This window comes from Lissotriton vulgaris, chromosome 11, assembly GCF_964263255.1.
Source record: "Lissotriton vulgaris chromosome 11, aLisVul1.2, whole genome shotgun sequence".
Lineage (NCBI taxonomy): Eukaryota > Metazoa > Chordata > Amphibia > Caudata > Salamandridae > Lissotriton > Lissotriton vulgaris.
In genome coordinates this window covers 1,092,169,236-1,092,313,414 of record NC_141699.1, presented here as the reverse complement: position 1 = coordinate 1,092,313,414, position 144,179 = coordinate 1,092,169,236, and the positions used below count along the sequence as shown (strand labels likewise).

At 43.6% G+C, this 144,179-nt stretch overlaps 1 long non-coding RNA gene across 2 annotated transcripts; it reads left to right on the top strand.

Moving 5' to 3' along the window:
• The first annotated feature begins 42,887 nt into the window (after positions 1-42,887).
• On the top strand, positions 42,888-103,846 carry LOC147684203 (uncharacterized). Of its 2 annotated transcripts, XR_015301084.1 has the most exons (5): positions 42,888-43,436; positions 48,789-48,838; positions 75,124-75,200; positions 75,776-75,816; positions 103,714-103,846. It is a non-coding gene; the product is annotated as an uncharacterized LOC147684203 (long non-coding RNA). The 2 variants fall into 2 exon arrangements; XR_015301083.1 differs by lacking the exon at positions 42,888-43,436 and having other exon boundaries at positions 48,712-48,838.
• Positions 103,847-144,179: the final 40,333 nt, after the last annotated feature.

The window sequence follows — 144,179 nt, the reverse complement described above, 5'->3', positions numbered from 1 at the left end:
GGTGTTCAGAGGCCCACCAGTTCCGAAGTACCTACGTCACGAGTCGAGTCGAGTCGAGTCCAGTCCAGTCCAGTGTCGAGTCCAGTCCAGTGTCGAGTTTCCGAGGCCTTCCGTTCCGTGCTTCCCGGTGAGTACCGTTGCTGGGGACGCATCTAGACGGGTGCATTAATTTGTGTCCGGTCAAGACGGGTTTGGGTACGCAGACCCGGTCTGCACTGTTTAGCAGTGTATCTGTACTGTTCAGCAGTATATCAAGTATCAAGTTATCAAGTTATTGTCCGTTCCGAAGTGTTTTAATGTGTTTTAATGTCGTGGTATGAGTGATTGTTTGATCTTCATTACTGTGTTTACTGTATTAGTTGTGTTCAAGTCCGAGTAAGTATCAAGTATCAAGTATCAAGGGTCAGAATGCCGTTATTCTCTAAATTAAGACAGATAGGAACTAGAAAAGGGATACTCGAGGAAGCTGTTCCCATCCCACCCAGGGACACTCCCGGCTATTTTATGTACCACAAGCACGGCCTAGATGCCGTATTATATCTCGACTTGTGGGTGGATTACACTAAGGATTTAGCAGAGAATCAGAGATGGCCCGTTACAGGGACATGGGATGCCGAGTGCATCATGAGAGTAGAGGAAGCATTATGGAAAAAGAAAGCCATACAGTCACAGAAAGATGCCATTGAATTATGGCGTAAAGAATCACATAGACGCACAGAGAAAGCACTCAGAAAAGCAGAGAAAAGTAGAGAGGATTCTGAAAAAGCCAAAGAACAGGAACTACTAGAAGAAGGAGAACAAGTTAGAATGGAACAACACGATAGACGTAGTAATGCTATTATGACAGGATTGTATCCAGTCCTGGCCGAGGGCCTGCCCAAGGCGACCCCGGAAACACCGAAAAATCTGCCCCCTCCATTGGTTCCGACTAAATTACGTCACAAGACCGCAGCAGAGATTTTCCTTTCTTCCTATTTAGACGATGTAGCCCCCACATACACCAATGTACATGCCCGTGTACCACCTGCTGACGGTAACCCGCCCCCTGATGATCAGCCTCCAGGTCCGCAACAGCTTACCCCTCCCGGTCCGCTTCCTGCACCCGTACCTGTTATTCCCCCCGGTAATCCTTTTGGGCCTGGCGCGGCCCAGGCCCCAACGCAGTTACCGCAAGTACCGACCCTACAGCCAGTTCATGCTCAGGCCTCCACTACAGGAGGTGCTACAGGAGGTTACCGTACTCCGCCACCAGTACAGCGATTAACTGTCAGAGAATTAGCAATGCAACGTACTCCGAAAGCGGCCACAACTGAAAGGCTTAAAGAATATCTTACAGATTGTAGATATGATCCTATACCAGGCCAAGACGGTTGCATGATACTAGCCTCAATACGTATAAGACGTGCTGCAAACTTTTTAGTTCTATTTCCAGGAATGGCAGACTATCTAGACAGGATATATCATTTTGTTCAGACGGGGAGGGTCAGGAGTGTATTCAAGAGGCCATGGCACACCAGAAAGTAGACACTCAAGGTTTAATATTAAGATTCCTCATAAACTGTTTCATAAGAGAACGAGACCAGCCTGGTGTAAATAAAGACGAGATGGGGTCAGAATATTGCAGACGGAAAACATGATAGACAGAAAAGTATAGAGCACATGTACAGAAAAATCCGTAAGGAAATAACAGTATTTCATGAAAGACAAAGAGCTGAAAGTGAAGAAGATGCTGACAAGAATGAATCCTCACAGGAGGATGAGCCAGAACATACAAGAACAATAGTATATGTAGGAAAGGGTAGACCCTTTAATAAAACGTTACGCCCGGAAAGCAAGAGACTTTTTCACTCTGCTATGTCAAACCCGAGGAGTCCTGAACATCTATTTCAGGCTACCGATAAAATACTTCAAGAACGAATGGGGTACCATGTACTCAATTCCATGGATGAACAAGAATTAGCCAGGTCAGCAGTACAATGGGCTGACAATTCCGATAAATATAATGATGACGCATTAGCGCAAACCTTTTTGAATCTTTCCCCAGACGAACAGCGAATAGCTGGTATGTACATGATACAACACCTCCTTACGTTGTATAAAAGCCAACATTCTGATCCAGGTCCCCTACATGATGTACTAATAGAGTTACTCATGAATAAATGGAGAGGCCTAGGTACCGATTTAATTAAAGTAATTTTAGAACATCGACACAGATATAGTGCTTTCCTGAATCCACAGTTTGTTTCAGCTCCACCCCCAGAAAGGAAAATGTTTTACATAGACAGACAGAATCCTTTACGAGAAGTACATCCAGTCAGGAATGATGATAACACCCTTACACGTGTGTATGTATACACGCCTATAACTAAAATGGAATTATTGGAAATGAAGAAAATAGTGCCCAGTCATGATAAAGACCCTGCAGGTTTCCACCGTGAAATCAAAGACATGTTACTCATGGGAGATTATACCTATCCCGACATTATGAAGATATTGAAAGTATTATTGCCTGCCGGTATTTACGAGAAACTCAAAGAAAAAGAATGGGAGGTGGGAGACACAAAGATTGATTGGGCTGCATTAGAAAATGAAGAAACTGCTCGAACCCCAGGTTTAGGGCTTGGGGATAAAACTAAAGCATTACCCGGATTGTTAATACAGGTTTTTCCACGTTTGTTAGCAACTAAAAAGGAGGACTGGGATGCAATCTCAGCCTGCAAACAGAAACCTGATGAAGACACTAGTGATTTTTACTCCCGATTTGAGAAATGTTTTGTTATTAATAGTGGCCTGAAAGCAAGTAGCGAGTCATACCCACACCTTTTTGTATCTAAATTGGTCGAGAATTCCCTGCCCCAAGTTAAGAATCGTGTACTGAAAGTCGAGAGCACATGGCAAGCAAACACGCCTTCCCAAATGTTACAAATGTTACAGTACCACCAGAACAGAATTAGAGAAGAACATGATCACGAACAAAGATGTATGAAAGACACGAAGATGAAAATGTTAGTTGCTCAGTCAGTTCCAGCTGACGGTCAGAAAAAGGGCATGACACAGTCCAATAATTCAGCAGCTCCTGTTAAAGGGACATGCAACTATTGTAAATAGCCAGGTCACTATGTAAACGATTGTGCAGTTTTGAAACATAATATATCCACAGGTAAAACTAAGGAGAGACCACGTCAACCTAGACAGGACCAGGCCCAACAACATGTTCCACAGAATGTACAGCCTATGCATGCTCCACAACAGACAGTACAGACCGTAGCGGTCCCACAGCCACAACCGATTGCCGCAACGCAACATGCAACGCAGCAGATGTACCAATATGCACAAACTGATTATCCCGATTACCAACGATACACATGAAACAGCCTAGAGAGGGAGGTTGGCTTGCCTCTTATTGAGGTTCCTGTAGATCAAGAGGGTCCTTACGTACATAGTCAGGTATTAGGGAAAGATAGAAAGTTTTTGATTGACACAGGGGCAAGCAGAACGACAATCAGTCACGACGAGGTTCCAGGGGCACCCCTCTCAGGCTCACAGAATGTTTCCCTTGGATTTTCAGGAAAACCTATTGTTAATGAAGTATCGAAACCAGTTCCCTTTGCAGTTGGTCCATTGTCACGTACTACAGATTTGTTGCTCACGAAATCATGTCCGGAAAACTTGTTAGGTATCAAGACACTGAAAGCTCTAGGAGCTGTAATTTGCTGTTCTCCGGAAGGAGTCAGACTGTTTTTACGTGACTTTAAGGGTCACTATGTATTGAGAGATATTGATCCTAGATTACAGAATGTTCCTGCACATTTATGGGCACAAGGCCCCACTGATGTAGGTTGTGTGCATGTTACACCATATCGAGTTACACTCAAGCCAGGTGTTGTTTTGCCACGAATCCGACAATACAAGTTACCTCCAGATGCTGTAGTGGCTTTACTGAAAATAATTGACAAGCTCATTGCACAAGGAGTGGTTGTAGAAACCGACTCAAATCTATGTAATTCCCCTATCATTCCGATTCTTAAACGCACTGATCTGAATGCACCTCCAGTTTATCGATTAGTGATCGATTTACGAGAATTGAATAAATGCATTGTACCACAATATCCCGTGGTCCCAGATATTTTGTCCCTATTGACTGCTATTGATTCTGAAGCAACGTTCTTTACTGTAATTGATCTGAAGAACGCCTTCTTTAGCGTCCCTATTGATCCGGAAAGCCAATACCTTTTCGGATTCTGTTTAAATGGCCGTAGCTTCAAATTTGCACGCGCACCTCAAGGATTTACAGAAAGCCCCAGCATCTATAGCCAAGCATTGAAAAGACAACTTGACAGTATTCACTTGCCTGCTAACACTGTCCTACTTCAGTATGTCGATGATCTATTGATCACCGCCCGAAGTGAACAAGAATGTGAACAAGCATCACTGACAGTTTTGTATTTCCTGGCTGACAAGGGACACAAGGTGTCTCCTTCGAAGCTGCAATTCTGTGCCCAGCAAGTGGTGTACCTTGGGCACTTGCTGTCCAAGAGGGGGAGACAGCTAACACCTGACCGTATCCAGTTAATTGTAAATATGTCACAACCCAAGACACAAAAGGAGGTACGGGCCTTCATAGGCCTCACTTCTTACTGCAGACAATGGATCCCTCAGTATGCATTTCTAGCCAAGCCGCTCATACAGTTGACAACCCAGGAGGCAGCGACATCGACTGTCCTCCCTTGGACTCAGGAACATACACAAGCTTTTGACGACTTGAAGAAAGCCTTATGTCAAGCACCAGTTTTAGCAACACCATGTTACAGTAAACGTTTTACACTCTTTGTCACAGAACGCGAAGGTACTGCATTGTCAGTACTCACCCAGGATCAAGCAGGTTCACACAAACCGTGTGCCTATTTTTCTAGTACATTAGATCCAGTAGCCCAGGCTCTGCCTGCGTGCTTGAAATCAGTAGCAGCGACAGCTCTAGCAATTAGACAAAGCGATTCCATAGTGTTAGGACACCAATTGACAGTACAAGTTCCACATTCCGTGGAAGTTCTTTTAAACCGTACACAGACTCAGCACTTGACTATAGCACGACTGACAGGTTATGAATTGACATTGTTCCAGCCACACATAGAAATCAGACGTTGCAATACATTGAATCCAGCTACACTTTTGCCACTAAGTGAGACAGACCCTTTGGCACATGATTGTGTTGAAGTCATTACCATTACGACGAAACCCAGACAAGACTTGACAGACACCGCATTACCAGATCCAGACCTGACACTTTATGTGGATGGTTCATGTATGAGAACAAGTACAGGAGAGTTAGTAGCCGCATATGCAGTAACAACAGAAACTGAAGTCATAGAAACACATCGTATTGACACCCTGTCAGCCCAAGCAGCAGAGCTCATCGCTCTGACTCAAGCTTGTATTCGAGCCAAGAATAAGAAAGTTAACATATACACAGATTCCCGTTATGCCTTCGGAGTTGTACACGACTTCGGAATTCTCTGGCAAGAAAGAGGTTTTTTAACTTCCCACGGTGCCAAGATCCAGCACGGTCCCCTCATTCAAGCTCTGTTAGAAGCAATACATTTGCCTACAGCCATAGCTATCATGAAATGCAAAGCACATACGAAAGTTACAGATACCATTTCCCAGGGTAACGACCTGGCAGACCGAACGGCCAAGCATACAGCTCAGACTCAGACTCACACAACTGACATGACAAAGACAATAGTCCCAACACCGACACATTGCATGACAGTTAAGGATCCTGCCCTAGATGTAATTGACATACAGACACATGCTACACCAGACGAAATCAAGAAGTGGACTGAACTAGGAGGGATCCAGACAGAACAGGGATGGATGACGAAGGGAAAATCTACATGGTTTCTCCCCGACTCTATGGTTCAAGTTATCATTAATACAGTACATAGTCCTGCACATTTAGGAGAACAGGCCATGTTAGACAGTATTCAAAACCTTTGGTTCAATAAACATTTACGAGCAGCCGCAAAACAGAAAGTGCGTACTTGCATGATCTGTTGTCAGTTCAACCCAGGTAAAGGCATTCCCGTAGAGCAAGGTGGATTTCATCCTCCCGATCACCCTTTTGAAGTCCTCCAGATGGATTATATCCAGATGGAACGTTGTCGAGGATTCAAATATGTCCTCGTAGTTGTATGTGCACTTTCCCGTTGGACAGAAGCATATCCAGTCCCAGATTACACTGCTCCGACCACTGCCAAACAGCTGGTACGTGAATTTTTCCCCAGATATGGTTTGCCTCGTATCGTGTACTCAGATAATGGTCAGCCATTCTCGTCCGAGCTTATGAAGCAGGTATCACTCCTGCTAGGTTATCAGTGGAAGTTCCACTGTGTCCGACATCCCGAAGCAGCAGGTCTCGTAGAGAGACATAATCAGACCCTGAAAATACGTCTCGCCAAAATATGTAGAGAGAAAGGCGTTGACTGGATAGTAGCTTTACCAGTTGCACTCTTTTACATGAGAATGATTGCACACTCTCGAACAGGGCTATCCCCGTACGAGGTGGTCTTTGGCAGGCCACCGAATATGTGGGGGACGCCTCTGCCTCGTAAAATTACAGATGTTGACTGTAATATGCTGACAGATTACCTTGCTTCCTTGATGTCTGCACTACAATCATGTCGTTCACAGGTCGCTGCAGCCTTTCCCGACAACACCGAGGTGAAGCCACACGAGATCGTTCCAGGGGAATACGTTTTTATCAGGAACTTCGACAGGAGAAGGCCGCTGGAGCCCCGCTGGCAGGAGCCGAAGCTTGTTTTACTAACCACAAGGACAGCACTCAAGGTGGAGGGCCGTAAGGGCTGGCTCCACTCGAATCATGTGAAAAGACATTATGGACTACCGCCAAAGCCAGACTCCCAGCCCTGCCCCCTTCCAGAGACTGACACTAAACTCCCCCTGGTAGAGAAAACTCCTTCTCAAGAATTTCGCATGAAGTTAAGGTCTAGCAAGTCAGACAGTTTAATTGTTTAAGTCCTCCCCTAGGTGAATCGGTTAGACAAGTTCCTGACATGTACCCGTTAGACCCCAATAGAGAGAGAGATAGACAGAAACAGCTCAAGAAACGTGAATATTGTAAATCTCTCCGTAGTCACTGCATTGTGACATTATTGATTATGTTTTTTCTGAGTCTTATGATTATTGCTGCAAGTATACTGCTACACATATACTTTCCTATTTTCACACGTTCACATTCTTCTTCAAATGACACTGTCGAGCACACTTTCAGTGAATTACCCCCACACGAGTTATCTTACCGACTTGCGCTGCGCAATAATACCTTTATCAGTATGTTACACCATTCCCATCAGACCAGCAATGCTACCAATTGTTGGATATGTGGCCGACTCCCTCCCTATCAGAAATACAAGGGAGTTCTGCCCCTCTTTCCGTATCCATTCACACACAATGGTTCCTGTGGTGCATGGTTTAGTTTAATAAATTCTTTAGATTCTAATTCCATAGTTTACCAAGGCAATTGGGTATGGGGAAACCTGAACACAGTTCTGCATAAAGTATGTTTCCCTGACAAGGAGGGTCTTCCCCAAAGGACAGGGACCGATCTAGAAAACGAAGTATATGGATTAGGTAATTTTACACTTAACCTCATGATTCTGAATGTCCAGTCCGATACAAAACCAGACTTACCCGCTATGTCAGTATTACCAGTCAAAGGTGAATTATGTGTCAGAAAGAATGGTTCAGTACACCTAGGTCATAGTAAGTGTACTACTGTGATCGAATTCAGTGATAAAGGCAAGTCTACATTTAAAGCTTCCCGTCATTCCTATTTCATTTGTGGTCACACAGCATATATACGCTTACCTCTAGATTGGGATGGTACTTGTTACATTGCATTCCTTCTGCCACCCGTTTTCCTAGCCCCCCCTGATTATCATAGGGACTCCCATCTAGTACACAGTAGATTCAAGAGAGATCTCCCGATTGTCGATTATACTGAAACAGCATGGGAGCAATACACAGACTTTAATAAAGGTTTCTTTCCCTATTTAGGTACTGTCTTTAATAGTAAACTGATACGTAAATTGACCAGAACCCTTGAAGCAGTAGTGAATGAAACTACTTCCGCCCTAGGCAACTTAACAGAGGAACAGTCTGCTATGAGACTTGTCGTTCTTCAAAATCGTCTTGTTCTTGACGTCATCCTGGCCGATAGGGGCGGAGCTTGTAGAGTCATCGGATCGAGTTGCTGTGTTTTCATTCCAGAAAACGCACCATCAGTGTATAGAGCCATAACCCGTCTCCACAAGATTGCAAGTCAGATACACCAGAATCCAGGCACCTGGACTTGGTCCGGTTGGTTCTGGAGCGTGTTATCAGCCTGGGGATGGAAAGTCCTATCCTTCCTAGGAATAGCCCTTCTCATAGTATTCAGTTGTTGTCTATGTCTGCAATGTGGGCCAGCGATTTGCGGCTTGTGCGCCACATCATGTATTCCCCATTCAAGTCCACGTTCTAAATCTCGCCTGAAAAAGGAAGAGCAAATGATGTTATATGAACAGATTGATGGATTAATGAGAATTGATATATCATGAAGGGTCCGTAGGGGACAAGGAGGGAATGAGGTAATATGAATTTTTATGGTCAATTGTGTCCCCTAACGTAGACCCCAACGGCTCCATGTATGTGCTTCAAGTACATGTATGTTCCCTCCACGACCAGCTATGAAGACGCAAATACATTTGCGTCCAACGTTAACATGTCCTCTTTCAGTTCCACCATAAATGGATCGATTATTCCGTTCCTAAGTATGCCGTGCCACCGTCTTTACATGGTGCACTTTCACGTTTTCCTGGCTCTGGCGAGCTAGGCCCTGATTTCTGCCATCGAGCCCCTTCTGCCTTCTGCCTCTGAAAGCTGCAGCCTGGATCTGCATCCATGACCCTTGCCTTACTCCCTGTGCGGCGAGCGGTGCCCGGCTCGGCCTGCTTGCCTGCCAAGACCGTATTCAGCCTTCAAGTTATCTGCTCCGCTCCTCGAAAATACATTCCTGTCTAGAGATTTAGGTAAACACCTCCCCAGCTGCAGAGCAAAGGGCCCGGCCTTTCTGTCTCCGTGCAAGTAATTCATTGCTCCCGTTACCAGGGTAGGCCCATGGCCCTCGCATTACATGCAGACACGTAGTCACATATGCACGCACTAGCAGTCAGTATAGAATAGCCTCTGCCTGAGAGACCTTTCCTTCTAGATAATACAGTTCCTCAAACACAAGATATCAGATATGATTTGGGTTTAGGTTGTTCTGACACGCCAGACTTCTGTCTCCTCTTTTTGGAGCTAAATGTCAAGTCCCCGTCACCCTCCAGTTCCACGTCAATCACACGTCATGCTGCTGCGCGCGCATCTCTGCCAATATTTCTGCTGACACTGCAGGATTCTTCTATGGATCCACCCACCTGTTACATTTTCCTGTGACGTTTCTAGCACACACCTCCGTGTACGCCCTCGTGCACGCCTTCTGTTACGCACATGTGCTCTTATCTCATTTCTCTCAGCTGTTACGCCTTCTGTATCCATCACCACTGTATGCATTGACTATATATATTGTACTCTGTTAAATAAAGCATTGTCTATCCCTTCCTGAACCCTCGTGGTGATGGAACACGATACCTGGTTCGAACCAATTCCATTTTATGGAATAAAACCCTTAGAAACTCAGACGCCACGGACTCTGCCTCTTATTTCTGATTGAGTTATTCTTATTGAACTTTACCGCATAGAAACTCTGTATAGGTAAACTTTATTTACCACAGAATCAAGGGCCTAATTATTATTTTGGTGATTGAGAGACATCCACTGCATCAAAAAGAAATACTGCCCAGTCGATCGTGATTTTGCAAATATCAATAGAAAATTAAACAGCAAAGGGGTATCCATTCCTTCTTAGCTGTAGTATACTTCGACATAAAACTGAGTCTACAGTAAAATCCTCAATACAAGTGACAATTTAATTTCGGTAGGGCAGAGTACGGAAATTGCATACCCATCAGAAATGTTAAATTGTCAGCCACACTACTGGTCAGTAACATTCCAGAATAGAAATTCACTAGCAATAGCTATGATAATCTTCAGATTGAATACTGTTAAATAGATGGAAATTGCCAAAGTTAGGGTGATGCTTGATTGTTATTCTCCCAAAACCTATTTTTTCATTATTTCACCAATCTGAAAGAGCTCAAACCCACAATAACAAGAATTCTGAAAGTGGGGAAATGATAACAATATTTTGGCACAATCATAATGAGGACCTAATCTGCTCCCTCTTCCTGTAAGAACCGCTCATATCGATTTGAGGTTACTACATTAAGTCATTCACAATATTAATGGCAAACGTTTCTACTCCTGTAACAAGAAACAACAAATCCTACTTCTATTGAAACTGCCACGGTGACATCTGAAAAAACAAGCACACCAACTTCAAATGCAGGTAACCTTTTCATTTCATAATTTGTCTTTATTGCTGTTTTCCATGCAACTCCCAAACATCGTTTATTTCATCATGTGTCTTTAAAGAGAATTTTTCCTTTCTTATGTGTTCTATTCTTTCCTAAGTTCTTTATATTTCTTTTTCATCACTTTTTATCTCTTGACATCTAATTTTTTTTGGATTGTATATTTGAATAAGTAATTGTTTTCATTGTTCAAACAAAGTGCCATAATACGTTTTTGGTATATGTTGGACGACCAATGTAACACATGGAATATTCTCTTCAGCTAAATTTGAGTATATGAGATAAAAGAACACAGATTGCCTAATTCACAAAGGACATTTTACACTTTTGTGCAAGTTTATGATCTTGTGCACTTTACAAAGAAATTTTACAAGTAGTATCTTGACCACTGCGAAGTCTCCACACAGGTCATGGAGACTCTGCTCATTGAAAGGTAGGTAGTCATCAATATACTACTTTTAAATTCATTTTTATGAATTTGGAAAAATCGTAAACTTACTCAAAAGTGTAAGGCTGCCTTTGACAATCAGGCCTTAAATGTTCAGATAGCGCAAGTGCTTCTTTTTGACTAATGACTGCTTACTTGTCAATCTGAATCCACCACAAAATCCTCACCGGGATTGACCTGTTATTTGGGTATACTGTGAATCTAAATGTATGTGGCATTAAGAATTGTACATTTAGCAGGAATACCGCTTGTTTGTTGCACTGCACCTAGAGGAATTGCTTGCTGTAAACTGGAACTGTTTAAAGACAGAATACAGAGATTGCATTTTGGAATTGGCACAGTAATTCTATTCCCTGCATGTTATTCCCCAAAACATACGTTTTAATTATTTCAGCATTCTGAAAGATTTGTAACCGGTATTAGTAGGAATTCTGAGAAAACTAAAATGACAGTAATTACCATGACCACGTATGAGTTCCTAAATCTGGTATATAGTATTTTAACCATTACTTACATCAATTTCAAATGAGTGATTCAGTTCATTCCCTTTTTTAATGACTTGTGATTTTTCCCCTGTAACAAGAAACAACACTACCTACTTACATAGGAACCACCACAGTGGAATCAGCAAGTACAATCATCTCAACTTTAACAGCAGGTATCTGTATTTGTTCATTTTTTTGCTTGTTACCCTTTAAATGCTTCCTACTAATTTAGTTGATATTATCATGTGTTTTTTTTACTTTTTCTGTTCCTTATTTTTTTCTTTCCACCATCCATTTCATTTGTATATCATATGTTAAAAATCTTGTGCTTGTACATTTTTTTTTTTAATACTTGAACATTTTGTTGAATCAAGGGCCTAAATATTAATTTGATGATTGAGAGACATCCACTGCTTCAAAAAGAAATACTGCCCATTCGATTGTGACTTTGCAAATATCAATAGAGAATTAAACAGAAAAGGGGCATCCATTGCTTCTTAGCTGTAGTATACTTCGACATAAAACTGAGTCTACATTAAAATCCTCAATACAAGTGACACATTAATGTCGGTAGGGCAGAGTACGGAAATTGCATACCCATCAGAAATGTTAAATTGTCAGCCACACTACTGGCCATTAACAATTCAGAATAGAAATTCACTAGCAATAGCTATGATAATCTTCAGATTGAATACTGGTAAAGAAATGGAAATTTCCAAAGTTAGGGTGATGCTTGCTTGTTATTCTCCCAAAACTTATTTTATCATAATTTCACCAATCTGAAAGAGCTCAAACCCACAATAACAAGAATTCTGAAAGTGGGGAAATGATAACAACATATTGGCACAATCATAATGAGGACCTTATCTGGTCCCTCTTTCTGTAAGAATAGCTAATATCAATTTGAGGTTAGTACATTAGGTCATTCACAATATTAATGCCAAACATTTCTTCTCCTGTAACAAGAAACAACAAATCCTACTTTTATGGAAACTGCCATGGTGACATCTGAAAAAACAAGCACACCAACTTCAAATGCAGGTAACCTTTTCGTTTCATAATTTGTCTTTATTGCTGTTTTCCATGGAACTCCCAAACATCGTTTATTTCATCATGTGTCTTTAAATAGAATGTTTCCTTTCTTATGTATTCTATTCTTTCCTATGTTCTATATTTGTCTTTTTCATCACTTTTTATCTCTTGACGTCTCTTTTTTTTGGATTGTATTTTTGAATAAGTAATTGTTTTCACTGTTCAAACGTAGGGCCTTAATACGTTTTTGGTATATGTTGGACGACCAATGTAAAACATGGAATATTTTCTTCAGCTAAATTTGAGTATATGAGATAAAAGAACACAGATTGCCAAATTCACAAAGGACATTTTACAGTTTATGATCTTGTGCACCTTACAAAGAAATTTTACAAGTAGAATCTTGACAACTGCAAAGTTTCTACACAGGTCATGGAGAATCTGCTCATTGAAAGGTAGGTAGTCATAAATATACTACTTTTAAATTAATTTTTATGAATTTAAAAAAATCATAAAGTTACTCAAAAGTGTAAGGTTGCATTTGACAATCAGGCCTTAAATGTTCAGATAGAGCATGTGCTTCTTTTTGACTAAAGACTGCTTACTTGTCAATCTGAATCCACCACAAAATCCTCACTGGGATTGACCTGTTATTTGAAAATACTGTGAATCTAAATGTATATGGCATTGAGTATTGTACATTTAGCAGGAATACATCTCGTTTGTTGCACTTCACCTAGAGGAATTACTAGCTGTAAGCTGGATTAGTTTACAGACAGAATATAGAGATTGCATTTTGGATTTGGCACAGTAATTCTATTCCCTGCATGTTATTCCCCAAAACATACGTTTTAATTATTTCAGCACTATGAAAGATTTGAAACCCGTATTAGTAGGAATTCTGAAAAAACGAAAATTACAGTAATTATCATGACCAACGTATGAGCTACTAAATCTGATACATTACTTATATCAGTTTCAGATTAGTGATTCAGTTCATTCCCCTTTTTTAACGACTTGTGATTTTTCCCCTGTAACAAGAAACAACACTACCCAGTGGAATCAGAAATTGAGCTAACTATAACTTGCGCGCCCGCAATGCACTGCTGATGACGTCACATATTACACCACACATGACATGGTCAGTGACATCACTGATGACATCACTGACGACATCTCAAATGACATCACTGACGACATCACTGATGACATCATCCACGTGATACTCTAATGCACATACTGATGCTCTAATATAAACTTTGATACAGCCACTATAAAATACACACTAATAATTTTGAAACCATACACACAGCAATGCCAGATACTACAGACCACCGACTATTTCCTAGCTCTATACACACATGCAGTGTCATATACATACAGTTACTTATCAATACAGTACTATAATATGTACTCGTACATCTATACATACAATCCCAGTCTACCACTCACACATAGAGTTACTCATGCACCTAGTCTGTCATGCAAAGAATGAATTACATACTCATTTAAGGTTTTTTAAATGCTAATTCCTTACTATAACGTCTGTAAAACCTGTGTTTTTTTCAGTGAATTTCAAAGGTTTTTTTAAATGTTAATTTCATATTTTAATGTTTATAAAACTTATATTTTTTCAATTTTTTTATATTTTGCAACTCTATTATCCTTTTTTATAACTTTAGAAATTATGTAATCTTTTATATCTTTCCTAAAAATATGTATATCATTTTTTTTCTTTTTTTGAGAAAACTACAGTCCCGTACCGGTAGTCTACCAAGCTCAATCAGCACGTGAATCCTATCCACCACATTTAAATGATGTGCATTTAATTTCGGACGGGTTTGTGGCACCGCGTCCCGCATAACAACATATAAGTATGAGTTCACGCCAGCTGCTACAGTGGTATGTGACCGGTATGCACTACCAAGCGGCGTGTTACGTCATGTACATATAGGGTGACGCCCACTGTGCGTTGCGAATGCGACAAATGCATGCTGCCACGCCCTGTGTTATGTCATAGAGGTATGGGGTCGCGCCACATACTCCATTCCCTATTTTTTTTGTCTCAAAACTATATCTACATAACTTTAAAGTGTATATGAGAGCAAGCGTTAATTAAAAATATTTTAAACATTGATATAATTCTAATAGTAATAAACTTATATTATAGTAAATATGTTTTCTCAAAATCACATCGGGTGCAGTCTCATTGTGCATTGAGTGCGCGATTGCCATGTGACCATAAAAAAAGCGTTTAATTAGTTCATAACATTTCCCATTGTAACAGTTCGAAAACGCCACCCATTTTAGTCAATATCTGAATTTCAAGAGACACGCCTCTCTGCTTAGAGAGCTTTTTTCTAAACTTTTTGCAATATACACATATCTTTGACTACCCACAACATGCAACCATCATGCAACCATCATCTTCATCAATAATCATGGTATTTAAAGTAGTCTTCCACCTGCGATAGCCATACACCTTAAAGTTACATAACCAACATTTTTCTCCAATACCAGAAGTAACATGTTTGCATAAGCAGTCCACAGCACAACGTATTATAGTATGGCCCAGAGACAGTATCATGCATAGATAATGAACACACAGACACAGATAGATAGTGGAAGTGGGTAGGGGCACTTGCGTCCAACTTATTTTTATTACCAGGGTCACATATCCAGTGACGTCAGTGCTGGATGCCTGTGGGGTCAGTGTAAATGGTTGCTGGTAGCATCAACTATAACAGTAATCATTCTCACACACAGAGATTCAATATTAACATTAATAATAATTTGTGCTGAAGTAAGGTAGGGACAGTAGATGTGTAATAATACTGAAATAATTCTATTGTAAAAGAACCACTACTTGTGGTATACTGAGACATAATCAATAGATCTGAAATAATACGCAAAAAGATTATATCATAAACGCTCCATCAGTTCTAGTGCACTCACATATCCACATCAAAAGCATTCAGCATATGCACAACCTGCGATGATGCGTGCTGCAGGCGGGCCGTACTAGGAGCAATATCTATTGCCATCAACTCTGCATTATCTGCAATAGTGACTCAATCTGAATTGTGAACACTGCTGTCTGCAGTGTAGGCCACAGAGAGCTGTCGGCAAGCACCCACAGCTATGTACGGTGTCTTGACCTGCCCAGTGTACCATAAGCAAAGCAGCAAAAAAGTGTGTGGGGAGCCTGCAATAATACGTATGCATGGTGCAGACAGTACCCACTGGAGCAATGTCTTTTCCTACAGGACTACCTCATCTACAATAGCAACTCAATCTCAATTGTGAAAACTGCTGTCTGCAGTGTAGGCCACAGAGAGTGGTCAGCATGGGCCCACATTTACGTGGCATTTACTTGAGCTCTACAGTTTGCAATACACAAAGCAAAGAAAATGTGTGCAGAGCCTGCAATGATGCATATGAGAGGTGCAGACAGAGCACACTAGAGCAATTTCTTTTCCTACAGAACTGTGTCATCTACAATAACGATTCAATGTCAAATGTGAACACTGAAGTCTGCGGTATAGGCCTGAGAGAGTGTTCAGCAAGGGCCCACAGCCACGTGGCATTGACTTGAGCTGCCCAGTTTGCCATACGCAAAGCAAAAAAAACCTGTGCAGATCCTGCAATGATGCGTATGCGTGGTGCGGTCAGAGCGCACTGGAGCAATGTCTTTTCCTACAGGACAAGGAATGTCCCTGAGTCATTGGGCGTGTTAGAACCCGAATATAGTTATCATATACCTCAAAATGCCAGAATACAATTTAAAATATGTACCACAAACTTAAAGAACAAGAACCTCAGATAGTGTGTTTGTTATAAAAACAGTGTACAATTTATTACAATTCACAATAGGTTAAAAACATTTTGTACAATAATAGTGCCCATGGGCTACCATGGTATTAAAAACAATAGAACTTCACAATTTGATTTAAAACAATATGATTTAAAACAATAGATGCCAGGGTTCACAGTTTTGTTGGTGTTGTCGACGCAGCGTTTCAGTGAATCTGTGATAACACCTTCTTCAGGACAAACAATTCTACAAGAGAACATTTACAATTAGAGAACATCCCTATGTGCATTCAGAAAGAACTTTTTTCTTGTTTCTTTACATTAAAAACTATAGTTTTAGCCTTTTGCTTTTTTAATCAGGGCACACTTCTTTTAACACACTTAGAAGATAGAGCTTCATACTACTTAATCTGGTTCTGTTAGGTACATTTACAAACAAGCATTTTGAACTATATCACTATATCCATGGGTCCTATAGCCAGGTGACTGAAAGTCACCTATTCGGTAGCTTCTAAGCGAAAGTTTTTACGAAGCATACCTGTGTGTGATTGCAGTAGATTCCTCTCTTATTCAATTTGGAGGAATATTTCCATGCGAAAACATTATGTAGAGCTTCTGGCGTCTTAAATTCCAGTAAGCATTACCTTCAGAGAAAGACATTCATTTTTACATTACTGTTAGCCTTTCAATTGTATCTTTTCATCAATTTCTGTATTCAGGCGATGGCCTTAAGTTTCACGTATTAATTACCTTCTCCTATTTGGAGCTCTGTATTGTAGAGGATACCGGAGGGGGGCCACCGTATTGTGTCTTGATCAAACTATTGAAGATAAGGCAGACAATATCGTATGTGTTTTATAATTTTGCACACCTTATTTCATAATTAAGTTTCAGGCATTTCCTCCCTGGTCCCTTGGTATAATGCTACTCACCTATATTTAGAGTTTTCTTTAATATCCTTCTTTTTGAATATAAAGAGAGCACGCCACTGGATGCCTTCAATTGTGCCCGCAGCGTGGAATAATGTCGATCACGGTTGTTCATAAATCCAACCTATGTGGGATACATAAATTTTGCCACAGTGGGTACTAGAATAATTGTTAGGACTTCTTGTGGTGTTTTTAAATTAAATTTATTTTATTAAAGGAGTGAGAGAAATAGAACTTGCGATTATGTCTATTCTTTTCTCTTTTACAAAAAGCGTATATGACCCGCTGTCTCTGGAGCGCATCAACTTTACTTGAATTGGGGGCTGTTTGATTTTAGGAAGAGTCCATCAGTGTATGACCGTTCGACTCTGCAATTATCGGTGACTTTATGGTAATTTTAGAGAGCGTGGAGTATAAGGGAGTTACAGTATACTATTACCGCTAGTTTGTATTGCCGCTGTTGTTGTGCCAGGAGTCGGCTGATCTACCTCTAATAAGGCATCTAATTATTTTCTAGCGCTTACCTTGTACTTTGTAATCGGCCTCCCTGCTCCCCTCTCGGTCCTTTCCACATCCGATAGCATGGACGATCACGCAAGAATGATCTTCTGCGTTCGTCAGTGTCTTTAAAGGGCAGATTTTCCCGGGAAAACGTTAATTCGATGACGTAAGGGCCCTTTGTCAGTAGCCTATTTACATTGGCGATGGCATGGAACTACAATTGTAGTTCTGTCGCACATTACCGCGTCATGATTAACGAAGATCGCTGTTTTTGTTGTTTACACACCGAATCGCGTCTTGGTTGTTTAAACAGACACATTCCAATCGGTGATTTTTCGTGATTGTATATTTGCCACTTAGTCGAATTCACGTATAGTCTTTTCCACGCGTTCTAAGGCCTCTGCAGGAGGACTGCGTTCATCCCATATAGGATACAACACGCCAAAAACTTTTGGGTAAGCGAAGAGATAGGCTAACTAACATCTCGTATACTATAAAATTCATGCAACTTCCTGAATGTCCCTTTCGATTCACTCTAGGCGTAAATTGAACATCGACGGTAAAAAGGGCCTGGGTCACACACGTCCTGAAGAAGACCCGCAGGTCGAGGCCCCTAGCCACCCATGCACCACAAGACGGGTCGAAACGTCGACGCCTTTTTAATAAGCAATTAGGACCATTTAAAGTCTTTTCATTATACATGTTAGTTTATACTGTATAAATGTAAGAAATAGAAAGATAAAACATCAGTGGCCTAATTGCGTTATCAGCTACCAATCCTTTATAGCTTTGTTTTCTCTAATGATTTCAAATACTGTGTCACTTTTCAATTGAGGCTTACACCCCTTTCCTTTCAATCACCCTTTCCTTTTTCCGGCACCCTCTTGTTAGAAGCAGCTTGCTCCCCCTTTCTTTACCGTTCGTCTTTTGAAGATGTACAAATGTATATATTGATTGTAGTATGATGGAGTAATTTTTAAAAACTCCCGCTTTTTTGGAAATAAATTCAATATTTTTCAGGTTGTTGCTTTTCCTTTATAAACAATCATGTTTGCTTTATTCTTTAGAGTAGATTAATTCAGATACTCTTTCAAATTGGCAAAAGAATAACTGTGAGTGTATTATTTATTTAATATACGAAAAAATCTTGGTTTGGACCATTGTTTCCTTTGACAATAATCATGTGCAGCAGTTAGGTATGGAAGCACAGAGTGTGATGCACCTCAACAGACAAAGTTCTGAAAAAAAAGCAGCAGGCAACATCGGACATGTCCATTGTGGAATCAAGATACCGTTCCACTGTTGGGACCTAGAGTTGGTTGCACCTGGCCGAAGGGAGTACCTTCATCTCCACTCTAGATTCAGTTCTAACATCATCCATTGTGGGATCAAGACACCGTTCCACTGTTGGGACCTATAGTTGGTTGCACCTGGTCGAAGTGAGCACCTCCATCTCCACTCTCAGATACAGTTCTAACATCGTCCATTGTGGGATCAAGAGAGACACCATTCCACTGTTGGGACCTAGAGTTGCTTGCACCTCATCGGAGGGGGTACAGAGAAATCATCACAAACTTTAACTTCTGACATCCTCAATCATAGAATCAAGACCCTGTTTCACTATTCGGACCTGCTGTACCGCAGTGTATTCCAGCTATAGCAGTCAACTTGGCCCAATAATAATGTGCAGCAGTTAACTACGGAAGCACAGAGTCTGATGCACCTCAACTGAGGGAGTTCTGTGAAAAACCAGCAACAGGTAATATTGGACATCATCAACTGTGGGATCAAGACACCGTTCCACTGTTGGTACCTAGAGTTTCTTGCACCAAGTCGAAGGGAGTACCTTCATCTCCACTCTCAGGTCCAGTTCTAACATCGTCTATTGAGGGCTCAAGACACCATTCCACTGTTGGTACCTAGAGTTGGTTGCGCCTCATCAGAGGGGGTACACAAAAATCATCACACACTTTAACTTCTGACATCCTCAACCATAGAATTAACACCTCGTTTCACTGTTCGGACCTGCTGTACCGCTGTGTAGTCCAGCGACTACAGTAAACCATGCCTAATAATCATGTGCAGCAGTTAACTACGGAAGCACAGAGTCTAATGCACCTCAACGGAGAGAGTTCTGTGAAAACTAGGCAGAAGGTAATATTGGACTTCTTCCATTGTGGGATCAAGAGGGATCAAGAATTCTCGGGGTTCCGTGGAGCCTCCGGGAATTCTTGCGCTAGTGATTTATGAAGGAAGCAGTTACATAGCGCATTTAGAAGCCTAATACAAACATTCTCCAATCTGGCACATGTACAGTGGTTCAACTAAGGATTAATTCTCCACACGGACATCTTCATTACGGCCTTTGGAATTGTTGGGACTAACGTTTTTCCATGGCACACCACTCAAGGGTTGCCCACCGATCTGCTGGGGGCTCTCCATAATCCAACCTAGGTCCCCACCCCACACCCGTCCTGAGGAAGACCAGTAGCTGAGGAGTACAACTACCCCCGCCGCGTCAGGGTCAAAACATCAACAAAACCCCCCCCTATCCTGGGGCCTACACCCTCTTGTGTCCTCCCCCCGCCCCCTGCCTTTTGAAAAAGCCACACAGTTGATGACATCACTGTGTTGTGATGAAGTAATGACTATGTTTCAAATGACGTTAGGGGCAGACTCCCTCCATGGCTAAGGATTACTAATCCTTGGCACGTTGAATATGTTGGAATTATCTACCTTGAATTTATTCTTCCTACCCCCTTTTTTCTTACTTAACCGTACGAGCACCGCCCTTTGAACTTCTTTCAAAACACCACTTGCTAGTAACCAAAAAATACTCCACCTGTAATTATTTTATGTAATGTAATAACTAAGAATAAACTGCCATTATATATTTTTATTGGCTTGAAACTCATCTGCGAGTACTACTTTATGGGTATAAATGCATTAGGCCTATTCTCTTTCTTTTTTCTTGCAGGTCATAACAGCATATGATGATTGTATGTAATGTTTTAATTTATTGACGATTGAAAATAATTGTCTAGGACCACTTGTTTCCTATACCAATTGCTACCCAGGTCCTATTGATTATTAGGGTCACCCCATTCTTATTAATGGGTTTCTAGATACCAGCACGCTGAAAGCATCATTCACGCAGCCACCTTCGCTCACGGCGTCAGCCTCGCGGCAGTGAAAGCTGCGCAGACCGGGCACACACATTTGCCAATCCGGAAGAGAACCACACCCAGAGAAACGTGCCTCTTCTTCATACCCCTACGCTAGCCTTGCGTACGCCGAGCCAGCCCACTACCCTAAACATTGAGGGGGGAGGAGGCACGTACGCCCTACCATTCTGTAAACTTCCCTACTGACTGTACTATCATGGATGCGTCCACTGTCCACTTCACTCAATAGACAAGCATTGTATATTGACGTGTACATGTCTGTGCTCTGCATACTCAACTCTGTCTGGCACATCCCCTCAAGTCTTTGCATTATATACTTTTATAATCGATAATTACTTGCCACCTTCGCACATACTTTGCTCCCATCTCTCCCGGCATTCTGCATTGTGAGGCAGAGGTGCCATGCAATGTTTGCTTTGTGTACATGGCTAGCCAGGTTTCCCACAGTATGTAGGAATGATGTGTCTGCTAGGTGTACATTGTTTAAATGTTGTTTGCCATGTTGAATGTGATTATATGGCTTTCCATACTTTGTATGCGGCTATAAGAATTTTGAATTATGTGCGCTTATAGTAGCTCCAATCCAGGTTCAGAAACAGTTTTTAGCATCAGTACCCAGCAACATATGATATATAGAAGGAGACTCAGCTATATCTATTGGCCCTACCCCAGTGAGCAATATATTCATATGTTGTAACATGCATGTATCTATACTACTATTATAAAGAGAGAACTCTCACCTTTGAGCCAGGTAAACTCAGGAACCACAGCGTCAATCTACACACCCGATACATCCTTGAAAATGTCAGGGTGCGTAGATGGACATAGGCTACATAAAATTTAAAAAAAAACGTAAATTAAAAAAATGAACTTTAAAAACAAAGTAGTCCCCTGAAAGAAGCGCCGGCCGCGACGTGCGTGATGACGGGACATGGAGCGGCGGTGATGTGAGGAGCAGCGGATCAGGTAAGGCATTTACAAACACGGAAAATGTTGGGGCGGGAGCAGGGGCGGGAGGTGGTCCGTGTCCGTGTCCGTGAACGTGTCCGTGTTCTGACGACAAAAAGGAGAAGGAGGAGTCCCGTCAGCTGCAGCACTTCAAACGTAGGGGAGCGGAGCAGAGCTGACCGGCTGAGGGCAGCCGAGAACAGAGCGGAGCAGGGTGGAGGAGCAATCTGCCTGCCCCGGCCAAAAAATGCAGCCCCCAGCCCCCTTCTGCCCTAGGCAACGCTGGGGCGGGCTGATAGTTACTTATACAATCCGAACAAACTGATGAGTCTTTGAAGTCTGTGGTTAGGGCAGCAGTGGAATGAAGGGGCGCTGTGCACTTTTAAATGTCATTTTTAGTTGGTGAAATTGCAAATGCTCCTTACAAAGCGCTCGAAAATGGCACCATGTTTAGTCTGCAATTGAACAGGCAGGGGATCTTTTTCCCTGATCGATATTTCTCAGCTGGTAACTCTGCCGTTTGGCGGGAGGCAAGCATAAATGTGCAAAACAATACCCTTTAAAGGCAGTTTTATCAACTACTTGAGTCCGGCTATTGTATACTACAGAGGCCTACCCAACAGTGGCTTGATGGGGATATTTCTTATAAAAACTGGTGAGTTTTACTTTCACTGCCACAAAGAAACTTTTGATTTAAATCTGTGTCGCGTGCGTGTGCAGTGCGCCTGTGCACTTGTGTGTTGTTGCTGCGTTGGGAACACATTTGCATATGACCAGATTATGTTTAGTGCTCATAACGTGTTATACTTAGACCCTGGACACCCATGAACGTTCTCTAATCCGCTGTGTCCTGCAATATAATTGCAAGTCTGGAAAGACGCCTGCAGCTGGCACGAGAATGAACTTTAATCTGAGCTAATGACAACCCGGCTGCAAAGGAGTTGTTTCATACGTCAATAATATCCGTATTTTTGGTTCTTGTTTGGTTAAATTGAACACTCTTGGAACGGAAGCAGCTTCAAGGGCCTTTCCTCCCTGGGGTTTGTCCCCCAGTGGCTGCTTGCAGGTGGACTGCTGGGGAGTGAACACCCAAGTGTGATCTGATGACAAGAGTAAAGGTGGAGATTCACTAAAGAGACACAAACAAGAACAGCAGGGTGCACTTTAAATGTCACCAGAGACAGTGACAAGGAATGATGACATGTGATGAGTCTTTTGGCGTGTGTGAATATACAGGATTTAGAATAAGGACGGGGAGGTTTGAAATATGCGTAAAACTGAGGGAGAGAGAAGTGGAAGCAGCAGTTATGGGGCGAGGTTTAGGAATAAAGGGTGGCTTGAAGCAAAACACATGCATATTGGGCATATTGGCACCAGTCAGAGTATTATCTATACTATACTATATACTATTATACTATACTATACTATCTATACTACTATTATAAAGAGAGAACTTGCACCTTTTGGCCAGGTAAACTCGGGAATCACAGCGCCAATCTACACACCTGATACATCTATGAAAATGTCAGGGTGTGTAGATGGACATAGGCGACATTAAATAAAAAAAAAACGTAAATAAAATAATTACATTTGTAAACAAAGTAGTCCCCTAAAACAAGCGCCGGCTGCGACGTAGCGCTGATTGCAACCGACACGTAACGTAATGACGATATGCGGGGAGGAGCGGTGACTTGCGGCGAGGAGTGGACTTGCGGCGGGGAGTGGCGGTAAGGCAAATGCAGGCGGGAGGCGGGCGGTGGGCGGCGGGAGGCGGGCGGGAGGCTCAAGGCGCAAGGCGGGAGGCGGTAGGCGGTATGGCCAATGTCGGGGCTGGCGGCGGGCTGCGGGCAGGAGGCTCAAGGCTGAAGGCTGAAGGCGGGAGGCGGGAGGCGGCATGGCCAATGTCGGGGCGGGAGGCGGGAGGGATGTGGTCTGGGCAATGTCAGGGGGGGTGCACAGAGGCTTAAAATGCTGCCCCCAGCCCCCTTCTGCCCCGGGCAAAGCAGGGGCGGGCTGCTAGTAATAGTATAAAGTAGAATCAGGGACAGCTCAACCGCCTAGAGCCCTTGGTAAAACCATATATTGCATTGCTCTTCGCGCTTTTCCGCGTGCCCATATGAATCTCGCACAGATAGACTGTAATTGTGCAAGATTAGCTCGCGGTATCTCTAAGGGTACACATCTAAAAAAGTACAATATTTTTGGTAGGATCATTATTTTTAAAACGTTACATCTTCCTACCAACGATAAGTGTAGACATTCACATTGATCCAATTGTCTACGAACCCCCTTCACTAGCTTAACCCAATTAGACTCAACCAGCGCAGACAAAGAGGCCCTTATCCTAACCCCCAAATAAGTTACCTCTTGTAAGACCCTTTGGTCAGTATATGGACCTGCGTTAACACATAAAATGTGTGTTTTTGATGTATTTAGCTTATAGCCCAATGCTACCCCATACTCAGCTGCAAGTTGCTCTATTTCATGCATTGCCACTGTTGGTTTAGGGGATACCACGGCCACGTCATCAGCATATGCAAAGACGCAATATTGTTGCTGCTGTAAGGTTACTGATTGGATCCGAGGGTTACTTTCTATCATATTTAAGAAAGGATCAATGTATAATACAAATAATAATGGGGAACAGGGACACCCCTGTCTAGTCCCCCGCCTGATAAACACTGGTTTTGATTCAAGCCCCATCGTATATATCCTGGCAACTGGTTAGCGATATAGCGTCTGTAATGCTGTAATAAACTGTTGCCCAAACCCACGTCGTTGCATCACAGCCCACAAAAATCCCCATTAAGCACAATCAAAAGCCTTCTCAGCATCTAATAAAATAAGGCTGAGTGCGTCACCAGTACTGTTAGCATAATCAAACAGCGTTATTACCCTATTAGCATGATTTGTTGTTCCCCGTTTAGGGATAAAGCCGTGCTGTCGCAATGACACTAATGGAGTTATCACTTCCACCAACCTGGTCGCCAGAATTTTTTAATATACTTTACCGTCCGTGTTCAGCAGAGATATAGGATGATAGGATGCCGGGAGATCGGCAGGTTTGTCTTTTTTCTTAAACACAACAATGCTAGCCTCATCCCATGACTTAGGAGCGGCACCACTCTGAGCTCGTCTAAATGTGGCTAACATATCCTCCTGTAAGACTCAGAAAAAGATTTTGTAAATCTTCAACTGGAGTTTATCGGGCCCTGCCACCTTTTCGGCTGCTAACTCATTTATAGCCTTCTCCAACTCACACATCGTATTAGGGGCCTCCAACCTCGCTGCTTCCTCCTCCCCAAGATCCTACTCACAGAAATGCTGTAGGAGTAGTTCACCTTTTTGACCATCATACTGTTCTCCCGCATATAATGTTTCATAGAAGTCTTTAAATACATCCATTATACCAGTCTCATTTTCAACACGCCTCCCACTAGAGTCCAGAATAGTATCAATTCTTTGAGCGGCTTCCTTTGATCTAAGTTTTTGGGCCAGGCACCTGCCACTTGCCTCCCCATACTCAAAATTCAATTGATGTTTAGTTACACAATTCTTGGCTGCCTCTTGGCTCCAATGAAGATTTATTTTTGCCTTACACCTGGCTACTTCTGTTGTAAGTTTTCCAACATCTATGACAGCAAGTATGCTATGCATAAGCGACTCTTCAGCCAGAGTAAGAGCCTGATATAATTCCTGTAACTTTAGCCCCTGCTGTTTTTGAGTGTATCGCACAACGCTGAGATCTTCCCCCCTAAAAGCAGCTTTAAAAGCGTCCAAACGAACCTAGTATCCGTACTCCCCTGATTCATACAAAAGAAAGTAATGATCCAATCCTTCATATACGAAAGAAACTTTTGATCCAACAACGGTTTCCGATCAAAAGAGAACCCCCTAGGCTTAACTGCTACACCAGTACATGATAAAGTTAATACTACTGGACCATGATCCGAAGTAATCCTTGGATAGACCTGGATTCATGCTTCCTTCAGCAAGTGGAGCGGGACAAAGAAATAATCCAGCCTCACCAGTTTTTGGTGTGGACAAGAAAAAAAAGTGTATCCAGGGTCAGTACCCCTCAGTACGGCCCAAGCATCTACCAAACCATATGCAGAAATCAGAGATTGCAGAGCCTTAAACACTTTTGGTTTTCTGCTGGTGTACCTAAAACTGTTATTGCCCAGTGAATTGGGCAGCAGATTTATGTTTAAATCGCCACATACGAAAACAGGAGTTGGCCATAATGCCAACTCGGCATTGAGAAATTTTAAGATTGATTCCTCATCTAAATTAGAGCCATATATAGAACATAGCGTGGATTTCAGTGTCCCAACAACACACTCTGCTACTACCCATCTCCCAAGTCCATCCGTCAATATCCTACCTGTATTAGCAATATGTTTATTTGCCAAAATTGCAACGCCCCTAGATGTACAAACCTGCTTAGTACAAGCCACTACATTATACCCCAACTCTGTTAATACTTTTCTCTTAGCCCATACTATGTGGTCTCCTGAAGACACATCACATCACAACGAAGCATCTGTAACTCACTTCAACCCGCTGCCTTTTATTAAGATGATTCAATCCCCTGACATTCAACGTACCTAATCTTACACCCTTAACCGGCATCTATCTCTACTGTACCTTCCGCAACGGAAGAACATGTGCCTAACATACCAAACATTCATGCAATGAACAAAAATGTCTTCATGTATTGATGTGATTATATAAGGTAGCGCATTTATTGATGGCAGTGGTTTCTCCCATTTACATATCATTGTCTAAAAGAGCATACAGAAATTGTCTCACAGGTGAATAGTGCGACCACAATGGCAGTCATTCATTACTATCCAAGAATGTCCAACTAGACGGCGCTTCTAAGCTTACAGCCCCCAATACTGCACCCTTTCTTAAAAAGACGCCAACTTCCACGATCAAACCAACATTCACACAGATTTCTAATGGCAGTTATCTTCTTCACAATAACATGCACTCCTACGTAATGTGAGCTGGCATACCGTATGTCCTTACTGTTGTTTCAAACAGAGGCACTTCTTGTGGCAATATCTATTCCCACCCACACAAAGTAACTCCCAAACTTCAACTTGGCCATCAATTCCTAGTTTGAAAACAGATTTCATGAAACAAACCAAACTAAAAGCGCTTTGTTCAGAACAGAAGTCTCCCTCACTTCTGCAAAAGAAATTTATCGACTGCAGATACCATGAACTTCAAGTAAAATACCCTCCCTTTTAAATACGAATCGCCAATTACACTTTGTGAATTGTTACACAATTTTCAACACATGTCACACTCAAGGTCTGGCACACTTTTTTAACACGGTCTCCTACGGCCTTCTAACATGCTTACAAACTGATCTTCTTTTAATACAAAACTGCATTTGTTCGATCATCTCTGGAATAACAGGAATAGTGCCCATAATTCTCGCTCTCTTTGCGGCCATCCTACTACTAATTCTGCTTCTAAAAATGGTTACGCTCTCTGTGGAAACAACTATGTCCGACAGAATATGCTTCTACGCCAAGCTACATCAATACTGTAAAAAAAACGGAAAAACTTTTCGGCTCCCTGCCTCTATCTATTATCGGAGCCAGCTACAACATAACATTTATCTACACTTATGCAATATGCATACAACCATTGTTCGATTGCAAAACTTGCCCATTTGACTGGCGAATGGATCTATGTCTTGCCAACATCCCAACATTCGCTCCCGATATCCAGAAGGTAATGCATTATCTTGAAAACCATGAACGTGATTGTTCTGGCAGTGGAGCAATGGCGAATGGGATTTCTGCGCAGCCGCGAAAGATCTCCTGCAACTTGTGACCTTTCACAACATCGCAGATTGCCTCCCTATACAAATTGCTGCTCCAACATTCATGGAGCATTACTGCCCCTTCGAGGATATGAATTGGAATACTTCGCTTTTCTCAGATATGGCAACAATAGCCTCTTAGAACATTACGCATCTCAAGCCACTGAAGAACTCTTGGACTGCAATCTCCAAGACTTGTAAGAAACTCACGTTATTCTTGAATGGATTTTTTCCATATTTTTCGACTTTTTCCTTTACATTTTTTATAATACACTTCAATCCTACTACTTTGATATAATAACTTTCTTAAGTATACTCAGACATTTGAACTCTGTCTTTATTAGTGCCCCTTACGTCTCCACTCTAACCAGGGATCGGTGATGTATGGCCTATGCAAATACTCTATTTCTATTTACTTCCTAAATTAGCCTAACCCAACACCCATTTAGAAACCACGTCTATCCTTTGTGCACACGCCTCTCTGCCTGCCTGTTATTCACAAAGCCCTATCACACAAATGTACTCAAACACAGCCTCTGCTCCCAACCTGACATTAAAAATGAAAAAAAGATGACTTTGTTTAGGAACTGCTTGGCACAGTGTGGTAATCGTAAACTACCTTTATTTTCATTATACAATTTATTCATTCATGTTTAATAGCTATTGTGAATCTCACATAGAACTGTAACATATAATGTGCAATTCACTGATGCAGGAGCTTCAATTTGACTACAGCAGAAGCTGTTGGAGTTTGTCTCAGCTCGATGCCTTAGCTCTCTACACAAGAATGTTTTTTTGAAGCAGCTGAAGACAATAATGTATGGTTTGACTACAAAGGTACTGAATGTGCTTCTCAGAAGCACAATGTTCGTATTCATCCTCAAAGTTCCCATGTTGGTAGAACTACCACCAATTCTAACACACACACCACATTGAATCTACTGTACAACAGATTGTTGACTATTCTATTGTTGATAATTTTGTGTTACAAAAAAGCACTGCCAAGGTACCTAAAAAGTTTGATGATTACATTTTGTAATTTCTTTATTATTTCTTTTTTTTCTTAAAGGATACATGGGGTAATTGTGTCCTACCTTTATTTTCCTTATAGCATGTAGAGTCATTCAAGTGTAATAGCTATTGTTTATGTCACATGCAACTGTAACATGTAATATACAATTCACTGATGCAGGAGTTTACGTTTGAATACAGGAGAAGTGGTTCAACTTTGCATCAGCTGGATGCCTCACGGTCCCCCTTACTTTTTTAATATATATCATTTTTTTTTAAGGGGCAGCCCCCTGGGGATGGGGTTCCCAGGGCCCGAATTAGCCTCAGAGGGTAGAGGGAGGCATTCGGCTCCGCTCCCCTAAGTATTTTTTTTTATTCCAAAGGCTGGGCACCGAGGCACCATTAAAGGGAGAGCTGCTGGAACCCCCTTCGTAAAAAATAGAAAAAAAGAAATAACAAAAAAAGCCGGCGACTCTGCCCCTTACCACTCTGCAAATGCACTTCCTGGCGTGCTGCTGGTTGGGGGATAAATTCCACTTTACTCTTGAGGGTTTCAGGACTAAAGTGGACATCTTCCCCCAACCAGTAGTGCACCAGTAGGGGGTTTGCAGAGTGGTGGAGAAAGGGGGCGGGACCTCTGAAAACCTCTCAGCAATCCCACTGTGTGGGACTTACTGGAGGTAACAGGAGGGGTAGTTGGCCTCCAGGGACCCTCAAGAACCAAGGGGACTTCATCCCTCCACTAGAAGTGTACCAGGAGGTGCGCTTACAGAGTGGTCGAGAAAGGGGGTTTGGCTTCCGACAACCTCTCTGCAATCCTCCTGTTTGGGACTTTCTGGAGGTAACAGGAAGGGTAGTTGGCATCCTGTTACCTCCAGTAAGTCACACACAGCGGAATTGCTAAAAGGTCTTCAGAGATCATGCCTCCTTTCTCCACCACTCGGCAAACACAGCTCCTGGTGCACTACTGGTTCGGGGATGAGGTCCACTTTACTCCAGGGGGACCTTGGGGGCCAAGAAGCCCTGCTGGTACCTCCTTTAAGTCCTACACAGCGGAATTCCAGAGAGCTAGTTGGAGGCCCGCCCCATTTCTCCACCACTCTGCAAATGCGACTGCTACTTAAAGAACCATTTAAATTCACTGAAATAAACAAAGGCTACATACAGGGACCTTATAGTTAGGAAATAGAATTTTAAAAAAACATAAAAATTCACTGAACAAACAAATGTTACAGGGACGTTATAGTTAGGCTCAAGTTTCACCTATACAAAACCAGTGAAATTCAGCAGTTACAGTTAGCTGAGCTAACTATAACTCTCCTCCCGCCTTGCACTGCTTATGACCTCACGTATTACATCACTCATGACATTGTCAGTGACATCACTGATGACCTCTCAAATGGCATCGCTGATCACAGGCAAGTGTTTACACAGGGACCTGAATTTCAAGTTCTTTGATAATTATCACATCCTTGCAGTTTTTCACTGATAAACCAAAATGTATTGGGGCAAAAGGCCTGGAAGAAAGGCAAAACATTCAGAACTTAGTGTGTTAAAAACCAGCTCCACATGTTATGCCTTGTTTTCCTCCTACTAGTAGGTATTTACCGCAAGTGGTAAATACATTACCCTGGGGTCATGCAATTTACCACATATGGTAAATACCCCACCCAATTAAGACAAAAATGTAATGAGGGCCCAAGTAGTAAACTTACCTGTGTAAGGATCTCCCCATAGAAAAGACAGGAGAAGAGGAGGAGGAGTTCTACACTTGTAGGTTTCCAAATAGCAGTTGGTAGTACTGTAGTAGTACAAATTTAGTGCTGCTAAAAGTACTACAAAATGTAGTTTGTGAATAGGCCTCATGTGTGCAGAATTATTAGACCTACCCGAGCGAGAGGTGAATGTTTGCCTATCTTTCTGTAGGGATTGCATTAGCATACCGGACATTAAACCAGTCCCCTGACAGACTTAAAATGAATCATACTCTAAAGAGGAATGACGGAAATAAATGTCTCACATTTGAGTGTGACTGGTTTGAGAGGAAATCATTCGAATAACAGGGTTTCATCTTGGTCCCGTTCTGAAACTCTTACACTGCTCTCTGGAAGCCTCCTATTAGTACAATTTTCGCAATGTGCATTGTTACACTAAATGGAGAGAATTGAAATTCAGGTTAGCTTTCTCGTTCGTTCGTTTAATATTTATTCGTCTATCAAAAGATAGTCATAAAAGTACATCATACAAAGAAAAAACGTGTTTTGTATATGGATGTAATTAAATTGGTAAAATCATTTAATTTCTTATATTAAAACCGTACATCCAAATTCATATTAGTACATCACCAAAAAATCAAGCCAGAAAAATTACACATAAAAAATCGAGTACTAATATTCTAAAATTCCATGGATCATGTAATTTCTTTTCTGCTAGATATTCATAGTTTTTCTCATTTTAATAGCTTGCAGGATAAACAGGGCAACACAGTAACAAGTCAGGGGATCACCCAATGTCACCAAGAATTTCAACGCTTCTTTGTGTGACCTGATATGATGGGTGAGAAAAAGAGGCTTCAGAAAAAACATGTAAAATTCTTATAAAAATTACAAAATAGCAAAAAATGCATTGTACTCTGCTTACTCCTGTTGTCACATGGACATGGCATATCTTCAGGCGGATGAATCCGCATAGTAGGGAAACCTACAAGATGGTGAACAATGCCGCATCTTAATCTGATTAGCACAAATAGATGATGAGCATAGGTCACATATGACAGATAATTTTTTGTGCTTGCCTCTATGCTATTTGATACTTAATGTACAACTATAGATTTGTTCTTTTCCGCCTTAGATCGCAGGCACAGCCTAACTTCTAGAAAGGTGTTTTTAATCTCTTTCTTTGTGTACATCAGTGTTTTAGAAATTTCTGACCATATTGTTACCTTATACATGTTTTCCAGAGAGAAATTAATATATGACAACCATGGCATTTTAAGTACAGCATGCAATTTAAGACAATCTAAAATAATTTCTTTTGTTAAAACAGTTTCTTCCCTTTTCCATACTGAGTACCAGAATACTAATGACTGTCCCAAAAGTAGGTCTTCAATCAACTTAAGACCCGCCTCATAATGTGCAATGGTGTTTGAAGCAGACGGTGGTAGATAAAGCAAGCGTTTCAGGAAGAGGTTTTCTTGAATTTTGCAAGACCTTACTATTTGTGTAACCCCATCTGAGTCCCGTTCTGAAACTCTTACACTGCTCTATGGAAGCCTCCTATCAGTACTATTTTCTCAATGTGCATTGTTACACTAAATGGAGGAAAGTGAAATTCAGGTTAGCTTTCTCAATTTGCCTTACATTAAAGCATATTGTGCTCACACTATGGGTCCCCTTCCAGAATGTAGCCAGTGCTACTGCTCCTCCACCTGCAGTAGCCATGACAAGAAAAAGTGAGGGAAGGGATCTCGTGCTTGACGCAGCCCTAAATGTCATTGACAAAAAGATCGTCCCAATGGAGGTGATTAAAGAAAATTTACTCCAAGTGGAGTGATAATTTTGTAAAGGATATTTAGAACACAGTATACAAAACAATATTTGGGTATACTATATTCTGACACATACAAGATGTATTTTGTGTGTGCAAAAAGCTGGCATTGCTTCTGCCCACCATGTACATGTTACCTACTTGAAGACAGCGTGCACAGCTGCTGTCTGTATTGTTGCACCGAACATTTGTGTGCTGTACCTGTATTTGTGAGAGTAGCTTGCTTCTCTGCTGCCCACCCTGCACTGCTTCTGTGTGTTCTTTTGAGAACAACTTTTATTATAGAAAAGACAAAACCATTTACTCTGTCACTGCTTGCTTAAATGTATCCTAAAACCGGTCCTAGGATGCTTGTTTCTAGTCCAGGAGGACCTGGCCTGGCATTTCGGGCTGGACCGTTCCCATGGGAAGCAGAGTCAAGTCTGATTTGCAGATGGCTGGGTCCAAACTGAATGGGGTGGTGAGCAAAAGAGCGATGGATTTAGGCTAGTATCACTGTATTGGGGGGTGAGTGTTTGACGATGTTCAGCATTTTGTCCATCATGTGTTCTTTTTGCATTTGTCGCCCTAAGTAGCAGTGGTATGCCCAGACGTGGGTCCCATGATCGCCATGCCACCTGAATCAAGACATCTGGATGATGAGGGGTGATACCCCAAAACCGGTCCTAGGATGCTTGTTTCAGGTCCAGGGGGACTGACCTGGCAGTTCTGCTGGTCTATTCCCATGTGGAGCAGGGTCAAGACTGATTTGCATATGGTTGGTTCCAAACTGGAATTGTGTGGGGAGCAAAAAAATGATGGATGTAGGCACAGATCGCTGTACTGGGGGTGAGTGTTTGACATTGTTCAGCATTCTGTTCATCACCTGTTCTTCTTGCTTAAATGTAGTCATTGAAACTTTCAGTAGACTGTGGGGGATGCTGTTATGTTCTAACATTTCTTGCTGCATTTCACAATGCTGGAGGTACTCAGAGATTGCCGGTGTTGAAAAATCCTACAATTTCAGAGTCCACCGGATAACCGGCAAGCCTCCTTCCTCATCCTGTTTCAACGGAGGAGGGAGTTAAGCAGGGACTAAGCATGGGCGAATTTTGCGAATCTCGCGTTCGCGAATTTTGCGGATTTGCGAACTCGCAATTCGCAAAATCCGCGAATTCTCGCGAATTTGCGGATTTTTTTTTTGTGTGTTCGCGCGGGTTTCTGCCAGTTCGCGAGGGTTTTGTACAATTTCGCAAACGCGAACTTACCTGTCGGGTCGCAAGTTTCGCGAACTTGTTGTTTCTACGTGTCCAGCCTGTTTGGGACACTCTTCTTCATCACTGCCACTCTCTGTCACCACTGCCACTCTCTGACTACTCATGCCACCCTCTGGCCCACCCATGCCACCCTCTGTTTCATCACAGCACCCTCTGGTTGTCCAGTCAGTGTACATTATTGTGGCAAAGCAAGCACACCTTCCCTGCCTCAAGTGACCTGAATTAATTTGGGGCTGATTAATGTGTCACAGAATATTTTTTTAGCTGGCACCTGCTTCCTTAGTGCTTCCTGATTAGTGATCTTTTGCACTTGCTAAGTGCTTTCATTGTTGCAAAATTAGTTACAACACCTGCCCTGCCCCAACTGACAATAATGAATTAGGGGCTGATTAATGGATTTGAACTTCCAGCCTGGCTCCTGCTTGTCTCCCTTAGCTGTAATTCAGGACCTTTGTGGCATATGTGTAACTATTCTGAGGTTCAGAGCAGGGTCACATAATAGTTGCAACTGGCAACTGAACTCTGGAGGGGCCCCTCAGGAAGCACTACAGGAAATGGCTACTAATGATGAGCCTGAACTTTTGAACCTGGTAAGTAGTTTCAGTTTTGCTAAGATCGTATTTCTGCAATTTTATGCTTATTCGCGGGGCGCAAAGTTGTACTGGGAAGCCGCGAACTCACGCGAACAGTGCGAGCAAGCCATAAAATCCGCTGCTCGCGGATTTGCGGATTTTGCGGGAGATTCGCGAATCTCGCGGATTGCGAATTTACCGAAAATCCGCAAAATCCGCGAGCGAAACGGATTTTCCGCCCATGCTTAGCAGGGACATTGTCAGCTTTCCCTAAAAGTATAGAACTGTATAATGCCACCAAAGTTTAAATCATGTCCTTAAATATATCTCACCCTGTAGTAATGCTAACCAAGGACTCAAATCAATGAGGTTTCTCACTCTTGAGAGATTCCAGGCTGTTTACCTAAAGGAATGTCTGCATCTCATCTCTTTCAGCAACTAATTAATTTTATGAAGTGAAATCAATATGGTATCAGTATGAACTATACACATTTTAAGAATTTGTAAATTAACCCTTCTGCATGTTAAAAATTTATCTAATATATACTACATTTTACAGTGAGCAAGGAAGAGCTGCCGACAACCTTAGGATGTGCTGGGTTTCCAGACAGTATGTATACACTGAATCAAAACACGTTTATGTGTGAATCCAGGTGCAAAGATTATTGTAAGAATAACGCCACCTGCAACCTGACTTCTACGGGTCCTATCTGCACGTGAGTAAATGCACCTATGAAGTATACTCTCTGTGGTCTATGGCCATTATCCTGACAGTCAAGAACACTTAAAAGTTCTGCAAGCTATGCCACTGAGAGGTGAGACATACATGATCCATCTCCCATCTGATATGTGCCCATAACTCAGAGGTCATCTTGAAAACAAATAGACATGGCACAAGCATGATCAAACCCTGTAGGTCTCACTTTTATTTTGAGTGCAGAGTAAAGCTTTACCTAAGTATGATACAGTGTAAAAATTAAATTCAAATGATTGTTTTGTGAATGGATTGCATCTGTGAGATAAGAAATGTAATGTGTGATAAATTAGAGTACTTTTGGGGTGTAAGCTAGTTCCTAATTCATTGGAATTCATAGCATTCCAATAGAAGATGGAATAACGCACCAAAGAGCCAATAGCATTTGGTAATACTTCTATGAGTTGATAAAAATCCCCCATACTAAGCCAGGGGCATGATAGACCTATTACACAGTAAGTATGGGCGAATTTTGCGGATCTGCGGTCCGCTAATTCGCGCAAAATCGCAAAAAAATCTGAGAAATCAGGGATTTTCCCATGAACTCACAGATTTTTTTGCGATTTGCATCTACTCAACTGGAGTACTTTCTACTGGCTAATCAGTAAGTGCTACCTCGTTGGGTAAATGTAAAGTGCTTTTCCTACACTACAGCTGCGTAAAGGGCCAGAAGATTTGTCTCCACTGACCATGTATGCCTGTAACTTTGCCACCGCACCAAAAGGCGCCGAGGTCCCTTGAGTGAGCTGTCCATCATAGTTGGGAAAGGGCGGGCAGACGTTTGATACCGCTAGTGTGTGGTGCGGGGCTTCTATGCGTGTCAATGCCTCTTGTGTATACAGGGTCAGAGAGAGAGCAGGGCAGCAGGTGAGGAGAAAGCAGCGTCCTGGTCACAGGAACTACACGGGGATTGCGCTCGAGAAACACAGGGATGAAAAGACCTCCCTGGGGTATTACAGCTAATTTTTGACGGCATATATGGAGTTAAAGCACACTTGCACAGCCTCGACTGTGCTCACTAATGTTTTGGGCTGATTAAAACGTTACTGAATTTGAGCTTCAACTCGGGCACCTGCTTTATTTATATCTGTACGTGCTTCCTGTTGAGGTTAATTTTTTGGCCCACAGGAAGCCCTTACAGAGTTAAGGCAGGTGCCCGAGTTGAAGCTAACTTTTGTAACCATTTTAGAATGGTGCCGGTAAGCTGCCAGAGTTGAAGTTGCAACTAAGCAACTTTAACTCTGGCAGCTTGCCGGCGCCATTCTAAAATGGTTTCAAAGTTAGCTTCAACTCGGGCACCTGCTATATCTGTAAGTGCTGTCTGTTGAGGTTTAATTTTTGTGACAGGAGCCTTGTGCCAGAATGAATCCTGCCCTGCATAGTTATCCATGAATATGCCACCGCTTTGTGCAATACCTCTACTCAACTGGAGTACTTTCTACTGGCTAATCAGTAAGTGCTACCTCATTGGGTAAATGTATGGTGCTTTTCCTACACTGCAGCTGCGTAAAAGGACAGTAGATTTACCTCCAGTGACTGTGTGTGCCTGTAACTTTGGTCCCTTGAATGAGCTGGCCATCAAAATAAAAAACATCCGCCCGCGAGCGTGTTTGGGAATTTTGCGGCAATTTCGCGAGATTCGTGAATCGCGAAATTGCTGAAAATCCGCAAATTTCACGAGTGGAACGGATGTTTGGCCCACACTTATTACACAGAAACCCAGACATGGCTGCCTAGAGCAGAGCTCAGGGCTGACACTCCATTCATAAACGTAATGGTCTCTTGAACCTTCCCTGCAGTGCCGCTACTCCCTGTCTCAAGGACCCTTCCCTGAGAGTCTAATGTCTGAAATTACAGGGGATTCAATGAATTAATCCCTACTGTAGCTTGCACACAGGAGAATTGTGAACCAAAGTCACCTGGTAATACTAAGGAGTCTAGCATTTTTAATCCAAACACATGATGACATTTAACTGATTAACCAGTGCTAAAGTGATTTTGCTCACTCTCCAAAACATGATAAAATTGTCTTACCCCTGATTATTGCATTTACTTTACCTATAAGTTCCTAACAAAGTGGTTTACGACATACCCAGGGTTGATAAATTAAATACTTCTAGTGGGCATTCATCACTTATTGTGGCGTGGTGTGGCTCACTGGTGTGGAGTGGTGTGGCTCACTGGTTAGAGGCGGCAGACCCGAGAGCAGAGGACGACCTGGGACCAGGGTTCAATTCCTGACGCGGCAGGGTCGTGGACCAGGGTCAGTGGACTCGATAATTCTCATCTCGGTGCCTACTCTAACCAGGGATCCCACTCTGCAACTCTGGGCATTAGCTTGCCTCATCTCCACAACGGCCCCCCACAAACGCCGGGGATGCCTGGTTTCACCTTTGAGATACCCAGTAGGGACCATCTCACAGGGAAAGCCAGGACGGGTTCCCCAGCCTTCTACTGCGCAGAGATACTCCTTCGGGAGTCGATTCTAGCGCATTACAAACCCACAATTAATTGTGCCACCCACTTAGGTAGCACCTTAAACATTTCTCAATTGTACCATTGCAGCCTGGGTGCAGTTTTAAACTTGCACTTCAACATGGAAAAATAAAACCTTTTGCCAAGCATACAACACCCTTTTTCATACATATGAGCCACCCCTAGAGTAGGCCCTAAACAGGTGACCGGGCATGGTTCATTGTATTTAAAATGCTGGGCATGTACTTGTAAGTTTAGTTCTGATAGTGACAAGCTCACAAATTCACTTTTGACTACTGTGAGACCTATCTCTCCCATAGAATAACATTGGGTTACCTTGTTTCAGTTAATAAGTGATAACTTTTTTGAGGAGCAAGTAGAAATGTAATGTTAGAAATTGCAATATAAAATCCCTTATAGTGGTAAGGTTAGATTATAAGTCACAGTTCTGAAAATCGACCTTTTAGAAAGTGGACATTTTCTTATCCTAACCATTTAGTGCCTGCAGCCTGTTTCCTGGGTCATATGACTAGATGTAGTTGACAGTTGGCCTTGTGTACTGTATTCCTCTCAGACTGCAACACAATGGGGGATTGGATGTTGGCAGAATGGGCCAGCTGACAGAGACATCAAGCTGCAGATCCCTGATCTTAGAATTATCCAGAGGCGGAATTGTTTTGTGAGCAAGACCCCTGCGTGCCAAAAGTGACATGCGCAATGACTATGTAGGTGCTATCCCCGCGCACTGATATCAGTTCTTTACTTTCAGTGCCTTTTAGTGCGGATCTGGAGAGAGCTACCCCCAGTCATTTTTTGACTGACTCTTTTTTGGCTTTCTGTCGACCAGGAAAGCAGGCTTCAAGCCCAGTGGTGCATGTCACCAACAGATGTCAGTGACAGGTCTGCACCTTGTTTGCCTCTGGTGCCTCGAACCTGATTACTACCCAGAGATCTGTGTCAACTACCATGCCTTGTGGCCTGAAGGCCTTCAGGGAGGAGTTCCCCAAGCTCAGTGCCACTCAATGAGCAACACCACAACGGTCTTGATCCCAGTCGAACGGAAGGTCCCGGGATCAGTCTCAGAGCCCTAGAAGTTCGCCACACTCAAAGTCATCTTCTGGTAATTCTCACAAAAAGAAGAATAGCAAGAAGTCAATGATGTCTTAAACTTCGCCCCATCTGAAGAAGTCTCCAATGAGAAGGGGGAGCGTCGTCATTCAAAGCCTAGCTCCACAGTTGAGCCTGGGCCCTCCCTGCATCTCCTCCCATTTCCGGGAGCCAGAGTGACTCCAGCCCAACTTAATTTTCTGAGGCCATGCGCCTCATATTTGGGTGTCCAATCCCCAGTGGAGCACCTTTGTGTCCCGCAGGTTCAGGGCCCCTTGGATCCTCAGATGGAACTCACTCCCCACTCACCTCCGCCTTACACAGAACCACATCTCCTTCAGAAAAGAACTTAAAACCTGGTTATTTGATAAATAATGAACCCCCACCCCAAGCGCCTTGAGACCCTCTGGGTGAGTAGTGCGCTATATACATTCTTGAACTTGAACTTGAACTTGAACAGGAGCCCGTCGTACCACCTTGAACTTTCTCGGCATCAGTCCCAATGTTGACGCTCCCAGTGCCCCCAGCTCCCTCTGGTGTTCCCATCCCCATTCTCATCCCTGACTCCAACACTAAGCCGGAGGAGAGGCGTCCAACACTGACTCTGGCGCTGACTGGAGACATAACCACCAGGCCTGATCCTGAGTCCTATACTTATGGCTAGGGATTGGAAAAGATTGGGAGGGGCCACTGGACCCTGAAAAATACCCGCTCCTTTACCATAACATGGACTGGTGTGAGGACTTGGCAGACCACAGTGGACTGCACTCTGCCGGGGATATCAGCATGATCTCTACTCCGACCGAGGCTACAAAGTAGGGAGCCTCTTTTGCCTTGGTGGTACTATGGTGGCTAAGGGCCTGGATTAATGTCTTCATTGATTGAAATGCTTCATCTGGGAGTGACCCCCTTAGAAACACTTTTCCCACTTAATAAAAACCCTTGCGGACGTCCTGCATGTGACCTGGACCAAGCCCAGCACAGGAGTTTCTGTTAACCAGACAACCATCACCCCTCCTCAGGCGTCCCCAATTTCCTCACGCAACACAATACCCCAGAGAGTTTGGCAGGCCAAGCCTCCACATCATATGTAAACTCCGGCTCATTCCCTACCTTCCAACTTAATGGGGAATCCAGGAACCTGTACATCTTAGGCCAGAAAATGTTTTCTTCCTGGTACTGCAGTCTGTGAACACTGCATGACTTTTGGGCCAACATTACTGTGGGATTAATTTACGCATGTGCTGCCTGTGATCCTGGAGGAGGCCCCGGCCATTTACCCCCCAGCTATGACAGTTGGGAGAGATGAAGCCATCTCTCCGGCTGAGTTCTCCAGATTGTCCGAAGGGGTTACTTCGTTCCCTTAGTGACTAGCCCTCCTCCATGCCTCCCATCTGTGACAGGCTGATCGGGGTCCATCTCTCTTTACTCGACAGGAAGTGATGTCTCCCCTGGCCAAGTGAGCCTTGGAAAGGGTGCTCACGCAAGAAGTAGGTTGTGGTTTTTATTCCCACTACTTTCCGGTGCCCAAAAAGGACAGCGGCCTTCATCGTAACCTAGGCCTGCACCCTCTCGTTTTCTTCATCAAGAAAGAGAAATCAAAAATTCTCATGCTCACTCAATTCCTATCTGCCCTGTACCCAGGAGATTGTATGGTAGCATTGGACTTTCAAGATGCATACTTGCACATTCCCGTCAGGCACAGTCATTACCTGCAGTTCATGGTGGGCCACAAGCACTTTCAGGTTTCCATGCTCCACTTTGGCCTTTCCAGCACCCCTCTGATGTTCACCAAAGTGAAGGCGGTGCTTACAGCTCATCTGTGGAGATTAGGGGTACCAGTTTTCTTGTTGACTGACTATTGAAGGCGGGCTGGTCCCGGCAGTTGTCTCCCACCTCCAGTCTATGGTGAACCGTGGTAATATAAATTGTAATGTTAATTATATGATTTCTCCTTTAAGGGGAACTTGTTTATGTTTAAGATATGGATATTTCAATGTTCAATTGAGTTTTCTGAACCTAGAATGTTAAGTCCTTGAGAGGCTGTGAAGACAGTAGCTGTGTGGAGCTGCGTGCCACTGAGCTGCACTGGTGTTTCTCTTTTTTGATAAAGAATACTACTGGTTTTCATCATCCTACCTTTTCTGCATTGTTTTGAATCCTACTTCACATACACCTCCTGCACTCCCTGGGGTTCACTATCAATGTGTCAAAGTCACACCTGACTCCTTCTCAGACGCTCCCCTTCAGCGGAGCCATTGTGCACACCGTTCAGTTTCGTACCTTTTCACAGGAAAGAAAGTCCAGGACGTGCAGGCTATGATCCTGATCTTTTAGCCTTAGTCTTGGTTTCAGTGAGGTCAACTCTGAGGCTGCTGGGACTGATGGCCTCCTGCATCCTGCTGGTCAACCATGCAAGGCATTATATTCAGGCTCTGCAGTGTGATCTGAAGTCTCAGTGGACCTAGCATCAAGGGGACCTCTCCGACTATGTTCAGATTTTAGAGAAGAGTGCAAAAGATCTGTAGTGGGGGTAACTGCACTGTGACTGGGTCAGCCACAGACCCCGCTCCCTTCCCCACCCAGAGCTGACAGTGGTGATCAGTGCATCACTTTGTGGTTGGGTGGCCATCTGAGAGAGATGGAGATCAGATGCCACTAGCCTTGCAGAGTCCTGGCTCCATAACAGCCTTCTGTAGTTGAGTGTCATCCGATTGGCATTGAAAGACTTCATACATTCCATCAAGGGGAGGCTAGTGCAAGTGATCACAGAAACATCACTTGCACTAGCCTCCCCTTGATGGAACATCACTAGTCACAACATGTCCCACCTCGAGTGGAACGCAGGAGTCCTTAATGCCTTTCTGCCAATACCACTCCTGCAATGAATTCTCAAGAAGAACAGGACCGACTGGGCCTAAGTCATGGTAGTGGCCGCAGATTGGGCACGGATAGGATTGAAGCCAAAATTCCTGAGTATCAGTTGTCCGATTAGGCTGCTCCTCTGGGAGGATCTGCTGTTGCAGCAGCAGGACAAGCTTCTGCTCCTGGGCCTTCGCAATCTCCACCTTCATGCTTGGAGATTAAGCTGCAAAAGTTGAACCCCTTCCACTTTCCTCCACGGTTGGTTGAGGCCATCTTGGCAGCCAGGCATCCCTCCACAAATACAGTATTGTGTGTTGTTGGGACAAATTTGTGGCTAGGTGCGGTACATGGTAAGTAGACCCTTCCAGGCAAATATATCTGACGTTTATTATTTGTCATGTCTCTGGTCCCTGCAAGGCTTTGCTCTGGGCACTGTTAAAGGGTACCTTTTGGTTCTTTCTGTTTTTTTATTGACAACGCCTAATCAGCCACCATAGTTTGTCTCCAGTTGTTATGCACTTTTTTCTAAACTTTACAATTTTGTTTCCTCTCTCTCCCTTTGTCATGCTACTTTAGTACCTCAACTTGGCCCTTAATATTTCTAATGTGCACTCCCTTTGAGCTGCTTTACAGCTGCTTTTTGTGGTTTCTCACCCTTGAGACAGCTATAATATTGGCGAGGCCTGTGAGTGAGCTTCAAATTCTGTGTCAATTTGCCATACACCACCTTCTTCCCAGATAAACTGGTCTTGCGAACATGGGCATTTTTCTGCCCTAAAGTTGTGATTCGATTCCATGTCAGTCAGAACATCACCTTGTCAGCATTCTATGTGCCACCTAATCCTTTTAAGGTGGAGGGGGGACTTCATTGTTTGGACTCCAAGAGGGAGCTGAGCTTATACAAAGACCGTACCAAAGAGCACTAAGTGGATGATCAGCTTTTTGTGGAGGTCTGTTGAGCAAAAAAAAGGCAAAGGTGTGCAGAAGAGAACTCTCTCTCTGGGAATACTGCTCTTCATTAAGATCTGCTACACATTGTCTGAAATGCAGCCTCCGTCAGGACTGTGTCCTAATTCTGTCGTGGTCAAAGCTGCTATCACTGCAATGGCGTGTGGAGTCCCGCTTTTTGAACATTTTGCAGGCAGCCATGTTTAAGTGCCTCCATAAGTTCACAACGCACTATTGTCTGCATTGTAAGGTTCACTGAGAGGGGCATTTTGCCTGCTCGGTCCTGCAGGACTTTCTGGTTTGAGGCCACCCACAGATCGACCTCCACATAGGTACTGCTTTAGTACATATTCAAAAGGTGAAGAATCTGTGGCTAAAATTCTCTATCACATGAACAATGTACTTATCTTCTGTAACACTCTTTCTGGTAGAGACTGTATTTAGCACCAGATTCCCCACCAAGCCTACTATCCTCCCTGTTCCGTGTTTGGACTCTATCCATTAGTAAGATCACAAGTCTAGGAATCTGCACACTGGTCACATCAATTTGTCTTTGGGGCTCTATGTCTAGGTGCGCGGACACTCTCAATAGCAACTTATGTCAGTGCATAGAAGTGGGGCCTATATAGGCTCTGCATGTCATTTCCGGAGCATAACAGCATCAGTGCAGAGCCACACGATGCCCCCTAATGGGGCACAGATGTACTGCTGACATGTTTCCAGATCCAGTCTGACACCTGTGGACACTCAAAAGGTGAGGAATCTGCAAAACCTGAGGAATCTTCAAAAGGTGAGGAATATGTGATTGGGTACAATCTCTACTAGAAAGTGCATTACCCAAGGTAAGTATCTTGTTAGTCAGGTTTTTTAAAACAGTTTTTTTATAGTTCTACAGATGACATAACTAGCTTTGATTAATAAAAAAAACAACTTCTAAGCGGAGAAGTTAAACAGCCCGATTTATTGGAAAAGCTGTGCTAAATCACATGTGTTTTTTTATGCAGGTGTGTTCCATTCTCCATATATACCACCTCCGGGCCCACCTGCGACATCATCGCCGTGAACCTCAACGCCTTCTTTGGCATCCTCTTTGGAGCTCTTGCATTCCTTTTGCTGCTGATGATCGCCATTGTCCTCACAGTTTACAGGTGCCGAAAGAGGCGGATGGAAGTAGATGATGAAAGGTAAAGACAGTGTTTATGGTGTGTGCTGGCAATGGTTGTAAGTTTTACTTTGGTGCAATATTTTTACAAGTGTTTTGCACAGCTTTTATGCCATTGTTACACTCTCTGTTCAAATACATGTCATAGGCAAACATTTATTCCATGTGGGGGTGAGGGGTGGCCCAGGGCAGGTGTGTGGCAATCCTCACCGTAAAAAGGAAGTCCATAAACATAAGATCACAATTAGCTATTAATGCACCAGAGAGATCAATATGGATTTCACTCAAATGGGTAGTTATGATGAGACAGTCATGCGGCTCTCTGTCCTGAGCAGTGGTCAGCAAGAAGGCAGGGTGTAGGACAGGATATAGACACAGCTGATGCAACCACATTCCTTTCATGGCAGTTCAAAGTGAATGGTGAATTATAATTAGGTAGCCCTAAGGCAGGTGGCAAAGAGAAGGGTTGTTTCAAAGTAACTACAGCCTGTTCTCCCTCCTTGGTCCAATGCAAGGCTTCTGGGGCATCCATGTTTATATGATCATGGAAGGGTTTACCAATATTCACATACCTCAATGTCTGTCAGCTACAATAACCTGCTATTCCCAAACGTATGCATGCCTGAGAGACAAGAGCCGTTCTGGGCAGCTTACAGATAGCTTCAATGTGGTCTGAAGATGGATGCCTATCCCGTGCAGAGATGTTATGACCTAGATAGCAAACATGGGGAATTCAGAATTATAATTGTTCTCTAGAGTCAAATGTCATAGTCAGTGCTGCAAAGATTTAAAGGGAGTCAGTTTTTAATTGTTCCAAGGAATCAGATGCAACCAACAAATCATCTACAAACTGAACTAGAGCAGTTCCTCCAGGAATTAAGAATGTCCATATCTTTATTGAGTACATAATAGCAGATAGGCAGAGACTCTGTTAACCCTTGAAAGATTAATACCATGTTAGCTGGCCACTTGAGAATGAGACCATAACAAGGCACTGAGGTTATCACTTGCCAGCACTGGTGTAGTGTAATTCCTATTTCTAGGCTCTGCACATTAGAATAATACACCCTATAGGTTTGGGATAGGAATTAGATCAGTATGCCCCTAAAAAGCATATTAAACTTAATTACTTTGTACCAGCTAACTCAGAGGCCACTAGAAACTCCTTGCAAGCAAGAAGGTAGTATTTCTGGCAACCACATAAACATGACAACTTTGTTTCTCTTTAGAATCAGAACAGGCTCAGAATCGTGGAAACAATAGAAAACACATTTACTCAGCTAACCGTGCATGCTTAGTTTCTCCAGAGTTACACAGAAAGAGTAGACAGGTGTTTCAATAAAAAGGATTTATTGAACAGTCTTGTTTCTCGTGTAAGAGATATGAGCTGTTACAATCATAAGACAGTATGCAAGATATATTATGCACCGTGTAAGCAGTAGAAAGAAATATTACTGCACTAGCATTGTCTTTGCTTATGACCCATATTAATATACATCAATAACACAACTAAAATGTGGATACTCATATGATGCGTCTCTTTCGAGTTCTACCCCAGTGTATCTACCCTAGGTATAGTACAAGGCAAGAAGTAGGTGCTATATCCTATAGTATGGTAGGCTATAGTTTTGTATGCCAAGAGTCCCTCTAGGTTCTAGTCAGCTCCATACCTTAGAATGAGAGAGGTGGGAATCTCTTTCCGGGTCTCGAACTCCCACACCCCGCATAGGGAGTCAGAACACTGGAAGCTGGATTCTCTGCGAGCAGGGATGACAGCATCTGGTCAGTGCATCAGGCCGGAATATGGGCTCCTCTAAGTCGAGGTGTCCTCTGTAACTCCTTATCTCCATACTTGCTTGGACAAAGGAAGGTATATTTATACTTGGATAGTACTTTGGAATGTTTGCATTGACGTTAAGTCGAGCAGAGGAAGACGTCAATAATGAGCCCTTAGGGAATAGCGGTTCATGCATAATAAATGAGTTCTTGGATAAATCAATAGTCTTGGCTAGGGAAAATCCCAACAGCTTAGGGGTCTGGTTTCTAAGAACTCGTTGTGACATTGTCGTGGACGGATGTAGGTGACCATGCCTGTATTTGGATTGCATGGCTAATGCCTAAATAAGGACAGGGATATTGTGCCTATATAAGGACATGTTTTAGGAAAACCTATATACGGACACCTAAGGCGGAATACAACATTGGGAAACTCGAGTCTTCTGCTAGCTCTAACATTTCAGATGTTTCCCCTTCTTGTCTTTTGCTGGCTCTAACATTTCAGATGTTTCCCCTCCTTGTCTTTTGCTGGCTCTAACATTTCAGATGCTTCCCCTCCTTGCCTTTTGCTGGCTCTGATATTTCAGGTGTTCCCCTCCTTGTCTTCTGCTGGCTCTGACTTTTCAGATGTCTTTTGGGGAAACTGATTATAAGGCGGGGGAGCAGTAGAACTTCCTCAGATGGGTGTTTGGTATTTGAGTCTCTTGAATGTCCCACATCTCTGACTCTTGATGGCATCTGTTAACCTACTTGTACCAAATCAGGATAACTGGACATTGGGCAAGGTCTACTTTACTTTTGGATACTTTCACGTTTTTCTGAGGTTTTTCAGTGTTCTGGACCACAATTTCCTCCCGCCCTCATTGGTGAATCCAACCCACTGTTTTACAAGCCTGCACATGCTTTTGCCATGCTAGTGATACATTGCATGGGTAGAAGTGTATAAGGCTGAGGGTGGAACTATCAGTCCTTTCCCACATGCTTTCATGGAGGATAATAGGAAAGTATCTTGCCTTCCTTGCTGTTAACCCACTTGCTTTTGGAATTCTCTAGTCATAGTCTGTTGAGTCTCAGAGCGGTTCTGGTGCCGCTGGCTCAGTTTCCCACATTCACATGTACATTAATTCCCTAGGGTCTATAGTGGGGTTCTAGGCACTATGTTGTCTCTTCCCCCTTCTTGCATCTTTTACAAAGCCTTCTGATATATACCCTAGATGTCACTCACATCTTTAACTGTATGTTCCTGCAACGACTCACCGCCACCTGCAAAAAACAGCCAACCAGGCTTCGCGTATCATAAATTTAAAAGTGTGCTAGCGCTCTTCGACCTGAACGCTGGCCAGCACTCCACCCACTCACCTCTTTTTCAGAGAACACTTCCTTTCTTACTTGGTGCCTGAGGTTCTTTGGGGAGCCTGGTCCAGCCTATCGACCAAACACTTGGTCAGGCGTAGGGATTTCCTGCCAACAAAGCAATTGATTGTGAAAGAAATCTGCACTCACACTGATTGGAATTCAGGAAATATTCTTAATAAACAATGGAAGACTCTGCAATTCACAGAGTCGGGTAACAATGGAATCTGCTGGCACCAGGTGAGCATAAAGCAAAATACACAAGTACAGGACACCAGTTTAAATGTTTTCACATAATGAAACCGTAATGAAAGAGCTATGCGGGGGTAGACACTTGCCTGAGAGAACACAGCTGACCTCCAAACTGATGCAAAAATGCAAAGTTTCAGAACTGAGAAAGCTCTTCAGAAAATCCACGCCTGTGATGCCAGCCTTGAGACTGGGCCACTTTGTAGCATTGGTAGGCATAGAACAAGGGGGCATATTATCAAGCCTGGGCAATAAAATTATCCCCGCTTTATCGGCAGGAAACTGCCGATAAAGCAGCGATAATGGGCTTGATAATATGCTCTATGGAATTCCAATCGAAGCTCATGTTAGATGTGAAGGATATCTAACATGAGCTTCGATTGGAATTCCATATAGCATATTATCAAGCCCATTATCGCCACTTTAGCGGCAGTTTCCTGCCAATAAAGCGGCGATAATTTTATAGCCCAGGCTTGATAATATGCCCCAAAGAGACGGCTGCTACTCTTAGAGTTACGTTAAGGCAGTGTTTTTAATGCCACAGTCTCCAGTAGACAATTCTAATATAAACAGATGCATGAAAATGGTATTTGAATCATATAAGCCTAGCCAAAAGTCAGTCCTCCTTGCAAAGCACACATTTGGTAAACGTCATAATCCTTTGATATCTACCTTTACGTTTCGTACACATGTAATTTCAAGGTTTTGGTGTTTTTTCAGTTTTGAGTAAATCTATATCTGTAAAGATAGTATAGTGCAGATACATTTATTTCACTGTAATGTCAAGAACATAAAGATATTAATAATGTATTAATTAGTAATTAGTAATTATCAAAGTAAAAGAAAAGAATGAATATGTATTCATACATGTGTAGATAGATAGATAGATAGATAGATAGATAGATAGATAGATAGATAGATAGATAGATAGATAGATAGATAGATAGATATAATTTGCAACATAATTATGACAGCAAATTGTGGAGCAATGCTACCTTACCTGAATTTCCTCTTCTCCTACTTTATCCCACTGATTCTTTAATGAGCACAAATTATTTGCCAACACTGTGTTTCCAATGTCTCTACCTTCCTCTCACACCAAGGTTTTTCATTTTGTGCACCTGTCTTCCACCTTTGCTGGTTGTTTCTTATGTGCTGTAATTGAAGTGATTAAACACAACCAAAGTTTGCAAGAATATTAAAAAACTAAACTTTTACCTGTCATACTGCATGTTTTTGAGATTTAGGTAAAGTTTTGCAGTACAATCAATGTTTCTGACTATTTGCAAGGGAATGAATCCTTTTCCACTGTTAGCTCGTAGTGAATGTGGACAAATATAATGATTAAAAGTGTGCAAGGCAAGCACACACAATGACAGTATTTGGTTAAAAAAATAATACAAATGAATTTCTAATTAAATTTAAACTACAACTTGGCTTAAAATATAATAGTTTTAATTGTATTTTATTGTACATTTATTCCTGTGATATTTTGTAGGTGTACTCGGTGGTCAGACAAATCAATACATACCAAAAAAAGAAGTTAAAGGTTAAACAAATGGGGGTTAAAAACAGTGCAGACAATGGCATTTACTGATAAGATAAACATAAAGAGAAACAAAGTGAGCGATTGATAGAGGAAGAGTGGAACAGAGAGGTGACGGGTAAATTAAGAAGTAAAGACAGCAGACAATAATTAGGAGAGTGACAAATTAGCATAAGAGAATGAGAAAGAGTGCTGGAAGCAGGGAGGAGAAAATGTGAGAGTACAGTACATGAAGTTGAGCGTTCAGGAGAAGTGAAGAAAGACTGTGGCAAAAAAAACAAATCAAACAGTAAAGATTAATCACAAAGAGAGAAAATGAAAGGGAAGACAGTAAAATGAGAAAAAGAAAGAGCCTGAAAAAATGATTAGATGAATTCTAACCGTATACGCCTCTCTCTGCCCGTGTTCAATGCACATTTTAATGTAAGTCTTTTTTTCTCTTCACCACAGTTTCCTTCAGACTGATTTCTACAGTAGACACTACAAAAAAGGAATTTTTGGTGAGTAAGGTTTAAAAGGTTTCCAGTTAGTGGTGACTTCATTAGCAAAAAAGAGAGAACCTATGCATGTTTTTGTTCTGTTTGAATTTGCTTGGGCTTTTTAATAGCGTAATGCTTTCAAATAATAATAATATAATGTGTCTAGTTAAATTTGCTAACAGCACATGAGATTGTGGTTTTGTGTGTGGGTGTGGTGAGGGGGGAGGCATAAAGTTTGTACTGAATATGTTTCATACCTTAAAAAGAAGATACTTTCAGGACTTCTAGGACGCCACTGCGTCAAAACCTTATGCCTGCTTGAAGCAGGCGTAAGGAGTGACACAGCACAATGAGGATAGGCCTCAACATGCATTGCTGGAGTTGCGTTGCGCTTTGACACGACTTCAGCAATGCGTGACTTTTGCGCCAACAGATGCGTCAGAATTTCTGACACATCAGTCAATCCTTGGGCCATGGTGCGCCGTATTGTAAATAAGGTGCATCCATGGTGGCGTATGGGTATCGCAGGCTGGCGCGGGGAAACTGACACATGTCTACAGATGCATCAGTGTCTTGTAAATCCGTCCCCCGGTGTTTGGAGGTGAGTACTCAATCCCAAACATGATAGATATCCTGTCTGTCAAATTACAAATGCATTAAGATTTAACCCACTTGTTCAAAGGGAGGCGGGATATCCTTCACATTGGTTATTGAGTACCCCTCCGACAAACTCAAATGCAATGCAGAGCCTTTTATGGATGACACACTTGTGTGCTGATTTCACTTTCTTTTTAGCCCCCTTTGAAGTGGATCCGGAGCAGTGCCCCTGCACATTTCTTTGGTGTTCACCAACTCCCAAATATCTTTAACAAACAACAGCGTGCTAGGGAATATGTTCCCTCCGAGGACAACATGCTTTAAACCGGGCTGTGCCTACAGAAAGCTGATGTTGCTCATAGAGCCACAAAATGTCTGCTTTTGGAGCTTATATTTAAAGCGTGGCTCAAAGTCCTGCGACAGGTTCTCCCAGATGCACCCAAAGGCTGTCTGGGTACATGAAGCAAAGCAGCACTTCACTGGACACATGAAACAAGGTTGGTAATCATCGTTGTCCTGGGCCTGCCCATCTCTAAGTCAGTATGAGGCCCAGTCCAGGGCACCATTCTTGGGTCAGTCTAATATAAAGTTGAAAGAGGTCCCTGCACATGCACAAAATATCTAAATGGGACTCTTCCACGTCCGGTTCAGTGAGGGGTCATTTAGTTAGCATTCTAAGACGGGAAACATTGTTTACAACACAGGGATTACTTCGCGATGCTATTACATCGCCGTTTTCACAACATAAGTTGTTACAACGACTTGCGCTAGATTGCGCTCTAGGACAAGGAATAGTATAATTTACTATCCAACACCTTCCCTACTGTACGTAGACTGGAGTTGGAATAGTAAATTATACTACTCTTAAGTCCAGCGCCCTTCAACGCAAGTCGTTGTAACGACTTGCATTGTAAAAAAAGGCGATGTAATGTACCGCAATGTAAATGTATGCATTGTAACATCATACATCCTTCTAAGAATCCTACCCCATTATAATCTCTTAGAACCCATTCCACAGTTAGATTTGATGCCTCCTGGGCCATTATCAACTCCAAAGAGGCTGATGCCTCCAAAGAGGCAATGCTGCAGTTGTTTGGGATGGCCACATCTTCTTGCTGGCACCAGAGGGTGCCTCCACACCTTTGCTGCAGATGAGGCTGGTCTGGCCAGTTTGATGCAGGCCTTTGCCTTCAGAGGTATCTATTCTGGATCCAACTCCAATAGCAGCATAGGATCCAGGGTTTAGTTAGCTATTCGCATACGTTATGCTACAAAACTAGAAAGCTCAGGCCCTAGTCTGGGAAGACTCCCCTATGATGCCTTTTGGCTCATCACCAATATTATGGATGAATGGAGGCTATATTAAGTACTGATTCTGTTATTATACAGTTAGTTTTAAATAATTGTTATTAGTTGCATTAAATAGACCTTAGTGCAATAGTGACAAGCATATAAAACGGATCATAAATGATGTGTACTACATATACAATAATTTGCTTTAGAAAGGAGATGTACACAGATAATGATGATAAAGAGTTTAAAAGATAGATTAAAAAGGAGAAATACCCAGATTACTATAATTAATAGATTAAAAGTGATGATCAATATATCTCATATGACAAGGAGTGGCCCGTGCAGGGAAGAGCGATGGGGTGGAGGGGAAGTGGGAGGATGCAGGTGGGTCTTGACAGACCACAACGAGGGAAAAATAATTATTTATTTAATTTTCCCCTCATCATCGTCTGTTGAGCCCCCTCACCCACCCCGCTCCACCGCTCTTACCTGCACAGGCTGTTCCTGCATATGACATGCATCTACAAGCGTTCAAGCTTATTTCAACTAATGTAAATTTCGTACATATCTTAGTTCCACTGAAACTGTTACAATAAAACTATAATATCACTCCTCCCCACCCACAGTTACCCCTAAACAAGTAAAGCAGGCATAAATAAAGTGCTGATATATTCAGCATGAACTAGTATATCTCAGTATTACCCGTTATCACCCAATATATCTGAATTAAACTAGATTTCCCTTCTTTCCCCCTCCATTACTCAGGGAGCTATTTGACGAATCTGCATCTGGGGCCAACAAACTATCCACCAGGTGTTCCCATGCTTTAGCCCTTTCAAATTATCCTCGCCCTCTCTTTATCTCACGAAACAAAACAGCACTCTCCAAACTTGCCTGTCTAACCATTTCAATACGCCATCTAGTAATTTGAGCATCTTGCATCGATTTCCAGTGCATTGGCAAATTCTTGTTTTTGCCAGAATCAAACCTAAGTCAGTAAATCTAGTCGTCGTTTTCTTATTTTTAGGGTGAGGGTATCCCCTAGGAGCATACCAAGGGTGTGCAAGGAATATCCCTTAAGGTTATTCTATTAATATATTCTAATACTTCCTTCCAGAACCCCGCTAATGAAGGGTAGGACCATACCATGTGGAACATTTCGGCCCCCAACTCCCCACATATAGGGCATTGTGCAGTCACATAGAACCAGTTAATCCTGTCAGGTGTTAGATAAGCTCTATGCAGGATATAGAAATTAGATAATTTTAACCAAGCATTTCTAGAAACAGCTGGTATATGTGCTACAATCCTATCTAAGTCACATCATTAATTTGGAGCCCTAAGTCTCACTCCCATTTAATTCTAAACTCGGCAAGAGGAGAAAGAATATTAGCACACATTTGCCAATATAGATATGTGACCACTCTTACACACCCTGTTGTTGTATAGAGCTATTGACACACCTGATGCGTAGCAGGTTCAGCATCCCTGGCTTCTCCAATAATTCCTTATTGTTGCAACCAATGCCCAGTGTATTAAAAATTGTCCTCTAGATATATCAACTTCTTCAGTCAGGTCTTCAAACCTAAGCAATACTCCATCCCGATATAAATCCCCAACACACTTAACCCCAAAGCTAGTTCACCTATCAATCTCTGCTAACACTCCTACCTGGGCCACTATTTTCAGCCATTTTAATGTTATATCAGGCCAATAGGGTGCCTAGACCTGGGTTTGCTGCAGCCTACATCGCCAGCACTGCTGTAGTACTAGAAGCTCATTACAAATTGAAGGCAGTCTCCGCCAAGGAAGCAAGAAGACTTTTAATAAGTCCTTCCAATCAGGCAGTGATCAAATAACTCCTTCCTCAGGGTTCATTTGACTCTAAATCCACTTGTTTAACCATAGTAGTTGAGCCACCAGGTAATAAGATTCAAGATGAGGAGCAGCTATCCCTCTCTCTGTTACAGGGCACTGTAGTTTTGTTACTGCTACACTACCCTACCTGTTCCCCAACACAATTCCAGAAGTTGTGATTCCCGTTCCCTAAACAATTGGCTAAGCAGCTCCAATGGCAAGTAGCTAAAGAAATAGAGCATTTTTGGTTGTGTCACCATCTTAGCTACCGCTATTCTGCCAGCAACAGATAATGGTAAGCTCATCCAAAAATGAATATTAGTTCTAAGTGTCCAAATAGCTTCTCCAATAGTCCCATCTAATAAATCTTAGTGGCTAAGGCATATTTTAACACCTTAATATTTAATGCAGATAGGGCTCCTATGAAGCCATGTAAATGCAGGGGCAGTGGGGAATTTCAGCAGAGTAGAAACAAGTGAGATTTTTGCCAATTCACATGTAGCCCAGATACTATACCAAAGTGGTTTAATAAGTCTATCAACCAGGCAAATCCATCCCAACATCTTGGAGAAAGAGCAGCATGTCATCAGCATATAATGCATATAATGCTGGAAAATGGGTTTGCGCATGGACCCCCATCCCATGATACAAATTCCCAGTGCGGGCACAACTGTCCAGAGGCTCCATTACAATAGCAATCAATAAGGGGGGCATTGGACACCCTTGTCTAATCCCAGATCCTACATCTTACGGTTCAGATACCGCTCTGCCAGTACACACCCGCGCCTTAGGACCTGTATAGAGAAGTTTGAACCAGCGAATAAATCTGGCACCCGAACCTATGAGAGCCAATACAGAATATTGGAACTCCAGGCCCAATCTGTCAAAGTACTTCTCAATAACTATTGTCATGACAGCTGCCCTCTCCTTATCTACAAAATCATCATTCAAGAGAGAGATGATCTTTCTTATATTTTACGCCCTATTACACCCTAGAATAAAGCCCACTTGATCAGTAGGATTTAGAAAGGGGATATGTGGTGAGAATCTGCTCACCAGACTATGACTTAGAATTGTATATTCTACATTGAGCATAGACAATGGACTATGGGATCTAACATCCATTGAAGGGCAACTAGGTTTCGAAAGAGAAATGGCCAGTGCCTCACATGTAGACAACGGCACGCAGGTGCTCTGTCTTTCAAGATGTAGAATACATTTCCACCAATCTAGGAGCCAATCCATTCTTATACGCAGCAAAAAACTCTACAGGTAAGCCATCTGCTCCAGAAACATTACCACACACCGTGTTTTTATGACAGCTCTAATTTCTTGAATAGTTATATCCCCTCAAATCATCTACATCCTCGCGCAAAATGCCTTGCAGTTGGCTTATTAATAATAAAAACCTCAATATCCCAATGTGCTGCTCTAGGCACTGGAATCAGAAGAAACAGGGGTGGCTGGGCCCAATGGGAAGGAGGGTAGGCAGGGCCACACTATTATGAATTAGAAAGAATTGCCTATGCCTCACAACTTAGTTAAAGTACACACTAGTTTAGGTACAAGTAAACCACAATTTATTAGTTTACTCTAAACAGTTGATGTTTTCAATTTACATTTAATTTACAAACACAAGGGAGAAGTTCAAAATATGCAGAACTAAGACCGCTATCAACTTCACGTCTTAGCCATATGCAGTTTCACAAACATTTAGAAAAAACAAACAGTGAACCAAACATGTATTTGACATTTGACAAAAATTGACTTCTTAACAACACAACAAATTCAAACAGATGGACATAAATAACCTTATGCATTTATGAATGAAGGAAAACTTTTTACAAACGTTTACTGAAACACGGGGAGAACAAAGAAGAACAAATTGTTTTCAAAAACTAGTTTAACTCCCACAGCCTGAGCAAGATATAATCAATAGAATATCAGGAATATAGCCCATTTCTGCGTCACTAACAATGGCCAACTGGCCAAGAAAAGAGGGGGGTGCCGACGCGTTTCGAAACCTGATTAAGGATTTGCAGGATTCTCTTCAGGGCAGTGTGAGTCTAGTCCATGGGAACTGTTTAAAATAAAGAACAAAGCAAAAAATGTTTGTTAAAAGGGGGGGTCCTCTAGCCACTACTCTTAGGCCAACTCGAGTGCCAGAACAAAACATACCTTATGTTTATCCTGCCCACGGTCAGTCCTGTTTATGAAGAAATGTCGTCTAGGCTTTGTGGTCTGCAATGTAACAGAGTAATAGGCATATTGAGTCCTATGTACGAACACGGAAAAGCCTAGCCAAGGCATGCGTGTCAAACTGCTGTTTGTTTACCTTTGTTAACTTTTGGGGTCTTTACAGTTCTGTGCGATATCTTAGCCCACTGGGGGTTATATCCATACTATCTGCAACAAGTAGACAGAGCGCGTGTAAGTCAGTTGCACACACTGATGCATCAAAGGTGGAAAAACACGTGACTAAGTTCACTTACTTGGACATCGGTCCGCGAAGACCGCAGTTGGGGTTCTAATTCTGCAATCGTTTTTATCCAAAACAGTGACCCGTTTAGTGAATCTGTGGGGTTTAAGCAGAGGGACGTATGAGCTCATTAAGGCGCTATTTTTCGGAGCTTGGGAGCAACAGAGTTCACAGTTTATGGTTTCCTTGCTTACCGCGATTATTCTGGAACTCCGCTGAGCGTACTCGCTACAGAACAGCAGACAGAGGGATGTGAATGTCCCTGGCAAAAGCCGGTTCAGAGATCCCAAACCATGTGGTTCTTGGCGGACCAATCAAACAAGCCTCCACATTGTGGTGCTTTATGGGGCATGTAGTTTAAGACAGACCGCTCCAATCTTTTGAAAAAATTGCAAGTGCATTCTGGGGCATGTAGTCTCTAAACAGGAAAAGGTAGTTATGCCCTATTAATTTCGCTGAGACTATTTAGGCCTTTGGTAACACTGTCAAACTTGAGGATTAAATACGCTTCCTTACGCAACAACATTGCGTCAACGTCTTGGCAGCGTTTAGGATCAATCCATGCTAGTGTGGTCCATTTGAAATCATTCTCAGTGTGGCCGTTGCTGATAAAATGTTCCACCATGGGAGCAGTCAGCACTTTTCTCTTCAGACGGGATCGATGTTGGGTAATCCGCACATTGATGGGCTGATTAGTTTTGCCTATATAAACTCTGTTACACGGGCATACCACCGCATAGACGACATTGCGGGTTTTGCAATTCGTGAAGCAATCATGCTTCCATCTGATACCATTGTTCATGAATGTGTCGCCTTCTAGCGTATTGGAACATGACACGCAGTTGCCACATTTGTGGTGCCCACAAATTGGTTTGAGCTTCCACTGTGCAACAAGGTCACTTTTGGGTGCTGTGATGTGACTGTCCGCTTTGATTAGATGTTGGCCTATGCTTCTATTTTTGCGCATAGCGAAGATGGGTTTAGAGAGAGGATGATCCAAAGTCTCCAGTAGATGCCAATTGTTTCGGATTATATTCTTGAATTGGTTTGTATGTTGCCCAAATGTTGTAACGCAAACCAATTGTTCCAAATCTTTTCTTTCTTTCTTTTCGAACAATGTGTCTCTAGGGGTGAATTTAGCTCTGTTTTTAGAATGTTTCAACAGTTTTTTTGGGTATGGCAGAGAGAGGATACCCATCTTCGCTATGCGCAAAAATAGAAGCATCAGCCCATCAATGTGCGGATTACCCAACATCGATCCCGTCTGAAGAGAAAAGTGCTGACTGCTCCCATGGTGGAACATTTTATCAGCAACGGCCACACTGAGAATGATTTCAAATGGACCACACTAGCATGGATTGATCCTAAACGCTGCCAAGACGTTGACGCGATGTTGTTGCGTAAGGAAGCGTATTTAATCCTCAAGTTTGACAGTGTTACCAAAGGCCTAAATAGTCTCAGCGAAATTAATAGGGCATAACTGTTGGAAATGCATTCCTGTTGACTCGAGCTGTCACGAGCGTTCAGGCATGTCTGGATGCTCGTGACAAGCTCGTGTTCTTTGCTTCGTGTTATGTTTTGAAACACCTAGAATGTGATGGCTGTAACACTACTGTTGGACTGGCATTACTGGCCTGATCTTTAAGACGTGAGCATCAAATAAACTCCGTCTCTAACTACAACTTTATTTGCGTCCTTCTTTGACTTTCCTACACTGGCGACGAGCGGGAGCTTCATCACCTATGCCTAAGACCTTGGATTATTATATTTTATTGCTATTCCGAATATTTTTTTTTTTTCGGAAATCTCCGGCGCTACTAAAACAGCGTTGGATTACGGCTGTTTAAGGAAAGCGGAAGGACCACTGGACTGTCGAGTTTTGGAAGGAGGCTGAACGACCTTCACTCGTTTAAAGAATTTCTGGAAAAACGTAATTTCTTACTTGGTTCTCTTCGACTGGCATTATTTGAAATCCTGCTGCAAGAGGTCAGTGCGCTCCATTCTAAATTGCGCAATCCTACGTTTACCATCGCGCGACCTCAGGCCAACGTGATAACTTCAAGCATCGCGTTGTTTCAAGCCAACGTTTTGCATCATCACGCACGACGACCAACGTGACGTTTTGCATCATCGCGCGCGACGATTACCACTCAGCGTTGCTAAGCAACTCATTGCCGGTTTTCAAGCAACTCTTTGCCGGTTTTCCTTCGCGCAGAACCAGAAATTGATCGTTCCTTTTCCTAAAGTACTTTGGAACTACTACTGGAACTCAACTAAGGATAACTATAAACACTAAATAACTATATATATACATTTTTCTCCTTTTACTGTATTGCATGATTTTGATCACTATTTATTCGTATTTTACAATTACTTATGAATTACAATGCATGTGTTTTTCTTAAGTGCTCATACATAGTTTGATAATAGTTATAAGAGCATTCATAGTGTATAAATATTTAAGGTAACATGTCTGGTATTGTACCTCCTCCCTCATTTTTGTCAGCACCTGGAGAGCCACCCATGGCTTGGGAGATTTGGGAACCTGTCTTTTTGGCTTATGTTGACGTATTAGAAGAAGGGGAGTGTGAACCAGAAAGGAAATTGTCCTTATTAAAACATTGTTTAGGCGGCATTGCTCTGAAGGAATTTAAAACTTTACCTGTTTTAGTGAACCCTGGAGAAATAGATGTTTATGAGTATGCTTCACAACAGTTGTGTTTGAGATATGGGAAAAAGAAGAACGTGGTCATGGAGAGGTTTATTTTTTATTCTCGGAAACAACGTTCTGATGAACCTGTTGAGGATTTTGTTTCAGCCTTAAGATCATTGGCTGTGACATGTGATTTCGAACATATCTCTTATGAGCAAGTTTTAAGGGACCAGATTTTAATGAGAACTAATAACAAAAAAGTACAAGAGCGTCTTTGGACAACCTCTGATATGTCTCTCAACAATGCCATAGACATTGCTAAATCCATAGAACACTCGGAAAAGTTTGTTAAAGAAATCAGAGGTAATGACAAGAGTGATGTTTTCAGTGTATCTAAAGACAGGGATAAGTATAAGAAGAGTTTTTCGCAGAGAAATGAATTGTCCGCTAGGACAGATAACAAATATAGGAATCAGAAATATGACAAAAGAACCACTAAACTATTGTGTTTTAGGTGTGGAAGTGATGGTCATTTAGCAGATAATAAGAATTGTCCAGCACTAGGTAAAACTTGTTCAAAGTGCTATAAAAAAGGCCATTTTACCAAGTATTGTAAATCCACACCAGGGAAGACGAATTGTGTACATGAATGCTGTGAAGAGTCTCAATCTGATGATGAAGGAACGTTTCAAGTTAACACCGTTATCAATGTTTGTGAGGATGGTGATTGCAAAAAATTCCCATCTTGTTTTATAACCATTGATAATGTGAGTTTAGAAATTTTTGTAGACTCATGTGCTTGGTACACTTTAATTTCCTTAAACGTTTTTAAAGATAAATTTCCGAATAAGAACCTATTTGATTCTGATGTCTCCCCTGGGGGTTATACGGGTCACAGAATTGATTTAATTGGATATTTTATAGCAGATATACAATTTTCTGGGAACCACATTTCAGGGAAGATCTATGTGTCAAGATCTGGGTTGTCACTCTTGAGTTGGCCACACCAATACCAATTGGGAATGAAAATTGACCCAAGGGCTGATCCTCCCGTGTATGTTGCGCAACCTATGAGTGTATCTAGTGTCTCTGCGGACAGTTCCTTACTTGTTGAGGAGTTACGCCAATCCTTTCCTACAGTGTTCAGTGGTACCTTGGGTCGGTACAAGGGCTTTGAACATGTCATCAAATTGAATGAGAATTCTATCCCTGTAAGACACAGAGTAAGAAATGTTCCTTTATCCTATAGAGTCAAACTTAAGGATATGCTAAAGGATTTGTGCGAGAAGAAGATCATTGAACCTATTGAGTCGTCACCTTGGGTTTCTCCAATTGTTATCTCGATTAAATCCAATGGTGAACTTAGGCTATGCATTGATCTTCGCAGTGTCAATAACGCCATTTGGGTTGATTCGCACCCTTTACCAAACCTACATGAGATGGTGTCAACATTGGCTGGTGCACAAGTTTTTTCATGTGTTGACCTAGCCAGTGCTTACCACCAAGTTGTACTTGCTGAAGAGTCCAAAAATATTACTGCCTTTATCACACCTGAAGGGTTATACAGATTTTGTCGTATGCCCTTTGGACTGGCTAGTGCTGCCTCTGTGTTCCAGAGATTAATGAGAGATACCCTAGAAGGTTTGAATGGTGCCATAGCATTCCAAGACGACATTTTAGTGCATGGGAAGGATGACTATGAGCATGACAATAACCTAAGGTGTGTGATTGCTGCTTTAGCACAGAAGGGTCTTACACTTCGTCTTGATAAGTGCAAATTTAGGCAAAAGGAGGTAGAATATCTTGGACACACCATTAGTGGAATGGGAATCAAACCGAAGAAGAATCATGTTAAGAGCATTATGGATGCTCCCGTGCCTACGTCAAAAGAGCAACTTGTGGCCTTTTTAGGTCTTATTGAATTTTACGCCAAGTTCATCCCAAATTTTTCAGTGAAAGTTGATCCGTTCAGATGTCTTTTAAAAAAAAATGCAAAGTTTGTGTGGACTGATGTAATGACACAAGCCTTTGAATCTTTAAAATTGTTTATTGTGAATGCTCCTTGTTTAAAACCTTTTGTCATTGGCGTGAAATGCATCATCATGGTAGACGCCAGTTCTTCTGGTTTAGGTGGAGTTCTTTTGCAGAAAGACTGTGAGAAAGAATGGGTTGTGGCCTATGCATCTAGGGCCTTACGTGATGCTGAAAAGAATTACTCCGTTATAGAAAGGGAGTTACTGGCATGTGTTTGGGGTGCTGAACATTTCAGACCTTTTTTGTGGGGGACTAAATTTTTGATAAAAACCGATCACAAACCTTTGGTGTACCTCATGGCTCCGGGTGGAGGAAGAACTATGTCAGCACGCCTTGCTAGATTAGCTTCTAGGTTGCAATCTTTTCAGTATTCAATCGAATACGTTCAAGGAAAGGCGAATGTTCATGCGGATTGCATGTCCAGATTAATTTCTGAATCTGATGTTTCAGAAGTTGTGCATGAAGAAGAGTGTGAGGTTGCTTTCAATTTTAAAGATGTCAATTCTGTGTCCAGCGAACGTTTTTCTTTACAAGAGGATGTTTGGATGGAAGAGATGGATAAGGATTTGGAGTTAAGCTGTGTAAAGAAGTACCTCATACAGGGTTTTCCTGAACAGAGGAAGTTATCTGGTAACATGATAGGTTTTTTTAAGGTCCAGGAGGAACTTGCTGTCGAGAATGGTTTGATTCTTCGTGGCGACAAGATTGTTCCACCCTTTCAACTTAGGAATTCTCTACTTGAAATTGCGCATGAAGGACATCTGGGAATTTCTTTTACCAGGAGGCGTCTGAAGGAGTCTTTTTGGTGGCCAGGTATTGACTCGTGTGTTGAACATTTTGTGCGGAAGTGTACCCAATGTTCTAACAGTGATAAATCTGCAGTTGCTTTACGCCCTGAGCCATGTCCCATTGATTTACCCTTAGGGCCCTGGCGGAAATTGGGGTTAGACATCATTGGGCCTTTCAGTTGTTTACCAAAGCAAGAGGCTTTCGGCATTGTACTCATAGACTATTTTTCTAAATGGCCTGAGGTCAAAATGGTTAGGGAAGTTACTTCGAATCAAGTCATAGAATTCTTAGATGAGACCTTTTGTAGGGAAGGGATTCCTCAGGAAATTGTGACTGACAATGGCCCACAGTTTGTGAGTAAGGAGATAGAGCTTTTCTTTGCTAAATGTGGTATTGTCCATAGGAAGATTGCAGTTTTCCATCCTGAGGCGAATGGTCAGGTTGAACGCTTCAACCGTGTGGTCAAAGAAGCCATACAGCTTTCTATCAAAGGTAATCTAAACTGGAGGAATGCTTTGCAATCCATGTTATTGGCTTATAGAACTTCTCCCAACTCTGTGACTTTGGTCACACCTTTTGAGCTTTTGAGAGGGCGGAAGCCCAGCACCAAGCTAGTCCCTTGGTGGCTAAAAAAAAATTTAGCTGGTTTCGAAAACTGTTCTAAAGTTGATTTTGAAGCTGTTCTACACAGGGTTCAGTCATATAAGGAAAAGATGAAACGCGATATGACCAAAAGAATTGGTTCCACGTCTAGTCGTTCTATCAAGGTGGGCGACCTTGTTCGCATTAAAAAGAAAGAGGGTGTGAGTAAAGGTTTTCCTGTTTGGTCAAATCCCAAGAAGGTTGTTGAAGTCTTTAGAAATGCAGTCAGACTTGATGGTGGTTCTGTCTGGAACTTGAGCAGGGTTTCCTTGTTCAATGGTCCTTTTCAATTGATGGAAGATTCGGACAGCAGTGTTTTTTATGATGTTGGAAGAATGAGTGATAATGGAGAGTGCTCTCACATGAGTGATAATGGGGAATGCCCTCAAGCTGTGTGTGATTCTGACAACACCAGAGCCGTTCGCTCACATCGCTTACCTGCCAGGTTTAATGATTTTGTGATGAATTGATCTTGTTTTTTTTTGTGTTTTTTTTTTTTTTTTCTTTCTTTTAAGGGGGGAAGGTGTGTTGGAAATGCATTCCTGTTGACTCGAGCTGTCACGAGCGTTCAGGCATGTCTGGATGCTCGTGACAAGCTCGTGTTCTTTGCTTCGTGTTATGTTTTGAAACACCTAGAATGTGATGGCTGTAACACTACTGTTGGACTGGCATTACTGGCCTGATCTTTAAGACGTGAGCATCAAATAAACTCCGTCTCTAACTACAACTTTATTTGCGTCCTTCTTTGACTTTCCTACAATAACTACCTTTTCCTGTTTAGAGACTACATGCCCCAGAATGCACTTGCAATTTTTTCAAAAGATTGGAGCGGTCTGTCTTAAACTACATGCCCCATAAAGCACCACAATGTGGAGGCTTGTTTGATTGGTCCGCCAAGAACCACATGGTTTGGGATCTCTGAACCGGCTTTTGCCAGGGACATTCACATCCCTCTGTCTGCTGTTCTGTAGCGAGTACGCTCAGCGGAGTTCCAGAATAATCGCGGTAAGCAAGGAAACCATAAACTGTGAACTCTGTTGCTCCCAAGCTCCGAAAAATAGCGCCTTAATGAGCTCATACGTCCCTCTGCTTAAACCCCACAGATTCACTAAACGGGTCACTGTTTTGGATAAAAACGATTGCAGAATTAGAACCCCAACTGCGGTCTTCGCGGACCGATGTCCAAGTAAGTGAACTTAGTCACGTGTTTTTCCACCTTTGATGCATCAGTGTGTGCAACTGACTTACACGCGCTCTGTCTACTTGTTGCAGATAGTATGGATATAACCCCCAGTGGGCTAAGATATCGCACAGAACTGTAAAGACCCCAAAAGTTAACAAAGGTAAACAAACAGCAGTTTGACACGCATGCCTTGGCTAGGCTTTTCCGTGTTCGTACATAGGACTCAATATGCCTATTACTCTGTTACATTGCAGACCACAAAGCCTAGACGACATTTCTTCATAAACAGGACTGACCGTGGGCAGGATAAACATAAGGTATGTTTTGTTCTGGCACTCGAGTTGGCCTAAGAGTAGTGGCTAGAGGACCCCCCCTTTTAACAAACATTTTTTGCTTTGTTCTTTATTTTAAACAGTTCCCATGGACTAGACTCACACTGCCCTGAAGAGAATCCTGCAAATCCTTAATCAGGTTTCGAAACGCGTCGGCACCCCCCTCTTTTCTTGGCCAGTTGGCCATTGTTAGTGACGCAGAAATGGGCTATATTCCTGATATTCTATTGATTATATCTTGCTCAGGCTGTGGGAGTTAAACTAGTTTTTGAAAACAATTTGTTCTTCTTTGTTCTCCCCGTGTTTCAGTAAACGTTTGTAAAAAGTTTTCCTTCATTCATAAATGCATAAGGTTATTTATGTCCATCTGTTTGAATTTGTTGTGTTGTTAAGAAGTCAATTTTTGTCAAATGTCAAATACATGTTTGGTTCACTGTTTGTTTTTTCTAAATGTTTGTGAAACTGCATATGGCTAAGACGTGAAGTTGATAGCGGTCTTAGTTCTGCATATTTTGAACTTCTCCCTTGTGTTTGTAAATTAAATGTAAATTGAAAACATCAACTGTTTAGAGTAAACTAATAAATTGTGGTTTACTTGTACATAAACTAGTGTGTGCTCTAGGCACTGGAGCATATAGGGAAGTGTACTGTTCACGAAAGTGAGCATTAATAGCAGCTTGATTATATACAGCTTCACCTGCAGTTGCCTCAGATCAAAGATTCCCGTATTTTTGGATTAGTAAGCCATTTCAAAAGGGATCCTGCTTTATCACTCTCAGCATGAGCATAAGTCAAATATTCCTTATAATCAAAACAACATACTTTTTCAACTTGGGCTGCTAGTAATTCCTTTTCCTCAAGCAGGGCATAGTTAAGAACAGGGGGGCATGTTATCAAGGGGGTTTATCTCTGCTTTTTTGGCTTTAAAAGCCAAGAAAGCGGAGATAAAATTATCTCCCTATTACCTAGCTGTCGCTAACACCAGTTAGCGACAGCTAGTAGGAGATAGCGACCATCTTGGGCCCCGCTTTGCATGTCAGTGATATTTATCACTAATGACATGCAAAGTGGGCGTGCCAAGATGTTAGCGACTGAAAACAGTCGCTAACATTGCTATCTCCTATTAACAACTTTTGGAGATATTCGCGCTAAGCGCAAATATCTCCAAAAGCTAACACCTGCCCTGAGCAGTTCTTAGCCATGTTATCCAATGGGAGGTGGATAACATGGCTAAGAGCATTAGCTCGGTAATGCATGAATATCGCGGACTTTTCAGCGATATTCATGCTTTGCAGCGATTTTTATCGCATTTGCGTTAAACCTTGGTAATACCAAGGTTTATTTGCGGTACAAAGCGCCGCAGCTTAGAGGTAATTTTTTTGTCTCTAACCAAGCAATAGCGATAATTATCGCTATTGCTTGGTAATATGCCCCAGGATTACTTGGTCTACCTTGTTCAAGGGTTCTAAGTACTTTTTCCTCGGTTTCCACGTCACCAACCAAAGTTCTACGCACCCCAACGGCTTCTGCGATGCACCAACCACTGTCTTAAATGCATCCCATTCAATCAAAGAGGATGTAGCTGTTCCAGCATTTTCATTAAAGTAAGAATTTATAGCCTCTCCATTAATAATCTTTAAAACAATATCATCAAGAACCTCTACCCTTAAACGTCAAATCGAAATGCAAGGGCATTCACACAGTGCTTAATTTGTGACAGTGGTTTCCAGTGCTCGGCACCGGCACATAAATGTCAACACCGACATTTATGGATGTGCAAGAACAATCCATGGAGGCGTTTTCCTCTTTCTATGTGTGCTGCAGTACTCTCATACGAGTCCAGTGACTAAAGAGTCTGCCTCATTTGCCATGGTAATTCGGAGTGCAGATGAAATTCCTGACATACAACTACCATCCGCTGAGATCCAGCCGCAAATTCCTTACAGTGGAATTTCCCAGGCGTTCAACTGGATCCGGAAGGTTTTTCTAGGAGCAGTACCCCAGGTGGCATTAGTCAACTCTGCATGACATCCGCGTCACCTATATAGGCACCACTTCCGTACTCTGACATCAATTAATTTCTTTCAGTGCCAGCCAGTGCAGATCCATGAAGAGAGCTACCCTCTTTTTCACAGGTGTTTTTCAATGTTTTGTCAACACTTTTTTTGGTGTGTAGACTTTTTCGTCATGCCTAAGAAGACTTCTGGTTTCAAACTGAGCAGTGCCTCTCAGTGACAGACCAACACCTGGTTTGCCTTTGGTGCCTGGAGAGCAATCACGACTCAAAGTTGTGCTCCGACTGCCAGACCATGCTTGGAAAGATTTGATGGAGCGATCCCCAAATTTGCTTGCGGCCGGGCGTTGGGCACCACTTCAATCTCGTTCACGGACCCATTCGAGAGAAAGATCTGGGCACCGCTCTGGGAGTCCTAAGTCTTTATCCTCCTACTCAACGTTGTCAAGTAGGTTAGGTAAGAAGTACACAAACACATAAGTCGAAGTGTGCTTCTACTTCTCCCTGTCTGCCGGCCGGCACGTTGGCATTCTAGGCCTCTTTCTTGTGAACCTGCATTTGGGTCAGCTCAGCGCTTTTACGCCTTTCGAGAGGCCAGAGCAATCCCCGCCCAGCTTAAAGAACTTCATGATGCCATGTGCCTCATATTTGGGTGCCCTGACCCTACCAATGCACCTTCGGACCCCAGAGGCTTAGAGGGGGCTCTATCAGATTCTGCCCCGGCGGTTCCGGCACCAATGAACACCCATGTTACTGATGATAGATCCAGACTGACATCGGTCGTGCCATTGTGACCTTCCCCAGCTCCTGTCCCAACGCTGAGACTTCCGACACTGCTAGCGCACCCCAGCAGTGCCAACCCCATTCTAATCCCGACAACCAGATCCGCACCTACCGACCCTAATACCACCACCGACAGAAGCCTTTAGTCCTAGGTAGTTTCCTCAGCCTCATTCTGAAGGGCTAGGAATGGAGGAAGATTGGGAGGGGTCGCCGGCCCCTTTACAAGATCAGCCTTACCAAGAAATGGACTGATATGAGGAATTGGGTGAGGCCAGCAGACTGGATATCTCTCCAGATTTTGGCCTGCTTTCTCCTTCGACTGTGACTACGAAGGAGGGAGCATCATATGCTGTGGTGGTGCCAGTGGGTAGCTGAGGTCCAGCTTCAGCTCTCTTCCATGGCGGTTAAGATGAATATCTAGACAGAGGTTCTGCATCCATGTGTCTCCTCCTCTGAACCCTTGCTGCCCTTCAACGAGGCCTTAACTAATGTCCTGTGTACCTGATCCAAACCCAGCAGCTTCTGTGAATAGGACAATCACCCGCCACCATCGCCCTGCATGGGCGGACTCATATTTCCTCACCACTATCTACCTTGGTGGTCCAAAACTCTACCTCCCTCAGCACGGTCCCTTCTGCCCCTCCAAACAGGGAATCAAAGTGGTCGGACAGTTGGTGTAAGAAAAAAATGTCATCCGCCAGCCTTGCGGTCGCTGAACACTGCAAGCTTATTGGGCTTTTACTCACACTCCCTGTGGGAAGCGGTTGCGCAAGTGCTGCCACATGTCCCGGAGGAGGCCCAGGCTGTCCTCTCCCAAGCAGTTTCAGATAGGAGAGATGCAGCAAAGTTCACCAATCGTTGTGGTCTCGACAAAACGACTCGCTGAGCCGAGTTTTCCACACCACACCTGGTTGAGGACTTCTGGCTTTTTAGGGGATATCGAGGCCTTTCTCATGGACATGGCCTTTGATGGTACTCATCTCTATGGAGACAAACAGACATGACGCTGTAGTACTTTAAGGACTCACGGCCTACGGCAAGCCCTTGGGCCTCTCAGTGGCTATACAACCCCAGTCTGCATTTTGCCCCTTTCGTAGCTACAGAAGGGTAGTTCAGCAGTGCCAGCCATAAGACTGTGCAAGTTCAGCAACCTCCACGTGACCGTGGGCTCGGCTCATTTCGAACCTGTAGGTCGGGTGGCCAGAGGTCAGGTCAGACCTCTCAGCCCCCCTGCAGCCATAGCCTCCAAACGCTCCTAGTCTTGTCCTTCCAGATCATGGGCGGCCAGTTGGTGGCAGGATCAGCCAACACCTCCACAACTGGTAGAACATCATTTCAGAGAGGTGGGTTCTGCAGATAGTCTGAAGAGGCTACTCTCTCCTCTTTGAGACTACCCCCCCCTTTATACCTCCATCTTATGACCAGCTGATGGAGGATCATCTGACTTTGCTTCAGGAGGATGTCATGACTCTCTTGGCCAAGGGAGCTATAGTGAGGTTTCCGGTGCCAGAAATAGGCTGTGGTTGATATTTCCACTACTCACCGGTGCCGAAAAGAATAACGGTTTTCATCCTATCCCAGATCTGTGAGCCCTCAACTACTTCCTAAAAAAGGTAAAAACGTTCAAGATGCTGACTCTGGCTCAGGCCTTGTCTGCCCTGGACCCAGGAGACTTTATGGTAGCGTTGGGCTGGCAGGATGCCTATTTTCACATTCCAGTCCAGTCTGCAAATGGGCGCTACCTATGGTTTACGATAGGTCTTGAGCATGTTCCGTTCACCATGCTCCCCTTTGGCCTTACCAGCGCCCCTCGGGTATTCACCAAGGTGATGGTGGTGGTCACAGCTCTTCTGCGCAGATCAGGGGTGTCAGTCTTCCCCTATCTCAATCAATGGCGCTTAAATGCAAGCTCATCCCAGGCTGTTGTCTTCTACCTCTAGGCTATGGCGAACATCCGACATTCATAGGTGTTTACTATCACCATGCTGAAGTCACACCTGACTTCCCCTCAGACTCTGCTTTTTATCAGAGCTGTTCTGGACACTGTGCAGTTTCAGGTCTATCCTTCCGAGCAGCGAAGCCAGTATATTTAGGCTATGAGACTGATGTTTCAGCCTCTATCCTGGATTTGAATGAGATGACTCTGAGGCTGCTGGGCCTCATGGCCTCCTGCATGATGACAGATGGCATATGGGAGCTTGCAGTTGGAATTTGAGTTCCAGTGACTGTGGGCTCGCAGCATCAGGGGAATCTCTCTGACGTGTTCCAGATCTCAGAAGAAACTGGACAAGACCTGCAGTTGTGGGTGACCAACCACAATTTGGTCAGAGGCAGACTCCTATAACTTCCCCAACCAGATCACACAGTAGTGACAGATGCATCACTCCTGGGATGGGGGGACGAAAGATTCACCTGGCATTAAAAACCTTTCTTTCTTCAATTGAGGGAAAGCTGGTTCAAGTGTTCATGGACAACACCACTGACAGGTGGTACTGCAACAAACATGGCGGTGTAGGGTTGTGGACCCTTTGTCAAGAGGGCCTGCGTCTCTGGACATGGCTGGAACAGTGGGCACATCCCTGGTGGTTCAGCATCTGGCAGGTTCTCTGAATGCCAGGACGAACAAACTCAGCCATCAATGCCTAGCAGATCTTAATTTGCTTTTCCATACAGAGGTGGTGCAAGGTATCTTTCAACAGTGGGGAGAACCTTGGTTAGATGTATTTGCCTCCTCTGACAATGCACAATGCCAGCAGTTTTGCGCAGTGGAGTTTCCAAGGCAGCTCTCGCTCTGAGACGTTTTAACATCTCAAGTTTTAGCTCAGCCCTCCTATATGCCTTACCACCCATACCACTTGTGTCCAGATTGCTCACGAAGATCAGGAACAAGCCAACCCAAGTCATTTTTGTGGCTCCGGACTGGACATGGAGAGTCTGGTATCCCGAGCTTCTCCAATTGAGCATCGATCCTCTGATCGGGGTGAACCTTTGGGAGAATCTTCTTTTAAAGCAGCAGGGCAGGGCCCTCCACTCGAACCTGTCAACGTTTCACCTTCTTGTGTAGATATGGAGTGGTGGCAGTTGATAGTATTCAACCTTCTTCCCAAAGTTTGCAATGTTATGTTGGCGGCCATGTGGCCTTCCATCAAGACTGTGTACACCCACCGATGGAACAAATTTGTAAAATATTGTACAGAAATTTCTATTGTTCCTCCTTATACTTCCCTTTCTCTGGTTTTGCCTTTTATTTGGACCCTCAGCCCAACAGGGGTCTGTAATGGGCACTCACAAAGGGTAACTTTTGACCCTGTCTGCCTTCATGAGGCTGCCAAACAAACCCTTTTTATTAATCACCTACTGTAAATAGATTCCTCAAAGGTCTTGCACAAATGTTCCCGCCTTCCCCTTGCATTATGCCTCAAAGGGACCTTAATTTGGTTCTCGCCTTTCTGATGTGTGCTCCATTCGAACCTCTGCATAACTGCCCCTTCCGGCTGCTTACCATCAAAACAGTCTTTTAATTGGCAATCACATCTGCCAGGAGGGTTAGCGAATTGGAGGTTATGTCATTCAATCCTCCTTACCTAACAATATTCCCTGACAAATTAGTGCTTTGCAATAGGGCATCTTTCTGTCCAAAAGTGGTAACACCATTCAATGTGGGGTAATCTGTCACTTTGCCCTCTTTCCCTGTTTCTCTGTATCCCTTTAAGGAAGAGGAGTGACTCCACCGTTTGGACCCAAAAAGAGTATTGTTGTTCTACCTTGACCTCACTAAAGGGTTCTGGTTTAAGGATCAACTCTTCCGGAGGTACGTTAGAACAAACAAAGGTAATTTAATACAGATGAGGACTATCTCAGAATGGATTGTCCTCTGCATCAAAATTTGCTATGCTCTGGCCAAAAAGCAGCCTCCTGAAAACTTAAGGGCTAACTCTACCAGAGCTTAGGCTGCTACCACAACATTACAATGTGGAGTTCAAGTCCTCGACATATGTCAGGCAGCAACGTGGGCATCCCTGCACATGTTTACCAAGCACTACAGGCTGGACAGTCAAGTCTGCAGGGACAGCCTTTTTGGCTGCTCTGGCCTGCAGGATTTTCAGGTCTAAACTTGTCCACAGTCTCTCCTCTGGGGATGGTATAGCTTTGGTATCGTTTCAAAGTTAAGCAAACTGTGGCTAGATGTCTCTATCAGATGGAAAAGTCACTTACCTTCGGTAATGCCTTATATGGTAGAGACAGGATATCGCCGCAGATTTTTTACCAATCCACCCATACTCCACACACTGCAAACAGATTTCTAGGGTCAGGGCTGATTCCTTTAGAACCATAGTTGTTCAAACATACCATTGTCAGTGCACTTCATGGCTATGTGCTCCTGGCGTGGAACGTTGTGAAAAGTAACTGACATCAGCGAGCAGAGGTGGTGCCTATTTAGGTCACACAGACGTCACAACAGCACAGATGATGCCAATGGCATCACACAGAGTTGACCAATGCCACCCACCAGCACACAGGGTATTTCTCAAAGAAAAACCTTCAGGATTCAGTCTGCTTCCAGGGAAATTGCAAAGGTAAGGAATATAAAGCTAGATCATGTCTCTACCAGATAAGGCATTACCAAAGGTAAGTAACTTGTCCCTCAAGACCAATGTCTTTACAGAGGTTTAGTATCGTAAGTTGAGACTAATTGTTAATTCTGTTGTGGCTCGTGTCCTCCCAGGTGTTTCTGAAGACTTTACACCTGTCTTCACCCAGGCTATTCATGATGGTCATGGCACAGTCAAGTTCACAATTTGATGTGGCTTGGACACCACGGATTCCATTGAGCAGGCCATGGCATCAGTGTCACCATTCACCACCATGCTGTTTTTTCAGGTGATTTCCAGTTATCCCATATAGGCTTGCCATTCAACGGGACTCACCTGTTTGGGGACAAGTCAGAATCTGCTCCTCAGATGTTCATGGAGAGCAGGGCCCTGGCATGCACCGTGGGCTAATCTGCCCCATTACGCCAGCCGCATCAGCCCTAATGTTCCTTTCGAGGCTTCAGCAGTTGTGCACCATACCACCAGCCAATCCATTTTCCATAAGCTGCCAAGCAGTTTCACGGTTGAGGCAATCATGCCCACCACTCCCGCTGTCAAGGTCAACAGGATGACCAGTTCACTAATCCCTCTGGAGCACCAGCTGCCAACCCCCTTTAGCATGCCCATAGCAGACCGCAGCCACCCAGTGGGAGGCAGGATCTGATGATTCTTGCCAGGTTGAAAGGTCATAACATTGGACAAGTAGGTCCTGCAACTTGTTCGGCAGCAATTGCCTTACCTTTCATTCTCTCACCTTTCACAATCCCCTACTCCCCCAAAATTCCCCTCTATGACTGACAGAGGACCAAATGTCCATTTTGAAGCAGGGAATTCAAGCTCTTAAGGCAAATGGGGATTTCAAGAGGATGCTCACACCAAAGATAGAACGTGATAGTTATCCCTGCTACTTCCTAGTGCCCAAGTACAATGGAGGCCTTCGGCCTATTTTAGATCTGCGCCTTCTCAACACCTTTCTCCAGAAGGAAAAATTCATGCTGCTCACACAGGCCCAAACCTTCTCTGCCCTCGACACTGGAGACTGGATGGTGATGTTGGACCATCAGGATGCCTATTTCCATAAATCAATACTGCAGGCCCATCTGAGCTTCCTGTTGTGTGTGGTGGGACAGGAGCATTTTCACGTTGCTGTTCTCGCATTTGGTCTCACCAGTGCTCCTCACGAAATAGATGTCAGTGCTGTCAGCACACCTTCGTAGGTAGGGGTGCGGGTCTTTCCCTGCCTGGATTCCATGCTGTTTTAGGCAGACTCATGCCAGGCAGTATTCAACCACCTCAAAACTATGGCAAACCTCCTGTCATCTTTGGGGATCACTATCAATGTCCCAAGGTTACTCCTGACTTGTTAGCAGATGCCCCCCTTCATCTGAGCCATTTTGGGTCAGTTTCATCCTTTTCCAACAGGGAAGACAGACCAGGGCATTCTGTCTATGAACCCCATCTGGAACTCATAGCCTCCTGCATCCTGTTGGTAGAGCATGCGAGGTGGCATATGCAAGCTCTGCAGTGCAATGTGAAGTCTTAGGCGGCTCCAAATCAAGGGAACCTCACGACCATGTTCAGATTGCAATGGACACAGCAATAGATCTGCAGTGGTGGTTACTGGCCTGTGATTTGGTCAGCGGCAGACACCCCTCCCCAACCAGAGCGGACAGTGGTGACTGATGTATCACTTTTAGGTTGCGGTGGCCATCTGGGAGAGATGGAGATCAGAGGCCTCTGGTCTCTGGCTGAGTCCAGGGTCCATATCAGCCTTCATCAGCTGAGGGCCATCCGCTTGGTAATACAAGCCTTCCTTCCATCCATCAAAGAGGTACAGGTGATCATGAACATAAACACTGCACAGTGGTACTGCAACAAAAGGCAGGTGGGGCGCATAACCTATGCCTGAAGTCCATGCACCTCTTGAAATGGCTGGGCCACCAGAGAACTTTCCTGGTAGTGACACACCTGCCAGGATCATTGCATGCCAGGGAGGGTGAGATCAGCCATCTGTGCCTAGCAGATCATGAGTTGGACCCGGAGGTGATGCAAGGTCTCTTCTGCAAATAGGGAGAAACTTGGCTTGATATGTTGGCCACCGCTGTAAACACACAACGCCAGCACTTCTGCTAGTTGCAGTTTCCATGGCGTCTCTCGCTCAGAGACACATACTGCCTCAAGTGAACTTGGTATTCCTTTATGCCTTTCCACCAATACCCCTCCTGCTTCAAGTGTTCAAGAAGATCATGACTGGCCTGGCCCAGATCATCTTAGTGGCCTCAGATTGGGCACCGATGGTATGGTATCCAGACCTTCTGTGCTTGAGCATCTGTCCTCTGATCAGGCTGCCCTTCCAAGAGGATTTGCTGTCGCAGCAGAATAGCAAGGGTTGGCACCCAGACCTTTGCAATCGCCACCTTCATGCTCAGAGATTTAGCATTAACAGCTAAACACCTTAGTCTTATCTGCAGAGGTGGTCGATGTCCCCTTGACAAAAACTCAATATACCAGTTGTTGGGACAATTTGTTTGGCCTGGTGCGGTACTCAGCAGATAGATCCCTTCCAGGCAAAGTTAGCTAGGGTTTTTTGTTTGTTTTGTCCCTAGCCTTGCAAGCTCTTGCTCTGGATACCGGATAAGGGTATCTTTCTGCTCTTGCAGCCATTGTGTTGTTGCCAGGCCTTCCCTATTTGTTCAAATCTGCAGTTGGAAGGCTTACAACAATTCTTTCCTCCCTCTTCCTTTGTCATGCCACAGTGAGACCTCAACTTGGTCCTTATATTTCTGATGCGCACTCCTTTTGTGCTGCTGCACAGCTGCTCCTGTGGCTTTTTACCCTCAAGACATGGTTCCTTGTCGCCATGACATCTTTGCAGCATGTGGATGAGCTTTAAGCTCTCTGTGCAAGCTTCTATACACCACCTTCTTCTCAGACAAGCTGGCTTTGCGGACACTGTGATCATTCATGCCTAATGTTAGGATGTTGTTCAGTGTCAGTCAAAGCATCACCTTACAGACATGCTATGCTCTGACTCAGCCCTTTAAAGAGGAGGACAGACTTCACCGTTCAGACTCCAGGAGATCACCACGTTTTTATATTTATCGTACCAAAGAAGTCTTAGTTGACGATCAGCTCTTTGTGGGGTTCTCCGAAGCATAAAAATGCAAAGATGTGCAGAAGAGAACCATCTTCCACTAGATCATGCTTTGCATTAAACTGCTATGTTCATTCCACCAGGGCCAAAGTTGCTATCACTGCATTGTTACATGAAGTCCCTGTTCTGGATATTTGCCAGGCTGCTACTTGGGCGTCCCTCCATAAAGCACTTTTCTCTAAATTCACGGTTCGCAAAGAAGGGCATTTTGCCAACTCGGTCCTGCAGGACTTTCAGATTTGAGACCATTTGCTGACCTACCTCCGAATAAGTCATGCTTTGGAATCGATTAAAAATATGAAGAGCCTGCAGCTAGAAGCCTGTATCATAGGAACAAGATACTCACCTTCAGTAAAGCTCTTACTTAAGGAGACTATGTCCCCGTTCTCTGATTGGACTCTCAAATCTACCAATCTGCACACTAGTCACTACCAATTTGCTGTTGGGGCTCTGCTTCTGGGGGCGCAGATAGCCTCAAAAGCAACTGATGTCAGCGCACAGGATAGATACTTATATAGGCTCCACTTGTCAGTTCCAGAGCCGAATGACATCAGTTCAGAGCTGCCCAGCTCCACCTATGGACGTGCAGAAGTACTGCTGAAAAGCTTCTCGATCCAGTCTGATGTCTAGTGAATATTCAAAAGGTGAAGCAGCTACACAGAGTCTCTACCAGAAAGAACATTACCAAAGGTGAGTAACTTGTTCTACAAGTACATATGTCTGATGTTTTGTTGTTTTTAGTCCAGAAAGGCCTTACTGTGGCAAAAGTTAAATGTTATTTGTTATCTCTTTCTGGCTACTTATGCTTACCTGGTCATCCATCTTTGCCTAAATCCCCTAGGTTGATGCATTTCCTTAAAGGGCTGACACATATGTTGCCACAAACACCATTCATGATACCCCAGTGAGACCACAAACTGGTTCTCAATATCCACATGTCCAGTCCATTTGAGCCAATGCACAGCTGTCCCTACAAATGCTCATGTTGAAGACGTCATTCCTATAGTGATAAGCTCAGCTAATCCTGTGAGTAAAGCGCAAGCTCAGTCTGTCCAGCAGCTGGATACTGACTTCTTCCTGAAAAAACTAGTACAACATGCTACAGGAGCATTCCTCTTGAAAATTGTCGCTCCTTTACACTTAGGGCAGTCTATCATACTGTTAGCTTTCTGCGCCCTACCTCATTAATCCAAAGAGGAAGATAGACTTCATGTTCTAGACCTAAGGAGACCTCTAAGGTTTTATATTACTCATACCAAAGGCTATCGGGTGGACAATCAAACTTGTGTGAGGTTCTGCAGAGCGAAGAAGAGAAACGCTGTGCAGAAGAGAACCATCACCAGATCATCTCTAAATCAAATTGTGCATCGAAATTTGCTATGGATTGGCCAAGAAACAGCCTCCTGATGGCGTAGGTGCTCATTCTTCCAGAGCAAAGGCTGCTACCACTGTTGTGGCTCACAGTGTGCCAGTTTTGGTCCAATGGCATGAAAGATATCATGATGAGGCTTATGTCAGTACCTGGAGGTGGCGACTTTGTAGGGGCTCTGACATCATATGCAGGGCGGCATATGCTCCAAAGTGGAGCAGAATTACACTACCTACTGATGCACATAAAATTTATAAGAGAATTCTCCAGATCCACTGTGGCGCCTGGGGGTATTCACAAGGCGAGGAATATGTGGACAGAATATCCACAAGAAAGAGCGCAAGAGAAGGTAAGTAACTTCTTGTTCGTTATGTTTTAAGTGTCAGAACTGTGATGCTTTTTTAAAATAAAAACAAAACTATTATGGCATGCATAGGCTGTAAATCAAAAAAACCCTGAGGATGAATGAATGATTTAATCATTTTGGTTGGAGGATGAAGTAAGCAAACAATCTCACTCTTCTGTTTGATTTTAGGCTTCAAAAAGTTGCAAGAGACAGGGTTACCAAGTGCATCTAACGCTAAGGACAGCCCTACACTGATAGGCTGGAAGGTACATCTAAAAGGATCCGGATTGTATTGAACTGTGTGAATTTGCTAATGTCCCAAACAACAGTGCTATTTGAGTTAGTGTTTTTTGACAGTAACATCACAGCCACACTTTATGAAGAGGAGGGAGGCCTATGCCTGGAATCTACACATTCACCTGTGGTGATAGGAGGCCCCCTCTGGGTGGAGAAGTGAGGCATATTCTGTGCATAACACCGTTGCATGTACTTTTTTTGAGTCGGACCTTCAGATTCAGCGCTTAGATACCCCTGGGTGATAACGCTCTCTACTAGCTCATAATAACATAACATAATATAACATTAAAAAAATTATACATGTGCAATATACTTATTTAAAGGGGCTTTCAGCCAGCGTTCTTCATGCACTGGTAGCTGTAGCAACATTTTGCTGCCACCCACTATAACATACAGCATGGGTCAGCCCACTTCAGCTACTGGCTTAACCTCACTTTGGGTGACTGCATTTTGCTCTTTTAGAAGAAGCAAATCCGCACACAAGCTAACTGTGCAAATGTTTTTTGTTTCTAACTTACTACTTTGATGTTCCCTTTCTGTTTAGAGTCCGGTCTGACAGCAGGACACTTTATCCAAGGGAGCCAGGTAATGTCACAGGCCACATTTTATAACTACCTGATGTCTGGCCAGTGCTGTTGTAAATTCCTTTTGGAGTGCCTTTATCTGACTGCTGGTACGGTGTCCGATGCCCTCCCCTAAGAGGACCAACAATATCAATGGGGATGTCATCCCATGGGTTATTGGGTAATGTATGACAAACCATAGGCAGGGTTCGAGGAGTAAGGATTGTATCACTCACTTTACATTGCAAACACTCTCTAACCTCTCGCTCAATTTCAATATCCATACCAGGCCAGCAGAAACAGGCTCTCATTCTTTCCTTTTTTTTTACAATACCTAAGTGTCTTTGATGTGCGTCTTCAATTAATCTTTTTCTTAAAGAGATTGGAGGAAATAATTTAGTTCCCCTTAACAAAATACCTTTATCAAGAGAGAATTCATCAGAAATAATGCGCCATATTTTCGACAAGGAATTGTCAAATAAAACTTCAGAATGAATCATATTCATAACTTTCATAAGTTCACTATCTTTTTGAAGTTCAACTTTCCACTCATCCTCTTTTATAACACCAGAAGTTATTTCACAAACACTCACCTCTTCATCCAAAACTTCATCCAATAACTCCTCTTTTTCCACATGAGAAAGCAAACAAGACAAACAATCAGCAGTGGTATTATCAACACCAGGAAGATATTCTACCTCAAAATTGAATTCTTGCAGACTAATTACCCAATGTCTTATCCGAGAGGAAATAAAATCTACACCTTTTTTGGAAAATACTTCTTCCAACAGTTTGTGATCTGAACAAACCTTAAAACAAGTTCCCCAAACAAACGTTTCGAAACTTTTAAAGTGCCCAGGAAATAACCAATGCCTCCTTTTCAATTACTGAGTAATCTATTTCGGCTCCACGTAAACTTCTTGATTAGGCCTGAGCGGTAAATTTCGTTCCGCACGCGGAATTTGTGGATTTTGGGTAAGTTCGCGTTCCGCGGAAAACACGGAATTGCCAAAAAATTCTGCATTCCGCGACTTCGTGGAATTTTTTGCTTGTTCGCACTTTGAAAGTGCATGTTCGTGAGAAATTTCCCCCAGAGCATGCAAACAGCGTTCGCGAACAGGAAAAAGGCATCGCGAACGGGCGGAACAAGCAATTCTGCGTGTTTGCGGAACTCTGTGTGCTCGCAGAGACTTTTTACCTACGCAAATTCCGCCCACCCATTTTCTTGATGCACATGCAATGAGATATTCTTTTCCATCTCAACTTTGCTTCAAAATAGAGCCAAGCCCTTTAGAACTTGTATCAGTAGCAAGTGTAGTTTCCTCTCCTGGAATAAAAGATTGTAAATTGGGAGCATTTTTTTAAATCTTCTTTTACCTCATTAAATTCATTTTCACATTCTTAAGAAATTCTTTGTTCTTACCAAGTAACTGTCTTATGTTACAGGATTTACACGCTAAATTGTTTACAAATGTAGCATACTATTCAATCATTACAAGGAATGAAACAACCTCCTCTTTTGTTTTTGGAGATGCCAAATTACAAATAGTATCAACTAATTACTTCTTGGGAGTAATACCTGTGGCACCAATACAGTGTCCTAAATAATTTACTTATTTTACTGAAAACTTAAATTTTTTATATTTCAAAGTGAGTCCAGCATTTTCAAGCTTCTTTAAAACTACTCTTACATTACCATAATGCTCTTGTTGAGTCAAATCAAATATTAGTAGATCATCTTGATAGTATTTTCCATCTTTCATACCTTTCAAAATAGAAGACATTACCCTCTGATGCTGCTGATACCAGACCAAATGGCATTCTCTTATATTTAAAAGCACCCTTAGGAGTGATGAATGCCGTCAGACCCTGTGAGTTCTATCTGATGATAAGCTTGTGTCAGATCAAGAGTTGTAAACATTTTTTGCATCACCCAACGTAGACATAATTTCATCTATATTTGGCGAAGGAAACTTATCTATGACTCCCTCCTTGTTAAGTGATCTAAGATCTACACACAGTCTGGGATCACCATTGGGTTTGTTCACGACAACAACTGGTGCCAACAACTCAGATGCTTCCACAGGAGTAATGATATCTTGTTTGAGTAATTTCTCTAATTCATGTTCAACCTTCTCTTGTAAAGCAATAAGAACTCTCCTAACTTTAGTCACAGATGGCACAGCTCAATTTTTTTTATTTAATACAATGTTTATAACCTTCGAAGCAACCTAAGTTATCTTTAAACAAAAGAGGAAATTCTGCTACAAAATCATTTAACTTGCTTTCCACACATTGAACTTGCACTTGAGGATCAGCATTTGGATTTAAAGTAAACCCCAACAAACCTTGATGTGGCCAGCCAAGAAACCCATCATCTTGTTTAGACACATACACTTTACCAACAATCAACTTCGCTTTCATTTCAATACAAGCATCAAAGTATCCCAACATACTAATAGGTTGCCCTCCATATCCACCTGGTTTCATATCCATTCTTTTTAAAGTAGTCTTTTTCAGAAACCATTTCTAGAAAGTTTCCTTAGAAATTATTGAGAGATGTGAACAAGAGTCGAATTTCATTTCAAGATCAATTTCCATCAATGTTTACTCTTCCTATGGGATGATCAGTAGATTTAATCTCACTGACCTGACAAATTATTTCTTTTATGTCCTTTTTCTGAAACTTTCCTTGTTTAGATCTACAAAACTTAATAAAATGTCCCTTCGTCCCACAACCATGACAAACAAAACTCAATGCAGGACACGTTTTCGAATTAGCTTTGTGACCTGATCTTCCACAACAAAAACACTCAAAAGTCAATCAATCAGAGCATTTGTAAAGCGCACTACTCACCAGCGAGGGTCTCAAGGCGCTGAGGGGGGGTGCTGCTACTGCTCGAATAGCCAGGTCTTGAGTAGCCTTCTGAAGGTTAGTAGGTCCTGGGTCTACTGTAGGAGGATAGGAAGGGTGTTCCAGGTTTTGGCGGCTAGGTGATAGAACGATCTGCCGTTGGTGGTCGCTCTTCGGATGTGGGGGAGGGTGGCAAGGGAGAGGTCGGCGGAGCAGAGCTGGTGGTTCGGGGTGTAGAAGGTGAGTCATCTGTTGAGGTATGCCGGTCCGGTGTTGTGGAGTGCCTTGTGTGCGTGGTTGAGGAGCTTGAAGGTGATCCTCTTGTTGACGGGAAGCTAGTGCAGGTCTCTCAGGTGGGGTGTGATGAGGCTGTGGCAAGGGATGTTGGGGATCAGGCGTGCAGAGGCGTTCTGTATGCGTTGTAGTTGTTTCAGGAGTTTGGCCGATGCTCCTGCATATAGAGCATTTCCGTAGTCCAGCCTGCTGCTGACAAGGGCCTAGGTGACCATTCTTCTGGTTTCAGTGGGGATCCACCTGTGGATCTTGCGAAGCATGCAAAGGGTGTTGAAGCAGGAGGACGAGATGGTGTTGACTTCCTTGGTCATGAACCCCAGGTTGCGTGAGTGGGCGATGGGTGTCGGTGCTGCTCCCAGTGCGGTCGGCCACCAAGAGTCATCTCAGGCCAAGAGCGTGGAGCAGAGGATGAGGACTTCTGTCTTGTCCGAGTTCAGCTTCAGACGCTGTTGTTCATCCACTCAGCGACAGCTTTCATTCCTTCGTGGAGGTTGGATTTGGCGGTGAGGGGGCCCTTGGTGAGGGGGAGAGGATCAGCTGGGTGTGTCGTCGGGGTAGGAAATGATGTTGAGGTTGTGCAGTTGGGTGATGTGAGTGAGCAGTGCCATGTAGACGTTGAACAATGTCGGGCTGAGGGATGATTCCTGGGGTACGCCGCAGATGATCTCGGTGGCTTCAGATCAGAAAGGGGGAGGCAGATGCTCTGGGTTCTGCCATTGAGGAAGGAGGTGGTCCATTCCAGAGCCTTGTCTCGGATCCCTGCGTGGTGGAGGCGTGTGCCCATGGTGTGGTGGCAGACAGTGTCGAAGGCGGCTGATAGGCTCAGGAGGATGATGGCCGTGTTTTCGCCATTGTCCAGCAAGGCCCTGATGTAGTCAGTGGCAGCGATGAGGGCGGTTTAGGTGCTGTGGTTGCTGCAGAACCCAGACTGGGACGGATCCAGGATTCTGTTCTCTTGGAGGTAGCGGGTGAGTTGCCGCTTGACGGTCTTCTCCATGACCTTCGCTGGGAACGGGAGCAGGGAGATGGGTTTGAAGTTCTTGAGGTCCTTTGGGTCAGCCTTGGGTTTTTGGAGTAAGGCGTTGATCTCGGCATTCTTCCAGCTCTCCGGGAAGGTCGCGGGTTCAAAGGAAATGTTGATGGCTTTGCGGAGATGGGGTGCGATGGTGGCGCTGGCTTTGTTGAAGATGTGGTGTGGGCATGGGTCTGACGGAGAGCCGGAGTGGATGGTGTTCATGATTTTGATGGTGTCATTGTTTATGTTGGTCCAGGTGAGCAGGGGATCGATGTGGGTGGGTGAGGTCAGAGGACTCGGTGGCTGTCGGGGCGGTCAGGTTGTTGAAGCTGTCATGGATGTCTGCGATCTTGCGGTGGAAGAAGGTGGCAAGGGCGTTGCACAGGTCTTGCAATGTTGGGATGTCGTTGGTGTTGGAGCTAGGGTTGGAGAGTTCCTTCACAATGTTGAAGAGCTCTTTGCTGTTGTGCGCATTGTTGTTTAGGCCGTCTTTGAAGGAGGCCCTTTTGGCGGATCTGATGAGGTGATGGTGTCTGCAGATGGCGTTCTTGTGGGCTGCATAGCTGTCCGGTGTCTGTTTGCGCTGCCATTTCTTTCTAGTTTCCGGCAGATTTGCTTGGAGGCCTGGAGGTCCGCGGTGAACCAGCTGGCTTTTTTGTTGGTGTGTCTCTTGGAGGGTTTCTTGAATAGGGCGAGAGAGTTGGCACAGTCGTCGATTCACTTTCTGAGGTTGCAGGCCGTGGTGTCAGCGTCAGTGGGGGATCTATTGAGTGTGGTGGTGGATTTCTGGACTGTGAAGTGAATGCAGCGGTTGTCGGTCCAGTGGAGTTCTGTGGTGTGGCTGAAGGAGACATGGGAGCTTGTGAAGAACATGGGGTCAAGCATGTGGCCGGCAGAGTGGGTGGGTTTGTGACGAGGTGTCTGAGTCCGAGGTTGGTGAGGTTATCGATCAGGGTGGTGGAGTTGGTGTCGTTGTTGTTGTCGAGGTGGAAGTTCAGGTCCCTGAGGAGGATGCAGTCTGTGGAGGCGAGGACGTGAGTACTGACAAAGTCAGCGATGGAGTCGCTGAACTGTGGCCGTGGTCCGGGGGATCTGTAGATGAGGTTTCCTCTGAGGGTGGTGTTGGGATCAGTGTGGATCTGTATGTTTGGCGGTGCTGAGGGTGTCGTTGGTGGTGGTCTAGAATCTGAGGGTGTTTCTGTGGACGTGGCGAATCCTCCTCCTGTTACGTTGATGCGGTCCCTGCGGGTGATCTTGTAGCCGTCAGGGATGGCTATGGCGATGTTGGGTGCCGAGGAGGGGTTCATACAGTTCTCTGTCAGGAAGGCGTCATCTTGGGAGGTGGAGTCGAGTATGTCCCAGAGTTCGATGGAGTGTTTGAGGGCGCAGCAAGTGTTCAGTAGAATGTATCTGAGGTGGGTGCTTCCTTCCTCGGTGGGCGGTTTGGTGGTTTGGAGGCTGGTGAAGCTGCAGCTCCGGCAGGAGAAGGGTCCTTGTGTGCGCTTAGGGGAGGCCAGAAAGCAGTTGTGTGATCGTCCGATGTTGAGTGCGTGGAGGGTGCTGGCCTCGTAGCGGTGGCGGGAAATGTGGCGTTTGAGGGGCCCAGGGGTTCTGGTGCTGGGTAGGGTCCAGGCGCAGATGGGCTTGACTTAGACATGCCAGCGGCAGGGCCGCTATAAGAAGGGGAGGTTGGAGGGAGGAGCAGCTGAGAGGTGGGAGCTGACAAATGGGCGAGTGGGGGGGCAGGGACACTGGGGACGCAGTGGCGGGAAAAACGGGTGAAGGGTACAGAGGCAAGAAAGGAGAGTAACAAAAATCGGGGAAGGGGAAATAAACAAGAAAACAAGAGAACCAATACAATACAATATCAGACAATACAGTACAAGGCAAAGCAATACAATACAATAAATACGATAAAAACACCTAAGGCCTACCACTGGTCACCAGGGAAGAGGCGCAGGTGGTAGCCTGTGGTTGGAGGAGGTCCTTGAACTTCCATCAGCAGCGGCAGCTGGGGCTCAGGACACGGGCACACAGGTGGTGCTGTGCGGTGTGGGGAGCGACCTGCCTGGAAGGGTCAAGGGTAGCTCCCTCACCGCGCAACGGTCGCCATAAGAAGGGGAGGCAATACAGTACAAGGCAAACCAATACAATACAATAAAGTGATCTTAGAAGAATCATCTTTCTCTATTCCTTTAACAATTACCTTTTTATTTTTTACCAGACATACGTTTTCCTGTACTTCTTCCACTACAGATGGAGTCCTACCCTTTTCACACTGTAGCTCATTAACACATTTACGCATGTGTTCAACCCTGTTTGCTATGGATATTACTTCCTCCAATGATGGTTCATCTTTAAGCCATACTTCTTCTCATGTTTTATCTTCCTTGCACTTCAATACAAATTGATCTTGTATTCTTTCCTCAATAGCTCCCCAAAACTTACAGCTTGCAGCTAACCTGTTAAAAAATCTTCTACAGATTCTTCTTTTCCTTTTTTCCATAATGGTACTGAGCGTAGGCAAATAATGTTTACCTAATTAAAGAATGCAAATCTCGTACTCATTTAATCCTCTTTGTTCCTCTATGGTAAGATCAGGTACATTCTCTAATACTTCCTGACCTTCACCACCTAGACAATGTAAAAGTAAAGAATGTTTTCTTTCAGCACTTAAATTTGGCCCACACATCTTTGCAGAATGTATGACGTTACAACGCATACATTTACAACGCATGCCTTTACAAAACAGTTTTTATATCGCAACATCCTTTGCAAAGCATACATTTACATCGTACACCCCTACAATTAATTTTTTTAAACTACACTTACAACGCATTCCATTACATCGCATTATACCTTTACAACACATACTATTACAATGCATACCATTACATTGCATTTAAGGTACGTGTTGGATAGTTCAGGGGTAAACATTACTATTCTAACTCCAGGGGGTGCAACAGTAGGGTAAGTGTTGGATAGTGCAAGGGTAAACATTACTATTCTAACTCCAGGAGGTGTAACAGTAGGGTAAGTGTTGGATAGTGTAGGGGTAAACATTACTATTCTAACTCCAGGGGGGTGTAACAGTAGGGTAAGTGTTGGATAGTGTAGGGGTAAACATTACTATTCTAACTCCAGGGGGTGTAACAGTAGGGTAAGTGTTGGATAGTGTAGGGTTGCTCTGCGTTGTAATGGTATGCATTGTAATGACATTTGATGTAATGCCTGCATTGTAGTGGCATGCGATGTAGTGTCATGCGTTGTAGTGACATGCAATGTAATGGATGCGTTCTAGTGACATGCATTGTAAATTATGTCAGTATGTAATTACTGCGTTGTAAATGTAGTGCGATGTAATGGTTGCATTGTAAGGGTTGTTTCCCACCCTTGCATAATGTGCACAAATCTTTTTCAACTTGTTCCATTTAAAAAATGGCTCTCCTGGATTTGGCAAGAAAAACGGCGAAGCAGTTTCATTTTGCATGACTAACTTTTTTTTTCTTTTTTTGAATTCAACAAAATAAGATGTGAATATATGATATTCTTTAAATTATGGTGAAATAAAATGAACCTTAAATTACTAATTCTCTTTTTTTTTATATATGATTACAAATGCTTTCAAAATACATATATCTCATATAAATATTTAAATTTTCTTTAAAATACTTCCTTGAGTCTCAAATACATATTATATTATTTTTTTCTCAAAAGAGAATATCTATTCTTAATTTCACTTCCTGATGTGCACATTACTAGTGGATCTCACGTGATACACAGTTATTCCTCACATACTTCCCTGTGAGCATATCACCGACTATATTCACATGAGACAACTTGAAAACTGCACGTAATGCTCTTCTTGATGTGCTCGTCACTAATTTCACTTGACACGCTCTGATTTTCTTCCTGGTGTGTGTGTCACTGATGATCCAACCGCTCCTCAAATATACTTCCTGGTGTGCACATCACCGTTAATGCCCACGTTTCAACTTCTAGACTGTCAGAGATGTACTTCCCAGTGTGCTTGTCACTGATGATCCTCACGTGACACGTTCCGATGTACTTACTGGTGTGCGCGTCACTGATGATCCACACGCAAGACCCTCCAACTCCTAATGGAGCTCTTCTGATCCTTCCATCTACTTAAAATCTTCCCTTTCTCAACGCTGCGTTCAACTCTTCCAAGGTACGATTTCAAATTTTCAATCTCCCACTCCCAAGCTCTTCTTCAAAAGAAGTTTCAATCAATCAATCAATCAATCATATCATTTGTAAAGTGCACTACTCACCTGTGAGGGTCTCAAGGCGCTGGGGTGGGGAATGCTGCTACTGCTCGAAAATCCAGGTCTTGAGGAGTTTTCTGAATGTCAGCAGGTCTTGGGTCTGCCGTAGGTGGATGGAGAGGGTGTTCCAGGTCTTGGCGGCGAGGTGGGAGAACGTTCTGCCGCCTGAGGTCACTCTTCGGAAGCGGGGGACTGTAGCGAGGGCGAGGTAGGCGGAGCTGAGCTGGCGGGTAGGGGTGTAGAAGCTGTGTCGTCTGTTGAGGTACGTTGGTCCGGTGTTGTGGAGTGCCTTGTGTGTGTGGGTGAGGAGCTTGAAGGTTATCCTCTTGTTGACCGGGAGCCAGTGCAGGTCTCTCAGGTGGGGTGTGATGTGGCTGCAGTGAGGGATGTCGAGGATCAGGCGTGCAGAAGCGTTCTGGATGCGTTGGAGCCGTCTCAGGAGTTTGGCCGAGGCTCCTGCGTAGAGGGCGTTTCCATAGTCCTACCTGCTGCTGACAAGGGCCTGGGTGACTGCTGTTCTTGTTTCCGTGGCGATCCACTTGTAGATCCTACGGAGCATGCAGGGGTGTTGAAACAGGAGGAGGAGACGGCGTTGACCTGTTTAGTCATGGAGAAGGTGGAGTCGAGGATGACCCCTAGGTTGTGAACGTGGTCGGTGGGTTTTGGAGCGGTTCCCAGTGCGGTCGGTCACCAGGAGTCGTCCAAGGCCGAAGGATTGGATCCGAGGATGAGGACCTCCATCTTGTTCGAGTTCAGCTTCAGTCGGCTGTTTCTCATCCATTCAGCAACGGCCTTCATTCCTTCGTGAAGGTTGGTTTTGGTGGTGTGGGGGTCCTTGGTGAGGGAGAGTATTAGCTGGGTGTCATCAGCGTAGGAGAGGATGTTGAGGTTGTGCCGACGGGCGACGTAGTCGAGCGGTGCCATGTAGATGTTAAACAGGGTTGGGCCGCAGATGATCTCGGTGGCTTCGAAGCGGAAGGGGGGAAGGCGAACGCTCTGTGTTCTGCCGGAGAGGAAGGAGGTGGTCCAGTCCAGGGCCTTCTCTTGGATACCAGCGTTGCGGAGGCATGTTCGTAGTGTGTGGTGACATACCATGTCGAAGGCGGCTGACAGGTCCAGGAGGATGAGGGCCGCCGTTTCACCGTTGTCCAGCAGGGACTTGATGTCATCAGTGGTGGCGATGAGGGCAGTCTCGGTGCTGTGGTTGCTGCGAAACCCGGACTGGGAAGGGTCCAGGATGTTGTTCTCCTTGAGGTAGCGGATCAGTTGTTTGTTGACGGTCTTCTCGATGACCTTTGCCAGGAACTGGAGCAGGGAGATGGGCCGGAAGTTCTTGAGTTCCTTGGGGTCTGCCTTTGGTTTCTTGAGTAAGGCGTTGATCTCGGCGTGCTTCCAGCAACCAGGGAAGGTTGCAGTCTCGAAGGAGGTGTTGATGACTTTCCGGAGATGGGGTGCGATGGATATGCTGGCTTTGTTGAAGATGTGGTGTGGGCATGGATCTGACGGAGAGCCGGAGTGGATGGTGTTCATGATCTTGATGGTGAAATTGTCATTGATGTTGGTCCAGTAGAGCAGGCGGTTGGTGCGGATGGTGGTCGTGGGGGCGGAGGTCTCAGTGGTTTTCGGGGCGGTCGTGGTGTTGAAACTGTCGTGGATGTCTGTGATCTTGCGGTGGAAGAAGGTGGCCAGCGAGTCGCACAGGTCTTGCGAGGGTGGGATGTCGTTGGTGTTGGAGCTGGGGTTGGAGAGTTCCTTCACGATGTTGAAGAGCTCTTTGCTGTTGCGCGCATTGTTGTCTAGGCGGTCTTTGAAGGAGGCTCTTTTGGCGGATCTGGTGAGGTGAGGGTGTCTGCGGGTGGCATTCTTGTGGGCGGCGTGGCTGTCCGGTGTTCGTTCACGGAGCCAGATCTTCTCCAGCTTTCGGCAGGTTTTCTTGGAGGCCCGGAGGCCTTCAGTGAACCAGCTGGCTTTCTTGTTGGTATGATTGTTGGAGGGTTTCTTGATCGGGGCGAGGGTGTTGGCACAGTCGTTGATCCACTGCGGGCGGCGGTGTCAGGGTCGGTATGGCCGGCGGGTGGGCTCTGGGCAAGGGTGGTGGTTAGCTGGTCTTCAGTGACTTTGCTCCAGCAGCGGTGAGGCATCTGTTGGGTGCGGTGGTGCGTGGTAGGTTTCTTGAAGGTGAAGTGGATGCAGCGGTGGTCGGTCCAGTGGAGTTCGGTGGTATGGTTGAAGGAGACGTGGGGGCTTGCAGAGAAGATGGTGTCAAGCGTGTGACCGGCGGAGTGGGTGGGTGTTGTGACGAGTTGTCTGAGTCCAAGGTTGGCTAGGTTGTCGATCAGGGTGGTGGAGTTAGTGTCGTCATTGTTCTCGAGGTGGAAGTTCAGGTCCCCGAGGAGGATGTAGTCCATGGAGGCAAGGGCGTGTGTGCTGACGAAGTCGGTGATGGAGTCGCTGAACTGTGGTCGGGGTCCGGGCAGTCTGTAGATGAGGGTTCCTCTGAGGGTGGTGTTGGGGTCGGTGTGAATCTGGAAGTGCAGGTGTTCGGCGGTGCTGAGGGTGTCGTCAGTGTTGGTCGAGACTCTGAGAGTGTTCCTGTGGACGATGGCGATTCCTCCTCCCGCTCTGTTGGTGCGGTCCTTGCGGGTGATCTTGTAGCCTTCCTGTGAAATTCACTTTAAATTTTCTGCGCACTCACACGTTTCACATATGGTGCTTTGGCACTTTCAAATAATCTTTTTTTTTTTAAATATCACACATCCAACTTTTCTTCAAAATGATCCTTTTCTTTATACATAAACTTATACATCCTCGCGCACTCATGCGCTCCACACCCAGAGACTAAGAACTTCTGCCAGTCTTAATTAACGCGCATATCAACGTTAGATCTAGCAACAATGCTTGTCTCGCGGTCCATAGCACTCACGCTCACCACGAACTCTACGCACCGAGCTGACCAAGTAACAGAGCTCGCGGCCAACCACCAGCCCCTCCTGCTCACCAGCAATCTATAATAAAATTAATTTTCTACAGTACCTTGCGGGTCTGATCTTCCCGGTTATCACAAGCAGTTATAAATGCTGTGCCCGACACTGTTAAAAGTCATATTTCCTTAAATACATCCTTTTGATAGTCTTTAGCTTGATGTTGAGGTGTCTCTTCCTTGTTCTGATCCCTTGCTCATCGCAAGTGAAAAGTTCTTCAAATAATATACAACACAAAATAGATTAGATATGAGGGTTTATTAATAACACCTCATCCATCAGCTACCAGGCAGCAACTGACAGATGACAACTTGCCTACATTCTATGTTCTAATGAAGTAATGTCATAAGAAATGAGTGAAGGAAGACCCCACACTTCCCACCACCTTCGCTGGTGTCTGCTGGCCTGCACGCCAATGAACAAACCCCTGTAATTGGGCTGCCAGATAATAAGACTCAAAGTCTGAGACTGCCGGGCCTATTACTTCTGTTGGATGCCACCCTCCTGCCTCACTAACCCCATGTGAACGCTATATTCATAGAGTCCAATTCATAGAATGTAGTTTCTGGGGCCCACACTGGAGCGTGATTAAGAAATATAAAAGACGGGGTAAGGCAATCATTTTAAGCAAGGCCACCTTCTCCATCACTCACAATGGGAGGGTCCTCCAGAAGGCCATATGAGATTTGAGGGATTTAATAGCCAAACCCACGTTCCATCCAATAAGTCGGCATGATGATGGTACATTTTTACCCTGAGATATGGTAGACACCGAGGCTTACACAACTGGGCATCGATTTCCTTAGGGGGTCATAATCCAGAGAAGCCGGGAACAATTTTCACTTTAGACAATTCACCTAAGTCCTGACAAAGACCCGGAGGTCTCAAGCAAGTTCCTGGCTGTGGATAAATCTCCTTGTGTGTTTTGTAAAAAAAAGCCAGAGGTTATACGCGCACAAAGCAATGCGGTGCCAGTCAGTTCCCACTCCTAATACCCAGTAGGCCTCCCCAGGTTGTGCGTAACCAGCCAATGATTCCATAGCGATGGTGAAAAGCAAGGGCTAAAGGGGGAACCCCTGCCTCGTCCCTTTCTCCACCACATAACTCTGGGAGCCTGGTTCATATAACGAATCTGTCTTCCAAGCCCATATGAGTCATGACCTTGTATAGGTATCCCTTTTGTAGACTATGAAAGGCCTTCTCAATATCAACAGCGAAAACTGCTGCATCCTCCAGACCATCAAGACCACCTTCCAGCAATGACAGCAGGTGTCTGATGTTGTGCGCTGTTTCGTGACTTGGTATAAACCCAGCTTGATCAGGGTGGATTCATTTGGGCATGAATTGGAGAAGTCTAGTTTCCAAAATTCTACTTAATTTAAAGTCTTATAATTATATATTCATGTTAAGCATTGATAGTGGCCTAAATGATTTGTTGCCATTGTGCTGCTTTCCTGGCGTTAAGCTGGAGCCATATGTTAACAAAGGAGAGAGTAAGGGATTTGTTCACATATGTGAAAGGATTATACTCCAAGTCCCCTGGACTTTTTCCCATTCAGAATCTTTCTCCTTAGATTCTTTTGGTGATACTCCTTTTTTTGTTACATTTAAACTGGAGCCACCAGAGCCTCCCTGGTGGTAGCTGGAAGGCGCTTACCAGCCAGAGCCGCTGTATGAAGCATGGTGAATATAGTTGTCAGTTCCTCTGAACGGGCTGGAAAAGACTCCACTGGGAAGCCATCCTTTTCCAGTGTTTTCTCCCTGGCTATGTGTTTGATCACATTCTTTATTTCCTGCTGGGTAATGTCCACTCTCAGCCAATCTCCTTCTTTCGCACTGAGTTCCGGTAATGGAACTGCTTCCAGGTATCCTCGTTTCGCATCAGGATTATACAGTATGGTACTACAATAGAGTTCTGCATAATAATGGCAGAAGATTGTGTTTATCTCCTCCTGGCCACAGATTGTGCCCAACTCCTCCACTCTTCCAAGATAGGTGATCAACGTTTGGCAGGATTGGTCAGCCACGTAGCAGAGCCCTAGAATCATCCTGTTCTGCCTGTTTGCGATCCATGTAGTTCCTAAAGTCAAAGTTCTGATGCCTGTCCACCTGAGAGGGCACCCCCTCCCTGGCCTCCAGGAGGGGTCTCTGTGGATCTCTCTGTTCAGGCCTCCAAGTCTCTAAGTCTCGGAGTACCCGCTTTACATCTGATATATCACTTAAGAGGGAATTTCTAATACCCATAGGCAAGCATTGACCTCTAAGTGTCAGCTTGAAGGCGTCCCACTCCCCCGAGGGTCAGAGGTCGAGCCACTATTTTCAACAAAATAGTTTACTACAGTGTCACGGATAGATTCCTGAAACACCTGGTCCTTCTGGGATTCAGACTTCAGTTATATGTAGGTTTGAGAGGGGTGGTATGTGCCCAGTTCAGATTTAGGAGGAGTGGATTATAATCAGAGATCAAAGGGGCAAAATATTCAATGTTCCACCAAAGCTGTATACATCAGAGGTGCACAGGAATGCATTTAAGTGGAGATGTAAGTTACGTAGTCCTTAAAAGAATGAGTAAACACAAGCATGTGGATGAGCTACTCTCCATGATTCTAGCAACCCCCCTTTTGTCCACCAACCCATGAATGCCCTGGCCACCCTATGTGTGTGTGAGTCTGGGAGCGGAGGATTGGCTCTATCCAAGAGAGGTTCTGCTATGCAGTTTTAGGGGCTGATGACGGATGGATTGCCTCCGCCGGGCTGTCTATTCTTCCCTTGACCTGGACTGATCACTATGCCATTTTATTCAACTATAATTTACCCCAATCCAATATTAATAATACGTCTAGCACTAAGACCTTTGGTAGATTATGGCATAAAATCGACCAGAGCATACTGGGAAACCAGTTAGTACAAAACCAACCAGATTTGGATTTGGAAGTAGAAGCCTCAGTTACAAACTATACAGAGTGGCTAGAGTCCAATTTTGCTATAGTAGCTCCTATCACAGTGATCAATAAACATAGAACGATCCCTTCCGCCCCCTGGTTCTCGGGGGCCCGACGATTAGATAAACTAGCCTGTAGAAGGCAAGAAAGAAAGTGGAGTAAAACCTATGAAGCGCCAGAAAAGGAGGTGTATAAAGGTATGCTGGCAGATTACAAAAAAATTGCAGAAAAAAGCCAATATTTAACGTTGCAAATTGAGAAAAGCTAGTAATACCAGTAAGGAACTCTTTAAGACGATAAAAAACTGAACCACAGTCCGCTATAAGAAGGGGAGGTTGGAGGGAGGAGCAGCTGAGAGGTGGGAGCTGACAAATGGGCGAGTGGGGGGGCAGGGACACTGGGGACGCAGTGGCGGGAAAAACGGGTGAAGGGTACAGAGGCAAGAAAGGAGAGTAACACAAATCGGGGAAGGGGAAATAAACAAGAAAACAAGAGAACCAATACAATACAATATCAGACAATACAGTACAAGGCAAAGCAATACAATACAATAAATACGATAAAAACACCTAAGGCCTACCACTGGTCACCAGGGAAGAGGTGCAGGTGGTAGCCTGTGGTTGGAGGAGGTCCTTGAACTTCCATCAGCAGCGGCAGCTGGGGCTCAGGACACGGGCACACAGGTGGTGCTGTGCGGTGTGGGGAGCGACCTGCCTGGAAGGGTCAAGGGTAGCTCCCTCACCGCGCAACGGTCGCCATAAGAAGGGGAGGCAATACAGTACAAGGCAAACCAATACAATACAATAAAGTGATCTTAGAAGAATCATCTTTCTCTATTCCTTTAACAATTACCTTTTTATTTTTTACCAGACATACGTTTTCCTGTACTTCTTCCACTACAGATGGAGTCCTACCCTTTTCACACTGTAGCTCATTAACACATTTACGCATGTGTTCAACCCTGTTTGCTATGGATATTACTTCCTCCAATGATGGTTCATCTTTAAGCCATACTTCTTCTCATGTTTTATCTTCCTTGCACTTCAATACAAATTGATCTTGTATTCTTTCCTCAATAGCTCCCCAAAACTTACAGCTTGCAGCTAACCTGTTAAAAAATCTTCTACAGATTCTTCTTTTCCTTTTTTCCATAATGGTACTGAGCGTAGGCAAATAATGTTTACCTAATTAAAGAATGCAAATCTCGTACTCATTTAATCCTCTTTGTTCCTCTATGGTAAGATCAGGTACATTCTCTAATACTTCCTGACCTTCACCACCTAGACAATGTAAAAGTAAAGAATGTTTTCTTTCAGCACTTAAATTTGGCCCACACATCTTTGCAGAATGTATGACGTTACAACGCATACATTTACAACGCATGCCTTTACAAAACAGTTTTTATATCGCAACATCCTTTGCAAAGCATACATTTACATCGTACACCCCTACAATTAATTTTTTTAAACTACACTTACAACGCATTCCATTACATCGCATTATACCTTTACAACGCATACTATTACAATGCATACCATTACATTGCATTTAAGGTACGTGTTGGATAGTTCAGGGGTAAACATTACTATTCTAACTCCAGGGGGTGCAACAGTAGGGTAAGTGTTGGATAGTGCAAGGGTAAACATTACTATTCTAACTCCAGGAGGTGTAACAGTAGGGTAAGTGTTGGATAGTGTAGGGGTAAACATTACTATTCTAACTCCAGGGGGGTGTAACAGTAGGGTAAGTGTTGGATAGTGTAGGGGTAAACATTACTATTCTAACTCCAGGGGGTGTAACAGTAGGGTAAGTGTTGGATAGTGTAGGGTTGCTCTGCGTTGTAATGGTATGCATTGTAATGACATTTGATGTAATGCCTGCATTGTAGTGGCATGCGATGTAGTGTCATGCGTTGTAGTGACATGCAATGTAATGGATGCGTTCTAGTGACATGCATTGTAAATGATGTCAGTATGTAATTACTGCGTTGTAAATGTAGTGCGATGTAATGGTTGCATTGTAAGGGTTGTTTCCCACCCTTGCATAATGTGCACAAATCTTTTTCAACTTGTTCCATTTAAAAAATGGCTCTCCTGGATTTGGCAAGAAAAACGGCGAAGCAGTTTCATTTTGCATGACTAACTTTTTTTTTCTTTTTTTGAATTCAACAAAATAAGATGTGAATATATGATATTCTTTAAATTATGGTGAAATAAAATGAACCTTAAATTACTAATTCTCTTTTTTTTTTATATATGATTACAAATGCTTTCAAAATACATATATCTCATATAAATATTTAAATTTTCTTTAAAATACTTCCTTGAGTCTCAAATACATATTATATTATTTTTTTCTCAAAAGAGAATATCTATTCTTAATTTCACTTCCTGATGTGCACATTACTAGTGGATCTCACGTGATACACAGTTATTCCTCACATACTTCCCTGTGAGCATATCACCGACTATATTCACATGAGACAACTTGAAAACTGCACGTAATGCTCTTCTTGATGTGCTCGTCACTAATTTCACTTGACACGCTCTGATTTTCTTCCTGGTGTGTGTGTCACTGATGATCCAACCGCTCCTCAAATATACTTCCTGGTGTGCACATCACCGTTAATGCCCACGTTTCAACTTCTAGACTGTCAGAGATGTACTTCCCAGTGTGCTTGTCACTGATGATCCTCACGTGACACGTTCCGATGTACTTACTGGTGTGCGCGTCACTGATGATCCACACGCAAGACCCTCCAACTCCTAATGGAGCTCTTCTGATCCTTCCATCTACTTAAAATCTTCCCTTTCTCAACGCTGCGTTCAACTCTTCCAAGGTACGATTTCAAATTTTCAATCTCCCACTCCCAAGCTCTTCTTCAAAAGAAGTTTCAATCAATCAATCAATCAATCATATCATTTGTAAAGTGCACTACTCACCTGTGAGGGTCTCAAGGCGCTGGGGTGGGGAATGCTGCTACTGCTCGAAAATCCAGGTCTTGAGGAGTTTTCTGAATGTCAGCAGGTCTTGGGTCTGCCGTAGGTGGATGGAGAGGGTGTTCCAGGTCTTGGCGGCGAGGTGGGAGAACGTTCTGCCGCCTGAGGTCACTCTTCGGAAGCGGGGGACTGTAGCGAGGGCGAGGTAGGCGGAGCTGAGCTGGCGGGTAGGGGTGTAGAAGCTGTGTCGTCTGTTGAGGTACGTTGGTCCGGTGTTGTGGAGTGCCTTGTGTGTGTGGGTGAGGAGCTTGAAGGTTATCCTCTTGTTGACCGGGAGCCAGTGCAGGTCTCTCAGGTGGGGTGTGATGTGGCTGCAGTGAGGGATGTCGAGGATCAGGCGTGCAGAGGCGTTCTGGATGCGTTGGAGCCGTCTCAGGAGTTTGGCCGAGGCTCCTGCGTAGAGGGCGTTTCCATAGTCCTACCTGCTGCTGACAAGGGCCTGGGTGACTGCTGTTCTTGTTTCAGTGGCGATCCACTTGTAGATCCTACGGAGCATGCAGGGGTGTTGAAACAGGAGGAGGAGACGGCGTTGACCTGTTTAGTCATGGAGAAGGTGGAGTCGAGGATGACCCCTAGGTTGTGAACGTGGTCGGTGGGTTTTGCAGCGGTTCCCAGTGCGGTCGGTCACCAGGAGTCGTCCAAGGCCGAAGGATTGGATCCGAGGATGAGGACCTCCATCTTGTTCGAGTTCAGCTTCAGTCGGCTGTTTCTCATCCATTCAGCAACGGCCTTCATTCCTTCGTGAAGGTTGGTTTTGGTGGTGTGGGGGTCCTTGGTGAGGGAGAGTATTAGCTGGGTGTCATCAGCGTAGGAGAGGATGTTGAGGTTGTGCCGACGGGCGACGTAGTCGAGCGGTGCCATGTAGATGTTAAACAGGGTTGGGCCGCAGATGATCTCGGTGGCTTCGAAGCGGAAGGGGGGAAGGCGAACGCTCTGTGTTCTGCCGGAGAGGAAGGAGGTGGTCCAGTCCAGGGCCTTCTCTTGGATACCAGCGTTGCGGAGGCGTGTTCGTAGTGTGTGGTGACATACCATGTCGAAGGCGGCTGACAGGTCCAGGAGGATGAGGGCCGCCGTTTCACCGTTGTCCAGCAGGGACTTGATGTCATCAGTGGTGGCGATGAGGGCAGTCTCGGTGCTGTGGTTGCTGCGAAACCCGGACTGGGAAGGGTCCAGGATGTTGTTCTCCTTGAGGTAGCGGATCAGTTGTTTGTTGACGGTCTTCTCGATGACCTTTGCCAGGAACTGGAGCAGGGAGATGGGCCGGAAGTTCTTGAGTTCCTTGGGGTCTGCCTTTGGTTTCTTGAGTAAGGCGTTGATCTCGGCGTGCTTCCAGCAACCAGGGAAGGTTGCAGTCTCGAAGGAGGTGTTGATGACTTTCCGGAGATGGGGTGCGATGGATATGCTGGCTTTGTTGAAGATGTGGTGTGGGCATGGATCTGACGGAGAGCCGGAGTGGATGGTGTTCATGATCTTGATGGTGAAATTGTCATTGATGTTGGTCCAGTAGAGCAGGCGGTTGGTGCGGATGGTGGTCGTGGGGGCGGAGGTCTCAGTGGTTTTCGGGGCGGTCGTGGCGTTGAAACTGTCGTGGATGTCTGTGATCTTGCGGTGGAAGAAGGTGGCCAGCGAGTCGCACAGGTCTTGCGAGGGTGGGATGTCGTTGGTGTTGGAGCTGGGGTTGGAGAGTTCCTTCACGATGTTGAAGAGCTCTTTGCTGTTGCGCGCATTGTTGTCTAGGCGGTCTTTGAAGGAGGCTCTTTTGGCGGATCTGGTGAGGTGAGGGTGTCTGCGGGTGGCATTCTTGTGGGCGGCGTGGCTGTCCGGTGTTCGTTCACGGAGCCAGATCTTCTCCAGCTTTCGGCAGGTTTTCTTGGAGGCCCGGAGGCCTTCAGTGAACCAGCTGGCTTTCTTGTTGGTATGATTGTTGGAGGGTTTCTTGATCGGGGCGAGGGTGTTGGCACAGTCGTTGATCCACTGCGGGCGGCGGTGTCAGGGTCGGTATGGCCGGCGGGTGGGCTCTGGGCAAGGGTGGTGGTTAGCTGGTCTTCAGTGACTTTGCTCCAGCAGCGGTGAGGCATCTGTTGGGTGCGGTGGTGCGTGGTAGGTTTCTTGAAGGTGAAGTGGATGCAGCGGTGGTCGGTCCAGTGGAGTTCGGTGGTATGGTTGAAGGAGACGTGGGGGCTTGCAGAGAAGATGGTGTCAAGCGTGTGACCGGCGGAGTGGGTGGGTGTTGTGACGAGTTGTCTGAGTCCAAGGTTGGCTAGGTTGTCGATCAGGGTGGTGGAGTTAGTGTCGTCATTGTTCTCGAGGTGGAAGTTCAGGTCCCCGAGGAGGATGTAGTCCATGGAGGCAAGGGCGTGTGTGCTGACGAAGTCGGTGATGGAGTCGCTGAACTGTGGTCGGGGTCTGGGCAGTCTGTAGATGAGGGTTCCTCTGAGGGTGGTGTTGGGGTCGGTGTGAATCTGGAAGTGCAGGTGTTCGGCGGTGCTGAGGGTGTCGTCAGTGTTGGTCGAGACTCTGAGAGTGTTCCTGTGGACGATGGCGATTCCTCCTCCCGCTCTGTTGGTGCGGTCCTTGCGGGTGATCTTGTAGCCTTCCTGTGAAATTCACTTTAAATTTTCTGCGCACTCACACGTTTCACATATGGTGCTTTGACACTTTCAAATAATCTTTTTTTTTTTAAATATCACACATCCAACTTTTCTTCAAAATGATCCTTTTCTTTATACATAAACTTATACATCCTCGCGCACTCATGCGCTCCACACCCAGAGACTAAGAACTTCTGCCAGTCTTAATTAACGCGCATATCAACGTTAGATCTAGCAACAATGCTTGTCTCGCGGTCCATAGCACTCACGCTCACCACGAACTCTACGCACCGAGCTGACCAAGTAACAGAGCTCGCGGCCAACCACCAGCCCCTCCTGCTCACCAGCAATCTATAATAAAATTAATTTTCTACAGTACCTTGCGGGTCTGATCTTCCCGGTTATCACAAGCAGTTATAAATTCTGTGCCCGACACTGTTAAAAGTCATATTTCCTTAAATACATCCTTTTGATAGTCTTTAGCTTGATGTTGAGGTGTCTCTTCCTTGTTCTGATCCCTTGCTCATCGCAAGTGAAAAGTTCTTCAAATAATATACAACACAAAATAGATTAGATATGAGGGTTTATTAATAACACCTCATCCATCAGCTACCAGGCAGCAACTGACAGATGACAACTTGCCTACATTCTATGTTCTAATGAAGTAATGTCATAAGAAATGAGTGAAGGAAGACCCCACACTTCCCACCACCTTCGCTGGTGTCTGCTGGCCTGCACGCCAATGAACAAACCCCTGTAATTGGGCTGCCAGATAATAAGACTCAAAGTCTGAGACTGCCGGGCCTATTACTTCTGTTGGATGCCACCCTCCTGCCTCACTAACCCCATGTGAACGCTATATTCATAGAGTCCAATTCATAGAATGTAGTTTCTGGGGCCCACACTGGAGCGTGATTAAGAAATATAAAAGACGGGGTAAGGCAATCATTTTAAGCAAGGCCACCTTCTCCATCACTCACAATGGGAGGGTCCTCCAGAAGGCCATATGAGATTTGAGGGATTTAATAGCCAAACCCACGTTCCATCCAATAAGTCGGCATGATGATGGTACATTTTTACCCTGAGATATGGTAGACACCGAGGCTTACACAACTGGGCATCGATTTCCTTAGGGGGTCATAATCCAGAGAAGCCGGGAACAATTTTCACTTTAGACAATTCACCTAAGTCCTGACAAAGACCCGGAGGTCTCAAGCAAGTTCCTGGCTGTGGATAAATCTCCTTGTGTGTTTTGTAAAAAAAGCCAGAGGTTATACGCGCACAAAGCAATGCGGTGCCAGTCAGTTCCCACTCCTAATACCCAGTAGGCCTCCCCAGGTTGTGCGTAACCAGCCAATGATTCCATAGCGATGGTGAAAAGCAAGGGCTAAAGGGGGAACCCCTGCCTCGTCCCTTTCTCCACCACATAACTCTGGGAGCCTGGTTCATATAACGAATCTGTCTTCCAAGCCCATATGAGTCATGACCTTGTATAGGTATCCCTTTTGTAGACTATGAAAGGCCTTCTCAATATCAACAGCGAAAACTGCTGCATCCTCCAGACCATCAAGACCACCTTCCAGCAATGACAGCAGGTGTCTGATGTTGTGCGCTGTTTCGTGACTTGGTATAAACCCAGCTTGATCAGGGTGGATTCATTTGGGCATGAATTGGAGAAGTCTAGTTTCCAAAATTCTACTTAATTTAAAGTCTTATAATTATATATTCATGTTAAGCATTGATAGTGGCCTAAATGATTTGTTGCCATTGTGCTGCTTTCCTGGCGTTAAGCTGGAGCCATATGTTAACAAAGGAGAGAGTAAGGGATTTGTTCACATATGTGAAAGGATTATACTCCAAGTCCCCTGGACTTTTTCCCATTCAGAATCTTTCTCCTTAGATTCTTTTGGTGATACTCCTTTTTTTGTTACATTTAAACTGGAGCCACCAGAGCCTCCCTGGTGGTAGCTGGAAGGCGCTTACCAGCCAGAGCCGCTGTATGAAGCATGGTGAATATAGTTGTCAGTTCCTCTGAACGGGCTGGAAAAGACTCCACTGGGAAGCCATCCTTTTCCAGTGTTTTCTCCCTGGCTATGTGTTTGATCACATTCTTTATTTCCTGCTGGGTAATGTCCACTCTCAGCCAATCTCCTTCTTTCGCACTGAGTTCCGGTAATGGAACTGCTTCCAGGTATCCTCGTTTCGCATCAGGATTATACAGTATGGTACTACAATAGAGTTCTGCATAATAATGGCAGAAGATTGTGTTTATCTCCTCCTGGCCACAGATTGTGCCCAACTCCTCCACTCTTCCAAGATAGGTGATCAACGTTTGGCAGGATTGGTCAGCCACGTAGCAGAGCCCTAGAATCATCCTGTTCTGCCTGTTTGCGATCCATGTAGTTCCTAAAGTCAAAGTTCTGATGCCTGTCCACCTGAGAGGGCACCCCCTCCCTGGCCTCCAGGAGGGGTCTCTGTGGATCTCTCTGTTCAGGCCTCCAAGTCTCTAAGTCTCGGAGTACCCGCTTTACATCTGATATATCACTTAAGAGGGAATTTCTAATACCCATAGGCAAGCATTGACCTCTAAGTGTCAGCTTGAAGGCGTCCCACTCCCCCGAGGGTCAGAGGTCGAGCCACTATTTTCAACAAAATAGTTTACTACAGTGTCACGGATAGATTCCTGAAACACCTGGTCCTTCTGGGATTCAGACTTCAGTTATATGTAGGTTTGAGAGGGGTGGTATGTGCCCAGTTCAGATTTAGGAGGAGTGGATTATAATCAGAGATCAAAGGGGCAAAATATTCAATGTTCCACCAAAGCTGTATACATCAGAGGTGCACAGGAATGCATTTAAGTGGAGATGTAAGTTACGTAGTCCTTAAAAGAATGAGTAAACACAAGCATGTGGATGAGCTACTCTCCATGATTCTAGCAACCCCCCTTTTGTCCACCAACCCATGAATGCCCTGGCCACCCTATGTGTGTGTGAGTCTGGGAGCGGAGGATTGGCTCTATCCAAGAGAGGTTCTGCTATGCAGTTTTAGGGGCTGATGACGGATGGATTGCCTCCGCCGGGCTGTCTATTCTTCCCTTGACCTGGACTGATCACTATGCCATTTTATTCAACTATAATTTACCCCAATCCAATATTAATAATACGTCTAGCACTAAGACCTTTGGTAGATTATGGCATAAAATCGACCAGAGCATACTGGGAAACCAGTTAGTACAAAACCAACCAGATTTGGATTTGGAAGTAGAAGCCTCAGTTACAAACTATACAGAGTGGCTAGAGTCCAATTTTGCTATAGTAGCTCCTATCACAGTGATCAATAAACATAGAACGATCCCTTCGGCCCCCTGGTTCTCGGGGGCCCGACGATTAGATAAACTAGCCTGTAGAAGGCAAGAAAGAAAGTGGAGTAAAACCTATGAAGCGCCAGAAAAGGAGGTGTATAAAGGTATGCTGGCAGATTACAAAAAAAGCTAATTGCAGAAAAAAGCCAATATTTAACGTTGCAAATTGAGAAAAGCTAGTAATACCAGTAAGGAACTCTTTAAGACGATAAAAAACTGAACCACAGTCCCTAATGATGAAACCCCCAATACTTGTCAAACTTTTTGCAACACTCTTGCCTACTCTTTTAAATCTAAGGTGAACCAAACATATGACCTATTTGCCAACCACAAGCTAAATACTAATGGGTCAGAACAAGGAGGTATAGGCAAAGTGTCATTTCTTAATTTCTCCCCTGTCTCTTCAGTCCGAACAGCTACACTCCTTTCAATAACCAAACCAGGATCCCCAGATGATCCTTGCCCTCCCTGGATCCTTCAAAGCATTAGTCATATTATTAGCCCATTGCTAACAAACATGTTTAATCTGATGCTATTACAAGGGCATTTTCTGTACCAGTGGAAATAGGCCTGTATACTGCCCCGCCTTAAAAATCAAATTTGGACATAACTGATTCAGCAAATCACCGCCCTATCGCAAAGCTTCTACTTCCCGCTAAAATCATTGAGAAACTGTGAAATACTGAACTCTCTATTTTCATTACAGAGAACAACATCTTAGACCAGAGTCAGTTTAGTTTCAGAATGGGTCATAGTACCGAGACAGCTGTAATAAAAAAACTACAAAGGAAACCCGTAAGGCAATAGATGGTGGAGGGTCGGCAGCCCTCATTCTTCTCGACCTGTCCGCGGCATTTGATACCGTGGACCATATTCTTCTGGCCGAACGCCTAAAAACCATAGGGATAGGAGGAAAAGCCCTTTACCTTCTGACTTCATTCCTCTCTGATACAACTCAATCGGTGCACCTGGGCAACTTTAAGTCAGCACCCTTTACTCTGCATTGCGGGGTGCTGCAGGGATCCTCACTAAGCCCAAACTTTTTTTTAATATTTATCTCTCAGAATTGGCTCCCCTGATAAGAAGTTTTAATTTAATGCCCACTTCTTATGCTGACGACACCCAGTTGGTTATCGCAGCAGTCAACAAGGATATTGATTATTTGACAAAACTTCATGACTGTATGATCACCCTGAAGAACTCGATGGGCAGGCATTGCTTGAATCTGAACTCAAACAAAACTGAGGTGGTGTTGTTCAGTAACCTCTCACCTCAGTGATCACCAGTTTGGTGGCCAGACACCCTTGGCCCTCCTCCCACACCAGTAGCCAAGGCAAAGAATCTGGGGGTTATTATAGATGAAAAACTCAATCTTATGTCTGAAGTTTCCAAGATAGTGTCCTCTTCCTTTCTTACTATTTGAATTTTACGCAAGATACTAACTTTTATCCCCTTATATACCAGAAACACTGTACTGACCTCCCTGGTGTTATCCAAACTGGACTATTGTAATGAGTTGTGTGTTAATTTGCAATCCAATTTACTCAGAAGGTTGCAGGTGGTACAAACTTCTGCGGCTAAGCTTTTCCTGGATGTTCCCAAATACTAGTCTATCAGAGCAGGGATTCAGGAATTACATTGGCTACCAGTTGATCAGCGAGTCAAATTCAAAACTCTTTGTATTGCACATAAGGCCTTGCACAGAGAAGGACCATCATTTCTTTGGGACCTTTTTAGTTGGTATTCTCCAAATAGACTGCTTCGTTCTGCCAATACACACCTGAGACCCACCCCCAGAGTTAAAAGGACAAATTGGGGGAAGCAGTTCCAGTTTCAATACAATAAAGAATGGAACTCCCTTCCGCTCTCCCTTAGGAAGACTTCCTTCCTACTTGAGTTCAGGAAACTGCTCAATACATGGCTTTTTAGAAATTAGCATTGCCTGACACAGTATGGTAGACCGTGAGCGCCTAGACACCTGAGGGTAATAGTGCGCACTATAAATTGTAATAACATAATATAACATAAAATGATATTGAAAAGGTACCCCCGGCCCAACCTACATCTTCCCTAGAATATGCAAAATATATCAAGTAGTATACTTGGCCTCGCCAATGCCTCTTCACGGCATCCCCTTGCTTAGCCGGCAAGTGAATTTGTTGAAGCAGTGCTATCTGAACAACACATCTATGTAAATAGGAGAACAACACATCTATGCAAATAGGAGAACACTTTGTAATGTTTAGACATAGTATGCATCCCTCTGACATTCCAGGAAATACTTTTATTCATTCATTTTTTACATTTCGACATCAGGTAAGGGCAGTAGTTCCCGTAACCCACAAGATAGTAAGTCTGAAGCGTAAGATTGTAGTGGGTGTACTTTGCAATTTTTTGTTCTTTCCTCATTTTTTGCATTCTTTCCCTCTGTATTTCTTTGTCAAGGACAAGAGGCTGGCAGCCAGTGGCACAACAAATGGCTTTTTCAGGTCTCTATTAGCTAGGATCTTTTGATTTTATTAAAATTATGTGTAGGACTTCAGTCAGAAAATCTTTATTAGGCTGTAACCAGCCATAAACATCTGACTAATGTGTGTGACTTATATAAGGGGTTTTAAGCCACACTTCATCCATTTGTCTGTGGTTGTGTCATTCACATTTTTCTCCAACCCACTTGCATCAAGCATGCATCAATGGTCAAAGTGTCACCTAGCTTCAGGGCTCGACTTCACTATGCGTTATCGCGAGCTCCCCTTTTACAAGAAGCACACCCACCCACCCTTCAGTGCTAGGGAGTACTATTGTAATACATGTTTTTTAGCACCCAAAAATGCTTCCCTTTATGCAATGTTGTTTCTAGATTGACAAATGCCTGACAGCTTTTTAACTATTAAGTTTTGCAAAAGCCAGGACGAGAAAAAAACAAGAATTGCCAAAATGCTGGTGGACGAGGCCCATTTTGGCTTTGCCAGTGCGTGTTTGTAATGCACTCGCATGAGCCCATTTAATCCTATTCACATCATCTGCCAAAGTAAACTGAGCTACTGTACTGGAACAAAAGACTTCTATTCTTGATAGTGCCTTTCTCAGTACAGATATTTGCATTTCATGTAGATAAAAATGGTTAAAGATACAGGGCTATGCATGACTACTCAGCTCCTCAACAAATCTGCTTACCAGAGTGGGATTGATGCTGTGCAATTCCATCCTGCAGCTGTCCCATGTGAAGGTGGCCGGTGCAGGGTACATAATGCATAATGATGGGGCTTGATCTTTGGATGATATGCAGTTTCTTTAGTGAGCTTAAAGTTGGTTTATGTGAATGCAAGATCACACATCCCACACGGTTCATGATACCAGTATGATGTGTCTATCCAAGTAGGACACCGGTATAGAGGGTGCTGATGTGGACGGGGTCTGACTAGTGGGGGTAAGGGGAAGGGAGGTGGCAGCACATTAGTCTGACTAGAGGTCCATTGATATGTGGTTTTATTTGTGGACCCAGCATATGAAGCTTGTGAGTGTGTGTTTGTGTATGGACTTTAAGTATGGAAAACCTATACTTATCTATATATAGTTCTCTTCAAAGTATTTCTGTAGTGTTTGTATACCGTCCAGGATTTTTTCATATTGTTATTTTTTCCATAATATTCATGAAACATACTATTTTTAACTATGACTGTTGCTGTACAGTGCATTGCATTGCATTTCAACCAGCATTATTAACAAAATTGTACACATACGCTGGCGTGAAATAGCCTCATACAATTTAATTGTAATAACTTAGAACCTGATTACAATGGCGGATAGACTTCAGTCCGTCTGCCATCGTTTCGCATTTGGGACTGACCGCCTACAAGACGGCGGTCCTACAGGGCTAATTATGATGCGACACCCCACACATATCTCTGCACTACGAGGCACACACCATGCAGTGCCTGCCACATAGTGCAGGGATTTGTAGGGTGGCACCATAGGTGCCTCCCAGTTCCTGTGTCTGTGGGCCAGGGGTAAGGGGCCCGCTACAGACCCCCAATGCCCTTTTCCGCATCCTTTTCATGGCAGGTTCACCTCCATGAAAGGGCCAGCGGAAAGGAACATCGTAATACCTACAGAGATGCCTGGTAGGCACGGCAACCATTGTAGGCAGCACTTGCCTCCGATGGACTGGCGTACTCCTTGAGCCCATCGGATCCGTGGCGGTGAGTCTTTCCGACCACCACACAGCCGGCCGCCATCCAAATGTGCCGGGCGGTGAAGTTGTTGAAAATGGCGGGGAGACCATTGTAATCAGGCCCCTGGTTTTAAGTAGCTGCTCATACCACAATTGTTTTGTATTTACTAAGCACTATAAATAAAAGACTACTAGTATCCAATGAACTCTATTTAACAAGTTTGGATGGATGAAAATCAATGTTAGTACTGCTAAGATTAAATCTTAGCACCTTCGGGTGACAGCGGATGTCAACCTTGAGGGATTATTTCACTGTCATCTTGCTGCGAATTGGGTAAAGTGTTGCATGATTTTAGTGTTCACTATGAAAATCAGCCTGTTGCTAATATTGCTAGTTATTTTTTTATTTGTTTTCACAGCCAAAATTAGCCAGACCACAGATGCAGTCTGAAAGCGTATCCACTGACTTGGGGAAATCAGACCAGTGAAGGAGCCTGCTACACATATCTCCTATGATGCTTTAGCTGGTTCTGAGAGTTGAGAAGCAAGCATATACTGCAACTTTCAAGAGAGATGTCTCTACTTGCTGATATAATCTCACAAACAAACAAACCACCAAACCATTCTATTAAAAAGGGTCACCACAAATAGACTCTGCATTGGACAGATCACTGTTGGAATGATCATGAGCTAACAGCGATACAAACTTTCACAAACCGGACCCATATTACAGACAACATAAAGTTATTCCACATTTACTTTAAACCATCAATTCCAATATTTTGCGATATTCTTAATGCCTATAGTTCTTTTCTGTGTTACATTATACCAAAGATAGCATTGCTGAAACTATGATTTTTAAAATATTTGTAGCAATAACCAAGGCTGCGATTTTTGGCATGGGTTGCGCCCAGACCAGAGTCCAGCTCCTAGGAGATTCTTGACTCTTGCACACAGGTTACATTTTCTCCTAGCAATGTGATATGAAACTCTTGATAATAAAGTACATGTGCAGCGGAAAGGCTGAATAGTGAGTTTAGCTTCAGGTTGTATGATGAAATGCAGAGCAAAAAATTGAATACTCTGAAAGACAAATTTCTGGTTGAACGATCCTGAGCATGGCATTTGGAATCAAAGCCACTAGGCCTGCTGGTATTTTATTAAGGTGAAATGTTGTCTTCATGGATTAGAAATACTGCACCTGATTCAATGGCATTTTTAATTAGAGGGTGGGTTGTCCCATAAAAGTTCTGTTCAATGTTCATGTTGATCATGGTGCATCAGTCACTCCCATGACTCTCATCCTTGCTGCCAATTAATTTGGGGGTGTTTATCTGATGTCATATCACACTGTTACATGTCTGTTATGCTGCCAGGCTAGTGCCTACATCATTGGGCCAAACTCAGTGCGCTACTACAGGGAGAAGTGACACAATGTGGGAAAAGACATTCCTTACTGTGCACTGGAGTTATTGCAGTGTTACTTACTCTGGGATAGAGTCATGAATGTGCTTACATCTAGTTGAATATAGTAAATTAGAGATGATATATTTTTATATCAGTCTTTAGGTAATTATTTAGAATCATTGTATTTTTTTGTATCTATGTACAATTGAAGAATGTTAATGTATCATGTTTTAGATTCATACGTCATCATGTGTAACCTATATGTAGAAATATACCGCACTTCTATGGTGAGTAGTTATCTAAAATGGATTAGCTTATACAATATAAATTGCTGTCTGCATTTCCCTTTAATCTTAAATGTAATAAAAGCTTTTTAGATTATGAACATTACCCCTTGTTTCAGATGCTTGAAATTAAATGTTATTTCACATGGAGCACAGCAAACCCGAAACTGTTTCTATCGAGGCACATGATTTGGCGCTTTTACCTCTTGGTCATGGTGTTATCAGTTATCAGTGTTCTAAGGTGGGTGTCAATAGTGGCAGGCTCGTCAAATCTACTCGCCCACTCGCTATGGCGAGTCAGATTTTATCAGGGTGAGCTATTTTTAGGGCCTGCTTGCCTCTTCTGGCTGACAAAGAAAAAATGTTCTGTTCACTCACATGGTGAATGAGCACTAAAGATACTTTTAAATCTTGTTTTTTTCTTTTTTCATTTATTCGGTGTTCAAAGGTCAAAAGACAGTTTGTATTTACAATGACTTTTCTGTCTCTGACTGAAAAAGGTCGAGGGCTTTGGAAAGTGAATTGTCTGACAAACCTGCTGTACAAAAAGTGTGAAATCGAATGCTGTAGGAGGTCATGTTGCATTCTAACACACAGCATTTAATAGGCAAAAAGTTAAATGCACAAACATTTCAAAATAATTTTTTTCGGTGTGATGAAAAAAAAATATTTTTGTAGGATGAAAACAAATCAGAACAGTTTACTTGGAGATATGAACATGATAAATATGTTTGCTGAAACCCAATTGCCACTGATTATTGTTTATATACCTTATAGTTTTATAAGTAAGACTGCATGTTAGTGGGAACGTTTTTGATCATTTCAGTAGAAAATGTGCTGTCTGTAAATGACTGTGAATTACCACATCATGTACTAGCAATACATTTATTAAAAGTGAGTTTTTAAAGATGAACTGAGAAACATTCCTGTCCTGATGTCAATACAATTTGTGAAGTAAGAGGCGAGTCAGTGGTCATGTGTACCCTATATGTGGGCAAGATTCATATTATGCACAGAGCAAATGTTTAGTCTATTAAATCAAACAAAATACTTTTTTGTACATAAAAAAAATTGATACTTGTATAGCGCACTACTCACCCGCAAGGGTCTCAAGGCGCTTGTACGAATACCGCTGTGGAACCCATCCTGGCTTTCCCTGTGAGGCGTTCACTCCTGGGCACCCCCAAGGTGGAGGCCAGGCATCCATAGCGTTGTGGGTGCCGTTGTGGAGATTAAGCAAGCTATTGCCCAGAGTTGCAGAGTGGGACTCTATGATTGGAATAGGCACCAAGGCGAGAATTATCAGGTCCATGGAATTTTGAGCCCAAGACCCGCCAAAGCGGGGAATTGAACCCTGGTCTCAGGCTAGAACTCTGCATCAGGGTCTGCTGCTCTAACCATTAAGCCGCACTTCTCCAGAAATGCTGAACTCACATATCATGTGATAATGAAGGAAAAGGTGCCTCTGTAATCTGTAACATAAAATATTAGCCTAGGGTGACAAATGAGACAAGTAGATCATTCCTCAATCCGGCAATTCAAAGTAACTTTATTTGGTCTAACAAGACCATAAAGGTACATGACACATGATTACATACATCAGTCAATAAACACAAAATACATCCAAATACATAAGTTAAAACCAGTTAACAAAATCAACTAGGAAGATTGGAATCATACTCAAACTAAATTATCTTGATTATAATCATTTTGCACCACTAAGAAAACTGAGAAGTCTTTTGAGATACATATTGGGGAGATATAAATAATTTCAATCAGTAATACCTTAAACAATACCTTCTTTGGCGACCCAGCAATAAAACTGTACAAGCTGTCCTAATATAAAATACCACCACGTTTAAACCCAGCTAATAGTGCATCAGATAAACATATTGGGCAAATTAAGCAAATAAATAAACTTACAAAATGATTAAGCATGGGCGAATTTTGCGAATCTGGCGTTCGCGAATTTGCGTATTTGCGAACTCGCAATCCGCAAAATCCACAAATTCTCGCGAATTTGCAGGGTTTTTTTTATGTTCGCAAGGGTTTCTTCCAGTTCGCGAGGGTTTTGTACCACTTGTCGGCTTTTGACTGGGTGTGAGTGTTTGATTGATTCAGATGCTCCGTCCATCACCATCCTCTTTTGTACCACTTTTGGCCGCCATATGTGTGGCAGGGTATGCTCAGACGTGAGTCCCTTGCTCACTTTGCCACTGGATTCAAGCAAGCCGGGCTGAAGACGGCTGAAATGCCAGAAACTGGTCCTCGGAAGCTTGTTTCCGGTCCAGGGAAGACATGGCTTGGCAGTTCGGGCTGGACTGTTCCCATGAGGCACAGGGTCAGACTGATTTGCATATAGCCATGTCTGAACTGGGGTGGCAGAGTGGGCTAAAGAACGGTGATGGATTAAACCCAGCTCTTTTGACTGGGTGTGAGTGTTTGATTGATTTAGATGCTCCGTCCATCACCACCCCCTTTTGTACCGCTTTTAGCCGCCATAAGTGTGGCAGGGTATGCTCAGACGTGAGTCCCTTGCTCACTTTGCCACTGGATTCAAGCAAGCCGGGCTGAAGACGGCTGGAATGCCAGAAACCGGTCCTCGGAAGCTTGTTTCCGGTCCAGGGAAGACATGGCTTGGCAGTTCGGGCTTGACTGTTCCCATGAGGCACAGGGTCAGACTGATTTGCATATAGCCATGTCTGAACAGGAGTGGCAGAGTGGGCTAAAGAACGGTGATGGCTTAAACCCAGCTCTTTTGACTGGGTGTGAGTGTTTGATTGATTTAGATGCTCCGTCCATCACCACCCCCTTTTGTACCGCTTTTAGCCGCCATAAGTGTGGCAGGGTATGCTCAGACGTGAGTCCCTTGCTCACTTTGCCACTGGATTCAAGCAAGCCGGGCTGAAGATGGCTGGAATGCCAGAAACTGGTCCTCGGAAACTTGTTTCCGGTCCAGGGAAGACATGGCTTGGCAGTTCGGGCTGGACTGTTCCCATGAGGCACAGGGTCAGACTGATTTGCATATAGCCATGTCTGAACTGGGGTGGCAGAGTGGGCTAAAGAACGGTGATGGATTAAACCCAGATCTTTTGACTGGGTGTGAGTGTTTGATTGATTCAGATGCTCCGTCCATCACCACCCCCTTTTGTACTGTAAATACATAAGAGCAGGCTTAACCTGAGCAAATGCAAAGATTTAAGCAAATGCAATAAAGAAGTTCTTCGAGGGATGACATAAAATCCACAAAAAATACTAAATGCAAGAGATCCTGGGTAGGAACATTGGGGCATATAACCAACGAGTAGCTAAATTTATCGCTAACTAGGCTTTGGAACGATTTTTTTATCGCTAAGCATCGCCGGAAATTATCGCTGAGATAACTTGCTATTAGCAACGTTTATCTCAGAAGTGATAAAAATCCTCACGCTAACTGCCAAATGAGAGATTATCGCTGGAAAACCAACGATAATCTCTCGAAGTTTGGCGATAGCTTGGTGATAGGGGCTCACAAACTTAGCCATGATATCCACCTTCCATAGGATATCATGGCTAAGTCAGGAAAATACCAGGTGTAAAAAAAGCAGCGCTAACCCCGGTTAACGCTGCTTTTTTTTGATCACTAACAGGGTTAGCGATATCCTTGATAATAGGAGAAATGTCCCTTAACAACATTTCTCCTATTATTTTTCTCTGGAACACTCCCTTTGCATCTCATTAGAGATGCAAGGGGAAGCGTAGAGAAAAAGGGTGCTAACATGCGAATTTGCGTGTTAGCACCCTGTTGCTGATAGGGAGATAATTTTATCTCTGCTTTCTTGGCTTTTAAAGCCAAAAAAGCAGAGATAAATCCCTTGATAATATGCCACAAGTGCAAGGACTCAGCTTCACGCTCCACACAGCAGTTTCAACATGTGGAACGGGTTAAACCTAAATCTGGTAAGGAGGAATCAGTGATGGACATTAAAGGTACTAGGCAAATAAGCTTCAATGTCTGGACCTGTCACAATGAGTGCATGTCCTCAGACCAGGGGGTTCTCCAACTCCAAACCCTTTCCTCCATAATGAAAAATTATCCTGAGTCTATGAAATATCTGCTTTCAAAATGGTGGATGGTGACACATACAGGGCAAGCCTACCTACCTTGACAAAAGTGTCCAGAATAGCCAATTAACTGACCTCCACCCATCCAATTCTAGATAGTCCTTAACTATCTCCCTCCTCAGGTGGTTTTCCAATTGCTCCAAGATACTTAGTTAATCTACACTCCCTAATCAGGGGGTGTAGGGCAATGAATTTCAGCAGATATGGCAGGCCTAATTCCTCATGGACCATGGAAGCAGAAGTAGAAGCAAGAACCGCCAACAGACTCCAACAGAGCCCATTTTCCTCCGCTTTGAGCTCCGTTGAGTTTACATATCCCCAAACATCGCTACCATGTTGGCTACTGGATATAGATTTAACTTGCTTAATCTTGATCAGAGTGCTCAATGGTTTCCTACCAATTCTAGCAGAGAAAGAGAAAAGGGCACCTATAAATCTATCCTAACAAAGCTTATCTTTTATCAAAGGGGCCCACATAGACCGACCATCAAAAACAACCTCTAGGCAAGTATAAATCTGGAACCTGGACAACCTATTGCCCTGAACATGAAAATATCTCAGCTTGGTCCTTTTAGGTTCCAGCACCAATACCTGTGATTTACTATATGTGGTAGAAAATCATGTATAATACAAAACCATCGAGCAGTGTTTGTAGAACCAAGGCAGTTCTTGCCAAAAAGACGGTGTCAACTGCACATAGCAATGCAGGAATCTGACAGGAAAAATCTGAGGGAAATTCACCTGCTTATCATGTAGCCGTGCCCCTAGATCATTCACATGCAAAGTAAACAAAAAAGGGGCCATTGTACACCCCTGCCCTACTCCACTCCTCAAACGAAAGGATCTCGTACAGGACACGCCCATGTTATAAAAGACAAGTAGATTATTCAAGTTACTAGACCTGCAGGTCTAGGAAGATTTTTATGATTTTTTTAGGCATATATGGGCCTCATCCTGAAAGGGTTACAGACTGAATAACATGCTGAGATCATCTAGACCAATCAGAGGACTGGATTTGCAAATCCCCAAGAGCAGAAGTCGAACATTAACCCTACTAAGTTTGCATCCAAAATTTGAAGTAGGGCCTTTAATATTAAGGGAATCACAGATGATCCCGTCAGATTACACTAAGGGGTCCATTAGGATGTCGGGCGGATTTCCTCCGCCAGGCTGGAGGTAGCCACCGCCAGCCTGGCGGAGGAAATCCGTCCGACATCCACAGCCCAATTCCCCCCCGCCATGTTAGTATGGCGGGGTGGACCGCTGTGGTGAGAAACACGCCCTCATGTTTTCCGTCCCGGTCGCCTTGCGGCCGGGGTGGAAAACGAGTAACATGGTGGCGGTGTCTGTTAGACACCGCCCGCCATATTACAATGGGCTTTCACCAATGCATTTCCGTGTAGGCAATGCCGCCATGGAAAGGCATGTGGTGACTCCCTGCGGGGGCCCGTTGCGGGCCCCCTGGGAGTCCCTGGCTTGGGGGGTTGCACATGGGGGGGTACCTATGGTACCCCCCCACATTTCAAAGTGCAACATGGCAGGCACCGCGCGGTGCCTGCCATGTTGCACCTTGAAAAGCAAAACGTGCACTTTTCACATAGCGGCGGGCGGAGATTTCTGCTCCGCCCGCCGCAATTGCAACCATACAGGATGCGCCCGCCTGTGTGGTGGGCGCATCCTAATGCCCTGATAAGGGACCCCCGCCCTTATGGCGGGCAGTCCCAGGTCCCAATATGATGGCGGGCGGACTAAGTCCGCCCGTCATCATAATGGGCCCCTAGCTATGCACACAGGATTCAATGGGAGCAATTCACTTTTTTGTCTCTCATCAGCCCCACTAGTGATGCCTTACACTTGGATACAAGGACCAGTGATAGAAGCAAGAAAAAGGGAATTCGTTAAGAGAGGAAACAGAGACGCCTGACTCCTGATTCCACCTCATCACTTTGGCTTGTCAGTGAGGTCAGCTGGATGTAGTGGAATCTTCACGATATCTTAAGTGACTTGTTATTTGAAGTGCTAAGTGTAACTATGATTGTTAGTAAATATACCTGAGCACTATCAGTGCAACCAATTCTCTGTACATCAATAGGAAACTGAAAATTCCTGAAAACTGAACACACAAGGAATAAGCATCTCTAATATATATGTGCATTAGTATTTCTCTATGTTTTGGTTAACTATTTCAAGCTTTGTCACTACACACCCTGTTTTGGAAGTTTGGGAGTAATATTTTCCACTTGACATCTGTAGAACTAAACAGTAACCAAAACTATTATGATCCTGTGTTTCCCCAATCTTAGCAATTGTATGTCTTTGATAGAACTCTAACACCTTATAAGGCCTGGGCAAAAAATGAATTTCGCTCACAAAATTTGGGAACTCCGCTCTACTTGTGTAACGTGGAGTTCCCACTAAATTCTGCCATCTGGCATATGGCAGAATTATTTTTCTGTTGGCTCGTGAGACTTGTTTTGACATGCGATGGAGAGCACAATGAGATTTCACAGAGATTTGCTGATGGCTAGCAAGCACATGCTAGATTTAGGGCTGGTTCCAGTCACCACAGAGTCTTCAGGTGTCATTTTCGGGACGCTGTCAGGAAACTAGCGGCTGCAGCTGGATCTCAAGCTGATTCTCTGCTTGAGAAGCAGCTAAATCTACTTGAAAAGGCATTTTCGAGTTGATATTCTATATGTTCAAGAAGCATTTTTTTATTGTACTTTTTTCATTTGACTTTTTTTTTCTACGAAAAGAAAGTGCCCCCGAGACTCCAACTTCTTATTCTTGTTCAGCAGGCTCCTCACAGTGCTTTGTCCATCTCCTGGTCACTTTTCATTTGGATATCAAGGTGGAAGAATCACTCTTTTTGTCTGCTGCTTATATACCTTTGGACTTAAGGACATTGGGGCATATTATCAAGGGGGTTTATCTCCGCTTTTTTGGCTTTAAAAGCCAAGAAAGCGGAGATAAAATTATCTCCCTATTACCTAGCTGCCGCTAACACCAGTTAGCGACAGCTAGTAGGAGATAGCGATCATCTTGGGCCCCACTTTGCATGTCAGTGATATTTATCACTATTGAGATGCAAAGTGGGCGTGCCAAGATGTTAGAGACTGAAAACAGTCGCTAACATCGCTATCTCCTATTACCAACTTTTGGAGATATTCGCGCTAAGCGGGAATATCTCCAAAAGCTAACACCTGCCCTGAGCAGTTCTTAGCCATGTTATCAAATGGGAGGTGGATAACATGGCTAAGAGCATTAGCTCGCTAATGCATGAATATCGCTGACTTTTCAGCGATATTCATGCTTTGCGGCGATTTTTACCGCATTTGCGTTAAACCTTGGTAATACCAAGGTTTATTTGTGGTAAAAATCGCCGCAGCGGTGCGGTAAATTTTTGTCTCTAACCAAGCAATAGCGATAATTATCGCTATTGCTTGGTAATATGCCCCATTGTTTTTTGTTTTTCCATTGATTGTTTTAATCTTTTGTAAGGGAAAAAGGTTGCAGAATTCAGTACAGTTAAAACAACCAAATTAATTGATATATATTTAAATCAATCAAATCAATCAAAATGGTATTCGATTCAGACCTCAACTGGGGTGAACAAATACAAATACATAATATAAGATAATTAGATATAAACTTTTAAGATTGCATTAAAACTAATATAAACATAATGCGTTAAGATTCATGAATAGATGTATATACGTTTTTAACTAATCAAGCGCCATGCTTTTAGTACAGTTCCAAGAAACTCTTAAAAACTTAAACAGATTGTGGCAAACAAATTCATTAGGAGGGGATTTGCACAGTGTAATTAGGTATTGAGGTAAAATGACATTGTATTTGAAACATATTGGATTTATAAAATGTTGTCATGCCTTTACCAAGATCTGATTTGTTCAGACAAAAAGTGCATAGTAAAGATCTTGTACTCCTCCATTACACAAGTCGCACAAGCCTGAAGACTGTTCAGGGGACTTCAATCTGGAGGAGTAAAGTTTTAAGGGAAGAATTCCTAGTCGTAAAAGAAAAATACATTGCCTTACTCTGTGTTCTGGTTGGAATTGTATATAATGTTCAAGAGTTTTTTATATTATTGTTTCTGCAAACTTTCTAAAGTACTTTCATTGAAAACAGGGCTCCCTATCCAGTGCAAAACTTATTCTTGGCGTTGTATGTTTTAAAAGCATCTTCAAATGGGCTCGGGACCAAACCTTCTAAAGTGCAACAGTGCATTGACATACCTTGAGGGCTATTTTAAGATTCCTAATAAAAGTATAGAGTTATATATATTTAAAGGACTCTACAAAAATGATAATGAAAACACTTATTGCAAACCATATCAATAAGTAAAAACACTAACAATTTCCGAAACTCCAATACAGATCAATAAATATCTAAAAACATTATAGCCTTAGAAAATGACGCTGTGCATTGTACAACATAAAGCAAGCAAGTATTACAACCTGTTTCATTAGTACATGTCTAAGGAGAAACAATCTCAAGAGTAATTCTGAGGGGTTAATACAAGCCATTTATTTAAATGGACACATTAAACATTTGTAAGCCTGGTATGCAGATCATATGTTGTATTTAGAAAAGAGCAGTGGCCTTCGAACGTGACATTGTGTATAGTGCAACATAAAATGTGCAAATTTCACATGTTTAAAATCCCAAAATAGCAGATTCATAGTAGTCTAAAAAACAAAAGGCGTTAAAAAGTGACAACATACATTGTACAACACAAACCAGTTAGTAATGCAACATAAATCACAGAGTAATATTTAAAAGTATTTGAAAAATTTAAAGATCATGTTATAGGCCATTTTATTAAGTGGAAAGATTAACCACTTGCGAGCCTGAAAAGCAGAGCGTATATCATATTTAAGAAACAATGGCTTTTGGAAAGTGGTGTCGAGCAATAGGACATACAAAGATTACATGGTGAGAATTTTGAATATGTAGGTGGTGAAAAATACAGATTTGCTCCTTTTTTGGGACTTTCTCCCAAATACCAGAGATGACATGTAAGAGGAGCAAATCTATTCTCATTAAGCAGATCAATCTTCTGTCCCCATGAGGTGGATTCCAGATTAAATAAGGCTTAGGTTTGGTCCCCAGATTGCTCACCTATACCACCTGGTTACACTGGTTTGACTGGTATAAAGTAATGTCTGTGTCCTGACCTATTTTGAGCAGAGAATCTTTTATATAGATTTTCAAAATGGACTTAAACATACAAGAGCCTTCATTCAAATCAAGGCCATAGTTTCTTTAGTCAGCTCAAAAGACCTGTAAAAGACGCTCTTTGCTGTATGTACTATTTCCTCCTCTCCGCACAAAAGCGAGTTTCCCCACTCAAAACAGCGGCCAAAGTGAAAGTGTGAGAAGAAAATGAAAAAAGCTCCAAGTGAAGGACATAGGAGTCTGCAAGTATATTCAAGTTACAAATCTGGTGGAAAATTAGCCCTTCAACTCCCTCTGAAAAATGCCGGAGACTCATATCCAACACCCCACACGATTAACAGAATGAAGTGGGAATTTAAACCCTGTAAACCGCCAAAACGTAACCAATGTGGTGTCTCCCACCTGTTTCTTATAGTCTGTTGAGTGCAGTTGCCTGGGAATGGGCCCTGCTTGAACAAAGATCTATATAATAATTATCCCTGCCACTACTAAGAAAACCATGCCCAGAATTGAGTCCACTTTTCTTGTTTAACTTTACCTAGATACCGATTGAACTTCCCCATCATTCTTATACAATTCTTACAGAAGATCAGGATTTTACTTTAAGAGATATTTATTTTCAAAAAGTAGGCTTCTCCATAATTCGCCAGGGTGGTGAATCGATGTTATGAGCCAATAGAGTTTGGATCCATTATGACTACGTTGTCGGCATACAACAAGGTAATAATGGACATCGTACCAATTTTTGGAGGATCCCCCTTCACCTGACTTAGGATACCGGGAAGATCATAAATGTAGAGGGAGCACAACAGGGGAGCCGGCAAACACCCTTTGAGATAGACCTAGAGTCCTTCCCATTAGAATTTGACATCAGTTATCTGAATGTATTTCAATAACAAGAATTAAAAGATGGTGTGGGACAACCAGAGAAGAAAGCTTTCTTCACAGCGTTTGACGGTCAACTCTGTCGGATGTATGTCGTATACTTTTACAACGCATACCTTTACAACGCATTTTTTACCCCGCAACATCCATTACAACGCATTCCATTACAATGCATGCCTTTACAACGAATTCTTTAAAACTACCTTTACAACGCATTCCACTACAACCCATACTACATTTACAACGCATACCATTACAACGCATACCATTACATTGCATTTATGGTAAGTATTGGATAGTGTAGGGGTAAAATTACTTTTCTAACTCCAGGGGGTGCAGCAGTAGGGTAAGTGTTGGATAGTGTAGGGGTAAAATTACTATTCTAACTCCAGGGGGTGCAACAGTAGGGTAAGTATTGGATAGTGTAGGGGTAAAAATTACTATTCTAACTCCAGGGGGTGCAACAGTAGGGTAAGTGTTGGGTAGTGTAGGTATGCGTTGTAATGGTATGCGTTGTAATGACATGCGTTGTAGTGGTATGTGTTGTAGTGACATGCGTTGTAATGGTTGCGTTGTAATGGTATGCATTGTAATGGATGTTGCGTTGTAAAAGTTTCGTTGTAAAGGTAGTGCGTTGTAAAAGTTGTGTTGTAAGTGTTGTTTCCCACTCTGTCAAATGCTGTGAAGAAGTCAATGAATGCTGCATACACAGGAATACCCTGAGAAAATGAGTATTTCTTATTTACTGCTTGGAGGACAGCGATATTTTCAAGAGTGCTTTGATTCCTCCGAAAACCTGCTTGTTCCCAAGGAATAATGTGGCATTCATGAGCCCATTGTTGTAAATGGTAAAGTACACGCCTGGCAGGGAAACATCCTTTACTCCCAATCAATCAATCAATCACAGCATTTGTAAAGCGCACTACTTACCCGTGAGGGTCTCAAGGCGCTGAGGGTGGGGGGTGCTGCTACTGCTCGTAGAGCCAGGTCTTGAGGAGTCTTCTGAAGGTCAGCAGGTCTTGGGTCTGCCGTAGGTGAGTGGGGAGGGAGTTCCAGGTCTTGGCGGCGAGGTGGGAGAACGATCTGTTGCCAGATGTTGCTCTTTAGATGAGGGGGACTGCGGCGAGGGTGAGGCTGGCGAAGCGGAGCCGACGGGTGGGGGTGTAGAAGCTGAGTCGTCTGTTACTCCCACGCGTTACTCCGCGTGCAATTAACCCGCATTTTTTACACTGCAAAAACTTTTACAACGCAGGGCTTTAAACCTGCAAACTATTACATCGTATTCCCCATTACAACGTCCCAGTGGAGGTAGAGCAGTAAATTGCGTTGTAATGGATTGCGTTGTAAAATCTTGCGTTGTAAAAGATTTGCGGTATAAAAGATGCGGAGTAATGGCACGTGGAGTAACGTGTGAGGGGTAAAGTCTCCTATTCCTCCTGGCAAAGACTTTGGATGTCACATCCAGCAGTGCTATCTGTCTAAAGCTTGCCAGGGAAGATTGAGGATCCTTTTTATAAAAAGGTAAAATGACTCTCCCATCCATGATGAAGAAATTACCAGAATGAGAGCATTTTTCAAACAGCTGACCAAGAAAGGATCCCATGCTGCAGCCCCCTTTTTACTAACTGCAATAATAACCTTATTGGGCCCCATAGCTCCAGATGTTCTAGCATTCTTTATGAAACCAACAATCTCACCTCTGAGGGAGCACCATGCACTGCAAACATCTCGTCGAGTACATAAAGTGCAACAGGATCAACTATCTTAGTATTACCAGAATACAGCTGAGTAATGTGTCCCATCCAGACTTTTTCTGGGATAGGAATTGCAGTTGCAACCACACTAGAGTCACAGTATTCAACAGTCAAGCGCCCATATTTTCCTTGACTCCTTTGATCTTGCAGCCTCCTTTAAATTGAATTAATTTAAGACAACATTACCTCCTATGCTCTTGAGCTTTGAATCTACATCTTATACACTTGAGATGGTCAATATCATGCTGTCTTGTTAAGGAAACAACAAGTGCTGTTTCTCTCTCAAGGAACTTCTAGCCACAGATTTCCTACCTTTAAATTTCCCAGGCTCAGACTGTATCCAGAAGATATTTTGTGAGTAGCACCCCTGTGCGCCAGTAGGTGGTCAGTTATTTTCCTTCTGCGCCAGCTACCGCCGATCCGGAGAAGAGCTACCCATCAGACAGGAATTTTATTAACTTTTTATCAACTCTTTTTGAGGATTTTTCCTCCTAGTGTGGCAGGAACGTCTTCCAGGACAGCTGGCTTCAAGCCCTGCACAGCGTGTCGTTGACCGATGCCAGTGAAGGATCTATATCTTGCATGCCTCAAGCGTGAACACTACCCAAAGTCGTGCTCTGACTCTCGCGCCATGAATCATAAGGTCTTGCGGGGGGTGTCTAAAGCTGACGGTGGCTTGGTAAGAGATGGCAAAACACTGGAGGACCTGGTCGAGGGAGCTCTCTTTTGCTGTATTGTGGGCGAGCAGTTAGGCTTATCAGAAGGCAGTGTTAAGTATCTGTTGTACACACACAAGCAAACAATGATACACACAGTCAATGGCTAAATCCGAGACCAATTGCTTGCAAAAATAATACCTTTAGTATATTTATTTTATAGAACCAAAGATACTTTGTTGTGTGTAAATACGTTTTGCAATAGAATTACTTTCCAGGATAAAAAGTGGACACAGTGAAATATTCTGAAACACAATGTTATTCTATGGGAGTAAACCCAATCAAACAAATTGCAGGTAAGTAAATGACTTACAATCTTGGATTTAAGGGTAGAGAATAAACACTAGGCAAGTATCAGGTAAGTACCAAATCTGTACCTCAAGCAGCACAGAGGTGGCTGGGTGCAGGGTTCTAATTTGGAATTTGACACCAATGTTATTCAATGGAGAAAGGGGGTAATCAAAAAGATGCTGCTTACAGGTAAGACAGACAGTTTGGAAACCCAGTCTCCGGGGATTAAGGTAAGCACATGGGGGGCGGGGTTAGAAGACAGCACCAAACTTACAGAGTTTGGGCCTTAGACACTCAATATTTAGGTCCTCCTACAGGCTAAAGTGAGCTAAAAGGGACATAGATAATTCAGAGAAAGAACAACACTCCTTCATGAGGACCTGGTATAAAGAATTCTTAGATCAAAATATCACCTTTACAATAATAAACAATAATGTCAATAAGGAAACTAGCACATGATTATGCAGTAAAACCATGATCAAACTTCAATATGAATGGTTAAAAACAATATACATTAGAATTAATTTAATATTAACAGTTCTTTTGCAATACAGGTAAATCACAATACATCAGCTTTAGAGCAAGTACATCATCAAATAACATTTCATAAGAGGAGAGAGAGAATGAACAAGATAAATGAAAATGCAAATTGTGAATACAACTTAGATTCATACAAAACAAAGATCGATTGTAGTTCTCAGAATAGAGTCACGGGACAAGTTCATAAGAATCTGCTGGAGTACAGCGTACAATAGCCAGAGTCTCGACTTCACCAGCCGGTAAAGTGCCAAGGGAATTAGTAGAGGGCAGTTCAAGGGAGATCAGAGTTCAACTGACAGCATGTCAAGTTCAGATTGGTGGCACCATTGTATGATCATCTTCTATCTCAAATCTCCAGAAAACATGCGTAATGTCCGTATTACTTGTTGTTGAATAAACATGCTCATAATAACATCAATTAAACGATTCGAAGGTCGCATAAGGTTTAATATAAGAAACATAATTTTCATAAAACTTATAAGAAGTGTCTGTATATTTCATTTACACATATGTAAGCAAAAGAAATCTAATGAGAACTTTTCAACTTAAACATTTTTCTTTTTCAAAATCATTATTTTACTAAATATTTGAACATCAGCATAATTATTTTCATATGTGTTGCCACAATCATTGAGTAGGTTTCTCCCTTTGTCATGAATTACTTCAATTGTAGCCACTTTGTATCATTTCATTATGTTTCCAGAAAAGGCATGTTTAAACTTTTTCATGTAGACTTCTGCATGCTTTTACAATGCAGTTTTATCATTTGCATAATTCAGAGGACGCGCTGTTAATCAGATTTCCTTAGTAAATGTTAATATCACACTGATGATTAGGGTTTTGACCATGCATCAAAATCTAAAAAATCACGCTCCATCACTAATTCGATTCAGAAAAGGGGGTGGTGATGGACAGAGTATCTGAATTAAGCAGAACACTCCTACCCAGTCCAAAGATCAGGTAAGAGTGGTCTGCTTAATTCAGACACTCTGTTAATCACCACCCCCTTTTTGAACCATCACCAACACAGCATCAGTCGCCCAATGTAAACCAATGAGAAACATCGGTTTTGGAAAAAGGCTGCAGGCTCAGGCCAGGACGACGGTCGAAGAAAACTGATAGATGCACAGGTAAGTTGGGATGTTTTGGAGCATCAGGTCTCTGTAGGTTGATCGGATCACTGACATAATATGGACTACAAAAATATCCCCATACACAAATATTGACACACAAATATCGACATCCAGAATATCGACATCCTATCTTTAAAATGTAAAATACAAAAATATAGAGAAAATAAATATAAATGTAAAAAATATCGATGTACAAAATATCAATTTTTTTATATGCATAGAAAATAATGTTTAATAACTTAAATAATAAAATTAACTTTAATTTTTTTGTTGTAATGTACATTTAAACACATATAATAAATACATTTAATTAAAATGTAAATGTACATATGTAAAATGTTATATATAAATGTATATTTACTTTAAAACAATTAACTTATAACTTTAATTTATTTTAAAATGTTATAAATATATAAAAATTAACAAATTCATATCTGTAAATATACATATACCTATAATACAAAATCTAAAAATAACATTATATTATAAATTGAAATATTAATATATTTACAAAGTTTTAAACTTACATGTTGCACTCCATTGAGTGCAACAGTAAGAAAAGTGCTGGATAGCGTAGGGATAAAAATTACTATTTCCACTCCAGTGAGTGCAACAGTAGGGAAAATTTGGGGTAGGGGTAAAATGTTACTATTCCCACTCCAGGGAGTGCAACAGTAGGGAAAGTGTTGGATAGCGCAGGGTTAAAAATTACTATTACCACTCCAGTGAGTGCAAGAGTAGGGAAAGTTTTGGATAGCATAGGGGTAAACATTACTATTTCCTCTCCAGTGAGTGCAACAGTAGGGAAAGTGTTGGATAGTGGAGGACTAAAAATTACTATTCCCACTCCAGTGAGTGCCACCGTAGGGAAAGTGTTAGATAGCGGAGGGGTAAAAATTACTATTCCCACTCCATTGAGTGCAACAGTAGGGAAAGGGTTGGATAGCGTAGGAGTAAACATTAATATTCCCACTCCAGTGAGTGTAACAGTAGGGAAAGTGTTGGATATTGTAGGGTTAAAAATTATTATTCCCACTACAGTGAATGCAACAGTAGGGAAAGTGTTGGACAGTGGAGGGGTAAAGATTACTATTCCCACTCCAGTGAGTGCAACAGTAGGGAATGTGTTGGATAGCGGAGAAGTAAAAGTTACTATTACCACTCCATTGAGTGCAACAGTATGGAAAGTGGTAGATTGCGGAGGGGTAAAAATGACTATTCCCACTCCAGTGAGTGCGACAGTAGGAAAGCATTGGAAGGCGTAGGGGTAAAAATTAATATTCCCACTCCAGTGAGTGTAACAGTAGGGAAAGTGTTGGATAGTGTAGGGTTAAAAATTACTATTCCCACTCCAGTAAGTGCAGCAGTAGAGAAAGTGTTGGATAGTGGAGAAGTAAAAATTACTATTCCCACTCCAGTGAGTGCAACAGTAGAGAAAGTGATGGATAGAATTTGGAGTAAAAATTACTATTCCCACTCCAAGGAGTGCAAAAGGGGGGAAAGAGTTGGATAGTGGTGGGGTAAAAATTACTATTGCCACTCCAGTGAGTGCAACAGTAGGGAAAGTGTTGGATAGCGGAGCGGTAAAAATGACTATTTCCGCTCCAGTGAGGATAGGTTCTTGATGTGTCGCTTCAGATTGAACCTACTCCCATTTATGTTGGCATCACCAGCGGGGTTTGTTACATCAATAGAACAGAAGGGGCCCTGCGGCTGCGACAACAGGTCTCCGCAGGACTCCCTTCATTTTGCTTTACTCTGCCCCTTTTACTCAATGCCTAGACGCAGATACCTTGTAAACATCTTGAAAAAAGCTAATTTGGTCCACGCCAGGGAGGCATTAGTATTCTTACAGAAAGCTGTGGAACCCTTAACACTGTGTAGCATTATGAATTTTATTAAGGTTGCACTTCGCTTAAGGCTTACTAGAGGAGAAGACTGAAATGTTTTTACTCTAACTTTTAAGTGTTAAAAATGGTTACATTACTGTATTAATGTTTTGTAAACTCACTGTACAAAGAACCTTGAAATGTTTAATGACTTTTTACTATGTAAATATGAGTGTGCTTTTATGGTGTTTTTTAATCACCGAATAAAGATTCTTTGACTTGACTTGACTTGAGTGCAACAGTAAGGAAAGTGTTGGATAGCAAAGGGGTAAAAATGAATTTTCCCACTCCAGTGAGTGCAATAGTAGTGAAAGTGTTGGATAGAAGAGTGTTGAAATTAATATTCTCAATAAAGTCAATAAAAACATAAAATCAAACAAAAGATAAACTACAATACAAAAATTGTTAAAAACACAAACATAAAACATATATGAAAATATTAACAATAACAAAAAATAAAAACATGTTATAATGTTAAAAAATCTAAAAAATAAACATTATTTATTATAAAAGAAAAAGTACAAACAAATAACTTAATTATAATCAAAAACATTAATTGTTACACAAAATAACTATTATTTATTTCCTACCCTTTAACACCACACATTTCACAACACACATCTAAATTTCTCAAAGGAGTGTAACTCCATAATTAACATAATGAAGGATCAAATGAACAAAAACAAATATTATTAATTCAAAATCAAATTAAAACATACATAAAAAATAATTTACTGACCATACCTATAAAACCCCTATAAAACCAAAATCAACACACAAATTAAAAGTAAACAATAACCATAACAAAATTAAAGAATGTATAATAATGAGAACATATTTATTAAATAATAAAACATCAAATACTTTACACCCTCTACCCCAATAAACACCACAACACACACATAAAAGTCATAAATCAATTTCCATAACTCATTTTAAATAGTTTACATTTTTTCAAATAACAAAAACGTAATATTTATTTGAAATTAATTTACTTCACACCCTTTACCACTATAAACCCCACAACTCACTTCTCAAATTGATTACACAGTTGCCATGATTACTTTTAATAAATGAATTATCCTTAATTATAAATTGATTTTAAAAAAATACTTCACACCCTATTCCCCTATAAACCCCACCACCCATTCCTTTAAAAAGTGACACAATTAACATAATTAATTACAAAATATTCAATTAATCATTATTATTTAACAATCAATTGATAAATAATTGTTAATAAATTAATTCCCACAATTAACACTATAAATTAATCATTAAATACATATTAAGATATAAAAATTCTTATAAAATGTATTAAAATGAAATGACTTCCTACCCTACTCCCTTTTAAACCCACAAGCAACCCCTACAAAAATAACACACTTATCATAATTACCAACCAATTATTAATTAATGAATTCCCACAAATAACACTATTAAACCTAAATTAAATAAATACTAATAAATAAAAAATATTATTACATTGTATGATTAAATTACTTTCCATCCTATTCCCCTATAAACCCTCAACCTACTACCGAACTAAAAAAGGCAACATTTTATTAACATAAAATGAGTCACTACTAAAATGTTAACACATATATTAAAAAACAAAATCAATAATTATACAAAAAAATTACATTGCATACTTTTAAAAGACATATTAAGATACTTACCACTAATATAAAAATCGATATTTTAAACAACGATATTTTAACAAACATTATTACTAACTTCGATATTTTCAAAAAAGATATTTCTTTCCTTCATGTCAATATTCTGGACCACAATATTCTTGCTCTCAATATTCCTGTATGACAATATTTCAAACTCAATATTTTTGTATATCGATATTTCAAACTTGATATTCTGTCTGTGCACCCAGTTGTTGTACTCAAGGTCTAGGGGCTCCAGGTGTAGAGGTGTCCTTTTGGGTCGGGAACGGCTTACCAGTGCAGGTCGCGGTTCTGGGGGTTCGTCGTGCAGAGGCTGCAGACGTTGACGTGGAGTCTGGCAAGGGTAAACACACAATGGACTCTTTCTCAGAATCGCTGGGGATCCTTCGCAGGAATGGTGGGCCACTTGTCATTGGGCCGTGGGCACAGGGTGCAGAGGTGGGTTCAGTAGGCGTTTTGCTGTTCCTCTGGGCAGAACTCTTGGTTTTAAAAGATGGTTTCTTCTTGACTGGTCCGCTGTCCACAGGAGATCTAGAGTCTTTATGGAAGGTAGGCATGCCTGCCAGGTTTCTGGGGGTCGATAGTCTGTGGGACAAGTCGTAGGAGCTTCCAAAGTTCGGAAGTTACAGACAGGTTGGCAGACCTGGGACCAGGGCAGTCTCTGGTGTTAATTGTTGTGCAGGAGTTGACTGTTCTTTGTCCTTTTGTTCATAGGTCATCAGGAATCTGAGGATTATGGTTCAGGGGTGCCCCTAAATACTCTCTTTAGGGGTATTACAGGAGTTAGAAGCCAATGGGCTACATACCTTCAGGGTAACTGCACCCTTTGTATGTCCACTCCTTTTGGGAAAGGGCATAACCCTAATCCTATTGGCTAATCTTCTCCAAACCAATATGGAGGATTCTGCAGAGAGGTGTTCACCTCAGCTCAGGACACCTTAGTGGACACCTCCTTTGCTTACTAATTTTCCCACGTGTCCTGCAGCCAAAAGTGAGGCTTGGTCAGGGGTTGGGCAACTCCAGTATTTGAAGATGCCCTGGTCAGCTTTACCAAGGATGGGAAGCCTTTGAGGTTCACTGCCTTTCTATGCTGTTCCTACTTTGGGGTAAGCATGAAGCACCTCCACCCAGAGCAGGCTTTGTTTCTGACTCATGAGACCAAAAGACTCCCACCTCAGGGGGTCAGAAACATCTCTACAGGTAGCAGGCTGGTGGGGACTAGTCAAGCACACACTAACATGTTGGTAGAATTTCAGGGGACACCTCTCGGGGGCCCTTTGGATGCATGTTTTAATAAATCAAAAACTGTCATTAGTTTGAAGTTATTAACATCTTGGAATTCAGTGAAGTCAACTTGGAGCTGATTAGCTCGTAAAGACAAGTTCCCAGACCTTGTACTCAGTATGGCTTCACGGTGCGCTTATAATTAATAAGAATGGACTTGGAAATTATAGGGGCGAGGTATAGTGCACCCTGCCTTAGGCCTGTAAGGCCTGCTGTAGGGGTGATTAGCCTATGCCTCCTGCAGCTTGAGTCTGCACCAAAACACGCAGGCTTGCTTGTGTTTTGGTGAGGAGTCTCATGGGATGGCACAATACATGCTGCAGCTCTTAGAGAGCCTCTCTAGTCACAAGGCCCTTAGTATCTGTGAGAAGCTGGCTTGGTATATGATGCACACGTATGTAAGTGGGCACCCTTCACCAATCCAGACAACCAGTAAGGTGATTTTAGTAGACTCAGACAACCTTTGAAAGCTCTCTTAGTGTTGGCTGTGGAGAGCAGCCTTGAGGCTTAGTCCAGAAGGAGTGTAGAGCAGCTTGTTTCACCAGAACTGAATCTTATAAGTATAGCTTAAGTGAAAAAGAACCACACAGTGTATTTATAAAAATAGATATTTATTATAGGACACTCACTAACACATATAGATATCTCCTAGCTGGATATATTCACAATGCACACAATACTTTTCAACAGAAACATGTAAATAGCACCAAATACACATTGGTCACCAGGGGGAGACCAAGTCACATACTAAAACAGTGTTATACGAACCATGACTCGAGTCAAGACTGTACCCAGAAGATGTAGAAGTGCTGGGGACCCAAGGAACCACCCAAGGTGGCTATCTAGGAACCTCACGGAGGCTGTGTGCAATGTGGAAACACGACCGGTTTCTGAATACAAGTCAATGGGTAAGTCGCAGTTGCAGTTTTTAAGAAGAAGGACCCTAACCAGTGGACCCTCAGGAAACCCCGTAAAAGACAGAAGGTTGGAGAGCCACCCCATTGGTTGATGCCCTAGGAACCACAGGATACCTACACCAGGAAGCCGGGTGCATAGGTGTGAAGTGGCGTCGGAAATGCCTGTTGAACTCAATTGAAGACTTCAGGAAGATGCCGCTTCTGGGGTAGGTGAAAGTGTCCTGTGAAACCCAAAGGTGGATCCGAGGTGAGTAGAACCTGCAAGCAGAGGGAACGGAGTCTATGCCTTTCAGAATACCCAGTAGGCACGGACGACGAATGCCCACTGGCGTCAGGTGCTACAGGGTAGATGATTGTCATCTTGGAGCTCCAGCTGTGAGGACCAGGCTATGCTATGGAAGACCAGGAGCCATTAACAAACTCTCCCACATAGGATATATAGAGTTGAGGGGTCTGTGTCCTTTGGGAGCACCAACAAGCCTTGGCAACTACAAACAATGTGGAAAGCACAGAAGGTGCAGTGTTGGGACCAGCAAGGTCCAGGTGACTCACCTCAAGTAGGGGAATCAAGGCAGGCCCAAGCAATCAGAGGAGCCCACAGAGATCAAAGAAGACCCTCAAGAGGACCCACATGCAGGAGGCACTGGAGTAGTAATAGGACCCTGAGACGCTCACCAACGATGCAGGCCCAGGGTGCAAGTGATGCGGTGAGGATGAAGATCTTTGTCAAAGGAAATGCTTGAGGTTGGGGCTACTTGGTGCCCGAAGATGTTGATAGAATGAAGCCAACAAGCCTTTGCAACAGCAAGTCAGCGAGGTGCACAGGGGTTCGGTTCCTCCATCTCTGAGGAGCGATACTGGCCTCAAACTTGGTGAGAGGATAGGGCAGGCCTCAAGGGATGTGAAGAACCCCGCCTGTGTTGCTGAGCCTTTCAGAGGCAGAATCCAGGATCAGCAGAATGGTCAGCTTAGTTGTGGCTCCTGCACATGCAAAGTGACAGCTTCACCTCAAGTGAGATTCCTTCAGGTGTCTTGGTGCCGACAGGCCTTGGAAGGTTCCTGTATGGAGCACAAGTAGTTGCAGCAGACAAGCAGGGCGGGATCAGGAGCATCAGGAGTCTTCCCGGTTGTAGCCTTGATGTCCAAAGTGAAGTCCAGTGAGTTCCAGAGTGCCCAGACGGTCGAAGAAGTGGTGTCTTGAAATGAATCTTGTCCCACAACAAACCTAGTGATCCACCCTCAGGTAAGCCCTTCAGTACCCTAAGGAAAGGGTTGGGACGATTCAGGGCTCACTCTCAGGGGAGGGGTCAGACAGTGGGGAAAGACACTCCCATGTCCAATATCCAGTTTTGCACCACAGTGGGAGCCAACGGTTTTAGCTGGTTGGAACTGGACTATGCAAGGAGAGCACCAAATGTGCACTTCAAGCAGACTGAGTGGCACTGGAAAGCACTCTCACCCGTCCCCAATACACTAAACCCTGTCGGGAGGTGGTCACACCTCCCTGTGACAGGATACCTATTGTTCTACCCTCCCCTGCTCGAGACTGGCTCAACAGAAGGAGGGCAGAATTGTGTCTCTCGCCAGCAGCAGCCATGTTGTGCCGTTTGGGTCTAGAATTCTGGTACCGGGAGCACTGAGGGCCTCCCAAAGGGGCTTTACAGTGAATCGAATCATACCTCCCACACTGTTTATGGTGTGCAGGTATGATTCATTGTTTAAGGTGTGGGGGTATGATTCCAACATGTTTGATGGTCATCGCGTAATGATGCATGGCCACTCTATATATCATAATGGCTGATGCACTTACAGCCCGGGGGAATGGACTGCAAAGGCTGTAGGGGTGTCCTGCTCACCCTTCCGTCTGGATTGAAAGGCCTGCTTTTGGGGTGACTTATAGGTTTTATGTGCAGTGACCTTAGATATAGTAGATCTTTTGTAAGAGGTGCTAGCACCAGCTTACACAGGCTGCAATGGCAGGCCTGTAGTTACAGTTTGAGTGGTCCCTCATTTGTGGCATAAAACATGCTTCATCTCATGGGGGACCCCGGGTGTACCTATGCCCTGGGTACCTCAGTACCATATACTAGGGACTTATAAGAGTGCACCAGTATACAATTTGGGATGTACTTAGGTACTTACCATACCAATTTAGGGGAGAAAGCACAGAGACTGGGGTCCTTATTAGCAGGATCCCAGTCAGACTAGTCAGAAACAGGATAGCACCAGGCAAAAAGTGGGGGTAAGCATAAAAGGACATCCTACTTTCCTACTGTATCACTATCACCTTTTTCAAGGGACTTATATTTGACCCAGAAGTGTGTCAATTGTGGAAAGAAAGTACAGTTTCGGGAAGGATCATGTGCACTGGGAACCAGGTTAACAGGAAACCAGTGCACAGTCAGTCAACGATGCATTAGAATCAGGACAGTGGGGGGTAACCATACCAATAGGGCACTTCCCTGTACTTTTCCCTTGATTAAGACTCAGGGAGGAATAAGAGGGGTCACTGGACCTTGAGGAATACCAGCCATATGAGGAAAACCCTAACATGGACTGGTGTGAGGAACTGGGCGAATCCAATGGACTGGATACTTCTCCAGACACAGGTATCCTTTCTCCGCCTACGGTGGCTAGAGAGGAGGGGGCTTTTTATGCAATTGTGGTGTGGTGGGTGGCTGAAGTCTTCAACCTTCAGTTGCCCTCAGTGGCAGTCAAGGCTAATGTCTCGAGAGAGGTGCTGCAATGGGAGTCGTCCCCTCAGAACCACTGCTCCCGTTTAATGATGCACTCACTAATGTCCTTTTGAGGACTTGGTTCAAACCTCACACGGGGGCTCATGTGAATAAGACGATCGCCCGCCACTACTGCCCCAGGGGACTCAAACTTCCTCACTGAACACCCTACACTAGCGAGTTGGTGGTCCAATCCCCAACATCTCGAGGCACATTCCCTACTGCTCCCCTGGATAGAGAATGCAAGAAGCTGGACTCTTTGGGGAAGAAGAAGTTTTCTTTTGCCGGCCTGACATTGCAGTCGGTGAACACTGCATGCCTTTTGGGCCGCTATTCCCAGGCTCTGTAGGACACAGTTATGCAGGTGCAGCCAACCATCCCAGAGGAGACCCAGATTGTACTCTCTCCGGTTATTGCCAATGGGAGAGATGCAGTGAAGATCACTATCCGTTGTGGACTTGACTGACTCTGGGCATAGCAGTTTGGACAATGCCCTTAAGGCACCACACCTGGGTGAGGATGACAGGCTTTTCGGGGGATATCAAATCCTTTCTTATGGACATGCCCTCTGATGGCACCCGTCTCTTTGGAGACAAGCCGAATTCGGTGCTGAAGCTCTTCTAGGACAGTCAGCCTTTTTAGGGCCCCACATCACCCTCAATCGGCATTTCACTCCTTTCTTGGGTATGGAAGGGGCTTCCAGCCACGTCAATTACCGCCCGGCCAATGGGTTGCTCTTGCTTCCCAGCCTCTGCATGGCCGAGGGCACGGTACCCACATGCTTTGTTGGTCAGACAACCAGCACTCAAATCCAGTCCACCCCCCAGAAGCTGCAGCCTCCAAAGCCTCCTGATCAGCACCATTACCAGCATGGGCATCCAGTTAGTGGCAGGATTAGCCATCACCTGCCCCACTGGCAGTCCCTAGCATCAGACAGGTGGGTTTTTCAAATTTTGTGAAGGTGCTACTCCCTCCCCTTCTTGTTGACCCCTCATACATGCCACCATTTCATGACTGGCTGACGGAAGATCAGCTACTCCTTCCCTGCAGGAAGTTACAGCTCTCTTGGCCAAGGGATCCACAGAGAGGGTGCCTATGCCAAAAGTAGGTAGTGGTTGCTATTCCTGCTACTTTCTGATCCCTAAAAACAACAGAGTTCTTCTTCCTATGCTAGACCTGAGGGCCCTCAACTACTTCCTCAAGAAGGAGAAATTCAGAATGCTCATGTTAGCTCAGGTTCTGTCTGCGCTGGATCCAGGAGACTGGATGGTTGCGTTGGATTTGCAGGACCCCTATTTCCAAATTCCTGTCTTGCCTGCCCACCGGCATTACCTGTTGTTCACAGTGGGCCATGAGCACTTTCAGTTAATGTTGCTCCCTTTTGGCCTTACCAGCATCCCTCAGGGTTTTTCCAAGGAGCTGGCATTGGTTGTAGCTCATCTGTGGATATCGGGGGTGCTAGTCTTCCCCTATGTCAACGACTGGCTGTTAAAGGCGGGCTCACCCCCGCTCTCATCCCCCATCTCCAGACCACAGGGAACCTCCTACACTCACTGGGGTTCACTATCAACATAGGTAGAGGAAGCTGGAGTGGGTGATGTGCTTGTGTATGTATGTTTGGCAGTCGTGGTTCTGGTGTTTGATGTGTATGTTTGGATGTGTGTTTTTTGGCTGCTGTGTATTCTGGTGAGTGTGTGCATTTGCTATTGGTTTGTGTCATTATGTGTGTAGGTGTGCTTTTGTGTGAGTGTGTTGGCTTTGATTAGTGTCTTGTGGTGGTTGGTGTGGTTGTGGTGCTTGTGGGTGTTGTGCTTGTGGCTGTTGCTTCTCCGGTGTGTGTATGTTGTCTGTTTGTTTCTTTGTGAATTGTGTTTATGTGTGTGTGTGATTGTGCTACTTGTGCCTGTTGGAGTGAAAGCTCGCAAAGAAGTGAGTATACTTTGGATTGGGGTGGGAGTTTGGATTTAGGTTGAGGAAGGGACCTGAGTTGTGGCAGAAGGTTGGACTGGTTGAGATGCTGGGGTGAGTGAGGAGGCTGCTATACTATATGTTCAAAAAGGGTGCAAAACATATAATCCGCCGAAAAATTTAAAGCAAAATTGGCATTTCGATTTAGTAACACATTCAAAAGTATAACTTATCAGTCTTTACTCCACCAGTGATTCCTGTCAAGCCACCAGGATGTAGGATCTGCAAGACCTTCCCTTCCCAGGGATATAGTTGTAAGGGGGGCTGGGAGAACCACCACCAGTCCTCTGGGCCTCCAGGTGATGACTCAAGGCCAGGGAACACACTCTTCCCCTCAGGTCATTCCTATTCTTCATAATTTCCTCCTGCATGGGCAGGTTGCTTGCTACTGCATTCACTCTGTCATCTATTCTGGCCCACATTTGCCTTTTCTGAGCTATAGTTGCATTTTGTACTTGGGTTCCAAACAATTGTGGTACTACTATAATAATTGCATCAACCATGGCTGACAATTCTCCCTCGGTAAAATGGGCATTTACCCTCCCTACCATTATCAAATAATTACCTTAAATAAATTTGATAACCTACAAGTAAAAAAAAAAAAAATGGACAAACTCAGCTGTAAATGCCGAGCAGATCATAAAGGGCCTTTCCTACTGGAGGTGGCGCCAGGTCTCTTTCAGCAGTGTAGAGAGCCTTGTTAGATCTGTTTGCCTCTGCCAAGAAAGTGCAATGTCAGTAGTTTTGCATGCTTGAGTTTCCAAGGTGGATCTCGCTCGGAGATGCTTTTCGTCTGGAGTGGAGTTCGGGCCTCCTGTTAGCCTTTCTACCCATACCACTCCTGCCCAGAGTTCTCACAAAGATCGGGAATGACCCAGTCCAAGTCATCCTTGTGGCTCAAAACTGGGCATAGAAAGTCTGGTATCCCAAGCTTCTGACCATGAGTGTTGATCCTCCGATGAGGCTGCCCCTTCGGGAGGGTCTTCTGTTGCAGCAGCAGGGGAGGGCCATCCACGCCTTCTCGCATGGAGATTGAGTGGCATCAGTTGATAGCTTTTGGCCTTCCTCCTGTTGTCTGCAATGTTTTCTTGGTAGCCAGGTGCCCCTCCACCAAGACGGAGTAGCCTGCTGGTTTTTGATGTGTGCTCTTTTAGAGCCTCTTCATAATTGTCCCTTCAGGCTGCTCACCATCAAAACCTCCTTTCTTGTGATGATTACATCAGCCCAGAGGTTGAGTGAGCTGCAGGCTCTATCTTCCAGGCCTCCATTCTTTTCAATGTATTCGTACAAACTGGTGATTCGCAGTAGGCCCTCTTTCCTGCCGAAAGTGGTGACACCATTTCATGTGAGCCAATCTGTCATCTTGCCCACCTTCTACACACCTCCACATCTCTCTAAGATAGAGAAGCAACTTCACCATCTGGATCTAAAAAGAGCGTTGTTGTTTTACCTTGATCACACTAAAGAGTTCTGGGTGGGAAGCCAACTCGCTGTGGGGTATGTTGGTGAAAAGAAAGGTCAGGTGGTGCAGAAATGGACCATGTCTCGATACATCCTTCTCTGCATCAACATCTGCTACGCACTGGCAAAGATGCAGCCTCCTGAAGGCTTACAGGCTCGTTTCCCCCAGAGCTGAAGCTGCAACCACTATTTTAGCATGTGGAGTCCTGGTCTTGGACATCTGCCAGGCAGCACCATGGGCTTCCCTGCACACATTTACCCAGCATGACTTCCTGGACAGTCAGGTCCACAGGGACGTGCATTTCGCCTGTTTGGTCCTGCAGGACCTTCTAGTTTAATTGTGGCAGCAGACCCGCCACTGGGGATGGTATTGCTTGGGTATCAATTCAAAGGCAAGGAATCTGCAGGTAAAAAGTCTCTATTAGACGAACAAGTTACTTACCTTTGGTAACGTCCTACCTAGTAGAGACAACACCTAGTTGCATATTCCTTATCGACTCATCCATTCTCCTCGTTCTGCAGACAGATTTCTAGGGTCAGGGATGAGCTCATTTAGGGCCCTAGTTTGGACACACCAGTGTGAGCACACTTCAAGGCTCCGCGTTTCTGGCGTGGAAAGTTGTGAAGAGTAACAGAGTCAGCGTGGTAAGGTGGAGTGGATGTCACTTTCGGCACATATGACGCCGCACAGAGCCGATCGATGCCACCTACTGGCGCGCAACGGTACTGCTCACAAAAAATATTCCAGATCCAGTCTGATGCATGGAATAATTCAAAAATAAGGAATCTGTGGCTTGGTCCTGTCTCTACAAGATAAGGCGTTAATGAAGGTAAGTAACTTGTTTCTTTAGCACTGGTGTCGCCCGGGGCGACAGTCTTATGTGATGCCCCCTAATGACCTCCTTCTCCACAGATCGTCTCACTACCACCCTTCAGCAGTGCCCCTTATTTCTCCATAGCCCTCCAGTCACATGCATTTTACATGTTTTATAGCGCTCCTCATATAAGTGTAGGGTGTCATAGCACTTTACGTTACATACACATAATACAAAGAAAATGAATCATACATGTATAAATCAGTGTATAGGAAATGTTACACAGGACAATGAGGATTACAAGGTGTAGGAAACACATGTCATCCATACTAGTAGGCAGAGTAAGAGTATTTGGTCTGGAGAAGCACAAACTCAGGATTTTAAAAGTAACAGAGTGGTCGGGATTTGCTTTACTAATAAGACTGTATTTCTACCCAAAGGAATCCTTTTTATCATCATTCGGATAAAGAAAGACTGAGGGGCTAAAACAGAATGTTTTTAACCTATACCATGTAGCCCTTTGATGACAGTTCAAAGGTCGCTGTGCTGTATTTGGATTGTAACTTATGAACTGCGAGTAACAAAAGGATCTCTGTGACAAAAGCAGTAACCCACTGAGCTATCCACTTAAAATACTGGGGTATATTACCAAGCAATAGCGATAATTATCACTATTGCTTGGTTAGAGACAACAAGCACTGGCGTTGCCAATAGGTCTCGCAGTAGGAAAGTTGGAGCTATTGGTTTTGTAAATGACATTTTATATTTATATATCGTTATTGGCATTGTCAATAACAATATATAAATATAAAATGTCATTTACAAAACCAATAGCTCCAACTTTCCAAATGCGAAACCTATTGGCAACGCCAGTGCTTGTGTTAAAATGTGATTGGGCTTCATACTGGAGGAAGACCCAAGTGACCACTCGGAAGCCAGGATGTGAAACTACGTGCATTATTACATCTTTGTAGAAAAGACACACAGTTATGTTGCTTACAAATATGTCCTTTTTTTATCACAAACTAAGAAAATTGCATCGTAAGAGAGCTGAATTAAAGTTTTGTGTTTTTATTTTCTATACATCATCATTCGATTGCATTTGTCAGGTGTAAAATTCTGGCATGACTTTGCAAAATGTAATGTTTTCTCTTTTATTACTATTTTATGCATTTTACTGTTATGTTTATAATGACACTTTTAGTCTAGTGAACTATATATTTAGGTAAGCATGAAAAAAGCAGATGCACTTAGACATGGGATAAAAAATATACATTATTGAAAGTGGGCATTTACATATTTAATAACAGCATGCGTGATGTACAGTGCTTGGAAGCTGCAGGCGTCTAACCGCTGTATAGCTTTAAAAATATTTCGAGTAATTTTATGTGCATTTGAACCATTAGTAAAGCATCCATGAGTTGCACCAAAGATTGGCACCCCTATTTAAGGCGGAAGGTGCAGACCATTTAGGCAAAAGTTAACATCCCTCATTTTTTTAAACTTTATTTTATGGTACCTTCTGATGCAAGTCACTGGGCAAACGCAACAACCTCTTTCTACTGCCAGATCTCACTGGGTGCCCAGATACTGGCCTGTGCGGGGATGCTGTTTGTTTTCCCCCTGCCTCTCGCCTATTCATGGTCTACCCTCCCCCTCCACATTTGCCTTCTCTTCCATTTCCCTCCCCCACCCACCGACCAAGAAAACTTGGTAAACAAAAGGCGCCATTTTCACAGCAATAGGGCCTAAATGCAATTATTAGGCAGGAGGTCGTGGGTCAGATGGGATGGGGGAGGTGAGAAGAGAGCAAAGAAGGCGTGGAAGAGGTAATGGGGGAGGAGAGGGGAAACCTGTTACCGCCTGCAAAAAATGCTCACAGGCCGAGGCGTTCTCTTCTGTTGTTACTTTATTAACAGTAACAATAATCTAAGCGCTTACATTGGCATTTCTGACTATGATAAGACATATGGGCTTTTTATTCCTGATTACAATGTGTGCTACCAAAGGGCTTATTCTATATGTAATCAAGGGCAGGCAGGGGCCACAACAACTGTTGTTTTGATGGGTTTTTAGTCCAGTAATGCTTTATGGACTCTTTGAAATTAGAGGACAGTGCAATATGTGAGCAAGTGGCTGTTTTTTTCACGAGGCCAGGGATTGTATGGCGGTTTATTACATAAAATGGCCAGACGGCAGACACGCTCTCCAGAGACACTTGGAGATGTCACATGACCCCAAGTTTCCAGCTATCATCATCGGTAGCGGGTCTAGGCCCCTAAATTTGAATGTGCAGATCGGAGTGAGGTCCCAAGACCACACTTAGCTGCCTTACTCTGGCGGATAGAGCCGCAGCTCTTGGATGTCCCCCAGGAAGGTGAAGAGGTTGTGCATCTGCTCACTGGTGACAGCGGCGGACAGGTTGGTGACCTGGATAACGGTGGTTGGAAGGAGCCCGGTGTTACTCATCATCATCATAGCGGCGCCGGTGGCGGCAGCTGAAGAAACGTGAAAAGCGCTGCACTGTGTGTTTAAAGACACTGGTTACGGGATCTGGAGTGATTTGAATGGAATCTGAATGGGAGGTTTGGACGGATTCCTTTTACCCTCGTGTTCTATTCAAACAAGTCTCACGTTAGAGATGAGATTAAAATTAAAGTGCCAGTACTGTGGCCGGAGGGAAGCCGGATGGGGGCGGGAGAGCCTGGTAAGTCTAACGTTAGAGATGAGATTAAAATTAAAATGCCAGTACTGTGGCTGGAGGGAAGCCGGATGGGGGCGGGAGAGCCTGGTGGGGGGCGGGAATGCGAGCAAGGGGAGGAGAATGGAGGGGGAGGCAAGACAGAGACAAGGAGTGTGGCAAATGGCCGGAGAAAAGCCGGGTGGGGGCAGGAGAGCTTACGAGAGAAGCACACAAGGGAGACATGGGGGAAGCTGGTAATTAGGGGAGGAGAAGCCGCACAGCACACGCTGGGCGAAGCCCTTTGATGTGCTGTGCGGCCGTGAAAGTGCATGCTTGTTTGGTCACGTGATTCACGTGAATTTAATGAAAACCGCACGAACGAAAACCTTGGTTTCACGAGCGTTTTGAGGACATGAATTCTCGCTCCGCTCAATGCGCTTGCGCGCATTGATAGGCAGAGAGTGGACTAGGAAAGGGGAGAAAAAAAACCGGCCCACAGAATGCACGGAGACAGAGACACAGAAAATGAAAGCAGCCTCGCTGTGCGGCCAGACAGCGATTGTCAGCTGTGGGCTCTCCTTCACCCCTACCCTGCCTAGCAATCCAGCTGAGGCTGGGCTGGGGAGGGGTGATTGTTTGCAATAATCGGCCTCCATGGGGGCCAGGTTTTTCTCAGGCCTTTGAGCCATTTGCACCTCAGCCCCCTGGCGCCCATGCAGTACAGAAACGGTGTTAGTCTTAACACCTCGAAACTTTGTAACTCCTTTAGCCCCAACACCAGTGGCGACAGCTTTTTTCTTCTTTGCATTTGCATCAATTTCTTTTACTATTCCATATTGTCGAAATTATTATTTATCGTCCTTATAATCCTTCATACTTTTCAATTTCATTCATTTAACTCCTCCTGCAAGATTCTGCAATTTTCTGAGTTTCTCATGTTACGGCGGGCCAACCGAACCTCTTTCCAATAACACGTACTGAGGCAAAGTTCATAAAAAAGCAGTTTATTGAACCCAATGCATTTCAGACCCCACGGGTCCTTCGTCAGGGGTAACTGTAAAATCAATCAGACATACTCAATCAATAAATGCACAAATATATATACTTATAAAATTTCAACATTTCCTGAATCGGCATCATGTGATTCACCGCATGTTGTCAACCTTTCATAATCAAAATGAACCTCCCTTTCTCTATGGCTCCATCTTCCCCCTACCCTTTGCGTCTTTCTTTTTCCCACTTTCCCGCCGAGAGTGCCCTCCCTTCTTTTTCAACCATTCTCCCATTCCTCCTTCACCACCATCTTACTCAAACCCGTGTTCCAAAAATTTCTACCTCCTGCTGCAACAATTCTAACCACCCAAACATTACCCCCGTTCTCCGACTTAGCTACTGTGTTTACTCTTTTCACTCTCCCTCCCCCCCATTTCAACCAAGTAGAAATTACTCTATACGCTTCTAACCTTCATCTTTCACCACTCTCTCTCAAATATCACGCCGCCTACCTGCTACTCCATCTTCCTTCTCACTTCCCCGGCATAGATCGTAACCAACCCCTGTGTTTTAACCCCTCCTTATTTCTTCATTTCCTGTCCCCTCCCCCCTCCAAATCTCCCTCAGCCACGAGGCACTTGTATTGAACACTGCAAATCCCGTAGTGCATTGTACTATTCACCAGTAACATGATACATTAATCTAATATTCATTTTTCATCTCTCTTGGTTCTAGAGTTTTATAAGCATAAACTTATGTTTGTGAATCTTCAGTTATCACTAAAATGTCCGTCTGACTCATTTATAATAAACGTGCTCGATGAACTCAGGTCTTCCGTCTTGCATGGAGAAAGAAGAGCAACTTGTCCGTTTTCACAACACTTTTGTCCATGCGGGTGCAACGCGATAGGGCTAAACCATTGAAACATCATACAAAGACGTGATGCACACCTTTTTGTGACAAAAAGGGGCTTTGCTATTTTTTTTAGTTGCTCAGCATGTAGGCCATTGTCACCTTGGCCCTGTGTCGTGTGCAAGAACAGTATCCTCCCACTTTCATTCCTTGTCTGTGCAAATGGTGTTTCATGAAAGGGCACGCCCCTTGAATGTGGGCCACGCCCCTTAAATATGGGCCACGCCTCTTGCATGTGGGCCACTTTTTTCGTCAGTGCCCGGGCCGAATTTTGATCCCAATCCGACCCTGTTGATAGGTCGCGAGACCTAAAAATGTACAGCTGAGCTGCGGCGATTTTTATCGCAGATAAACCTTGGTATTACCCTAAACTCAGCACCAGGTGGCGCTGTGCCGGTCTCGCCGCCCTAAAGACGACCCTAGCAGCAAGCACTGATTCTACATGTAAGTACTCCTTTTATCAGTATGAACTTGGAACAGGAGGTATTTACGTGGCAGGTACCCCACCCCGGGTATTTACATGGCAAATACCTCACCCCAGGTATCTGTATTTGCTCGGTGCGGTATATGCTGTCCAGTTTTCCAAAATATTCACATTTAATGTCTCTTAGTTGTACCTTTCAATTTTAAAATTGGAGAAAATGCTGTTTGTTTAATTCCTTAATGAGTAAATACAACAGAAAGAGAAAAATCGATCCGGTCAGAGGTTTTCTTTGGTGCAACACATATATACTGTGGACAGCAGCAGACCGTTTTGCGCTGTGTGTCAGTGCACAATGCACAAAAACGTGTTAAAAAATAACATCGTTTGTGTTGTTTGAAACGCTCCGCTTTTGAGATAGAAAGTTTCTCTGTTGTCTTCGGAATGTAAAAGGTCAGTGCAAACACCGTGACCCCTTTATTTACTCGTATCAGATGGAAAGATTGCCTGAGCATAGCTGCAAAGCGCCTCGAGGCGCCTGCCTCGGGGACGCCTGCACGTGCGCTTGTGCACAGGGCCCCTACTGGCAGTGACTACTGTTTGAGGAGTGGTGTTTGCTGATCTAGTCACCATCAACAGTTATGCGCCGGGCCTCCTGCCAAGGAACCTTTACAATAACGGACACATTCCTGCAGTCGGGGAAATGCAGCCATTTTGTCTCTGATGCTTATCTAGGGTGCGGCTTCTAGACACTAAAATGTCCACCTGTCACCAAAGCACCCTCTCCTGCCCCTAGGGCTGTGCTGCTGACAGCACGTCCTCTCTCCCTTTGTTCACGCACATTCCTTCGAGTACACACACTAAACTCGCGGCTTGTCACCTGAGCTCCTTGCACCTGCTTGACATTAAAGCCACTTAGATATGTAGGGGCAGATTTACAAGGACTGGCGCATCCCTGCATATCTGCAGGGATGCGCCAGGTAAGATGCCTCACGCAAGTTTACCCTTGCGCCACCACATATGCGTCGCATTTACCATATGGCGCATCGTGGCGCCAGGATAAACAGATGCGTGACGCATCTGATGGCGTAAGGGCGGCGCATTGCTGGAGTCGTGTCGCAAGCGCGACGCAATTCCAGCAATGCTCAGGGGCTGCCCATTCCTAACATGCTGCGTCACGCCTTGCGCCTGCTTCAAGCAGGCGCAGGGTTTTGACGCAGCGGTGTCGGAAAAGTGACTCAGTGAAATCTTGTAGATTTCACTGCGTCACTTTTCCGAGTCTTTTACCGACGGAGCGCCCACCTGCATACATTAAACCTGACGTAGGTTTAATGTGGGGCAGGGCTTTACAACATGATGCATTTCACTGGATGCGTCACGTTGTAAATACGGCGCAACATGGCGCATGGTTTACGATGCGTCACACAAGTGACGCAACTGTGACGTAAAGGTGTAGCACAGGGCTTGTAAATCTGCCCCGTAATGTTTAAACCAGACAGACCCTTGGTCTATTTTTAAATTCTGCCCAGACACTTGTTAATCCATGTACACACTCACAATAGTACCCCAAAAGTGGGTACTATTGCGCCCGAGTAAACCTTACTCCTGGGTGGGCGTTTCAGGGTGGATACCTTAGAAAGTTGTCCAGTTCTGGAAAATCCGAAGGTAGACATGGGGGGGGGTGCATCATGTAAATATGCATTAAAAATTCAAAGACAACACTCTATAGGATCTGATTTAATGAGCGTAGATTTGATATAGAAAAGTTTTTCTAATGTTGATAAAAGGGTGTAAAAAAGACCAGTAAACAGTGATGTATGATATGCTCAATGCATGTTTTATGGTCATAACTTTATATTACTTGAGTGTGAAATAACAGATCCAGGGAATATTTGTATTGCTCATTGTAAAATATTATTAGAATATATAGAAAAGAGGTTACATAATTAATGCAAAACTTCACAGAGAACTTATACATGGTGATTTAAGATATGTAACCCTGGGCAAAGCACTACGCTACGCTCGCGTGGTCTGCAAAGTTTCCGCTACTTCGCACTACGTGAATTGCACGTAGCACAGTGCAAACACGCGTAACAAAGCGTAGCTTAGTGTAGCGGTAATTTTTTGCTTGCTCGTGGTCCTCAACGTCAAATTAGCGACAGCGAGCAAGCAAAATGACATCCCGGCGAGACTTTTTCCTCGTTCGCGATCAGCAACATCTAGTTGCTGATCGCGAGCATGGAAAATAAACCTCCCGGCGAGATTCTCAACGCGGGGAGGTCAGGTTTCTCATTGCGAGTGGTCGCGTATGCTCGCGACTGCTCGCGATGAGAAACTTCCAGTCCGCATTGAGAAAGCTGCTGTTCGAGTAAAAATCTACTTGAGCGGCAGAAAACTACAGTTTGCACTGTGCAAGATGCCGTTTTCAATGATTGCACAGTGCCGGATGCTTGTCACCACTGTGCAATCATTGAAAATGGCATCTTGCACAGTGCAAACAGGGTACTACGCAGTTCGCGTAGTGCTATGCGTAGCTCGCGTAGTGTGAAGTGCACTTCGCATACCTACACGTAGCGCTACTTCGCGAAATACGCCCAGGGTTAAAGATATGTGCTATGTAAGGTTCATGGTCATATCCATATATGATGTCAGTGTGAAATAACTTTTCCATGGGGTCCATCGATTGGTTACAAAAAATATATGGCAAAGAGTTCACCTCATAAAGCACACAGTTTCACAGACAACATATAACAATGTGTAACAGTTGTGGTGTATTTTACATCTCGTGGTTGAAAATATAATTTAAGTCGCTCAATGGTAAGTTGTTTCCACCTCGGACCGCATTTTTAAAGCACAGCAAAGCATTGCGGCCCGATTCACAGAACTAACTTAAGACAAAATCCTAAACTTACTACCATTTTCGCATTCACAGAAGGCACTCACTCATTTTGGTATTCACAGAAGGCACTTACTCATTTCGGTATTCACAAAAGGCACTTACTCATTTTGGTATTCACAAAAGGCACTTACTCATTTTGGTATTCACAGAAGTTAGCAGTCCTAACTTTAGGACTCCTAAATGCCTTCTGTGAATACCGAAAGTCTTAAAATTAGGATTTTTCTCAGATTAGTAGTAGTTACTACTACTAAATTGAGAAAAATCCTAATTTTAAGACTATACCGAAAGTCTTAAAATTAGGATTTTTCTCTTTTTAGTAGTAGTTACTACTACTAAATTGAGAAAAATCCTAATTTTAAGACTTTCGGTATTCACAGAAGGCATTTAGGAGTCTTAAAGTTAGGACTCCTAACTTCTGTGAATACCGAAATGAGTAAGTGCCTTTTGTGAATACCAAAATGGTAGTAAGTTTAGGATTTTGTCTTAAGTTAGTTCTGTGAATCGGGCCCCACGTCTTGCCTCTCTTACGCAGCATCTTGGATATATGGCAGATGATTAAAGCTTAGCACCGCAAAACCTGTAGTTACATTTTTGGTTAACCGTGAAGTATATGGTCACAAGCTGGGAAACCCCCTGAACTGGGTCTTCTCTGTTCCTATCAATTCAGCCAGAAATCCTGGAATTGAGATAGATCATAATCTCTCTTTTTTCTTACAATGGTAACTACCAGTTTTTTCCTTGCTAAAATCTCTGAGGAAGATTCTGGGGCTTGCTCATAGTTGTACCAGAAGACTGGGGGTCACTCCTTGATCAGCTTGGCTTTGGCAACTCTCCTCTCCAAGGCCGCCTAAAGTCCCTGCTTCAGTGTCTGCAGACAGTGCACAACGCGGCAGCCCGTCTCATACCTAGGCCCCAATCTACTTTATTTCACCTTAAAGGGCTGCATTGGCTGCCCTACACCAGGGGATTCTGTTCAAAACTCTTGACCCTTCCCTTTAGAACAACATCTCATAAAGGATCTATTGACCTAAAAAGGCTTTTCCAACCCTACCGTCCCCCACACCCAGCACTCTTCCGGTTCTGATCTCCACAAAGTGCCTTGTATCTCCCGGACCCAGATTGGTAGCCGCTCCTTCTCTTCCGCTAAACTTTGTCTCTTCAAACTTGAGTAAATTGCGAGCTTGAAGTATTGGTCTCTGATCCAGCGTCAGGACGCCCGGTCTTGGGTAATTACTGCACTATACAAAAAGTAATGGATTCAAACATTCTTCTTCAACACAGAAGACAATCCTGCCCTTGCATTCACTGGACTCTGGACTCCCACAAAGTTGTCATGTTTATGTGGTTGTCAGAAATGAATGCCTTCTTTTTTATGATCTTGTGCAATTCACAAAGGAATTTTACAAGTAGTATCTTTACGAATGCAAAGTTTCCACACAGGTCATGGAGACTCCGCTCATTAAAAGGTAGGTAGTCATAAATATACTACTTTTAAATGCAATTTTATGAATTTGAAAAAATCATAAACTTACTCAAAAGTGTAAGTTGCCTTTGACAATCAGGCCTTAAATGTTCAGATAGAGCATGTGCTTCTTTTTGACTAAAGACTGCTTACTTGTCAATCTGAATCCACCACAAAATCCTCACTGAGATTGACCTGTTAGTTGGAAATACCTTCGATCTAAATTTATGTGGCATGGAGAATTGTACATTTAGCAGGAATGCCTCTCGTTTGTTGCACTTCACCTAGAGGAATTACTAGCTGTAAGCTGGAACAGTTTACAGACAGAATACAGAGAATGCATGTTGGAATTGGCACAGTAAGTCTATTCCCTGCATGTTATTCCCCAAAAACATACCTTTTAATTATTTCAGTATTCTGAAAAATTTGAATCCCGTTGTAGTAGGAATTCTGAACAAACTAATATTACCATAATTATAACACCAGCGTATGAGCTCCTAAATCTGGTACATAGTGTTTTAACCATTACTTTTTATCAGTTTCAGATTAGTGATTCAGTTCATTCCCTTTTATAATGACTTGTGATTTTTTCCCTGCCTGCCCTTGTATTCACTGGACTCTGGACTCCCACAAAAAGAAGGTGCCTGGAATGGGGTCTCTGTTGTGTCCTCTGAACAGAAGGTGTTCTTTCTAGATTTACTGACCAACAAATGGTGTCTTGGGATGTTCAGGTCTCAAGCTAGCCTGGCTGATGAGGGGTGTTACCCCGAGACTGGTCCCAGGATGCTTGTTTCTGGTCCAGGGAAGACATGGCTCGGCAGTTCAGGCTGGACTGTTCCCATGAGGCACTGGGTCAAGACTGATTTGCATATGGCTGGGTCTAAAGTGGGGTGGCGACTTGAGCTAAAAAACGATGATGGATTCAACCCAGATCTGTGCCTGGGGTTGAGTTTCTGAAACGTTTCAGCTCTATGTTCATAATCTCCTTGTGTTTGCTCAGGTCTCCCCTCCTAGTCAGTTCTGAGAAGTGAGTGCATGCTTTGAAGCTTAGTATGGAGAGTAGAGACCGTGCAAAAGTGCAATCTTTCAGCTCTCCAGCACAACGAGTATCCCACACAAAAGCACCGTGGCTATTTTAAACAGATAATAACATACATGCAAAGAACTGCTATCACAGTGCATGGGCACTGAATTCTGTTTTTACAGCTTATCTTCTGATCTGAATTTTCCTGCAAACGGCAACATCGATTTTAAATGTATTTGTCAACCAAAGGCTAGACATTAAAGGACACATTTTATTTCTTTCGCAGTGGGGTCTTTTCACAGCATGACTCGCAGATATTAAAGAATTTGTAACCCACTCTAAAAGGTTTTAATTAGATGGTATAATTTGTTCTGTGTGAATTTCTAGATCTGTTATATCTAGGCATGTGGCCCTGCATGCAAACAGCTGTCCAACATCTGGCTCAGCTATGAGCAGGACCACTTGAATTATGCGGTTCTGCTGCTGCAGCTTTTCGGCACAATTATGACTTTGCCGCACTTGCCACATCATCCATCAACTCCTGCATAATCTGCAGATATTAACTAAATAATTGTTTTGAGCTCAAACAGACCAAACGTTATTAAAAAAGCAGCAACATATTTGACCGCAGTGGAAGTCCCCTCGCAAAGATTGATTGGCCATCTTTCATTTGCTTATTTCTATAATTAGTTGTTAAACTGACACTGATGAGTAAAAATGAAACAAATATGGATACTATCGAAGAGGGAGCTGTATACTTTGGCTTCTCTTGATGCATACGTCCAGTGGCTCTGGTTATGAGCCGAGCCTCCCCATATGGACTTGATGGCTGCAGGCAGGTAGTTGCCTACAGTGGGCTGGCCTATAGCCAACTTCCTGTCTCTGGGTCTTTATGTGGAGACTGAAGCATCTTGGCACCTGCAACAAAAGCCCGGATATCGATCTGTTGTTGTTGCTTCAACAGGGATGTGGGGAGTCCACCTCCAAGAGATGAAAGAGTGCTATTTTTTTTTTTTTACAGTTTTCTGAAACATGGACCGGACCCAAGCAAGTGACAGAGCACTTTACACAAGGACATATTATTACTTATTGGTAGCAGGAGAACCAAATGAAACAATAAAATGGAGAAAGTAATGTGATACAATAAAAACAAATGATGTATTGCAGAGGTGCTGTGAGAAATATAGATACATGAGCAGGGTGGTGTTTGTTGAGCAATGACAAGACAGTGAGAAAGAGTTTAATATTCAATTCAGAAACTTTATTCGGTTTTAAACAAACCATAAAAGTACATATACATATACATTTAAAAACAATTAGAAACACATTCATTGGAAACATATATCAGATAAAGTGCCAGAGTGAAAAAGTGCAATAACAGCTTTATATTATTTTTAAGCACAGAACTAAGCCCTTCCAGAAATAAAATA